Here is a 144,179-nt window from a genome sequence, read left to right on the forward strand (position 1 = left end):
TGAAGTACTAGGACTAGATTCAACCCTGAGCGTGCAGTTACGCTCAGGAAGCATTCACCCATGGGGAAGAGAAGGTGTTGTTCTTTGGTCAAAGTAGCTTTAAGTTCATAGGAGCATGCTGCTGAAGACCCGCTGGGAATTTCAGCACATCTTGTGGCCAGTCTGGCTCCACCTCCTAGGTAACCATTTCTCTGCTATTGAAGGGCATTACAATTAACCTGAGCTGGGTTACAACTGATGATTATAAAGGCATGATAGTGTCTCTACATTAAGGCAGGGTTTGGTTTTACAGCAAACTCTTTGTACAATATGTTCCCCCCGACACATGCATTTTACAGCATAATTTGAGTAAAGAGTGGATTTTCCTCAAATGTATATTTGAAGAAATTAGGCTGTAATTAAACAAAGTTATTAATGATAGAAAAAAACGATTTCCCCCATTATATTCACAATTTTCCCTAACTCAAAATGACTGCCATTTTTCTTCATTTGCAATGGGGTTGCAGCTACTCAGACCCTCAATAAAGATATTAGACATGACCTCAGTAGCATTTGGGAAGGTGCCACTAGTAAAGATAGCAGCTGTTTCCTATTGTTTCCAGTGGGACTGAAGCCACAGGCTGTGCTCAGAGAAGATGACTGCTTTTTCACTAAAGCCTTTGGCACCATAACTCTCAACTTTCAAACCTGCCAGTGCGTGACAAGCCATTGAAATGTCTGACAAATGAGGGAAATGCAGAATGCTCACTTTTTGTTACACAATAATTTCATAGCTTATGGTGTTGGGGTTTTTTTAACTATAAAATCTGTTTTAAAAGATGTTTTCTCACTACCTGGGAGCGGGAAGTAAAACATCCGAAAATGAAAACTTGAAAAATAGGAATTCTGTCATGGGCAACTATAAGGACCTGAACATGTTGTCGTTCAATGAGATTTGAACTCTAGACATTCAGACTTCCTGCACAGTTCTTGACTTTACCACCTACTTGACGCTACCAAGGAGTAACTTGTGTGTCATCTATGGATTAGCTCAGGGATCGGCAACCTTTGTCACGTGGCCCACCAGGGTAAGCCCCCTAGCGGGCTGGGCTGGTTTGTTTACCTGCTGCGTCCACAGGTTCAACCAATTGCAACTCCCACTGGCCGCAGTTCACTGCTCCAGGCCAATGGGGGCTGTGAGACATGGCGGCCAGCATATCCCTCGGCCCACGCCACTTCCCGCAGCCCCCATTGGAGCAGTAAACTGCGGCCAGTGGGAGCTGCGATCAGCCGAACCTGCAGATGCGACGGGTAAACAAACTGGCCCGGCCCGCCAGGGGGCCAAAGGTTGCCGATCCCTGGATTAGCTATAGAGGCAAACATGACACACTTTTTTGGCAATGGATTACACACTTATTTCCTAGACAGCTGTAGAATGCTGGGAATCAGGGTTTCTGTTCTTAGTTCTGGGTGGGGCATATGGTTTAGGGATTACAGCAGTGCTTACAAAAAGCATAGTTAAGCACATAGCTTTGGCAGGTTCCGAGTGAGAGGCAGTGTGACTCAGTATATAAAATTGAGATTACCATATTAGAAACGTGTGATGTATTTCCATCTCTCCTAGAAGTGCCTTTGTAACTTCAGTTCATTTACATGTAAAATTGTGTGGTTCATCACTGACTACCTCCTGATGTTTAACATTTTGAGTGGCTGCTCACTAATAAGTGCAAAAAACATAAACAACAAAGAGGGCAAAAGATGAGATTTGAACTCGTGGTCTGCTTTCAGCTCCAGGCTAGGTTAAAAAGTATTTGATATGGATTGGCTATTCCACCCTTCTTAAAGTAAGAGCCAGTGTCATTCAGCTGAACTGCAGAATGCTTACCAAGTGAGGGGCCATCTTAGGGAAGGCTGCCCCCTATGCTATATGGTTAGAAAACTATATGGTTAAAAAACTACGAGGAAGACAGTTTGTGCCATTAACCGTGGCTAGGTCAGGGAACAGAGACTGGGGTTCCTGGGTTAGAAAAATGACCAGCTCCAGTCCGGCGGGCTCTCAAACTTTTGTTGAAGCTACTTGGACAGAGGCGTGTCCTCTGTGAGGAGCTGTGGCCCTGTAGAGCAGATGGAGCACTCGAAAATCTCCCACCCACCTCAGGATTGGAATGTCAGCACTGTTGTGCTGGACTTAGGGAGAGCAGAGAGATGGATCCACCAGTTCCCACCATATTCACAATTAGGCCTTGTCTGCGCTAGAAAGAGTTGGCCAATATAGCTATACTGGCAAATCCTCCTAGTTGAGATGCAGCTTATACCAGCAGGAGAGTTATTTTGCTGATGTAGTTTACCAGTTCCCTGAATTCAATAAGCTATATTAGCAAAAGGACTTTTTGTTTTTGGCATAACTGCATCTACAGTGGGGTTTTAGCCTGCGCAGCTGTGTCGGTTGGGCGCGAAGGGGGATGGTTGCGGGGAGTTGATTTTTTCACACTCCTGACTGACATAGCTATGTTGACAACACTTTTAAGTGTAGACCAGGCCATAGGTCAGGTAGACAGTTTCCTTTGAAGAAGAGCTTTGAAGGCCCCCCCACACACACACACACACACAAGCTGCCAGTGAGTAATAACAGAGCCTGGGGAGCCTGCCCTACCTCCCATGCTTTTTAGTTTTTACTTAATCTCGTTTCATTACATCATGTGAGTCCTATTCCTGAGGAAAATGAAGCAGCTGTGTTACCAGTTTCCTCATATCTCCAGAATGCTTGCTGAGAGAAGAAGGAATGTTATTAAAGGTGACTATTGTTTGTGTTAAGTTCCTAGAACTTGTGTGAATAAGGTTCTAGGTGGGGGCTCAAGCCAAAGGCTTGTTTTGAAAGAGACTGCCAGTTGTAACCTAAGCATTGTCAAGTTCTAGTGAACCCAGCCCCTTTGTTTTGTTTTTTGGTTTTTTTGCTGTTGTTCATACCTGAGTTACTCTAGAGTAGACAGGCCTCTGGTGTTTCAAATACCTAAATACGCTGTGCTCACCATCACTAGCCAGTCTACACTGGTGCTCCCAGCATTGCTACCACTGCTGGAGTGGAACCAGTGGGGAATTTTTTGAAGAAGAATCCTTGGGTAGATAAGGCCAGTCAGGCCAGCGTGCAGACCTTACGCTGGCGTTTATGGGGGATTGAGTCCCTGTAAAATAAAGTCACAGGCTAGCCTTCCCTTGAGGGTCGTTAGTGTCTGGCTAACTGCCAGTGGTTGCAGGGACATTCTCTGGGGTAGCTGCAAAAGCATCTATAGTGCAGATGGGGATCAATTTCGTGTCTCAGAAATGGGTGTTTGAGGAACAGGAGCACGTTAGTCAGACCACCACAGTAAGCAGTTCACTTCCCCATAGAACTCAAGCCAGTCCTTAATCTTTGAGCAAGGAGTCCTTGCCTCTCACTGCCAGACCGAACTTCTGTGGATCGGAGTGGTGGATCTCACTAAGGGGCAGCAAGCAGTTAGTGCTGTGTGACCCTATGGAATCTTTTCCATCTCATCTCGCCCCTCCTAGGAGAAAAAATACCCATTGGTTGGAGGGACTTCAGAGCCCATGGTCTTTGTTTTAGCAGAGACCTGGGTTCTGATTCTAGTTCTGCCTGGAGTGACCTGGTGTAAGTTCTCTGTGAAACTGACAAATGATATCATCCCTCATTCCCCCCAGTTATGAGACTTTGGTTTATAAAAAGGGTGGTGAAGGGCACAGAAACAGAACAAGCGTCAATGTAAGAACTGGACTAAAACTCATGATGGCTGTGTTTCTAGTTTACTTCATGTGGTCTGCTAAGCTACAGGGCTTTGGTCTGGGAGTCTCTTTCTTGCCTTTTCTTCCATGAAAGTGTGTGATGGCCAGAGCTTTTCACATCCTTGCAAGACTGCCTGCAACAGGCGCCAGAACTGTGTTATTCATGAGAGTTGGCTACACTGATTGTTTAACGGGCCTCTGGAACCACTAGAGGATTTGCTGAAAACCGTTGCCAGGTCTGGTCTCTCTGGTAAGAGACAGCCCCTGTCCAGATCTCTGTGGTTTTAACAGAAAACATTGACTTAAATAGCTCTAGGTCATGCTTCCCAGGGCACCCATTAGAAGCATATAGATGGTCCCATGGGCCCAGTGGAATGTTCAGCACCATTATGTCAGGAAACTGGTCTTTTTAGGTGGTTTTGGCAGCTCTACAGGCTTGCAAGTAGAGGAAATGTACTTGTGACATTCCCTGAGAGCCTCTCCTGCTTGCTGCTTCTCTCTGGGAAACCCAGTGATCAAAGCACAAGCACAGAAGAAAAAATAGTAACATTAAAGTTGACTGTGTTCCTGGAGATTTCCTTCTCCAGTAGGTGGTGACATGATTCATGTATACTTGAACCTGGGGGCATGTGGGTATTTCTGTTGTGAAAAATCTAAGAAATTGAAACTGGGTAATAAAAGCAGCATTTAGTGGCATCAAATGGCCACTCATCAAACTTGTCTCTTGAAAACTTTCCAGTATTGCAACGTTTCAACTGCAAAATACTAGAAAGGAAGTTAACATTGTCCAGCATCTGTGCAGGCTGCCCTTTGTTAAAAAGGCAAAACTAGATTGCTGCACTTGATTTTAGGAGGATGCTATAGTTAGATGGGTGCAAAACTCACCCTCTTCTTAAAATCCTAAATGCTGGCAGAATGAACTTTGCTGCTATCATAGGCTGTATACCTGTGTCTGCATGGAGGTCCATGCTAGTAGCAGTGACAGCAACTAACATAGACAAATTACCCAGTATACAGTTAGTTTCTTATATAAAACTCTCATAAAATCATATTTGGAATATCATTCCAAGAGGGCTGCAAGGCTTCTCCGGTGCTTAGAAAGTCTGTTTTACAAGAATAAGCTGATTATGTTCAGCTTTGGAAAAGAGGGTTGGGGGAGGGACACTTGATTGCAGGGTGTGTTTAAAAGTTGTTATTCCAGGACCTTGGGAAAGACCTGTTCAAATTACAAAGGGTCAAGCTCAAAACAAGAGGTCAAGCTCTGAAGTTGGTAAAGGACAAGTTTAAAACTAATATCAGATGAGTTTCTTCTCCAACAGTTTTCAGTGACTGGAGCAAGCAGCATAGTTGTATTCAAGAACAGACGGACTTGTACTTAGTGCAATTGTGCTACATATATTATGGAAGTGACTAAAGGCCCCAGCCAAGATCAGGATCCCATTGTGCTAGACCCTGTACAAATACATACTACAAGACGTCTTTGCCCCCTCCCCCCACCAAAGTAATTGCCATCTAAAAAGCCAAGGCAGACAAAGAATGGGAGGCGATTTGCCCAAGGTCGCACAGCGAGTCAGTGACAGAGCTCAGATTAGAATCTAGATATCCTGAGCCCTAATATAGGACCTAGATACTGGGCCATGCTGCTATTCTACTAGGGCTTTCCTGATGCGAGAACACAGCAGCTGAACCAGTTGTTCTCCCTGTCCTTAGATTTCCGTGTATGTATACGCTCTGGAGACAATCCTCAGGCCCAGATGAGGCCAGTCCCAATGGGCTAGTCCCTCAGATGGACTTGCTCCCCTAGCAGCAGAGTTGTTTCCAAGCAGGCATAAGAACCCATGGTGTCCTGCTTGATCTATGAAGTCAGAATGAACTGAGTATTAATACTTCTCTTCGTTTACTCAGCTCACTCTGCTAGACTCCAGAGGTGTAAGCCCACAGACTGAGTGCCCCGCTCCTCTCCATGAGAAAGGGAAAGGAGAGATGTTCCTGATTCTCCTCTAAGGAGAGGAAGAGCAGATCCTTGCTGCCCAGCTCCTTTTCCCTTTGTGGAGAAGGGAGGAAGAAGAATTGTACAGTAGCACTCTTCCCTGGCAAGCGAGGAGTTCCCCACCTGCAGTTCCCTTCCTCTTGCCTTTGGAGAGAGGGGAGAAACACTGATGCTGTACTGACTGCATTGACCAAGGCACTTAGGATAAGGTCTGCCTCAATACACGTGCCAGCTACCTTCCACCAACAGTTTTCCATAAGAATCCCAATTGCATGTTACAGCTGCCTTGCCTTGACAGACCCCCATGGGGGAAAGGGAACAGGGCAAATGCGGTCTGCCTCCCTTGGGGGTGAATCTTCTGTTGAAATCAGCCCCTCACTGATTAAGGGGCTGCAATCTGCAGCACCCGCAGTGGGGAATTCAAGCCCTCTGCATTCTCAACAAAACATGTCATAAGCATTATTCTAATGAGACTAAACATATATACAATGCTTTAATGTAATGGTGCCTGCCACTGTCTGAGTAATATAGCTGCCATTACCAAAAATAAAAAAGGAAAAAGAAATTAATAAGAAAGCTGGAACAAGGCAATGTTAGCAACTTTTATATATAAAATAGTCTAGAAATATCAAATATCAGGTTTTCAGTGTAGAAAAAGAAGAGTGCTGTACCTGCCATATTAAATTACTCTCGGTCATGTTTTTATCCCTCCTCTCCCCCTGGGATTTTAAAAATCTTGAAGAAATATGTGTGCACTCTTCAAATATTTCCTGAAGTCAGTAGATTCCATATGTTCTTAGGAAACAAATTGTTCTTTCTGACGGTCATTCTTGATGACATTTAGTTTTTTTAACCAGTACACTTAGGCACTGTGCCGTTTGCTTTTTCTTGGACTCAGTGATAGAGACGTTTCCTCCTCTAAAATATATTGGACAGCAGCACATTGTACATTTTAAGGGCAGGACAAAAGAAATACAGTATTTTTCTTAAACTAAGCCGAACACCTTGAAATTACTTGCACTAGTGATTGCATACATGATTTCTAAATTTAAGAGTCAATCATTCTCAAGGTAAAAATGATACTTCTAAAAATCATTGCCTGACCTATGGTGGTATTTCTGCATTAGAATACTAAAACAGAAAACAAATTCAAATCTAGTTTATGCTGTTAGTGGCTGTCCCCTTCCCCCACCCTCAAAAAAGCCCTCCTGCAGCCAGCTAAAAGAGCACTTCTTTAGCTGTCAGTAGCAGAGGACTGTGTTTGTGGCACTGAAGGACAAAAGTTGTAGTCCTAGCTCCCCAACACTGTGTGATTTATGCAGTGATTATGTCTGTTATAAATATATACATATGCTCAATCCTGTACTGAGAACCGTGAAAGCACACCCTTTTCTCCATATAACACCCCATTTAAGTTAAGTCTCATGTAGGACCATTGCAGGGTTGCCAACTTTCTAATTGCACAAAACCGAACACCTTTGCCCTGCCCCGCCCCTTCCTTGAGGCCCCGCTACAGCCCCACCCTTCTCTGAGGCCCCGCCCCCACTCACTTCATTTCCCCTCCCTCCATTGCTTGCTCTCCCTCATCCTCACTCACTTTCACTGGGCTGGGGATGAGGGGTTTGGGGTGCAGGAGGGGGCTCCGGGCTGGGGCCAAGGGGTTTGGAGTGCGGTAGGGGGCTCAGGGCTGGGGCAAGGGGTTGGGATGCAGGAGTGGGGTGCGGGCTCCGGCTGGGAGTGCGGGCTCTGGGGTGGGGCCAGGGATGAGGGGTTTGGGTGCAGGAGGGGGGTGCGCACTCCAGGGAGTGCGGGCTCTGGGATGGGGCCAGGGATGAGGGGTTTGGGTGCAGGAGGGGGGTGCGCACTCCAGAGAGTGCGGGCTCTGGGATGGGGCCAGGGATGAGGGGTTTGGGTGCAGGAGGGGGCTCAGGGCTGGGGTAAGGAGTTGGGGTGCGGGCTCTGGGAGTGGGCTCAGGACTGGGGCAGGGGGTTGGGGTGTGGGCTCTGGAAGGGAGTTGGGGTGCGGGAGGGGGCTCAGGGCTGGGTGTGCGTGGTACAGGCTCTGGGAGGGAGTTAGGGTGTGGGAGGGGATTCTAACGGGCTGGGGGTTGAGGTACACGAGGGGGTTCAGGTGCAGGCTCCAGCCAGGTGGTGCTTACCTCAAGTGGCTCCCAGTTGGTGTTGCAGCGGGCCTATGGCAAGCTCCATCCCTGCCCTCGGCCCCACCCCCGCCCGGAGCCCCCTCCTGCACCACAAACCCCTTATCCCAGGCCCCACCTAGAGCCCGCACCCCCAGCTGGAGCCCTCACCCCTCTCCCACACCCCAACCCCCTGCCCCAGCCCGGTGAGTTGAGGGAGTGTGGGTGAGGGAGAGCAAGTGACGGAGAGAGGGGGGATGGTGTGAGCAGGGGCAGGGCGTGGGGAAGGGGCGAGGCCCCGGGGAAGGAGCAGAGCAGGGGGCAGGGCAAGGGTGTTCAGTTTTCTGCACACAGAAAGTTTGCAACTCTAGCATTCTGGGATATCCTTTTCCAAACCAGGAAGTGTGAGAAGAGTTTTAGAAGGAAATTTGAATTTTTTTAAAAAGCAGCCTAAACTTATTTCAGTTCCAAGTTTCTCCCACAGCGTAGTTCGCAGGGTTTTCAAGATATATTTTGGTGCTTAATGTCATTTTCAACTTAACTTTGTAGTTCATCTTTACAGCTGTTGTCTTTGAAACAGCATAGAAAAGCCACCTGATTTTAAGCTTGATCTACTAAATAGCTCATTATCATCACTGCCTGCGTCTACAGAAGATGGATTAATTTTTTTAAATGAGTAGCACCTGTTCATATTGGTGAGCTGGATGAAAATCTTCAAAACAATGGAGTTTGCTGAACAAATACTCCATATAACATTTGTAAGGAAAGCAGCTATTCAAAGGAACCTGTTAGGAATGAGACCAGAGCTGTAAAAACGAAAACCTGTTTTGCAACCTTGTGCATTTTGTTCAATATTCTAAAAGTCCCCCTGGTGAAAAGCATGCCTTGCCATGTATGAAACACAAGGGGGCTCGATTCACAAGGGCAACTGTATATAAATACTTAAATATTCATTGGGCTGGCAAGTGAACGGTAATGACTATGTAACTTAGTGGTTAGAGCACCCATCAGGAAGAGCTGGGTTCAAAGCCCTACTCCCCATCATGCGGAGGAGGGATTGGGCCCTGGTCTCCCACATCCTAGGTAAATACTATCCCAGCTGTGCTATTGGGTAAAAGGGGGATGGGATAGCCACCCTGTTTTATGTGAAGGGTTAGGCGTTCTCTGAGTACGTCACCTGGCTCATGCCTTGCAGGTGAGATCGTGGTGGGGGAATGCCCAATTTGTGAACCCCACTGGGATTAGGCATGAATGAGGGGCACAGCTGCTCAGTAGTGTCATGACTCTGAGATAGCTGAGCATGTGCCCAGCCGCTGAAATGGGATGGAAACTTTGGTGGAAACTTTGGTGCCTATGGACTTTGGGCACCTCCAGGGCTAGGCAGCAGTTGAGTAGGGGTTTTGTAAATACCAGTGGTGCCTAATTGTTGGACTTTGTCCCTTAAGTAGCAGTCAGGCACCTACGTCACCTTTGTGAATCTAGCCAAATTGAAAATGTAGATTTGTTTTACTTATATCGTCATTTCTGAAGCTCTTGTTATTATTACTTATCTGTATTTCAGTAGCCCATAGAGGTCCCTTCCCCACAGCCCTGGGCCCAACTAGCCACTGCCCTGGGAACTGTGCAAACACATAGCTAGAGCCAGTCCCTGCCACAAAGTGACCACAATCTAAATAGGCAAATCCAATGCAGGGTAGGAGGGGAAATGGAGGCACAGAGTGGGGAGGTGACTTACCCAAGTCACAGCAGGTCTGTGGCTGACCCAGATGTGGAACTGAGGTCTCCTGACTGCCAGTCCAGAGTTCTAACCTCTAGTCTAGACCACACTGCTCTTCATAAAAGCCCTGTTTGATAACTACCATCTTGTTGAAGAGCAATAATGTTGGCAGGAGGGGGGGACAAATGCTAGTGAATGAAAACCAGTCTGCTATGTTTACACTGAATTTTCAATGTATAACAGGAATAAAGATAGGCCCAAATCACAAAGTTCACAGCTAGATTCATAGCTCTGGGTTCAAGCTCTCTCCCAGTTCTGAGGTATTTTCATTTGAGATTTTTGTGCTGGCTGCTATCTAAACAAAGATTGGTATTAAGGAAAGTGACATAGAACAAGTTTTATTGCAATAAGTAAATGTATAAAAACTAGACTGATACTGAGGGCCTGTTTGCAGCATATGATTACAACCGAGTGATTGGGGCAGAGCAGAAGTGCCTGACCCCTGTAGAAACACAAGGAAGCACTATGCCTAAAGTAGGCACAATATCTCCTAGCTCTTTGGACAACAAAGAGAGAGCTTTAGTGGGAGACTTATACGCACAACCAAGGACAATATTTAGCTCCAAGTGTCTAAATAAAGTGTGTTTTGTCAAGAGATTATATTCAGAAAAAATGTGCACAGAGAGTTTCTGCAAGTTGCTTAAAGCAATTGTCACATTGTCTACACAAATCATCGCCAGTTACTCCAGCTAATCTTTGCAAACTATTTAAGCTTTCGATTCAAACACATCACACATGTTTATGTTCAGATCAGCAGCATTATTCAGAATTTTCAACAGGATATGAAAAATGTCAATAAATCTGGAAGTTTGTGGTCTGACAATTCCTTCTACTCGAAGTGAAGACATGTCAGCTGAACACACTATAATAACACAAAGAGCTGTTAAGATGCCTTCAAAAACAATAAGAAATAACACCACCTTATAAAAGTTAAACTGGGCTATTACTCAAAGGTATAACTGGGCTAGGATCAAACTGGACTAACCCCAGGGCTGTCTCTCCTTATATAAAGCAGAGGTGTTTATTTTTAAGCTACATTGTAGAACAAAATGACTTTGGCCCAAATTCTACAGTTGTTACTCAAGCAAAATGCCCATTGACATCAATGGGAGTTTTGCTCAAGTACAACAATCACAGAATTTGGTATCTTAATATTTTTATTGCCTTTTCTTTATCTTATTTCACATTTTTCATTCCATGCCCTTATGTATTTTTTTTTCCAAAAGAGGACCTTTCAACCAGGAGGCTCTCTCATAGTTACAGATGTTTCCAAGCCAAAACCAAGGATCTGAAGCTCCTTCAAATCTGAGCAAGTTTGAATCTGGATCCAGATTCAAATCCATGATGTTTTTTTCTACATCCTTGTTCTATTTGTTTTATTATCCTTGAAATTTTCCTTCTAAGTCTTTTAAAACTTTCTTTCCATTTTTCTAAAAACACCCAACCCTGTATTAAAAAATGTGATGCACAGCAAATGTTTCCCTTAACTCACTCTCAAATATAAAGGCTTTGGAATAGTCATCTTAAATATAAATTTCACACGTAATGGTGTTCAAATGAAATAACTCGATATCACCAGTTTCATTTATTACAATTTTTCTTCTTGTAAAATATCATCTTTTTATTTTAAAAACATCTGCAATAAATACAAGGTTCCAGATTCTGCTCTGATTTACACTGCTGTAAATCCAGAGTAACTCAACTGATATGAATGAAGTTACACTGGTATAAATCCGCAGTAAGTCAGATCAGACTCTGACCAGGCTCTCTGGATAGAGGTGCATAAGAATTTAATTTTGTCATGAGGATAATGGGTTCTCCTTTTGTTTGCTTTATATTTTTTTGCTGAGCAGGGTTGAATTTGGTCCTTTGTTCTGACAATGAAGGACTGATAATATTAAGGCCATTTCCAAACAGGTCTGTCAGTGCTCCTCATTTCTAGCTCCCAACACCCCACCCTGAACTTCTCCTGAACAGATTCTGCCAATCATCATAAATCGTGCAAAATTTGTGATGGATTTGTGATGCGGAAAAAAGTCCACTAGGGACTAATTTGACACCATCAAACTCAATTTCCCTTTATTACCCTAAGGCAACATTTAAACTAGTTTCCAGGGGTTAAAGGTCAGTACATTAACCCACGATGCTCACCTCAGCAGGATTCTACTTATACAGTCTTGAGCACTTTTAAAGTGTGCTTCACTACACAGTTCCTCTTGCTTTCTACATCCCTTTTTTGAGTTTTATTGTAGGGTTACTGTTCTAGTCTTCTTTTTTTAATCTACCCCCTCTTGTTATATTAGTACCTAACGTTCTTAGGGCCCAATTCTGCAACCCCTTTTTCATACAAGGCGGCCCACTGAGTTTGACTCATTTACTTCAATAGCACTGTTATTGAGGTAAATGGTACTCAATATGAGTCAGTGTGGCAGAATCAGGCCCACAGTAATTTAGAGCCTCCTCCCATTAAAGTCAACTGTAAAACTCTCAACAGCTTCAACTGGAGTAGCTCTGGTAAGATAACTCAGGTTGGACACACACTCATTCCTCTTTTGAGTTTCTTGGCAATAGGCTAGTTTAGTTCATTGTCCTTGTGTTTCTATTTTGTTCATAAGGATTGACTATTTTTCAGCAACTGTACACATGATGTAGAGTTTGCTGCAATATAAAAATTGAAAGAGGAGATAACTAGAATATAAATCACCTAGTAATGACAGGTGAAGTGTTACTTGTATGACATTTTGTAGTGGAAGTCTAAGTATTTCCAGTGACTAGTAAGACCATGGCTCAATGCCATTCGGGGAGGTGATTTACTGTGTTGCCAGAATGGGGGCTTATCTCAGCGGGAGACAATTTTGAGTGTAGATACGAGCATAAATAGGTTGATGCATGTTGACTTATGTCAACCTAACTTTGGAGTGTAAATCAATCCTCAGAATTGGGAGTTAAGAGCTCATATGTTTTAAACACAAGTCTTCTACCAACTTGCTCTGTGGCTTTGGACAAGTCATTTAACTTCTTTTGCTGTGTTTATATTAGCATTGTTCCAAAGAAAATTTTCACTGGTGCAGCTCCACTAGTGCTAGTAATAATGGTAGCACTAATGTAGATTTACTAGGAGTATTTTAACCACTGTGTCATCTAATTGTGGCTCAGAGCAGATCATGATAGTTAAAGTCAATATTGGTGGCTGCTGGTGGCCCATCTACACTAACTCTACCACCAGTAGAGCTGCAGCAGTGGTAGTGGGAAATTTTTAGGAAAAATGCCAGTTTGGACAAAGCCTCTGCCTCAGCTTCCCCTTCTGTAAACTAAGGCCTTCTCTACACTACAGAGTTTTGTCAACAAAAGGCATCTTTTGCTGACAAAACAATGAATGTGTACACACTGCGATGCAACTTTTGGTGTTAAAAATTCCCTGTTTTGGTGATAAAGCCACCCCATGGAGACACATAAGGCTTTTTGTACAAAATTTTTGTCAACAAAGTGCCAGTGTAGACACCCCCAGCCCCACCCCTTTCGTGCCCCCCATCAGAGCCCAGAGTTCCCCTCATCACAGCTGCCAGTCCCTGCCCCAGGCTAGAGCCCCCAGCCCTGGAGCACTGGGAGGGTAGGTGGCGCGGCCCAAGCCGGGGCCACCCCACAGGAAGACTGGAGCTATGTGGAGCAGGAAGGGGAATCTGGGGGCAGAGCGTGGACAGGGCCATGCCTCTCCCAGCCTGTGATACCCACCACCCATGGACACCACACTTGCTTTTATCACTTTAATTGGCCTCTAAGAGGTGTCCCACAATGTCCATCCTGACCACTCTGGTCACGACTTTGAACTCCACTGCTCTGCAGCCAGGTAAACAACCATCCGCTCCTCCCCCTTAGAAGCCCCGGAAAACTTTGAAATTCCATTTCCTGTTGGCTCGGCATGGAGAGGTCTCATCGCATCTTCCCAGGTGACCTTGGTGACTTATAGCAGCAAACGCTCTCCTGCTTGGACCACAGCAGAGCTGCTGGAGCTGCTTGGCATCTGGGGAGAGAAGGCTGTACAGTCCCAGCTGTGCTTGAGCCAAAGGAATTTTGATACCTACGGGTAGATTTCTTGAGGTTTATTTGTGCGAAAAGAGCTGTGATCGGGACATGCTGCCATGCAGAGCGAAGATAAAGGAGCTCCGGTGCTGCACCAAAGACCTGGTTCTACGAGAAGCTGGATGCTATCCTTGGTGGTGACCCCACCTCCACCGCCAAGAGCCCCGTGGATATTTCGGTGGGCCTGGAGGTGGCGGAAAGAGGACCTAACCCAGAGGATGAAGTCATTGATGAAGAGGTGGAGTTAGACGACGATGTGGAGCTCCTGGCGAGGTTGCCTGTTAGGGCAGGCAGCCAGGAACTGTTCACCACTCCAGAGGTGTCTACCCACTCTCAACGGTTGCTCTCCAGTGAGCAAGAAGCAGGAGAGGAGATGCCTGGTAAGTGGCTGTGGTTTGTGTAGTGCGGAGGTGGGTTCAGGGTATAGAAATGTAGAAGGCTAGCTGTGTTTCTGTGCTGGACATTCCCCTGTAGAGCTAATCAGTACGGCGGAACAGGGTGTTGATGCATGCTGAGATTTTACAGGAATCCTCCAGAGAGATCTCCAAGAAAGTTTCCTGGAGGTACTCAGCAATCCTCTTCCTTGGCAGAGCTGCTTTGTTCCTTCTCCCATTGTAGGAAACTTTCCCGCGCCATTCGGCAATCACTTGTGCAGGGACCAAAGCGGCACACAGGTGAGCAGCATAGGGACCAGGGCAGAAGCCACAAGCATGTAGCAGATATGCCCTTGCTTCCCTGTTTACGCTCAGAAGTGAGATATCTGCTACAATGATCCCCGCCTGAGGAAGAGTGTGGGAGAATTTTAGAATATTTTCCCCAGTTGGCTGCAACGCAACCCTTGTGAGTGCTTTTTTCCCCATGTGAAGTGCCCCGCCAACACTCACCATGCTTTGGGTGTTCGCTGAGATGTGTGCTTGCCAAGGGTCAGTGAGAAAGTGATTGTTAAGTTACCAGAGGTGTATTTTATTGAAATGTTTCAGTGCTGTTCGTGAATTTAACAACCATGCTTCTGTGCCTTGTTCCTTGTGCTTCGGCAGATGTGGCCTTCAGGAACACCCCCGCACACACCAGCCGAGCGTCTCCGCCAGATAAGAAAGCGCCCAAGATGGAGCAAAGAACACATGTTCCGGGAGGTACTGCACTCCTCCAATGCAGAGAAAAGGGAACACAAGGAGTGGAGGGAAGCCGAAAGACAGGACAGAAAAGAAAATCAGGAGTTTGTTAAAGACGCTACTGAGCGGATGATTAAAGTAACGGAGGAGCAAACACAGCTGCTGAAGTCCTTAATAACACAGCAGACGGAGCAGATCCGTGCCTGCCCTCCCCTGCAGCACAGTCAGAACGCTTTTCCGTGCCCCCCCAAACTCCACCTGTCCTTTCCGCTTTCTGGGACTTCTCGGTTTCCCCTTCACTCCACCCCCTCAGACAACTTTCATCATGATAGCTGGATCTACACACCGCTCTGAAAGCCTGCCCTTCCCTGGTACCTCCTTTGCCACAAAGCGTCTTTTTGTGTGTGGGTGTGTGTGTGGTGTCTTGTGCAATAAAAGCAAAGTTTTTGAACAGTCGCTCATCTTTATTTGTTTCCTACAAATTGAGACAGCAGGCACCACCAATGCATACTCAGGCCGTTTAGTCATTTGCTTACTGGAATATAAGGCCCCAAATTTCACCATTGCTTTCTCAGAAAAGTACATGTAAAGTAACACTGCAACACCAGTCACAGAGATATACATTACTGGTCCTCATTTTCAAAGTGTTGCCTCAAAGCTTCCCTGACTTGAATTGCCCCCCTCTGAGCCCCTCTGATAGCCCTGGTATCTGGCTGCTCCAAATCAGTGGCCAAGTGGTCTGCCTCAACACTCCACCCCTGAGCAAACCTTTCACCCTTAGCTTCACAAAGATTACGCAACGTACAACATGCAGCTATGACCATGGGAATATTATCCTTATTAAGGTCTAACCTGCCATAAAGGCATTGCCAGCACGGCTTTAATTTGCCAGATGCACATTCCACTGCCATCCGGCACCTATTCTGCCTGTTGTTGAACTGCTCCTTACTGCTGTCCAGGCTTCCCATCAGGGCTGTCCTGAGGCGTACATAGAATACATAGCTGCGTAGGGCATCATGAAATTTGGGGCACCAAATTTCATGGTGCCCTAGGCAGCTACATGCTGCCTACGCGGCAGCACCAGCTCCAGTGGCCAGCCCTATCCCCCAGCCAACCACCGGGGCAGGGCTGTCCCTAGTGGGGTGTGGGGCCCAGGACAACTCCCTCTGCCCCACCTCTTAGTGTTCCCTCCTGCTCCAGCCCTCGGCCCGCCCCCATTCTACCTCTTCCCACAGCGATGGACGCAGCCCGGAGAATTAGCAGGGGCCCTGCACCGGCAGCAGGGGTCAGGCCCGACCCCACACTCACCCGCAGCAGTGGGAAACGAAGCAATCCGGCCCCAGCCTGCTACACTTGACCAGCTCCCAGTCACGTCATTCCGCTTCCCGTTGCAGGTGAGTGCTGAGGGTGGTCCTTCCCCCTCCCCAAAATGACATGGCTGGTGCCGGGGTGGGGGAAGTGGTGCGGGCTGGGGGGCTCCTTTCCCCAAACCCCCCTACTCAAGCAACATGCCAGTCCCAAGCCCCCCACTAATCCCCTGGGCCCCACGTGGGGGCCCCCAAAGCAGCCCCCCACAGCTCCTGCCTCTGTAGCCCCTTAGCAAGTGGCCCAGACCTTCTGCAGCGGGAGGTAGGGGGATGTGGAAAGCAGGTGTTCGGGCTGAGTAGGGCACCATAATTGGTTGGGACGGCCCTGTTTCCCATGCAAGGTTTCATGAACCATGGCTGTAAGGGGTACACCGAGTCTCCCAGGATCACTATGGGGATTTCAACATCCCCCACTGTAATCTTCTGGTCTGGTCTGCTTACAGCTTTCTACACAGGCCGGTGTTCCTGAAGGTGCATGCGTCATGCACTTTCCCAGTCCACCCCATGTTGATGTCAGTGAAATGCCCACGGTGATCCACAAGCACCCCTTCCTATTGATGTACTCCATCACAAGGTGGTTTGGTGCCAAAATTGGAACATGTGTGCCATCTATTGCCCCTCCACAATTCGGGAAACCCATTTTTACAAAGCCGTCCACTATTTCATGCACATTTCCCAGAGCCAAGGTCCTTCATAGCAGGATGCGATTAATTGCCCTGGACACTTGCATTAACGTAGCCCCAACGGTTGACTTCCCAACTCCAAATTGATTTGTGACCAACTGGTAGCAGTCTGGAGTCGCCAGCTTCCACATAATGATCGCCAAGCTCTTCTCCACTGATAGGGGAGCTCCCATTCTAGTGTCCTCATGCCACAGTGCTGGGGTGAGCTCTGCGCACAGGCTTTCTGCATCCAAAAGTTCTGTAGCCACTGTTTGTCATCCCAGACCTGCATGATGATACAATCCCACCATTCAGTGCTTGTTTCCAGAGCCCATAAGCGATGGTCCACCGTCTGCAGCTGTTCCATGAATGCCAGAAGCAATCTAAAGTTGCTTCTATCCATAGTACACAGCATGTCAGGTGACTGGGAGTCTTCTTCAGTTAGGAACTTGTGATTAACTGCACTGCCATCCGCAATGTCTTCATGACAGTTATCAGAGCATAGGAGAGCAGTGTAGGATCCATCCCTTCACACAGAGATGGCGGGGTGAACAACAAAAAAGGGCCATTGAAAAATGCCATGAAAGAAAGTCAGACGCCCATGGAATGCTGGGACAGAAAACAATACATCATGGGACATTGAGCCATGTTCCAAGATGCACCGTGATCTGCTCTGCCTTCCCACAAGACCTAGCAGCAGAAGGTGTCCAGCTGGATTGTGGGATAGGTACCCACAGTGCATTGCCCCAAATGTGGATGCGCTCTGCGGCCAGAGGGAGTGAGTGTGAACATGCAATACCGATTTTTATTATAGCGTTTCTTGCATGTCGACATAACTTTTGTCAACAAAACTCCGTAATGTAGACAAGGCCTAAGTAGAGATAATGTTTGCGTGGGGTTCTGTGAGAAGTAATTAGTTAATGTTTGTAAAAGTTGTTCAAAGATGAAACTTGCTAAGTGTTATGACCTGAGTTCTCAGAGAGTAGTTACATTTAGGGGAGCAGCCAACCAGCTAAATAAAATAAAGTGCCTTGTCACAGTGTTCTAAAGATGCCGTTTCTTGGCTGTAGAAGAGGGCACATGCAGTCCATAATTTACACATAATAACACGCACAGACTTCAAAGCACTAGTTGTTCTTGGACTTTCAAAAACCTAATTTATCATTTTTAATAAAAAAGGTCTTTAAAAAAACACTTGCTGATCACATTTGCTGTTGGATTTAGGGAAATGCTTCATATTAGCCCAAACCTGCTCTCCACCACTCTCAATGCTGATTATTTTGCAAGACACACATATGGTCTTTCCAGCAGTCATAAGGCCTGTCTTGTTCCTCAGTGAAACTCAGTATCGTGACTAGAAGGAGTTAAGAAGCCAAGTTCACTCAAGACTGTGACTAGTCTTCTAAATCTCTAGGTATAAGAGGTGGGGGGACAAGAGCTGATCCTCTCCCATTCCCACCACCCTTATCCAAAGGCTAGACCAAATCTGATTACAATGGCCAGCATAAATAGACTCTGTTTCCAGAATCACATTAGGATTAATTTCTCCAAAAGTGCAAACAGTTTGGTGACCTTCTTACCCAATATACACCACTAGTAATAAAAATGTCCAGCCCATAATCACTGGGATATAAATGTCTCATTTAATTATTTTAATAGCTTTTATATTCCTTATACTTTAGTGCAGCATTTCTCAAACTGGGGTCCGACTTCAGGGGGTCTATGGGCCCCACTGATCAACTCCTCAGCCTCCCTCCCTCAACTTCTCCCCCTCCCTCCCAGCTCCTCCTGCATGCTGGGGAACAGCTGTTCAGCAGCGTGCAGGAAGCGCTGAGAGGGAGGGGCAGGAGCGGGGATGGGGCGCACTTAGGGGAGGGGGCGGAAAAAGGAGGGGAAGAGGAGGGGCGGGTGTGGGAAGAGGTGGGGCGGGGCCTCAGGGGAAGGGGTGGAGTGTGGGTGGGGTTTGGGGCTGAGCATGGGAATTGGGGGTCTGTGAAATTTTTTAAAATCAAAATGGGGGTCCTCGGGTTGCTAAAGTTTGAGAACCACTGCTTTAGTGCATCTACTTTAGATTCACTAGTCTCTTCTCAATGGCACTTTTATAATAGTCTTAATAAGATAATTTTTGAGGATTTGGGTTTTTTATATAACATTTCATACTCATCGTATTTTGCTTTACAAAAGAAATAGGTAGATGCTAGTGCAGTGATTGTGGTGCAAACATGAGGCCTGATCACGTCCCTGAAATCGACGCAAGGAGTGCTTCCTCCCTGTAGAGATATCTGTCACATACATAGAACAAGGGCTCAGACACTTATGTGGCCTCCCCCACGCCCACCTTAGGCCCCACAGAGTGTGTTGTACAGGTCTGAGGAGCCGTGCATCTAGCAATGGGGCAGGCTGAAAATGAGGCTGTGAGGGACATTCATTATTCCGCTGCTGCTCTGAAGAGATCAGAGAAAAAAATGTAACACGGACTAGGGCTGTATTATTGTTCTCTGGCTCTCCCTCTGTGGCGAAGATCCTTCCTGGGAGGAATCCACAGGTATCCACCAGCTGCAGAAGCCCTATGCTTGGAGCTCTGTTAGAACCATGGAGATCAGGGAATCTATGGCATTTTTGTGGGTTGATCATATCACCTGTTCCACAGGGTGGCAAGCCTTATTCCCTCAATGACTGGGGAGAAATCTCCATAAGGGGAACCTATGAGCATTGCCTGCCTTTAGTTCCCTCCTAATGAGCTTTTCTGCTGGATGAGAAATTGGGCCCATAGTTATTGTTAGAGATGGTTATTTCCTACTGTTGTTGAAGTGCAAAGAGATCTTTAACTTCCACCTGCACAGCTACTAAATAGAAGTAGAAAAGATTCTAGTCTAGCGCCAGATGGTGTGGGTGTGCAAAGTGGGGAGAGCACAAGGAGCCATGGCTCTGCCCTCTCTGAGACACATTCCCTCCTAAAGCTCCATCTAAGATGGTGCAGCTCTTTACCAACTCCAGCATGGGCGAGGGTCTTAAAAACACCATCAGGTGATCAATGTCTCATCCAGAAGCAGGAACATCTAATGGTGCCGAACCACTCTAGTATGATCGGCATTAGTTACCACGCCATGTTCTAATACAGGACTTGAATCCATAGCTTCTGGTCAAGAGGCAAGTGTGTTTACTGACATGATAATAAAAGGAGGACTTGTGGCACCTTAGAGACTAACCAATTTATTTGAGCATGAGCTTTCGTGAGCTACAGCTCACTTCATCCAAACCTGACATGATAATGTTGCCGGTTTCTATCCAATGGTAAATTAGTATTAAAATGATTTGGCATGTAATAGCTCGAGTAAATCTTAACATGGCCCTACATGGTTAAGTGATGCCAGAGATTAATTTAGGCTTTGTCTCCACTTCCACTTTTGTAAGTAAAACTTTTTGTCGGTCGGGGTGTGGACCCTCCCTCCCCGACCGACATAAATTTAACTGACAAAAGTGCTCATGTGGACATCGCTATGTCTGCAAGAGAGGCTCTCCTGCTAACGTAGCTAGCGCCGCTCATTGGAGTTGATTTCATTATTCCAGCAGAAGAGCTCTCTCCTGCGGGCAAAGAGCAACTATACAGGAGACTTTACAGTGGCACAGCTGTAGTGGTACAATCTGTAGTGTAAGAAATAGCCTCAGTGTCATCAGGGGACAATATACTGACTGTTTTACCTCAGGATTAGATGTACATAAATGAGGGGGAAATATTGTTTTTACTTTTATTATTTTTAGGCTCTGTAAAACTTAATCAAAGTCTCCTCAAAAGCACCTGAAAAGTCTAGCTCAATGCTTCTCAGATACTAGAGGTATACAAAGCACTCACGGAAATGATCTGACTTAGAAACAAGCTCTTTCTCTCTCAGTTTAGTTTATAAAACTTTAACTTTACTTTCGTTTCTTTTTTAGTTGCCAAGGTTCTGTTTAGTTAAAAGCTAAAACTGATGCTTGCTGGTTTCAAAGAATATCACGTTAAATAATGCTTTCTAAGTGCCATTAGCACATATCTGATCTGAAAATGTACAAATATATACAAACAAAAGCTCTATATTAATAGGCATGCCTAAAATAGATAAACAGGAAGCAACTAGAATGTTTCCAAAGAAGAAACAATGGTTGAAATGTATTAAAGATAAATAAGCTTTCTTAGATTTGACTCCCTCTAGAGTATTTTTAAGGAAAAGACTTGATAACAGAGATTTCTTTTCTATTACAGGTTTCAGAGTAGCAGCCATGTTAGTCTGTATTCGCAAAAAGAAAAGGAGAACTTGTGGCACCTTAGAGACTAACCAATTTATTTGAGCATAAGCTTTCGTGAGCTACAGCTCATTTCATCGGATGAATGCATCCGACGATGTGAGCTGTAGCTCACGAAAGCTCATGCTCAAATAAATTGGTTAGTCTCTAAGGTGCCACAAGTACTCCTTTTCTTTTTTCTATTACAGAAACCCTAGCACATTAGTCCACAAAAATGCAGTTCTTTCTAAATGCAATCTTTTTATGACGAATAGATTCTCTTACACAGAACGTTCCTCTCAGCGCCATTCAAATTCAGCCTCCTCAGAGCAAACAACAACACTGGAGCAAAAAAATGAAAAATGAAAAAATGTTCATTTTGAATAAAAATGTGGAACAGCAGGAATGGTATATGTACCCATATTTACCAGCCAGGTAGGCCTAAGCTTGCTTGTCTTAATCATGTATCTGGTCCTACTGAAGTCAATGGGCTGCATCCATGAGAAAGGGGAGTAGCATTTGGCTGATAATGACTACATTAGAATATAAAGGACCCATTCTTATCATTCCTTTATGTGCAAAACCCTTACTGACTTAAATGAGAGTGCCTTGTAGAATTGGCTCCTAAGTGGTTTCCATTCATGGTGCCTGACTTGTCAATTGTCAGGCAATGGTGCCCAACTTGTTAAACCACCAAAAAGGCCACTAGCTCTTCATTTAAATACTAACAGGTTCCAGGTAGCCTCTCACATTTCAACGACCATATCATCTAAACATATTCAGGACATCTTTACATGACACAGTGATAAAAATGCCCATCAGCCAGTGGCATGTTGTCTTTTTAATGCTCCTACTGTTGGTACCACGGATGGAGCTGCCATGGATCTGAGCAATGGTAGCACATGTATCAGAAAAAGGCTAGTGTAGAAAAAGCCATTGATGCTGGGAAGTGGTGTTTAGCAAGTTGAGTTTTCTGTAGAATTCCTCTTTTTGTTTTTCTGGGTAGCAAAAAAAGACTAGGGTAAACAAGGTGTAGGGTCTTTCAAGGCAGATTATATCTTAATTTATAATGTAAAAACAAGCAGAATACCACGCCACACTCTTGTCAAACTTCATACAGAAGCTAAAGAAGGAACAGTCTATTCACACCCCTACCCCTTTGCAGGTCACTTTGAAATGCAGTTGGGAAGGTCCCCAGAGAAAAAAATGCAAACATGCTATAGCTGTCTGGGTGCTGAAATAAGAAATAGGATTTGAATGATGGAACATAACCACAATTGGTGCATGAGTCACTGATTACTTCCCATCATAGGGTGGATCCTCAGCTACTACTTCCTTGAGATTGGTTAATACCCAGTCTTTGAGCACTAAGGCTCCTTTTAAGGAAACACTGCATTTTCTAGACTGCCAGACGAATGATTACGTACAGGGATGTGTAGATAGATTAATTCCTGCTGCAACTGCATTGACTTCACTGTAGTCACTCCAGGAGTAAATTTGGACCATTATGCCTCAGTAGCCAAAATGTCAACATGACATATTGCATATCCCCCTACATTACAAAAAAATTCCTTAACCAAGTATTTAAGTGCTCCTTTGTTCCCTTTTCATGTTATAGTTTCTTATGAAATATTTCAGTGGGTGATTTTGGAGGGTTTGCCGTGTTTCATGAAATCTATGCATGAATGTTTTGTTGAATAGAAGGTAAGCTCTATGAGAGAAGCCCTTTATAAACTGTAATTAATTTCATATAATACTTGAAATAAACTGATTTTGTTAAAAAAAAACACATCTTGGTGTATGCTGACACAGAACTGTTATGCTTGTTAAAATGTAAAACCAATTCAATAGAAATATAAACCAAGCATGTAAACCTAATCAATAAATAAAAAAATAAATAATTGCTTACTTGTTTCATAATAGCATTAAAATACTATTATCTGATGAGCAATCAAGTGCCTCTCAGATGTGCCTTAAGTGTTTAATTCATCTAGCCCAGTGGTTCTCAAACTTTTTTTTTCAGCGTACCACTTAACTATCTTTCCAAATGTTTGTACCGTTAGCTAACTATTGTAAAGCGTTTTGGATAAAAGCACTATATAAAAAAAATTAATAATAAACTGTTTTTGTTCTACAAATAAAAGCACACAACTCACATTTTAATATCAGTAGTCTTACCTTTCTAATGCAATGGATGTGCCCTCTCTCCCCTGCCACCAAACTGGGGCTGGGAAGGAGCAGGGTCTCTTCCCCGCCACAGCAGCCGTCTCCCCCCCAGCAGCCTCAGCCCTGGTGCTAGGGAAAGTCTCCTCTTTCTCTGGCCACCGCAGCCCTGCACATCCCAAATTCCCTCCATCCCCTCTTCTCACTCCACTGCCTGCTCCCACCTACCCTCTATTCCCCCCAAGGCCACCTCACCTCACCTTCTCCAGGGTCCAGGCACCTAATTAGTGGAGCCATGCCTGTGCAGCTCCACCAATTAAGTGGGTGGCCCTTCATTCTTGTGTGCAGCTGCTGAGGTGCGCACCTTAGAGAGAACTATCCGTGGACCACCTGAATGGAGCTCGTGGACCACAGTTTGAGAACCTCTGAGCTAGCCTATCTCTACCTGATGGGTAGCAGCCCTTCAGATTGATCACTGTTATTTAATTTAAATAAATAAAATTGAAACCTGTTATTTAATTATTAACCTGACTGACTAGCATCCCACAGTACCACTTCAGAAATGCATGCAGATGATAATAGTGTGTGAGATTATTTATTCTTTGAAGCATGAATAAAACAAATGTTTCACATTTAAACAGCTCTGACCTCAGTTGGAGATTTAGAGCAGATTATATCTTTTGCAGGTTTATTGAGAAAACACAACCCTTATTTCCCACAAATTGCAAAATGTGACAACTAATCTGAATACTATTGCAGTGGATGGGTCCCTGTGATGTCTGCTAATGGACCCTTCCTATCCCACAGACTGGAGTTACTTGCCTTTTTGTTTATTTAAATGACACTGTTGTTTGAAAGGATGGGGGCTTCTTATCCTCTTGAGTCATGCATTCTTTGTCTGCGATCCTCTGTTTAGGCACTTTTAGCACCTCATTAATTACTAACTACAACAAAGTCATGCTGTTTTGCAACTCTAGTGCCCTTGTTAAGAAATCACAGTCCTGTGTTAAAATGTGAAAGGAGACTGTTAACGGCCATATACCCTGCGTGACTCCATATTCCAAAGTGGACCTCTAGTTCCTGTGAATGTGCATACATCTACACTATATAGTAATTTAGTATATTTTACTTGGGTTAAATAGCTTGCCAAGAGCATGAGGAGAAAGCAAGATTTAATATCTTGATTCCAGACATTATGAATAATGTTGTATCATAAGGACACAATTTCTCAATGACTATCCTGCAGTTCCATTATAAAACACACTCTAGTTGCCTTGTCATGAATCTGTGACCATTGAAACCCTCCCATTGAGTTAATTATTTACAGATTAAATAGCTGGAGACTTAATTTCAGTTTTAAAAGGCAGTTTTGGGGAATATTATGACCTAAGAAACTGAGAGGCCGTTCACCTCTATGTCTTAGTAGTAGTACTATTTTGTATCTATGTTGTTTTGCTCCATGAGTATGTTAGGTTGGTGGTAACTAAACGTTGTAACTGTCTGATGTCTGTGTTGTGGCATTTGTGAAATTAGTTTACTGATGTCAATCCAGCCCCAGTCAGTAGGTATCCAACTCACAAAATGCTTCATCACCATTGGCAGGCTGAGAGGAAAGGCCAAGGACTGAATGAATGTGGAATATGAGACTAACCGATTTATTTGAGCATAAGCTTTCGTGAGTTACAGCTCACTTCCACTTTCATGCATCCGATGAAGTCAGCTGTAGCTCACGAAAGCTCATGCTCAGGTAAATTGGTTAGTCTCTAAGGTGCCACAAGTACTCCTTTTCTTTTTGCGAATACAGACTAACACGGCTGTTACGGAATATGAGTAACTCCTCTCCACCTTAGAGGTGTTCCCTCCAAGTCATAAATAAAAGCATAGGTGGGAGTAGTGTCATAAAACTTCAATAGGACATGCTTAGCTCTCGTCTACACTTAAAATTTAGATCGACCTAGCTATGTCCCTGAGGGATGTGAAAAATATACACTCCTGAGCACTGTTGTTAAGCCAACCTAGCCTGTGTTGTAGATGCGGCCAAGCCAATGGAAGAATTCTTCTATTAACCTAGCTACTGCTGCTTGGGGAAGTGGATTAACTACATCAATGGAAAAACCACTTGTGTTGATATAAGAGGCATCTACACCACAGCGGCATAGTAGCTACAGCACAGCAGCTGTGCCACTGTAGCACCCATAGTGTACACATGCAGTGAAATTTATAACGTGTTTAAGGCCCTGATTCAGGAAAGCATCCTGCTCCACGACAGCACAAAGCACATACTTAAATCCCATTGACCTCAATGTGCTTAAGTGCTATCCAGGATAAGGATGGACTTAAGCAAGGGGTGCTTTCTTCAACAAAACCTAAGGACTTTGCTGGATCAGGACTAAACATCAGACCTACTCTTCAGATCTGTTATTCCAGAATCTTTCAGGAACTTCAATTTACACCGTTAAAATAAAGAAAAGGGCCAGTTTAGTAAAATAAGTGTTAATTGATTATCAAAGGTATTCACTGAGGTATGTCATATCCATTGCATAATTACTAATGACTCAAAGGATAGTGATCCATGGCTTGATGTCTAGTTGGCATCCGGTATCAAGCGGAATGCCCCAGAGGTCGGTCCTGGGGCCTGTTTTGTTCAACATCTTTATTAATGATCTGGATGATGGGATGAATTGCACCCTCAGCAAGTTTGCAGATGACACTAAGGTGGGGGGAGAGGTAGATATCCTGGAGGGTAGGGATAGGGTCCAGAGTGACCTAGACAAGTTGGAGGATTGGTCCAAAACAAGTCTGATGAGGTTCTACCACGACAAGTGCGGAGTCCTACACCGAGGAAGGAAGAATGCCATGCACTGCTACCGGCTGGGGACCGACTGGCTAAGCAGCAGTTCTGCAGAAAAGGACGTGGGGATTACAGTGGATGAGAAGCTGGATATGAGTCAGCACTGTGCCCTTGTTGCCAAGGAGGCCAACGGCATATTGGGCTGTATTAGTAGGAGCATTGCCAGCAGATCAAGGGAAGTGATTATTCTCCTCTATTCGGCACTGGTGAGGCCACACCTGGAGTCTTGTGTCCAGTTTTGGGCCCCCCCACTATAGAAGGGATGTGGACAAATTGGAGAGAGTCCAGCAGAGGGCAACAAAAATGATCAGGGGGCTGCGGCACATGACTTATGAGGAGAGGCTGAGGGAAATGGGGTTATTTAGTCTGCAGAAGAGATGCATGAGGGGCAATTTGATAGCAGCCTTCAACTACCTGAAGGGGGTTTCCAAAGAGGATGGAGCTAGGCTGTTCTCAGTGGTGGCAGATGACAGAACAAGAAGCAATGGTCTCAAGTTGCAGTGGGGGAGGTCTAGGTTGGATATTTGGAAACACTATTTCACTAGGAGGGTGGTGAAGCACTGGAATGGGTTACCTAGGGAGGTGGTGGAATCTCCATCCTTAGAGGTTTTTAAGACCCAGCTTGACAAAGCCCTGGCTGGGATGATTTAGTTGGTGTTGGTCCTTCTTTGAGCAGGGGGTTGGACTAGATGACCTCATGAGGTCCCTTCCAACCCTGATATTCTATGATTCAATGACTTACCTAAATTTAACAAAGCATCACCCCTCATGACATTTTAATAGTCATCTTCATTTAGCAATCAACACTATTTTACAAAATCCTAATTAAGGGCCAGATTGTGGCAGAGACCTTCCAGTGTCCCTTTAAGTAGGGACCAGCCAGTGTGTCTACGGAAAGGAGCCACTCTTACATTCTGCTGTTGGCAGTAGGTGAAAAGGATAAAAAAGAATGGGGTGATGTTAGGATTATGGCATCAACACCCATGCATCAGCGAGCACAGCTTGCCAAGCAGAGGGTGGGAATGTGTGCTACACTTGTTTAAAGAGTGGTGGAGTTGCCTTTTCAGTATGTGCTTACAAGAAGCCCAGCAGGAATTCTGGCTGACTCAGCCAGAATTCTTGCTGAGGGCTCCCACTGCAGCACAGCTGCGCTAGCATGGGACATTGCTGAAAAGCCACAGTCTTGCCCTCTGTGTGCAGTTGAGTGAATTTAGGGACACTTAATTCCAAGTGTGACCCATACAGTTAGATGAGCCAAAAAACAGAGATGCCAACTTTCTGCGAAATGCTAAAGCATTTTGTCTATGGGCACGCAAATACTATGAGTGCTATAGAAAAGCAAATAAATAAGCAAACAGAGTCAGAGCCTGTGGTCCCCATGAAAACCTTTGCTCTATGTTACCCATATCCTGCAGTCTTACTCCTTCAAAACTCCCACTGTCTTGGGGGCTTTCCAACATGGGAAAGTTATACTGGTATATACCAAGGTGTGAATTTAATGCAGCCAAAGTATACTGGTGTGTCTCCCTGCACGGTCCCACTATTCTGGTATAAGAAAGCCTTTTTTTTTTTTTTTTTGGTCTAGTTTATATAGCTTTGCAAGGGATTTAAGAAAAGCCGCACCCTCACAAAAAAACTGACTCTTGTTCTGGAATAAGTGTCCATGTAGGGAATTATAGGTGTATCATTACATCAGTTTATTTATTATTTATGTTACTGTAGCAACTGGGGGCCCCAGTCATGGACCAGGACCCCATTGTGCTAGGCGCTGTACAAACACAGAACAAAAAAAAAGTCCCTGCCCCAAAAGAGTTTGAATCTAAGCATAAGACAAGACAGATGAGATACAGACAGATGGGGGAATACAAGGAAACAATGATTTAGCAATGGTTTAATCAGGATGATTATACAGATATAACTAGTAAAACTTTTCCATGCAGACAAGCTCTCAGTTTTATTTAGGTATTGATTATGAGGGCTCACCTGCTTGAACTTTCTTAACTAGGCTGCTTACTAAGCATTCCTACTACAGAATCTGCCCACATTTCCCCACAAATACTCTTTTATTCTTACATACCACAAAACAGAAAGTCAGCTCATTTCCAATAGCATCTAGACGGCCTGACCCCAAACCCACTGAAACTGATGGAAAGACTTGCACTAACTTTAATGGGCTTGGGATTGGGCCCAAAGTGAGGGACACTGATCTAATTTGCTAATTTAGGACCCAGGGCTCCATATTTTACACAGGCAAAACTGCCTTTGGCTTCAATGGGCTTTTATTACAGTGACAGAATTGCAGACATTAGAGATGGGAAAAACCAATTAGGTCATCTAGTCTGTCTCCTGCCAATGTAGGATTGTTCCCTATTGTACATTTTTACTAATACCCTGTCATTACATCTGTTAAAATGTCTAAAGTATAAGTTGCTTCTCAAAGACTGCAGGACTGGAGTTTTAGGAACCAGTTTGTTTTAAAAAAGAAGTGCAGCAAACAAACCATCGTAGCCCAAACTTACTGCAAGTAAATCATTTCTCATCACTCATTTCTTCCAGTTTATTTAAACTATGAGATCATAATTCCCTATTTGTGATATTAACAGCTATTGAGAATTCTTTCAATGTTACAGAAGATTAAATTCCTAAATTGAACATGACTCAGGAACAAATGGGTTATTTTAGGAAGCACACACACAAAATCCTAGTTATTCCCTTTTGTGTGCTTCCCAGGAGCATGTTCTGGCTGCTCTGTGTCTGTCTTGTTTAGCTTGTAAAAAGTCTGGGACAAGGACTGTTGTTAGTCTGGGTCTTGTGTCACCAAGCATATTGTCAGTGCTTAATAAATAGTCATAGTAGATGTGCTGTATTGTGACTGGGAACTTACACAAGGTTGAGCATTAGTCACTAAAGTAAATGGGGTACTTCTGGGAGTAAGTTCCCACCAATGTGAGTGTGGGTTGCACAGTCTTAGCACAGTGAGCACACCTGAAAAAGAAAATTATAGTTCATACAGTAGGTTTTATTCCCCTTGAGACTAAGCATCAAAATAACCCTAACTCCTTCATTTCTTGTGCTCTCTTCTTCTAAAAGAAAAGGCAAGTTGATGATCCTTTTGTTCACTTTTAGGCAAACTGTCTATTTCCCAGTGTGGTGAGGAATGACAGAGGGTCCGAACTGAGCAACCCTTGTTCAAGTGGGTAGTTTTTGACCAAAATATTTTTAAAACGCAAAATATCAACTAGTAATGGATTTTAAAAAGAATATCATGATTTTAAATTCTTATTTGGGATGTAATCTGAAATTCTTGATACTGGTTCCTTTTTATTCCAAGATAATTTGAAAATCTAAGCATGGCAATATTGCATAAAATGGAGCAGTTAACTGTTTTTAAGTCTAAAATTTATATTTGTTTTATATCAATAGAAAATTCTTAAATAAATGTACAGTAATATTTCCAATTGGGAAACCAGGATGATATTCCTCTTTTGATTACAAGATTTATTTTCATTAAAAAAAACCTGCAATGCACAACTGATGTTGGAATCCACTGCTGCTGGTTTTAATGATAGACCAATAACACAGCAAGCTTAGAAATCTTTCACTTTCCTGAAGCAATAGGGGGCCCCAGTCATTTTTTTCTTTAATAAAGTAAAATGTACACATACACCCCCCCTCCCCAGGAACTGTGTCCGTTGGTTTCAATTGCAAAGAAATATTACATCCAACTCTCTTTGCTGTGTATTCTTCTGGCTCTTCATTTCTCAGGGCCCTGGCAATAGCAAACTTCACCAGCTCTGACTCCTGTAGGCACCTTGTGCGGCTGTATAGCGCAGTGCACCCGGGCCGTGCATGTTGGATTTGTGTTATAAGGGATGTCAGCGTGAACTTTGCCATTGATAGGTCATCATGATGAGGGACATTAAGGTAAAATCTCATGCCAGACTTTCCCTCTGGCACAAACTCCTTCCATACGCGACAGCCTGACACGAGCAATATGAATCTTCACATTTTAGCACATAACTGCAGCGACTGGTAAAAATAGCCTGTCAGAGGAGCTGGTTGGGAGCGGTAACCTGGCTCTACACACTGCCCACTAGTTCAGCTTCCCTGTCTCGTGGACTCTGGGCGGTCTTTGCAAATCCCAAGTTCTTGTCAAGTTAAGTCCAGCCTTTCTCGCTGGTCTGTGACTCTGAGCCTCTCTTTCCAGGGCAAATCGTCAAATCTTGCTCCCTGCGGCTCTTATTTTACCTCCGATCGCTCGTTCTCCCCCAAAGTAACCACTGAACCTCCCTCTCTTTGGCCCTACGACTGCACATGGGGATATGGTGCCTTGCTCTGCGTGTCTTTGCACCGACAGAGTGCGGTCTGCTGGGTACGATTCTGGGATGCTTGGGCGTGACACGTACAGCATCTGGGAAGTAAAGGGGGAGGGTAAATATTATGTGTAATGCTTCTTCCATCGTATAACGGGGCAGATGAGGAGGGAACCGGCTTGAGGCAGACGAGCTCTGGTGAAAGAAGTTGCTCCGATTGTCAGAGGAGAGCGGGACCGTACTCCCTGTTTATTTAATGTTTGCCTTATGTTTCCTCGAGGATGGTTTATTTTTTGACATGCTTTCTCTGCCCGGTGGCACTAACGCTTCTGGAGCTGAGCTGTTCCTCTTGCTGCAGGTTGGCTCGGACGCGTATCCCCCCAGTTCTTCCCAGGCGTCTTCACCTATAACCCACTCCTCTGGCTCGTCCTGACATTTACACGCACACGAAAGCTTGTATCACAAACAAACCAACCACAGCCTAACAAAAAGCGAAGGCCCCTTTCTTCATGTGAGCGTATGTATGTATCCCTGAGGCTGTCCACTGAATTGCTTTTTTTAATTTTATTTTATTTTATGTCTCCCTGGCAATCTCATCCTATCGGCTCAAGTATCCTGGATGAGAAAGACTTTCCCTGGAGTCCTTTTCAAAGGGAGCCTCCCACAGACCTTGAAATCCCCCACATTTTATGGTACAGCTATTTAACAACTCTGTGAGCGGGGCAAAGGCAGACGGAGAAAAACAGTTAAAAATGGGACTTTTATGAAGATCCCTGATTTAATCAAGTTGTTGCAAGTGGCTCTCCTTTTCAGAGACCTACAAATAGATAATATGCAAAGCGAGCAAGGGAGCTGTAGGTTGCAGCCTTTCCCACAGCCCAGATCTCACAGCAGAAAAAAAAAAAATTCTCTGCAGTAGAAAGTAGATATTATTCTGCTAAATAATAAAAGGGGGGGTTAAAAAGATATGTATCATCTTGATTATGTTTGGACTTTTAGCCATCTAGTAAAGGTCCCAATACATCTGACTGAAAGGCAAACGGGATACAAACATGCATGTTTAGTGGGAAATGGTAATATGTATGCAAGAAATAAACAGAGTAGCATGTTCTCCAATTGAAAACGCTCGCACCAGACCATACAAATTCCATGTGGTGTGTTTCCCCCCAAGCTAGCAGTCATTCCCAGCGCGTTCCCACTGGGGTTCAGGCGTTGAGTGCCATGTTATACCAATCAGCTAAATGGGCACATGGGATTTTTAACTTTGAAGGTTTGTGGAAAGGGACGCCTCTGCGTCTCCTAATGATGATTGTTTATTGGACTAAACCTCGACATCAATAATAAGAAAGGCTTTTAAAGGGGCGAGAGCTCAAAAACCTGTTCCTCCAAAAAAACAAAACAACAACAAAACCAAACCCCAAACAGTTACCTTTCCTAATCCTAAAAGACCTCTGTTTTTGAGGCGGAGAAAACTGTGTGAATCAAGTCCCTTCTTTAAAGGGCCCTGGGGGGGAGGAGCGGGGAGTCTAATCCAGTGTAAACTCAGCCGGATGGGAAGAGGCAGAAAATAACACTTAAATCCTGAAGGACATTTCTCTGCTACTGAAATCCTGCCAATGGGGTGCTCTGCTTTGTCACTATGCCAGTATCCTCCTGGAACTGACAAAGCAAGACGCTCAGTACTTCCAGAGAGAGAAAAGCGGCATCTCTAGTGCCCCCTTCCCCCGCCCCAATTGTCTTCGTTTTGGGGCATCTTCTGAGGCAGGCTGTGGTGCGGGCTGGTCGCTCTGGGGAAGGAGGCAAGACACAATGGCATTTCCAACGAGAGGGTGCTGGGCGCACACACAAACCCGCGCGCATCTCTCCCTCCCTCTCTAATCTCAGGCAGAGCAGCCAGGCGGCGATTGGAGGCTCCGCTCTAGGACTGCCCCACGGCCTATTGGAGTCCGCTTTGCACACTCCATGTGGGCTTGAAAAATCCCACCGCGGAAGGGGGGGCGAGAGAGGGAGGCAGAGAGATTGCAGTCAGCCAGCCCACCAGTGCTGCCAGGAAGGAGGCTGCAAGCAGGGCGAGTTCCCCTTACGGTGCAGCAGAGGGAGGAATTGCTGAGGCGAGCTGCAGCTGCTGCCTTTTGAACCCAGAGCCGCTGAAACGACCCAGGTTGTCTAGATCCTTCAACCCCACTGTGCTCTGGGCAGTCCCGGAGCGCTCCTCATCCTCGCATCCCAGCCTGCTGCTGCTTCAATTCTCTGTTGCGCTCGCCCTCGCCTTCCCCTGGAAGATGCTTCTGCTGCAGACTCCTCTGTGAGAGCCATAGGGGAATCCTTGACTCCATCCTGCGAGCTGCGTGGCTTATTCACTCCCGCTCCCCGACAGTTGTGGGGTGCTCTGGGTCAGTTCTGCACAGAACCCCCGCAGCCTGTGCTCTCCCCGGGAGAACTTCAGCAGACTCAACCAGCACCTCCTGCATGAGGCGTGGGGGGTTCAGTGGCACCCAGGAGAAACGGGGGGTCCCCACCCCACCTGCCCATGGAGGCTGTAGCCGAGGTACTGAATGTGAGCTAAGCAATCCCTCGCTGTAGCAGAGTTTGAGTCCCCCCTCCCCTTATCCCACTTCAACGCCGCACCCCCTAGAACCCTGCAACATGCTGCCTGCCTTTGCAACAGCATGGACCCTCGCCGCTGCTTCAGGGCTCCTTCTCCTCTGTGACATCCCTCTGAAATTTGCAGAAGACAATTGTTCGGACAATTTGAAAGTGCAATAGAGGAGGAAGGACCTGGATCTCAGTGGGAGACATCAGTGCAGGTATCTCTACTGCGGTGTTATTCCCCACCCCCCAAAAAAGAAGAGAAGGCGAACTATCCCGGGGTTACTATGCAATTGCGACTGATTTCTTGGTTTTTTATCATTTTGAACTTTATGGAATACATTGGAACCCAGCACGCCTCCAGGGTACGGCGACAGGGAAGAAGTAAGTGCGCAGAGATTTATACCTGCTAACTTCTAGTCCCTTCCTCGGCTATTCACCTGTTCCGTAGCCTCCTGTCTCCCCAGATCCTGCTGCCCTGGCAAAAGATATAGCCAGGAGTAGGAATTAAACTAACCCTCAGGTATTTCAACACTCAGATTTACTGAGACTGTAGTCTTTTCCTGTAGTTCATAATCATCAGTATTATTAATTACTATTAATTATTATTATTATTATTTTATTATTATTATTCATTCAGGCTGGTCTGGGAGGCGATGTAACGCTTTGGACTGTATTCTTTCTAAAGGGGAAAAAATCCCCGTGTATCCCCCCCTTATTACAGGTGGATCAGATTAGCTCAGAATTAAATTGCAGATAACTTTCTGGAGCGATCGCATTACCCCACCCTCTGTCATCATTCAGGGATGAGGAAAAGGATATTTTTCTTTCCCGATATGGACTAACCATGTTGCTTTCTCAGGCATCTTTAACATCAACGGTGAGTCACTGGTGCTGGGCTGCTGAGATGCAGTTTGCTCACCGGCGACTTTGATCGCATTACTTGTCCTTAGTCATCAAGATTTTTCACCTGAGTTCTTGCGAGTCCTGCAGAGAAAGACCCTAGGGTTTTTTGCACCACGATTTTTTCCTAGAATACTGAGGAGACCCCCTAGTTCTAGAGTTAAGCTCGCTATTGTGAAAACCTCATGGAATGAAGAAAGTTAATTTGTGCCTTCTTATCCCAACCCATAACAAATCAAACAGGAGCCACATGGTCTTGGGGTGGGGTGGGGTGGGGGAGATCTACAGGGAAAATCATGGAAGAAACGCAGCTGAAGAACGTAGGTGCGTACTCCGCTGAGAGAGGATGGGTTTGCAATGCTGGGCTCAAGCACAGACGGATTTTGGGCGCCGCATTGTTGTCCCGTCCAGGTTAAACTGTTGTCTTCATTTGGTTTGGCCAGTAAGGAGCCTTCGGGGTCAGAATCCAGACTCAAGGCAGAAAAAAAACAACCAACCAAAAACCCCCTGAGAACACAGCTTGCAAAGAGGGCCCTGCCCAAATCTTGGGCAGTGGTGGGAAGGAAGCCCTTAGTTTGATAGTTTTCTGGGATAGTCTTCTCCGCCAGACTTCTCCCAGTCTACTCCGTAGGGGCGTTAGGATCTGATCCAGAATCCATGGGAGCCTTTCCATTGACTTCTGTGGGGTTTGGATCAAGTGTCGGATTCCCCTCCGAATAAACTCCAGTGAGATGGAGAAGAGGGTGTGACTGACAAGTCTGGAAAAGTCTGGATGCTCGCGGTGGAGTAAGCCCCATTCTTCTCGCTCATTTCTGCCCAGGCCCCCTGATCTAGAGCGAACCCGGCTTCCTTTGGCACTTTCTAGCCACGCTGCTTGAAAGGGGCTGTTTATTTCTGTCTCTCCCGACAGCTCCTGATATGAGGGGGAAGTGTCCGAACACAACGGCCGCCTGTATTTCATCAACCAGTACACGGGGTTATTTCCTAGCTTTTGCTCCGCTTTCCCCTCTCCACCTGGGCAGAACTGTTCCTTGAAAGCTTCCATTGTATCACTGGCCTCTTGAATGCAAGCTTTGATTCACCTAAAGTGCCCTTGAAAACGTAGCTCTAGAGTGACAGCCCCGGGGGCTGAAGTCTGCCCAGTCCCCGAGTCCGCTCAGGCAGGGAGCAGGGCGGGCAAAGTAAAACACATCGGGGCGCCCGATTTATTACCCTTGGCGAGGGAACGGCTCGTGTTCTGATAACTCCCCAGCCACTCCCGGAGCTCCCAGCGGGCACGGTCCCAAAAGGAGAGGCTGCCCTCCACAAATCAACCGGCTTCAAGCCCGAAGCAGCCTCCCTCTTCCCCGCCAGGCAAGAAGGTGGAAGGAGCGATCAGTTAGGCTGGCGGGGGGGGGGGGGAGAACACCCAGCTCAAACTACCCCGACGGGCTCAAACCCTGGGATCTCACCCTGGCAAACTCCCACGGAAATAAGGAGTAACTCGGGGAAGCCCTCAGGGTTTGGCCTATCATAAGCACCTAACACGCTTGGTCCTTAGCACTGTCTCCTAGGCTCGGTGCATTTGAGCCTCCTGTGGGCCACCCGCTCTGTGCCAGCAGCTGTCAAGTGGGTGGGAGGCTGTGTGCAGGGGGGGGGGGGGGGGCTCCCTGCGGCTCAGACTGTCTCTGAGTCTTTAAACTCTCCCGGGGGGCGGCCTGGCCTGGCGGGGGTGGGGGTCTACTGATGAGCACCGGGGGCCACAGTCTGTTCTCTTTGCACGCACTCGCTTTATGATGAGTGGGGGTGCTTAGGGGGCGGTCCCACAGAACTGAGGATCCAGGCTCATCGTTTCTGTCTCCTTTGGAGGGGGGGGGAGAGAAGGTTGAAGGTGGGGGCAGTAGCCACCGGGCCAGTCCCGAGTGTCTTTGCCTTTCTCCCTCTCTCTGCACCTTGCCTGCGTTTTCAGGCGCTTGTGCTGAGCTCCAATGCCGGGGGAGGTGCGACCCCTTGTGTCCTCTGCAGAGACAGACCCTCTGCAGGTGCAGATTTGAGCCCGGGAGCCCGGGGCGTGGGGCCAGATCTCGGCTATCGCCCCGCAGGCTGCTGGCTCAAGAGCTACCGAACAGGGAGGCGGTAGTGTCCACAGAGCGGCCCCAGTCTGATTAGCTCAAGGGCCCGGTCCTGCTCCCATGAAGTGTTGCTACTGATTGCAATGGGGGCAGGATGGGTCCCGAAGCGCTTGTATCTGGAAAGAATAAAGGCGAGTAAAGCGATCAGGTGACGCAGAACAGCTGTTTACACCACATGGTGGAGATTCATTTCTTATCCTTTGGACAAACTAATCAGGGAAAGCAAATTAGGCAAGGGATTTACATCAAAGGTGGCCGAGCTCATTGGGTCTTTGTGTTTCAGAAAGGGCCCGATATTCACCAAGAGCCAGAGCCATAATTTTCAAATTCGAGCGCCTAAAATAGGCTACTAAATCTCTGTTTAGGCACCTAAATAGGAGTGGGCTTCTTTATAAAGCATCTATAGCTCCAGTGGGATTTGTGGGAGCTGAACACAGCTGAAAATCAGGCCATTTTTATTAGGCGTTTATGATAGATTTAGCTGCCTAACTAGGTAGCCAGGTTTGAAAATGCTGGTTCAGATGTTTAACTGACTGTACAACACAAATGATTTTTTTTTTTAAAGAATGGATTAATTTTTGTAATTTTTCATAGGTCTAAATGCCATAGTTAAACTAGAGACATGCTAGAGAGGTCTTTAACATAGCATAACAAGATCAACTTAGTGGAAGCTGAAGCTAGAAAAATTCATACCAGAAAAAAGGCATACATTTTTGATAGTGAAGGTAATTACCCATTGAAAGAGCTTACCTAAGGGATTGTCATTCCCTTGAAGTCTCTAAATCAAGATTGGGCATCTCTCTGAAAAATCTGGTTTAGTTCCACTACCAGGTATTAGGTATAAGGGAGGAGCTACTGGGTGAATGTACACTGTGTGTATTATGCAGGAGGTCAGACAGGATGATCACAATAGTCACTAGCCTTAAGACCTTTGGTTTGACACTAGTGAATCTTTGAACTTGAAAATGATTAAGTGTGGATAAGGAAAACAACTGAAAAACCAATCTGTTTAGTCCACATAAAGATTTGCTCTTGACTTGTCATCTGCTTTACACTTCAGGGAAGCCTGATCTTTAAACCTGTTATTAAGAAAGCACTTTCAAAATTCAGTTTATTTATTTATTTTTAACAAAGGACAGAATACTTACAAACTAGCAATCAATCAATCAATCAATCAGTATGTCTGTATTTTCTCCTTTTATTAAATATCCAAACCACTTTATTAATTACATTTTTGATTTGCCCTTTTTAAAAAACAGATGATTCAAAATACATTGGGCCAGCTCCTCGGCTGGTATAAATTGGTAGAGCGCCATTGGTGACAACCGAGCTATGCTGCTTTATAAACAGCAAGAAGATCTGGCCCTGAAACTCTAACTTATTTTATGTAGTAATACAACGTTCTGTAAAGTGTTTTTACCAACACAAAAGCTTGATCCTGCATTCCTTGCACAAGTAAAACTCCACTGAAGTTAATGGACATTGAGAGTGTTCAGTCTATTTCATGATCAAGTTAAATGCCCTGTCCTGCAGACAAAACTCCCAATGGAGTCAACAACGGAGTGTGGACAAGGGTCCGGATCCTAATTCAGACATAAGTGACACAATGGGATAACAGTTCAAACACAAAGACACAGTTAGCAAAGGGATCAGTTGTTTTTTTTCTGATAAGAACACTAACGGTTAACAAATTAAGTTGTTTATTCAGGCTCTGCATGAGAGATTAACTTGATCAGAGCGTAGACTGACGTAGATAATAAAGTAATATTATAAACATGGCAGTAGATACAGAATTGCACAAAAAGGAATAGGATTAGGCAAAGTGAGTTATAAATTCAATGATTGTTCCACAGACCCTACATATGGGACCAGGGATATTTGTTCTGTGTATAAGAGGCAGCTAATGATATTGTTGTGATGCACAACTGACGTGCAGGTGTGGATTAGTGGGACATCCCTCCTGCTTCCTTTGTTTCTTCCCTGGTGTGATTGCATGTTCACAACAGCTAGTGATCATGTACAATTGTAGATCTCCCTTCAGCGGACCAGAGTAACCATTGTTAATTGAGGCCTGTCAGGGTTCCCTCCCCACTCTGAACTCTGGGGTACAGATGTGGGGACCCACATGAAAGACACCCTAAGCTTATTTCTACTAGTTTAGGTTAAAACTTCCCCAAGGCACAGATCCCTTCTTGTCCCTGAACAGTATTCACTGCCACCACCAAGTGAGTTAGACAAAGATTCAAGGAAAAGAACCACTTGGAGTTCCTGTTCCTCAAAATATTCCCCCCAAGCCTCTTCACTCCCTTTCCTGGGGAGGCTTGAGAATAATATCCTCACCAATTGGTACAGGTGAGCACAGACCAAATCCCTGGGTTTTTAGGACACTAAAACCAATCAGATTCTTAAAAAAAACCCAGTACTTTATCATAAAGAAAAAAAAGTAAAAGAATCACCTCTGTAAAATCAGGATGGAAGGTAATTTTACAGGGTAATCAGATTCAAAACACAGAGGATTCCCCTCTAGGCAAAACTTTAAAGTTACAGAAAACAGGGATAAACCTCCCGTTAAGCATAGGGAAAATTCACAAGCTAAAACTAAAGATAATCTAACACATTTCCTTGCTATTACTCACTATGCCTGTAAATTTAGATGTATCATTCAGTAGGAGATGGATTACTTGCTTGGTCTCTCTCTTTGTCTCCCGAGAGAACACACATAGAGCGCAAAAACAAAGCCCTCCCCCCCGGCCCCCGATTTGAAAGTATCTTCTTTCCCCATTGGTCCTTCTGGTCAGGTGCCAACTAGGTTAATTGAACTGATTAACCCCTTACAGGTAAGGAGATTCTGTACCTCTGGCCAAGAGGGATTTTATATTACTGCATACATAAAGGTTGTTGCCCTTCCTTTTATATTTATGACAAGGCCTCAGTCCTGCAAACACTTATGCAAATACTTAACTTTAAGTACATGAGTAGCCCCACTGAAATTAATGGTGAAAAGCACATGCAGTAAGGGCTGGCAGGAGCAGAGCGTGGCTGCATATCTACACCAATAACAAAATGGTGACACATAAAGGAATTGCTGTTTAGAACACTCCAGCATTTTGTTGTGTAGCTGCATTTTTAACTCCCTCGCTGGAGGACACCATTCATGTGGAAGTAAAATGTACATTTTTTATGTTTTTGACAAGAAAAGACACAGCTTCTACAAAGCACGGTGTAATTTTTTTTAAAATGTGCAATTACACATTGGAAGATTAATTTATTTGACTAGATATTTCCACCCACCAAATACTGAAATACATATTTTTTTTTTAAAAAAAAAGCCAGAACGTATTGAAGTTGATATGGCAATTTGACATGGCCTTCACAGCTGTAATATACCACAAATTCACTATGCCATAGGTGCTGTCATCCTAGATGCTTTATGCTTATTAAAGAAAGAAAATAAAGATTGTTACACCAACATTTCTAAACAGCCATCTGACGAGCAAACAGCCATCAGGCAAGCTGAATCTGTCCTTGGGAGGATTAAATGATCCATTGTGTATTTTCTTTCAAAGTATACTTTGTGTGCTCGCCCGATGATGTTTTCTCTCTGAGGATTGTACCGTTGTATTGGCAGAGTAACTGATTTGCTGATGACAAGCCTATCTTTTTTTTTCTGGTGAAAGTATATTCCACATTTTGGGGGGTCAGATCCTATTCCTCTTGAGGCAGACAACAAAATTCCCATTGTGTTCATTAGAAGCAAAAGCCAACCCTCTGTGAAAGACCCATAGCAATGTTTCATCATACTCTCATGAATCACCGCCATCTTCAGCAACAGCAGCATTTAAAACAATAGAATATATTGCTGAAGTCAATGGAAGTATTTCTCCTCCGACATTCTAAGCATGATTTCTTTGGCTTGGTTAATTTCCTGTTTTATATATATATTATACACATATAAATACGTTTTTAATATAGTTACACATCATGAAATTATATGCATTATAATAGTGCTGCTTTTTAAATCCCCAAATCTATCCCGAGAATAGAGGATCAGTATGAAGCAGTCATAGTGTCAACATAATTGTGTGTAGTTTGAAATTTAAGCTACTGAGGCAATCACTCGCTATAGTTAAAATTACAATTGAACTGAAAAAATATTTGTATACTTACAAGTTCTTGATGCCCCGAAACAAGATTGTGTAACAAGATTTTTAAAAAGCCTCCATCTTTCATCTGAAATGTATTAAATATTCTTTTTACAATGGTTTTAGAGTTTAAACCTGTTTCCATTGAAAGCAATGGAAAAACCTGAATTGACTTCAGTGGAGCAGGACTGAGACCTTAGTCTTCAGGACCTCAAGACAGGATTTTGGATTTAGGAGAAATCCTGTATTTGAGTACTTGCAGAGTTTCCCAACCCCTGTGTGGGAGTTACCCATGTAGGAGGACACAAGGCTCTGTCCTTTTTGTATCTAGGCTTGTAGTACATCTGGTAAGCTGAACTTTCTCACATATATAAAAAGGAATAACGATTTTACCACTTTAGCCCATTGTACCAACTCGTCCACTGAAATTTCCACTGATGCCAATTGATTTAGCTCAGTGATGAATGTGTCCCTTTAAGAATTGATATTAGTATGACAAATCCTGAAGTCCTCAGCCAGTTTTTACTGACTGACTTCTTACTCTGGCAAAATTCTCACGGAAGGCAATGGAAGTTTTGCCTAATGAAATGAAAGTAAGGACTTCAAGATCTGGCTTATTCATTATCCATTGCTTAGCCTGTTTGGATCCTTTTCTTTGTGAATAATACAAGCACTCGTCTCATTTCACCATAACTATCACCCAACTATTCACTGAGATTATTGGGGTGTCCAAATTTTAGTTTTTATCATGTAAGGACCAAAGGCCACTGGGAAATCTCATCTGCTAATATCCAGGGATCTCATAAGAACTTTTTCCCCTCCCCAATATTTTAAGTAAATTGCCTTATCTTGGCCTTGAAATAAATTATAAAATGCAATAGTCTGGTTAAAGATATCAAATAGCTGATAAAAGAAAAATTTCTCTCATTTGTAATTTTGGAATCAGAGCGAGACAGCATCATTTTGCCATCTTTGTACCCAAATTATTCATAACAAAATGCTCTTATCAGATAACAGAAGGCAGCTGAAACCATACACAGTTATATTAAAGTCTGTCTGCTTGCTGTTACCACAAGGAATGCCTCAGAAAAAATTATTCTGAAGAAATTCCACCATGCAAAAACAGTCCAGTTTTCCAAGAAATGCTAAAGTAATGCTTTGTAGATAATTTAAAAAGTTGGACTTTTGGCAATGGGAAAACTTTTCATACTGGGCATTGGAAATAATTAATTATTAGATACTTTTTGTCAAAGTAGAACATTCCAACAGGATTTATTTAAGATTGCCTTAACAACAACATTTTTGCAGCCAATAGTAATCAGAGTCAGACATAGTGCTGTTGTTAAAAAATAATAATAATAATAAAGAGAGAGAGAGAGACAGAGAGACAGAGAGAGAGAGAAACTTAATTGTATCGTACGACAAACTGGTTAATATATATATATTTTATCTGGTGCATTTCATTACTCTTTTTTGTGATTAAAAATAACACACATCGAACTAAGGAGCATCATCATTTAAGCCCCTCCAGTCATGCAGAACAATATCACTACTAAGGAGACTAAGACTGCAGCACCAATGAAGTTAATCAGAATTTTCCTATTGACTTTGGTTGACTGAACCCATCCTGGTCTCCATAGAAGCATTGCTACTTGGTATGTTACAGACTCACTGAACAAAATAATGGTTGGTGACAACAGAAAAAAAAATATTTACATTTAGAAAATTAAAATAAAACCCTGAAAGATATGTTTAAACTAAATAGTGTTAACATATAGCTATAAACTTCACCCTCCTCCCACTCAGCCTCACCCTATTGTTTGTCCCTGTCACCCATTGTCATGATTTATATTTAGACTTGAAAGATCTCTTAGACAGGGGCCCTGACTCTTGACATATTCTATGCATGCACAGAAGATTCTTGGGCACTGTAAAATAAAATAGCTTATAGGTTTGGTCTAGAATAGTGATGGGTGAATCCCTTTGGTCTACCAGTTGGGCTGGAAATCTCATGAATACAGACATATGTGGTTTCCATGGCTTCCCAGCATATGCCAGGTTAGAAACACCTAGAGAATAGACCTCTCTAGGGAGTGGGCACTAGTGAGTAAAGAAAGCTGTAGTAATCTTCCACTGAGGCAGCTGCTGAGGACAGGAAAAAGCTGGATGAGGATGTGACAAACACAAGGTAGGAACTTTGGGAATAGCACAAATCCTTTGTCAAAACATAAGATATGTCTACACTGCAATTAAAAACCTGCAGCTGGCCCATGCCAGCTGACTCTAGCTCGCGTGGCTCAGGCTAAGCGGCTGTTTAATTCTGGTGTAGTTATTTGGGCTTGTGCTGGAGTCTGGCCTCTGGGATCCTGCGAGGTAGGAGTATTGCAGTACACTGCAATTAAATAGCCCTTTAGTTAGCAGACACAGGCCAGCCACAGTTGCAGTGCAGACATACCCTAAAACTCTTTCTTTCATTTGCCCCTCTGTCACTCACACAAGGCCCTGCAAGCTTCATTATCATAATTCATGAGTGGTGCAGCTCTCCTGGTGGTAGCAATGATGAAGCTGCAATATAGGTAGGACTGAAACATTTTTACGACAGTGTAATCTCAGACAACCCTGCAAGATCAGGCCCTGTTTTAAGTGTATAGCTGTAACTGGATGAAAATGCAAACCAGAGATGTAGGAGTAACCAGCTGGTATAGCAATACCTGTAGTATGCCCCTTGATGCTCACATAAAATATCAACACAAAACAAAGCTGGTAAAACATGACACATTAATATGTCTATAAAGTTTACGTGTGTTATTGGCACACCCAGTAATCCCAACCAGATTGATGATAGTTTACTCTAATAACAACATTTTTGATTCATACCAGTTCAAACAGAGGGAGGAAAATCAGCCAGTGTCTGCACAGTGTGCCTCCCACACACACTTGACTGCATTATTGCATTGCTTGTTCACTGAGGTTACAAAGATCAGTACTGGCAAGTTGTTCCTAAACTTTTTCTAGGCTATTGAAGAAAGGAGGTTTACTTATTTTTTTTTTTCATATTACATTGCTGAATAGGATATTATTCTACATCCTCAATATAGAACTAAAGGAGGCCACAGGATATTTATTTAACATGAGAGTTGGAGGGAAATATTTGTATATGCATTTGCTAAACAGCAGCATTACTAGATCGGCGTGACTATTGCAATAAATATTAATATTAGAGTAGCATCGAGAGGCCACAACTGAGACTATCCCTCTTTGTGCTAAATGCAGTACACCCACATAACAAGAGACAGTCCCCACCCTAAAGAACTTAAAATCTAAATAAACAAGACTGACAAAGGACAGGAAGGGAAACAAAGACTGTTTCTGCAAACATTTGTTTGCAATTTGAAATGAATTGGCTTTGTCTTTAGTCGTGCCGGCTTTGTGTTCATGCTCCATGAATGCTCTCGCAAGCTAGCTTTGCTAGTGTTAATACCTGTGCAAAGTGAATTTTAAGCTCAGCTGCTCCAATATAGTCAGAAGTGAATATAGAATTCTATGTTGTAAAATTTGTAGTTCATGCTGTGTTACGGCCAAGTGTGTGTGAGACCTGAGGCCCTGGTTAGATATGTTACTTAAGTCATCCATCAAGGGAACTAAAACAATACCACATGGTGTAAGTAATTAACCAATATGATGCTGTTTTTAAATATTCGCAGCAAACCATTCATGAAGGATTTGCTGGCCACAAATGATTTGCTAAAGAAAGTGACAAACAATTTTGACTAAAGAATAAATATAAGCAAATTGCTAACTATTCCTCAACTGTTCATAAACAGAAAATGTCACAGGATAAATTGTCCACTCTGAATCATTCACCCAACTGTAATCATACATTCAACGCACTATGTAATGCTGCTCTCTCTGTAGGAATCACACGCTTCTTTCAATTACACTATTGACTTAGGGAAAAGACTACGGGTCCAACACTGCTAAGTGACCTCATTTCCCAGTGAAATTAATGGGATTTGAGAGTATTTGACCCCTTCATTTCAGTTTATCATAGAGAAGTGTCCCTTTAAATTTTTTTTTCTTAAGTATTGAATATCTCAGAACAACATACATTGTCCCATAACAGAATGGATGAGCTGGGATCTCAGCCAATAGTGCAACAGAGACCCAAATTATATTTGAGTATATCACAGCTTTGTGATCTCTTCAAGGGCCAGATTGTGGTAGGAAGGGTAGAAAGGGTAGGAAGGAGGTCTCAAGGATTCTCCCTTCCTGTATCTCCTCCCTAGGCAAGGATTGGTCACACAGATGACCACAAAAGTATCTAGAGTTCAAGGCCTGCACAAGTGGGTACAGTGTGGCAGGGAAAAGATAGTCCTGTTCCCATTTATGTCAGCAGTGTTGGCCAGCCACAGAGAGAGCTGTATACCATACTCTGTCAAGATGTGGTGCAGAGACCACACATCTCTTCCTGAAGCACAGTTCTTACCCTGGCTCCCACTGGAGCAGGGCCACTCACTCCAGCCTCAAAATAAGCCACAACAGAGCCCAAATTAAGTAGATTAATCCGAGATTTTGAGGGCACATTGTCTGGAGCCCTGCCTCATTCAGCATGCACTGGCTTTCACTGTTGAAAACGTTGAGCCCATCATAAGATGTTTGCCACAGTGCTGATGATGTAGTCAGATTGACAGGGAGTAAGGTAACATTACCTGCCTTTAGATGGTCTAAGGAGTGGGGAAATGTGGTTATCAGTGATGCTAAGGAGGTAGAGGCTGCATTTCCCCCAATGATACCCATGCAGCATGTTCACTGACGTTAATAGTAATTATGGTGTATTCCTGAGGGAGAATAGGACTCTTAAAATGCGAATTCCAACATTCTAATTGCAAATCAGAAAAAGAACCCCATTTTTCACTAAATAATCTTCATTAACATAGCAAGACCATTCTGGACATGTGCCTGATTAAAATGTGGTCTTTCATTAGAGTTCACTGTTGACCATTGACTGTCATAGGGACTGGATCAGGGTGAATTACTTCACAAAGCTGAAGAGCCTGATGCTGCTCTCAGATACACTTGAGTCCATTGAGTAGCTCCATTGAAATCCATGGAGCTATACCAGTAAAAAAACCTGCGTGAGATCAGTGTCCCGCCCTAGTGTTCAGACATTACCAGTGACATGCACCCTCATAAATTAAAAAGCATGATCATTGCTGGGGGATTTTTGTTCACACTCAGTGGCGGGAAGAGCAGCGATGTATGCAGTCTGTATTTCCTTTGAGAAGGGTGCTAGTAAAGGGAGGGAGAGTATCCACCCACAACAGTCATTTGTAAATAAGACTTCTGCAAATTGACATTAAATAAGGTGGGAGCAACACTTGTGTTCCTTTCCTCCTGCTATAATTTCTCACCTTGCCCACACAGCACAGTGTTGATGACTACAGCAGACTCTCTGATGTCTCACATTTTCTCACTTTGCCACCTTCCCAGTCCTAATTAGCATCCAGCCTTTCCCCTGCCCCCAGCAATTTACATGTGTTGAATTTGGTGATTGTTTCAGAGAGTGCTGATGTTCCCAGAGCAAGAAAAATCTTTTGACCTCCTGTCCTGGGATCTCCCAGCAGCCAAGTGTGTGAGGTTGCCCACGTGCATGTTTGAGGGATGAGGCTGACTAAAGGACAAGGTACATGTACCAAACAGGAGAAGTGGGGAGGGAGGGAGGAAGAGAGGATGGGAGCAGCAATCACACTGATACTTAGGCTAAATAATAATATGCCCAGCTTGAGAGTTTCTATTTCTTTAAACATTTTAAATTATTTTTAAAATTCCCTATCAAACCACCATGCTTTCTTAAATACCCAGTACCGCCCTCCTCCCAGAACAGGTGATCCTGAGTTCACTGATGATTCTTTTCTGTTAACTAATATCCATGAGTGTCCTTCCCTCTGAGGTACTGCCCCATCATGGACCGCCATATCACTGAGCCCAGCAGGGACCACTGAGCCAGAGACCACTGTCTCTGTTGCTCTCCAGGAGCAGGATAGAAAGTCCGTTGGTTAATTATGGAGCACATACACTGTAACTCAGAGCTGTGAAAATTGTCTCGAGGCGTGCCCACTCCATAACCACTCCAAATTCCCGCACCGTCCCCAGCCAGTACCACAGAACACCTCAGTGCCCAGACTGCTGACTTCAGTGTAGCTAGCCATCTTTTTTCCACACTTTGTGCACATCTCTATTCTCTGTCATAACTGCAACTGAATAGCGTCCATTAAAGGAACAAGCCACCTCCCTTTCTTGGCCTGCTATGGAGCATTAAAATATAACATGTTCCGTGCATGTGAATTTACTGGAGAAATGTGTTAGTTTGAAGCCACTGAAATGAAATTCGTCTCGTTCTCAGCAGGAAGTAAGTACTGTATTCACTATATTCTGTCAGTATTTCTCCACTTTCTTCTAGGTAGCCTGTACTGATGAGGGGGTAGTTGAGACTCCAACCCATTCAGTCCTTGGCCTCTTGCTGAGGCAGCCAGAAGGGTTGCCAGTTCTCAGAGCAGTTTTTATAGGGTGGACACATCTAAACAAATATCAGATGACAGAACTCTGAAGTCAAAACCAACCAGGGCTGGATTTCAACTGGCGATTTATTGGTAAAAGTCATCAGCTCCTATTACCTATTCACTGAGCCATCTGGTCCTTTGGCTTCAAACAATTATAGGGACTATTTTTGTTCCTATTGGCATTTTGTTGCTGGCTACAGTGGGAGCTGGGGAAGGCCTTCAGCTTTCCAACTTTCTGTCCATGTGCATCCAGGTTTCCATGAGTGTCTGTGGTTCTCCTTTTAAAGTAAGCTAGACATTAACAAATTGTCTTTGGATATAAAAAACTGTAATTCTGATTCTTCTCTCACTTACACCAGTCTTTATGGCTTCGGTGGAGTTACTCCTGATTTACACTGGCCAGAGTGAGAGCAGAACCCGCTCCAATATTCCTTATGCCTGGGTCATTGCTGCAGAACCCTGAGAGCATTCATGCCATCCCAGCATACATACAGATATAATAAAGTTGTCTGGATGCTTTTAAGTTATTCACCATTGAAACAGACTTCAAAGTTTCAAATTCTAAAATTGAAATAAGAAGAAGAAGAAGAAGAAGAAGAAGAAGAAGAAGAAGAAGAAGAAGAAGGGAGCCAGCTGCCAGGTGAACCACCGTTTTCACCAGTTCATGGGAATCTCCTATACATATTTTACTACCTTTAGTGCACTTTCTTTGCTTCCCCATGATATAAATGAATAGCCTGCAAGCACAGTAAAGTTAATATAGAAGAATAAATCTCAACTGTCGAATGTCAGGTCAGAAATATAAACCCTATCTAATATGCCAGGTCAGAAAGGAAGAATACTTTCAGCTGAAACTAGCAAATACTTTCCAGCACAGAGCACTCACTTTTTTTCCCTCTAAAAAATGTGCTGCTACTAATAAGACGAGTTCAACAGTCTCCTTTTAGAACCTCCGAAAGGAAAATAAACATGCAGAACAGAGTTAATTTATAAAATGCTCCAACGTTTATCTTGGCAGCACCGTTTCAGGCAGTGAGATTTCTCTCTCTCACACATGCACACGCATGCATACACCCCCCACACCCCCTCGTTGGCACGCACGTCTTATAACAAGGGCAAATCCTACAAATAATAGATATGAGAGCAGGGCTCTCCTCTGCTTTGAGTTAACAGGACAAATCCCCAGATCCTTATTCCAGCAAAATTCCCAGTTTGAAATTAATGAAAATTTTACCCAAGCAAGGCCCTGACCCTGCAAACGCTTTTGCAAGGGACTGATCCAAAATCCACTGACGTCTTTGTTTTGACTTTAGTGGGCTTAGTGTGTATCTTTACCCATGTGAGTAGTCCCAAGGACTCTCTGAGACTATTCCTGGGAATAAAGTGAATCATGTGCATAACTGTATGCAGGATCGAGGCCTAAGACCCAAGGGCCCAATCCTGCAAAGTAGCAAGCACCTCGGGAGAGTTCAGTGAAGTCAATGGTAAATTCAGGGAACTCAGCACCTTGCAGGCCTGGGCCCTAAGTAAACATCCACACTTGTTTGGCGTTCTCCCATCTCTTGCAGCAGCTGCCTTCCTTACATACAGTTTATTTACTTCAAGGTCTGCAAAACAAACCATCACTTCCCTTAAGATTAGCAGTGAGAGCGAAGTTTTTACAAGGGTAAAATACAAAAGTGGTTCTCAACCACTGTACGTGAATGACTCTTATTCTAGAAGTATCTTTTTGTTATGCAATCCCACCGTGTTACAGAAGGCAGACCCTGAAATATTAAGATCAACATAAGAGTGTAGCAACAAAGCCGTATTTTTTCCCTTCCTTTTTTTTTCCCCTCTGGGAAAATGCCAGTGATTTCCAGCACTCATTCTGACAACTGTTCTGCTGTAAATATTTAGAAAAATCCTTTCCATTAGAGATTAAACAAAGTGTAAGTAACTGTTCCTAAGTGATAGCTCTTATTAATGTTTGTAGCCGTAGGCACTGTACAAACTTATATGTGGTGTACCTCAACACTCCACATAGAAAAAGACAAGATAGAAGGCAGGAGCCAGAATGAAGTGTAATTTGAGCTTCACTGTGTTATCATTATAAATAATCAGTGCAGAGACAGCATTCTGTAATGTATGTACACAATGTTTGGAGATCTTCCTAGATAGTAACTGGCAGATCATGCTAAGGAAGTACACCAACCAGTACATTTTAAAATGATATATATCAAGCTGAAAATATATTCTTGTACAAAGGTCTCACAGTCCCGGGTTGGATTTTTTCTTTATATGGTCAGCATCTGTGAAAAATAAAGGGCAAAAAAAGTCTTTGCATGAACAAAAATACCATATCTTAATGTCACACATTAAAACATAAAATAATTACTCTGTCAGCAAGGTCTGTGCCTTAGGATCACTAATCTGGTGGAACTCACTACTTGTAGCATATTCCATGCTTTCCTGTTTGAACAGTGTTTGAAGTGTTTACGGTGTGCTCTGATATTATAGGTGGTGAAGTGGTTAATGGCATAAGTGGCCTCAGGACGCAAGTGAGGCTCTGTAGTGGTAACATTTACAGGGTCTTCACCACACTGGAGCCAATTTGGAGGTGAGAGGAGAGACTGATTTGTGAGTGATGTGGCATTTGTGAAGATCCATAGGCTCATTACACCGGGGAATTTAGTAGCTGAAAATATACCCAGGACTCTGTGAAGAGGATGAACATCATGCATATTATATTTCTATATCATTGCAGAATTTAGTTTTCTCAAATAGTAAAGGTTTTGATCCTGATTCTGTGGTCTTTACTCAGTTTCTTACCTCAGCTTGAAATCAATGAGAGTTTGCCTGAGTAAAGACTAAGTAAAACACTGAATAAAGATTGGATTGGGTAGGATTGGGCCCCAGGTTTACAGTATTGTACTCCTCACTCGGTGGTTTTAGTTTTCATTGGGAACCTCCCCTTTCTCAATTCCTTGCACTGTGTGACGCTATCATTCACTATTGGGTGATAATTTTCTTGGTAGTGCTCCATTCAGAGGAGATGTGTATAGTAAAGCTTGCAGAAGGTGGCAGTGTCTCACATTTCCAAGGTTGGAAGACCTGTAGCTGACCTAGGCTATCTGCCTTTCAAGGTCAGGTACTCAGAAATCATCTATGCAAGTTATTTCTAGTGCTCCTATCATCAGAGTATGTAGGTGTCAAGAGGCAGGCTGCTCTCTCTTTTCATGGGACTCCTCCCTCTCTTAAGGAAATGTTCTGAAGCATCCTCAGCAGGTCAAAACTTAAAGGTGGGCTTTCAAAAGAAGTCCCTTGCCCTCCTCTCTGACAGAAGAAGGTTGTCAGGAGGGTGTCAGGCGGTGGGGGTGAAGAGGAATACAACGGTTACTTCAGTTTTGTCTATGCTGGGCACTGAGTAAATGGGGCTAATGGGGCAAAACCCCCCGCCAGTGAAGGACCTGCAGCAAGTTGCTTAAGCATGTGCTTGATTTTAAGCATGTGAGTAATCTCTTTGACTTCATTGGAACTGTTCACATGTTTAAAGTTAGGCATGTGCTGTAAGTATTTTGCTGAATCAGGGCTGATGTCACAACTATGTAGTGTGGCTGAGGTATTGCAGGGTGCAATGCCACCTGCTGACACTGAGGAAATGCCTGGTGGGATTGGAGCTACCTCTGGTGGGCCTTCTGGTTCCCAGACTTTAGGTGGCAGAGGGAAGAGGTCTAGAGTGGCAAGGGTTTCTGTAGGGCTAGCTCCACATAGGGAGAGCAGAGGGTTGTCTGAGATGTTTCCTGCTGCCCCTGCTCCTGTATTATCATACCCAGCAACAAGTAAGGGAAATTTCTGAGCCTGGTGGGGGTGTTGGAATGAGGGGAAGAGTTTTGAGGGGAAGGGTTTTGAGCTTGGAGATAGGTTTTCTAAGCCAGGTGGCCTGTATGTGGGTGGGTGGTGTATTTGGGGTCTGTGATTATCAGGCAGGAAGGGTACGGAGCCCAGGGAGTGGTTCTGAGTGTGAAGAAGTTACATGGGAAGAGGATGGGTTCTCAATCTGGGGAATAGATACATTGGCGGGGATTGGGTTGAAAGGGCAAAGGGGAATTGGGGTCACATATAGCTAGTCATAAAATGTCAACATTAAAAATGTTGGTGCAATTTTTAACCAAAATTTTGAATGGCTGTCAATGGAAATAGTTTCCTGTCTGAACTAGTGATCCGATGGAAATAAGGTGTATGTTTTTAACAGTAAGAGTAATTATCCGTTGGAAAAACTTATGAGGGGTCATGGTGGATTCTCCCTCAGTGACTATTTTAAAATCAAGATTGGATGTTTTTCTAAAAGATCTGCTCTAGGAATTATCTGGGGACGTTCTATGGTCTGTGTTTTCTAGGAGGTCAGATTGCATGACCAGAATGGTCCCTTCTGGTCTTGGAATCTATCAAACTAAGGTGATCTTTCAGCAGCAAGTTAGGCAAAGACTACATCATTCTGGAGAGATGTATTCTTTTTAATACATTATTTTTTGTAGCATAGTCAGATTAATGTATTATTTAAGGTTGAATTTGGTAATACAAACATCCTTAGTGTTACTGGTAGTTTTATAATTTATAATAATAACTTATAATAATAATTGGTACATACATAGAATTTCATCTTTTCAAAATATCCTACCCAAATATCAATTAATTATTTCTCTAATTACCCTCATGGCAGATTGGTAAGAAGATATTATTGCCGTTTGACAGATGGGGAAACTGAGGCAGGGAGGTTAACGTCTAAGACCAACGTTTACAAATGAGAGTGGCCTAATTTTCAGAGATGCTGAGTACTTACAACCCTTGCTGAAGTCAAGAAGAGCTGCAGTGCTCAGCGCCTCTGAGAATCAATGGCTTATTGATGTGACTAAGGGCATTTTACAGCGCTGTACCTTTCTCGCTCAGGGGTGTGAAAAAACACCCCCCTGAGCACTGCAAGTTTCAGCGCTGTAAAGTGCCAGTGTAGACGGTGCACCGGCACTCGTGCTGCGGCAGGGCTTTAACGTTACCGGTGAAGACGTGCCCTTAGGAACAAATTCACTACTGCTGTAATTTGGTGCAACTCCATTGACTTCAATGGAATTGTTCCAGTTTACACTATTGACTAATTTGGCCCTAAATATGGATCTAGGGGCCTAAAGTTGAAAGTATGGGCCTAAGCAACTTGCTTAAGGTCCCAAAGTAAGGAAGAGGCAGAGAGCAGTTTTGAATTCTAGAGCACCTAATTCCTGGATGCTTGCCACTCAAGTCTGGCCCATCTGCCCCTCTGTAAATGGAAACAGAGGGACAGATGAGCCACACTTGAGTGGCACTGCATCCACAATTGATTTGGGGGCCCTCTCAAATGAGGGGGCCTGGGGCAAACTGCCTCTCCCTCCTACCCCCCGGGCAGCCGTCAATGCGAGAAATGTTCTGCTGCAACAGAGACGGGGGGTTTGGGGGTCAAAGCAGGATAGTCCCATGAAATACGGGACTGTTGGGAGGTCTGCACTCATTCCTTTAGATCTTAAACCTTCTAATCATGAGGACCACACCTTAGCAGAGATCATCTAGTGGACCAGTACCCCTCCCAGTCATGATTCTGCAGTGAAAACTAAAGGGATTTTTTTCAGTGATTTTCTCTACCTCTGCCTTTTATCTTGTGCTTTTATTTACACCTACATAAGGTGCATGCAAAGTGGGTGTAAAACACTCCCAGTTCAGAATGGTAGCATTTTGCACAGGTGTCAATGTCTACACAAGGTATAGGGTAGCAAAGAATCCAGACTTGCATTTCCATTACACTAGCAATCGCCTGAAAGAGATGCAAAAACTCTATGGAAAGAAAGTCCAGAAAATTGAAGTTAGATCTACTGAAGGGATATGCTGATTTCTTGTTTGGACAAGTCAGCTCTGCATCAAACTCACTAAACCTTTTCCTTATGCAGACACTACTTAAAAGAAAAAGATTTCTAGTGCCAAGGTGAAAAGGAACAACAGACATGTGAAGAAGAGATATATGTGAAAGATGGATGCTATGGCTTTTAGGCTCTTAACTTGAAAAAGTTGTTCCTTCTGCCTTTTGAAAGGACAGGAGGACTTTCACTGTTTCCATCCCACCTATACAAAGCAGCTTTACATTCCCTTAAATAAGGCACTCATTAATTGATGCAGCAAACTTACATGGTGTGAAAAAGGAGCAAACTGCATAGCAGATGTGTGATACTGAACAACTGTATGGACAGATGGTCTGTATCTGGAAAAAATATGTAGTTTTCATTTTTCTTTTGTTGTGCCAATAATTTCATGCAACAGGAAGGGAAGTCTGTTGAATTGCTTCAGAGCAGTTGGTTAGACCAACAAGAGAAAAATTATGTGAAATCAAAAGGGTGGTTTCTAACCTGATTTTTGAGACCCCCCCACCCTTGTTCTACACAAATGTATTTGCTTTTATCCAAAATTATTTCTTTCTCTTTTCTATTGGTCCTCAGAGTCAGACTGATAAGTATCATAAAGCTCACTGTTAGCGACGAGACCATAATACTGCTGATGCTCTCCCATGAAAAGTGCTAATGCCATCCATTGACTCATCAGTGTATAGTAGCTCCAGTCAAATGAATTATGTTGGGGAACAACATCTGACTATGTCTAAAGGGACCGTAAGGATTATGTTTCTGAAAACAGAAATAACACCATTGCTTTCAATGTCTCTAAATTATTCTGCATAGTGTCAAAGAGCTCATAGTTGTTCTATATATTGCATAGATTTTAAGGCCCTAAGAGATCACTATGATCATCTAGTCTGAACTCCTGCATAACACAGGCCATAGGACCTCACCCAACGATTCTTGCATCTAGCTCAATAATTTATGGTTGAACTAGAGCATACTTTTAGAAAGACATCCAGTCTTGAGTTAGAGACTCCAAGTGGTTGAGAAGTTACTACTTCCCTTGGCAATCTGTTTCAATGATTAATAACCTTCACTGTTCAAAATTTATATCTTATATACATTTTGAACTTTGCTGACTTCAACTTCTGAACATTAGATTTTGTTATGTGTGTTTTTGCTCGATTGAATGGCCTTCTAATAAGCTATGTTTTCTCCTTGAGTAGGTACTTATAGACCTTGAGATTTACACGGCCTACAGTATAATAGGTTCAATGGCAAAGAAAAGGATGTGTGCAAGGGTTCATTTCATACTGGAATTGATTTTGGAGAAAACACAGAATATTAACCTGGGTCCACATTTTAATGTGCTCCACTTTTTTGATACACATGGGGTATGAAGATCCTAATCTCACGCTAGCTTTACGCAGGCGTAACTCCATTGACTTTAATGGAGTTGTTTCTGATATGGTATAACTTAGAAAAGAATCAGGCCTATGTTGTTTACACATAGAAGAAACAAATTCCCACATTTTCAAAGTATCGTGAGGGCTATCAGTCAAACAGTTACATCTGATATAAATGGAATGTGCATGGCTAAGACTTGCTCCCTGCTTTGGCATCGTAGAAAAAAGCAGTCTATTCTAACTTTCCAGCACACTTCTACCATCCTAATGGCTATGCCACCTGCTGCTAGGTTCTCACACGTTAAGCAGGACCATACTGTGTCGGTACTCAGATGGAAGATCTTCAGTGAATGCCAATGTGCTGAAAACAGTGATGTTGGTGATTCAATAGGTGGCATTTACCCTTCTGAGATCGGTTTTTAATTAGAAACACTGCTGTAACAGGTTTCAGAGTAGCAGCCGTGTTAGTCTGTATTTGCAAAAAGAAAAGGAGGACTTGTGGCACCTTAGAGACTAACAAATTTATTGAAATTTGTTAGTCTCTAGGGTGCCACAAGTACTGCTGTAACAGTTCACTGTCGACATTCACTAAAGCAATGAGAGGGGTTCTCCCATAGCTATAGTTAATCCCCTTCCTGAGAGGCGGTAGCTACGTCAATGGAAGAATTCTGCTATCAGCTTAGCTGCATCTACACAGGAGAGTTGGTCGACCTGACTACGGCACTCAGGGCACGAAATTTTTCACAGCCCCCCCACTCCAAGCAAAGTAAGTGGGTCAACTTCACTTTTTAGTGTACGCCTGGCCTTAGTACTGATGTAATGTCTCTGTATGGGGCATTGTCCTGCTGGAGGTCTGTCTTTCAGCTGAGCTGTAAAGCAGTGATCAAAGCCTGATCACTTGTGGATGGTAACAATCCCATTGGCTTTTTAAATAAGAGTAGGAGTTTTGGCCATAGTGGTCTGTGCAAAGTTCAATTCAATCTGGTTGCACTAGTTCTCCCTAAAATTCCACCTGCAGTTTCAGCTGCATTCAGAGTTTACTTCCTTTCACAACCTAGTATACTGTTAAAGAGCTCATGCATTCACCCAAGAAGTAAGAAATACTTCACCTACCTTTTGGGTGAATGCAATAGGTCTTTAACAGTACACAAACTTGGGAGAGGAAGCACTTTACAATGATTAATTATGCATCCCAATTCTAAACTTAATTGGTAATTGTAAAGTGCTTTGAAAACCTCAGTTAAAAGTTCCTAGAGATTTGCACATTTTATCTGGATTATTAATTATTATTAATAGTATTATTGGGTTATATTGTACTGTATGTTTTTAAGCAGACTTCAGGTCACAATATGGATTTTGATTATTATACTCTTTTTCGTCAACTGAGAATGAAAAATATCTTCACATATGTTTTCCTGATTATTCAGCCTCAAATCTGTTTGACTTTCATTTAATCTGTGTTGTTAATTTTCTGCCACCTTGTTGTTAGCATGGGGAAAAAGCAAGATGATTGCCTCTGAAAATATTAATAAACAGTAAAATACCAGTTGTATGGTAGAAGAGATGGTTCAAGGATGGTTCTAGGTCACCAGTTTGATTCTAGCTAAAATTGTGAGTAATCCAATTCTTTACCCCTCTGAAGGTTGTTCAGTAACTCTTTAGTGAAATTAATTAGTTGTTTCAAGTAGGAAAAAAATTTGGTGGTGTTTTTATGATATAAATAATCGTCTGTTCAGCAAAGAGGCCTAGGCATCAGTATTGCCAAACCGAAGCATTTCAAAAATTAAGAGTCAAGCCCTGCCCCTCTGCAACCATTAAAACTAGAATCCTATTTTTATAAAAAAAGAAAGCAAGCTGAGATTCTCACATGGGAATCACATGGGTGGCTCTTACCACTGCTGGATTTCAGATTTTGTCCTGAACAGGGGGTAGGGCCTCAGGGGGAAGAAGAGGAGCAGGGACAGGGCCATGGAGGGGGCAGAGCTCCTGCATGTGTCCCCTTTTAGCATTTTGAAAAGATGGTCATTCTGCACAAAGCCCTTCTAAAAATACATTGTAATTGGTCTTTGAACTAGTTAAAGGGCTTGGAGATTGTTTTTACATTTATATGCAGGCAAATTCAATGTAAGGATTTTGTTTGTTTGTTTGTTTGTCTTACAGTTTAAGAAAATGTGTTGGTTTTAAGGACGGGGCCCTTATTCAGGAAAGCACTTAGGCATGTGATTAATTTTGAGCAAATATTTAAGTCTCATGGAAGTCAAGGGACTAGAACACATGCATGAAGTTAACCATATACTGAAGTACTTTTCTGTAAATAGGGATGTATTTAAGCATGTATGAATTGGGGTCAGGGTGACTCCTGTAAATATAAAAGGGATAGCAGACATAAGGAAGTTTTTAATGTTTAACCCAGTAACTACAGCATAAATTAATACTGGGCTGGCTAATGTTGATACTCAACATAGGGAATGAGAGGGGCCTTTTGATTATAAATTCCTCCTCTATCCCTGAAATTTCGGACCCCTTTTGTTATTTTTCTTTTTCCCTGCTGCTCTTGGCTCACCAACCACAGTTCTAGTTTGCTGGGGACAATTCCCAAAGAGTACATTCCTTGTTGGAGTAATTTATCCATCCTTTTTGCTTAATTTACAGGAAATGCAGCACCCCTTGCAGAGGGCAGAACAGATTCCTTTGTCTGTATGCCCAGTCATAAAAGCCTGTTTTCCAGTAGTCTAATCCAGTGGTTCTTAGTCTTTCTTAGGCTTCAGGCTCCTGAGTCACATCACCTGGGACTGAAGCACGTAACTTAGCTTTGTGGGGTCCCCTATGGCATAGGGTCCCAGGCAGTTGCCCTGCTTACCACCCCCTCACGCTGGCCCCACATTTGCAACCCCCCGAAATCCATCCCGTGACCCCCTCTGGGGGTCGGAACCCCCAGGTTCAGAAATACTGATCTAGAGGAGTTGACGTACCCCCTGGAAGACCTCTGCATACCCCCAGGGTACACGCATCCCTGGTTGAGAATCACTGTTCTAAACTTTCCACTCATAAGCAGAATTTAGAAATTAATAAGAGCTAAATTTTCAATTGGCCTCAACCCGGTCTTCAGTTCTGTGCATAAAAATTTTGTATGCACAACTGCTGTATACATGTCTGCATGTTCCTGCAGGGGAGATGGGTGCATAAAGTACCCAATTTACATGTGAAAATCTTTGTATCAGTGAACTGATCACATGAAACGAGTTGCATGTGAAAAATAGTGTCTGCCAAATTAGAGGCCACTTTTTGAAAATGTGGGTAAAAATTTTCAAATGAGACAGCCTAAAATGAAGCACTCAAATCCATATTGAACCTGTTATTAGTGTATTACGCATCACAACATTCGTATCAGACCAGTGTTATTCTTATTTTGAAGATGAAAAAACTGAAGAACTGAGAAGATAAGGCCAAAATTTTCAAACTTGGGTGCCTAACGTTAGGCACCTAATCTCATAATTAGACTCCTTAAATGGCCTGAATTTCAGAGATCCTGAGCAACTGCAACTCCCACAGGAATCAGCCCTTACTTGTTTAAGAGTTTAAATAAGGGATTAGTTGCCTAATTTTAGGCACCTAAGTTTGAAAATTTTGACACTAATTCCTTCCCTGCCAAGTGCAAGAATCTTCCTTACAGTGAATGCTTTATCCATGGGAGTTTGGTTATAAAACACATATGGAATGCTCATCTGCCCGGGAGGGCAAGACGCATGAGCCCATCAGACACTTTCACCAAGGCTGCTCCAGGAGCAACCAAAAGGGAATGCCCACATGGCCGGGCACAATTCAACTTCCCCTCTGTTTCTTTCCTCTTTCTTGTTCTTGGAGCTGACTGTGTCATCTAAACACAGCTTGGCTGTGGCAGCCCAGTGTTAAGAGTGGAGATGTTGCGGTCATTTGAAATACAAACTCTGGCTCATGGCAGCCCAATGCACTGCCGCAAGCCACTGGCCACCAGTCAAGCTGCCAAACATTCATAGTGTTGGACACTTTAAAAATAGCTGCTGTGATTTAATGTTTTTCTAATAATATCTGGGGGTGGTCAGTTTTCACAAAAGCCCTATTTAATTGTTAATTACATTATATTGAATGTGATTCTAATACTCTGTGTGGCCTACTTCTATCATTCATTCTGCATTCTCTGAAATTAATTATTTTGCAGCACGACAAATGTGCCAATTTTTCTCATACCATTGCTATTAGAAAAAATGCTCCTCCACAGCATCCTGTTAGGATACTTTAGAAGTGCCAAGAATATTTTGGAAGTTGGCTGAGTATTCTATCAACTGAAAAAAATTGTTATCTCATGCTATGAAATATCTAATGGACCATTCCATCTGACGCATTTTGGGCAGGGAGAGACGTTTCTGAAATGTGCACTTCCCTAAATGAGCATTGTTCGACTATAACTCTTGGTTCTTAGTGACACTGGTGTAATTCTGGATACATTATTTGACAAATATTGTTATTGTTGGTCAAATAATGTATTAAATTAATAGTTTTTAGCCAGTTGGCTGAATTTGGCAAGAAAATTATTTGTCACATATTATTTGGTGTATAACAGCAATATTAATTAAATAGCGTATCTGACAAACAAAATCCAGCCACCTCTAGGAAACCGTGAGCCTAATGCATAGAACAATTATCATGGTAGTTAAGTGTTTGTGGTCTGATGAACTTAAACTGATTCTTAAAGACACAATAGCTTTTTTTCCTATTTTTCCTCCTCATGGTGTTACTATAAAGCAAAGTTAGGGTTATTTGTGTGCCTTAACTGTGCATTTCTTACCTTAAAATATTTTGATGTCTTCAAGTGTAATCTTAAGTCTGAATTTCCTGGGTTTGTAATGCTTGGTTGTGGTATGATTACAATATCCTTGTAATTTTTTTTAAACCTCTGAGTTACCAATAAATACTCACAATCTTAACTCCATTTTAATTATTTTTTCTTGGACTTTCCTTGTTTTTTAAAAAGAATCGCTGAAAATGTCATACATGAACTCTAAACGAGGAACCCAAGGAGAATTCTAGCTTGTGATACTTCTAATGATTTGAAGATATGTATTATCAATTTAAATCATGTAAAAATTTTTAATTAAAGCTGATCAGAGAAATTTTGATGGAACCATATTTCATCAGAATATACGTTGGAATTGGGTCAATTTTTCCAGAATTTCATTTTGGAAGAAAAACCGAAAGAAAAAATTCTGACAATGTCAAAATGAAATGTTTTGATTTTTTATTTTGAAAAGACTTTTTGTTTCATTTTTCTTTTGCATCATATATTATTACACAATTTTTCAAAAAGGTAGATAATCAAAACCAGAATATTTCAATCGACCTGAAACAAACTTTTTTTAAAAAAAAGTCCTTCATAGAGAATTTGGAAAAAGTGAGCTGTAGGTCACGAAAGCTCATGCTCAAATAAATTGGTTAGTCTCTAAGGTGCCACAAGTCCTCCTTTTCTTTTTGGAAAGTTTTGGTTTGTTATAATTCAGAATGAAGCCAGATTTCAAAATCTCGAAATCCTTTGTGAACTGAAATGTTCATCCTCTGCACAGCTCTACTTTTCCCTCTTAAGGGCAGCCTTACCAATATACCAGAGTAGTGCAAAGCCTTGGAAGCACACTAACCAATTAAATTGTATGTGCAGTTGCTTCATATTGCCAGAGTTGCACTGGAGAATCTAGTCCTTATTTTGTAGCTGCTGTTGGTTCAGAGAGCTGTGCTGAAAGGGGGTGAGAGGAGCGCCGTCCGAGTGTGTGCGTTAAGATTCTTCCCAGCACTCATCCTTCAGTTCCCCTGGCAGTGGTACCACTGAGGCATCAAAAGTCAAGGAGTCTTTCAAGTACCAATGCCCAAGCTGGCATGCTGCCAGAAAACCTTTGAAGAATAGGGACAGTTGGGCTCAGTAGTCTACTAATGAGAACTTTTGATACTTGTGCCCAGTCCCCCTCATATCACGGACTCACTCCAACCAACAGAATTGTTGCATGCAAATTAGTTTCAGAGGAAGAGTGGTGGTTTAATTAGCAACCTCTGGTGTTATAATGGCCCCACTTAAGAGTTGTCTGAGCTGTTTACTTGACTCTGTTGTCTCAATAATCAGAATAATTAGATACAATAGTCATTACTCATTTAGTTTAATTGCAACTTAATTTCTTCAAATATTGCATGTGAATAATATTTCAATTAATGTTAACTACATGGAAAAATTGATGTCATCATCATTCTGTCATTAAGATCATTCAGGACAAAGAAAAGGACACAGCTGCTGAATTTCTTAAGAGCCCATTTTAATTCATTTTCATTAATAAACAAAATAAACAGAATTGCTTATAAATTCTCAGAGCGATGATTCTGGGCTCAAAGAGTAAATGCTGTAAGTCTGGGGAGGACATGACATGCTGTATTTTTCATAAAAAACAAAGAATTTGAATCTTTGCTTTCAGTGCAAAACGGAACTCAGCTTTAACTATAGAATTGCAACTAGCGCCCCCTGAATTTAGCTCTGTTGAAAATAAATGTATTCCAAGTAGTGTGTTTTAGCGTGATTGTAAACCATCTGGCATGGTTTTGTGCAGTGATAGATGTGTTACAATCATTTTAGGGGAAATAAATGGTACTTCACATACTAAATTTCTCTCATGTAGAGAGGTATATGTGTGAGTGGGAGAGAGAGAGGGAAGGGCACGTACCTCAAAGGCAAGAGATAGTGCATAAAGAGTGATGGAACTAGTCCCAAAGTGAATGCCAAACATATTTGCTTCACGAAAAGATCAAGACATTTGGAAAAACAGAACTGAGTACATTTAAGATGAGTAAAAAAATTATTTAAATCATATTCATCATATAACTAAAACCTAGCAAAATTGATTAGCTAATGGAGTTGGTATTCAAAGTCAAACAATTATATTGGAAACTACTGGCTACTTTAAAATGGCTGATTTAAAAAAAGGGGTGAAATTCTGGCCCCATTGAAGTCAATGGGAGTCTTGCAGTCAGCTGCCATGAGCATTGGCTCATAATGAACAACAAGCTCATAATCAAGCTCATAATGAACAACAATCAAGCGCAAGACCAGAAGGTAGGTACATTACATAGAGCTTCAGTGGGCTGTGTGTGTGTGGTTTTAAAAATAACTAATCCCACACTGCTGGATGGGGGACAAATGCTGTGATTGGCTTCATGGAAAAATGTATGTTGAGGAGTGATCTGAATGAGGAAAGGGTGGGTTCCTGCCAGAACAGGAAGCAAGAAAATTTTGCTTATACAGTACTGTAAGGGGCAACATAGAAGTCCCAGAGAAGAGAATATGAGATTCATAGATTCTAAGGCCAGAAGGGAACCATGGCAATAATCTAGTCTGACCTCCTGTATAATACTGGCCATAGGATTCCCCTAAATTAATTCCTGTCTGAACTAGAGAATATTTCTTTTGGAAGAACATCCAGTCTTTGATACAAAGAGAGTAAGTATTTCAGACGAGGAGGCAGAGCAAATGAGAGAGTATGAAGAGATGAAATCGGAGTTGTATGCTGGAATAGATTTGCTCAGACCCTTGAAGTTGAGGGCCTGGAGCTTAATCTAAATGTGGAATGTGAGGAGCCAATATGAGATACTGTATGTGTAGTGACGGGTAGAGATGTGATCATGTAAAAAGTGAAGCAGCCATTAAACTGCTTATGTTCAACAATACAGTAGAACCCCTCTTTTACGAATTGGGGATTGAAGTGTTCATATTATCATAAAGTTTATAAAATTGAACATCTCCAATTTACAGTTGATAAAGTGCATGAACTGCAATTTGGTGCGGCGCTGCTTTCTTGTCTTACAAACTACTGCACAGCAATGTGAAGTGCAATGAAAACATTAGACTGTGAAGGGATTTCAACTTGTTCTTCATCAGCATCACTTTTGTTATGTGATTTTTTCCCCCAGCCCCCAAACACTTGATTTTTATAACTGGTTGTTTGTAAGATTGGTGTTTGTAAAATCAAGGTTGTACTGTAGTTGAAATGAGGAATCTTGGTCACTAGAACTTATTCACTGGAAGATGGAATGTTGACTCAACATTTAGAATGTTCCCCCTGTGCTTCAGAAAAGTTTGATGAGATGTTAATTGCCCCTAAAACAGAAAGTAACTCAGTTTAACCGTACATCTAACAATACACTATCCCTTAGAATTACACAGTCATCACTGCATAGAACAGGAGTGGCCAAACTGTGGCCCGTGAGCTACATGCGGCTCTTTTATTGTTACCTCCATGTCCCCACCCTTTCTTCATCTACCAAAATGTGGGGGAGGCAGAGGGAGGTTGAGACCACTGCTTTAGAATCATAGAATATTAGGGCTGGAAGAGACCTCAGGAGGTCATCTAGTCCAACCCCCTGCTCAAAGAAGGACCAACACCAACTAAATCATCCCAGCCAGGGTTTTGTCAAGCCAGGCCTTAAAAACCTCTAAGGATGGAGGTTCCACCACCTCCATAAGTAACCTATTCCAGTGCTGTACCACCCTCCTAGTGAAATAGTGTTTCCAAATAACCAACCTAGACCTCCCCCATTGCAACTTGAGACCACTGCTTCTTGTTCTGTCATCTGCTACCACTGAGAACAGCCTAGCTCCATCCACTTTGGAATTCCCCTTCAGGTAGTTGAAGGCTGCTATCAAATCCCCCCTCACGCATCTCTTCTGCAGACTAAATAACCCCAGTTCCCTCAGCCTCTCCTCATAAGTCATGTGCCCCTGCTCCCTGATCATTTTTGTTGCCCTCTGCTGGACTCCCTCCAATTTGTCCACATCACTTCTGTAGTGGGGGGGCCCAAAACTGGACACAAGACTCCAGGTGTGGCCTTACCAGTGCCGAATAGAGGAGAATAATCACTTCCCTTGATCTGCTGGCAATGCTCCTACTAATAAAGCCCAATATGCCATTGGCCTTCTTGGCAACAAGGGCACAGTGCTGACTCATATCCAGCTTCTCGTCCACTGTAATCCCCATGTCCTTTTCTGAAGAATAACCCTTGCAGCAGGGTGGTGGGGTAGGGGTTTCTGCCCAGTGGGAATGGGGGGCTTGGGGCTTCAGCCCTGTGGGGAGGGGGGACTCAGGGCTTGTGGCTTCAGGAAGAGCATGGCTGAAGCTCCATGGGCCATCAGGCGCCTCCTGCAGGGCTGACACCCCCAGTCCCGGCAGATGTGCTCCAGCTCTTGAACTTCTGACGATTGTCATATGTGGCTCGGAGAGCTAGTAAATTTGGCCACCCCTCACCCATGGCATAGAAGTTCAAAGGTTGACGTATTCATGGGATAGATTCTGATTTACTATATACTGTGGTAAATCCAGGATAACCCTATTGAAGAAACAACAGATTTATTTTGATTTACATTGGTGAGAGTGAGATATGAATTTAACCCATAACCATAATCTTCTTCTTCAAAGATGAGAATGCCACTAACTGAGCCATACTCCTGATAGTTATTATACAATATATTATACAATTATATAATGTATGGAAAATATACAGATGTTTTTACCTATATCCTGTAAGGATGTTACTCCTGTAAGGATATTATTGCACAAGAAAACACTATTCCATTCACTTTAAATATTTGATCCAGGTTACCGATCAGAATTTACACACAGGATTGGGAAGAGGTGATTGATAGAAAACATATCTGTTGAGTAAAGCCAAAACAGTGGGCTGGCTGACTACATGACTCATTAATTTTTTTAAGATTGCAAACGAGGCAGTAGAAAATCATAATTTTTATATGGGGCTATGGGTTCTTGCTGTTTATATCCTTCTCACTATTCCCCAGCATGTCAAGTAAAAGCTGTTATTTCCTGCTGTTCTTTCTGTGGTTTGTGAAACAAACGGAGAGAGAAAAGCTCTGGTCTCAAAAGACCATGTGGGAAACTTTCAAATGCTACTACAGTTGTGTAATGTTGACAAGCTGAGCCGAGTGATCCTTGTACAGCTTGCAAGTAAATGAGCATCTCTGCAATACTCAACAATAAAAGTCTCTAGTGGGGTAAAGTCACAGCCAAGGAAACAGAGCTCTGGGGCCAGGCTCTGCTTTCATTTCTACCTGTGCAACCCCACTGACTTAAAGGTACTTTCCCAGAATTGCAGTCTTTAATACCAGGCATAATGTTAGTGGCACATAGAGAATCCAAAAGTGTATTTATGATTCAGAGGTTCTAAGGCCAGAAGGAACTATTGTGATCAGCTCCTGTATAACACAGGCCATAGGATTTCCCTGTATGAATTCCTGTTTGAAATAGCACATATCTTTTAGAAAAACATTCAGTCTCGAGTATATATACAGTATGTTTAGGCATAGTTGAGGTAAATAAACCTTCTCTTTTGTCCGGGAGAGAAGGAGGGTTGATGGGGGACACATCTCCAAATGGCATTCTGTGGTCCATTTTGAGTTTTATATAGAATCATAGAATCATAGAATATCAGGGTTGGAAGGGACCTCAGGAGGTCATCTAGTCCAACCCCCTGCTCAAAGCAGGACCAATCCCCAATTAAATCATCCAAGCCAGGGCTTTGTCAAGCCTGACCGTAAAAACTTCTAAGGAAGGAGATTCCACCACCTCCTTAGGCAACGCATTCCAGTGTTTCACCACCCTCCTAGTGAAAAAGTTTTTCCTAATATCCAACCTAAACCTCCCCCACTGCAACTTGAGACCATTACTCCTTGTCCTGTCCTCTTCTACCACTGAGAATAGTCTAGAACCATCCTCTCTGGAACCACCTCTCAGGTAGTTGAAAGCAGCTATCAAATCCCCCCTCATTCTTCTCTTCTGCAGACTAAACAATCCCAGTTCCCTCAGCCTCTCTTCACAAGTCTTGTGTTCCAGACCCCTAATCATTTTTGTTGCCCTTCGCTGGACTCTTTCCAATTTATCCACATCCTTCTTGTAGTGTGGGGCCCAAAACTGGACACAGTACTCCAGATGAGGCCTCACCAATGTCGAATAGAGGGGAACGATCACGTCCCTCGATCTGCTCGCTATGCCCCTACTTATACATCCCAAAATGCCATTGGCCTTCTTGGCAACAAGGGCACACTGCTGACTCATGTCCAGCTTCTCGTCCACTGTCACCCCTAGGTCCTTTTCCGCAGAACTGCTGCCTAGCCATTCGGTCCCTAGTCTGTAGCTGTGCATTGGGTTCTTCCGTCCTAAGTGCAGGACCCTGCACTTATCCTTATTGAACCTCATCAGATTTCTTTTGGCCCAATCCTCCAATTTGTCTAGATCCCTCTGTATCCTATCCCTGCCCTCCAGTGTATCTACCACTCCTCCCAGTTTAGTATCATCCGCAAATTTGCTGAGAGTGCAATCCACACCATCCTCCAGATCATTTATGAAGATATTGAACAAAACTGGCCCCAGGACCGACCCCTGGGGCACTCCACTTGACACCGGCTGCCAACTAGACATGGAGCCATTGATCACTACCCGTTGAGCCCGACAATCTAGCCAACTTTCTACCCACCTTATAGTGCATTCATCCAGCCCATACTTCTGTAACTTGCTGACAAGAATACTGTGGGAGACCGTGTCAAAAGCTTTGCTAAAGTCAAGAAACAATACATCCACTGCTTTCCCTTCATCCACAGAACCAGTAATCTCATCATAGAAGGCGATTAGATTAGTCAGACATGACCTTCCCTTGGTGAATCCATGCTGACTGTTCCTGATCACTTTCCTCTCATGTAAGTGCTTCAGGATTGATTCTTTGAGGACCTGCTCCATGATTTTTCCGGGGACTGAGGTGAGCCTGACTGGCCTGTAGTTCCCAGGATCCTCCTTCTTCCCTTTTTTAAAGATTGGCACTACATTAGCCTTTTTCCAGTCATCTGGGACTTCCCCCGTTCGCCATGAGTTTTCAAAGATAACGACCAATGGCTCTGCAATCACAGCCGCCAATTCCTTTAGCACTCTCGGATGCAACTCGTCCGGCCCCATGGACTTGTGCACGTCCAGCTTTTCTAAGTAGTTCCTAACCACCTCTTTCTCCACAGAGGGCTGGCCATCTACTCCCCAAGTTGTGATGCCCAGTGCAGCAGTCTGGGAGCTGTCCTTGTTAGTGAAGACAGAGGCAAAAAAAGCATTGAGTACATTAGCTTTTTCCACATCCTCTGTCACTAGGTTGCCTCCCTCATTCAGTAAGGGGCCCACACTTTCCTTGGCTTTCTTCTTGTTGTTAACATACCTGAAGAAACCCTTCTTATTACTCTTGACATCTCTTGCTAGCTGCAGCTCCAGGTGCGATTTGGCCCTCCTGATTTCATTCCTACATGCCCGAGCAATATTTTTATACTCTTCCCTGGTCATATGTCCAACCTTCCACTTCTTGTAAGCTTCTTTTTTATGTTTAAGATCCGCTAGGATTTCACCGTTAAGCCAAGCTGGTCGCCTGCCATATTTACTATTCTTTCGACTCATCGGGATGGTTTGTCCCTGTAACCTCAACAGGGATTCCTTGAAATACAGCCAGCTCTCCTGGACTCCTTTCCCCTTCATGTTAGTCCCCCAGGGGATCCTACCCATCCGTTTCCTGAGGGAGTCGAAGTCTGCTTTCCTGAAGTCCAGGGTCCATATCCTGCTGCTTACCTTTCTTCCCTGTGCAGGATCCTGAACTCAACCAACTCATGGTCACTGCCTCCCAGATTCCCGTCCACTTTTGCTTGCCCCACTAATTCTTCCCTGTTTGTGAACAGCAGGTCAAGAAAAGCTCTCCCCCCCCCCCCAGTTGGCTCGTCTAGCACTTGCATCAGGAAATTGTCCCCTATGCTTTCCAAAAACTTCCTGGATTGTCTATGCACTGCTGTATTGCTCTCCCAGCAGATATCAGGAAAATTAAAGTCACCCATGAGAACCAGGGCGTGCGATCTAGTAGCTTCTGCGAGTTGCCGGAAGAAAGCCTCATCCACCTCATCCCCCTGGTCCAGTGGTCTATAGCAGACTCCCACCACTACATCACTCTTGTTGCTCACACTTCTAAACTTAATCCAGAGACACTCAGGTTTTTCTGCAGTTTCGTACCGGAGCTCTGAGCAGTCATACTGCTCCCTTACATACAGTGCTACTCCCCCACCTTTTCTGCCCTGCCTGTCCTTCCTGAATAGTTTATGACCATCCATGACAGTACTCCAATCATGTGAGTTATCCCACCAAGTCTCTGTTATTCCAATCACGTCATAATTCCTTGACATCACCAGAACCTCCAGTTCTCCCTGCTTGTTTCCAAGGCTTTGTGCATTCGTATATAAGCACTTGAGATATGTGCACCTTTGAACTGTGCAAGGGTGTGTAGCAGAGTGGCCACCCGCTCCTGCCTTGAAGGGCTTAAAACAGTCCAGGAGAGGGCTGTGGCTGGAAGCAAGCAGTTCCCAGGCTGATTGGGGGAAGCAGGCTCAGCTGTGGCCACAACCCAGGACTCAGCTGGCCCTTAGAAGAGGGCAGTGGGGCAGGAACAGACAGTCTCCTCTAGCTGTGGAGGGAGATGGGCCTGGCTGCTGGGGAGCTTGAGAAGGTACCTGGAGTTGAGCAGGGCTGGGGGAAGGCCAGAGGAGCTGGGGAGCTCTGGCCTGGAAACCCCCAAGGCTGCAGGCCTAGTGTAAGCAGGGAACTTTCCTGGCTTCTGCATGCACTACCCCGGTGAAGTGGGCTAGCGAAAGGATTTGAATCCTTGCTCCCACTTCCTTTACCCAGTGGCCTCCCTGCCCTTGAGGACTCCCCTTCCACTCTCCTGTCTGGCAGAGTCCTCGTAACCCCAACAAGGCTGGGCCCAGGATTCCTGGGGGGCTCGACCCCCAACCCTGCTGTGGTCAGCAAGGACAGGGGCTAGGATGTCCCCTCTCTGGGGTACTCTCTCTGCACTGGGCAGTTCTCTGACCATTACATACAAGTTAAAGCAAATACAAGTTATTTAATCAACAATTAATTTTAAAAAGAATAAGGAAAAATGGGAAAGGTTAAAGGAAACACATCAACCCACTCTGTGGCAGGGAACATCACAGTGTCTCTGGAATGTCCGGGCAGTTCACAGTCTGTTCCCTGTACATCCCAGGCCTTCTTCTCAGGCCCTGGCGATGCTGCAGGGATGCTGTGGGTTGCACACTTGCTCTGGTGGTGGCCACACGCTCTCAGGCTCTAAGTGGTAGGACCCTTCTTCCCAGTGTCGCCCCCGCCCTGTCGGGGTTACGATCCAAGCCTGGCCTGCAGAGCCCCTTGGCTGAGGCGTCTCCCTGTGCTGGGCCTGGTGTCCAGCGTCTCCCTCCCTCCCCAGCTGCTCGCCGCACCCAGCTCCAGACTGCTCCAGCCCCAGCTGCACCACTCGGTCTCAGTGCTGCTGCTGCTCTGCCTCCAGCTCCCTGGGCTGCTTCTTTGGCCCCTCTGCCTCTGGTTGCTACAGCTCTGCTCCCAGGACAGGTCTGCTCTGCAGGCTGCTTCTGCTCCCAGCACTGACCTGCTTCCTGGGCTGCTTTTCTGGCCCCTCTGGCTCTGGTTGCTGCAGCTCTCCTCCCAGGGCAAGTCTGCTCTCTCTGGGCTGTGCCTCTGGCTTTGGGGCTGCAGCTCTGCTCCCAGGACAGGGTGTGCTCTCTCTGGGCTGCTTTTCTGGTCCCTCTGGATCTGGCACAGCTCTGCTCCCCAGCTTAGCTCGGGCCCTTGTTTTCTCCTTAGCTCGGCCCCACTCTGTCTGACCCAGTCAAATCCAGCTCACACGGAGGACGGGACCTCCCTGGCCTCCTGACTCCCTGATTAGCCTGCCCGCCCTGTCATTCAGGCTGACCTGGAGCATTGGCCTCTCCCCATTGTTTCTGGGGACTATCAGTCTCAGGGTCCTGGTTTCCCATAGACCCTTCCCCTTTCAGTACTGGGAGCTAGCCAACCAAAACACCCCCACTGAATGTTAGTAAGGGGGCAACAGTCCCCTTACATAAGGCCAAAAAGGGATCTTCATCTTGCAGGATTAGGCCATTAAAGGGACACCCTCAGAATATGAAGACAGTCATTTTGGTGCCTATTAAGACTTACATTTTTCCCTGATCTGATGAAGGGCTCCGTGTAAGCTTGGAAGCTTGTCTCTCACCAACAAATTTGGTCCAATAAAAGATATTATCTTATCCACCATGTTTCTCTAGTATCCTAGGACCAACATAGCTACAAATACATTGCATAAATTTTTCCCTTCCTCTTTTTTACCTTGCTTAGCATGAACACTTTCCCTACTAGTAGCTGAGAGATATGAACTGACTGGATTTTGGCTGGTGGTGACATTGGTCATGTAATTGCTGGGTCTTCCTTATTTTAATAGCTTATAAATTCCACACTGCCTTTTATATTATAGTCCATCTTGTTTAGAAATAAGGGGAGGTAATAGACCAGCTGCAGTCTGTTACGCTCAGGAAAGATTTATGGGCCCTCTTCTCTTGAGGGATAGGGGTCAGATAGGGATTTGGAAACAAATACAGCTACCTATGACAGTGAGATCTGTGGGTGATTTGAAGGACTCTTCTAATATTACTGCTTTATGTAGGGAAGATGGTTTTTGACCTGGGTTGTCAGAACAATCTTTTACTTAATCTAGTAATGTAGCTTTACCTTGTCGATCTACTTCAGCCCCTGCACTGCCTGAATTTCCCATATCCCTGAATTTTGATGGAGATATGCAGTGTGTATGGGAAAACAACAACTTAAACAACTTTCATTCCATCTCCATGCAAAGAATTTTTCAGTTTATTTACAAAACTCCCTGGAATGAGAGCCGTTTGTGGTTCCTGTGGCTGATTCGAGGATTATTTCTCCTGTGCTGAAGATGCTAGTCAGTAGAATTAAACTCTCTTCACCCCCTTGTTGAGGTTTTACAGTCTGTTGATCCTGTTTCTAACCAAATTGAGGGGGAATGTTTCTGGCAGCCAGCATATCTAATGATCAGGCTCATTGTGCCAGATGCATTTAATAATGCTGAGGCATTCCCCAGTGAATTCTTGGCCATGTGTGATGAAGGCCTGCTTGTTGGTTGATACCGCTATAAAATGGTCATGGATACTTTTCGAGGCTGTGGTGCAATCCCAGACTGACGTTTCTGTTGCTCTTTGGACCAGCTGACACTTGATGTGCAAAAGCAGTTCGTTTCTTTGCCTTCAGATGCAGAGTGCCTCTTCGGAGGAAATGCTCTGTCAAGCCAGACAGGTATCTGAGGAGATTTTCCCCCATCCTTTTGGGATCTCTTTGTGAAACTATTTTAGTAGTCTTGAGACTGTACACCCTATGCTTTGCACCATGGAAGGCAGCAATGGTCTGAAGTAAGACTAAAGTCAAGCAAGTCCTTTGACTCTGAGGAACAGACCCCTCCTATCCCATCCTCTTTAGGAGGAAATCTTCAATTGCCTGTGGATTGTGGAGAGGAAGGAGAGAGTTTATCTTGAACAAGGGGATCTCCAGACAGAACTATTTTATTTTTGTGACTACATCTCCTTTCCAAGTAAGAGTTACTAGAGTTTCAACAGATGTGGTCAAGTTTGAGGTTTGGTTTATATGGAGCTCATTAGCTTCTCTAGAGAAGAGCTACATGGAGGATTCCATCTTACAGAATCCTCTAGCTTTATGACTTGATGCGGGATCTGGTCCATTATGGATTACTTGTGACTGATAAAATTTAACATTTGCCTCACATGAGAGATTATTGGTCCAGGAAGCCATGAGTAACCATGTCTCCTTAGTGGGGATTGGGACTCACTTCTACAGCATGTCCATTTTAGGAGCTGGTCTCTACGTTTACATCTTGGAGTTGAAGATGATAGGCTCAGTAAACGGAAGGGCAGAGAGACTAACTGATTTGTCCCAGGCTACATTCCAAATCAACTCAGAGAACAGGAAAAGAATACAGAAATTCTAACTTCTGGCCTTTTCTTCCAATCACTAGGCCATAATCCCACCCAAATTCTATCTATCTAATCAGGGGGTGGGGATGGAGGTTGCTAGATTCCATATATCTGTAAAATCAAATGGCAAATCAAATTATGGGCAAGATGTAAAAAATTATTTGCAAATGTTATCTGTCTAGTTTAAAAATCTTTTTTGTTTTTCAAGTTTTAGTTGCTGCACATTGACATCTCCACTTATCATTTAAAATTAGGATTAAATTTCTTGTCCTTAACTCTCTATTATTTCAACTCACTGTTTCCAGAGTACAGCTTTGGAAAATACTATGAAAAAGGGAAATCCTAGTGATTTTATTTGCTAATGATACTCAGAATTATCATCTGAACAAACATCTTGCACATCTTAAAAAAGCCCTCAAAGGCAAAAGGGCTCTAAACTAAGAAGAGAAGCTGAATAGTTCACAAGCAGTTAAAAAACAGAGGGTCAGATTCTGCCTCAGTACACAAGTGGGTGGGCTTGAGGCAGAATTTGAATCTCTGCCTCTTCACCTGCTGTGGATATTTCATCCCATGTTCCTTCCTTGAGGGTGCAGGATTTTAGTAAATGGTCAAACTAACCTATGTTCAGACTGAAGGGGAGATGAGAGCATGCTCCTGCCTCTAGTGGATGCATTTCTCTCTGCCCTGCATTACTTTTATTCTGGCTCATAAAGATAACTCTGAGGAGTATGGGTTTTCCCCCCCCCCCCCTTTTCTGTTTTGCCTTTGGAATGAATTAGATTGCACCAGATGCCATGTGGTTTCACAAAAGAACATTTCTTGGACTGGTCTACAAGGCTAAAACCCAAATCTCTTAGCTCTGCAGCTAGTCCCTAACAAACTAGGCCACAGCACCTCTCAGCCAAGACATTGGATCTCTCTGTGCCTTAGTCATCATAGCTGAACATTGTGGCTTCTAACAATGCTTTGCACTCACATAGCGCTTTTTCACCTGTAGATCTCAAAGCACTTTCCAAGGCGGGTATGCATTATTTGCTCATTTTTACAGCTGACTTAACTACAGATAGAGATTTAAAACAATGTTTGTGTCAACGGCATTGTGATCAGGTTGTCGCACATTAGGATTCTGTTTCCCAGCTTTCCTGTGGCAAGTCACTCTGCTGTGCTGCAGTTACCCTGTCTGGACAAGAGGAGCAAAGCTACCAGTCCCCAAGAGGAGTAAAGCTACCACTAAGAGTGATGGTGTGAGGTCTCCCTAAGCATTCAACTGCGGCTTTACCACAGAGGCAGAGTAAGGGGCAGCGCTTAGTTTCACAGTCCCAGAAGCAGACCAGGAACTAGACTGTGACTAAGGGGTCTAGTCCCTAGTTATCCTGTTGCTCCAGGGGAAAAGTAATCTGCCAGTTTTATACCTAGTGTTGATTATTTCCCCGCTCCCATGCCAGCTCAGCTATATTGGTCAGTGCTTTGGAGGAAAAGGGGTGTATCAGAGCCTAAGCTCTGCCAACTTCCTGTCTACTCACTCGCCACCCCAGTGTGCTGGAGGGGACATACCAGTCCAGCAGGGGCTGCGCTCTCCTTCGCACATAGACCACTGACCAGGGTAGCACACGCAGGGGGTAAGGTGAATGGAGAGGAGACCAAGGCATGTCTACATTGCCCGCTGGATCGATGGGCAGTGATCGATCCAGCGGGGGTCAATTTATCACGTCTAGTCTAGACGCAATAAATCGACCGCTGAGTGCTCTCCCGTCAACACTGGTACTCCACTAGGGCGAGAGGCGCAGGTGGAGTCGACGGGAGAGCGTCAGCGTCAACTTACCGCAGTGAAGACACTGGGGTAAGTAGATCTAAGTACGTCAACTTCAGCTACGTTATTCACATAGCTGAAGCTGAGTAACTTAGATCGATACCCCCTCTTCCTCCCCTCCCCTAGTGTAGACCAGGCCCAAGTTTTACCACATTCTGGAGTATCCTTTTAGTTTTTTTTTTTTAACTTTTTATTAAGGCAAAGTTACAATAAAATGTTAACATCCAACATAACTTGTTACTCATTTAGGATCAGTTAATATTCAAAGAACGCAGATAAAGATTCTGGCTTGTGGGCTGGGGAGCCCTCCTCCTCTGAGTATGCTAAACAGGGTGACCAAATTTCTAAATACCAAGCCTCTTTTTGGCACTTCTTTTGTGTACATACTTGGCGTGAAAGCTTTTCCATCACAAGGACAGTCCATATTTTACCCTACCACAGCTCCACAGGAAGAGGAGTCACATTTTTCCAATAACGTGCATTGCAAAGTCTAGTTCCTAACAATAACAAATAAAGAAATTTGTCATTCTGTTTAAAAGGTAAATCTTTTACTGGAGCATTAAGTCAGCCGATCAGGGGATCTCATTTTTTTTCATAAGATGAGGCTTTAATAATTTTGTCCCAAAACTGTCTAAGTCCTGGACACAATCACCACATGTGCAAGTATGTTCCCTTTTCCACACAACCCTTCCAACAGAGCACCTCCCTAGTAGCAAAAATATGACAGGTCTTAACTGGAGTCAGATGTCATCTCTACAGTAATTTATACAAATTTTCTATATGAGCAACACAAATAGAATATGTATATCTCCTTTCCATTATAGACACCCACTCATGCAGATCAATTTCTTTGTTTAAATCCCTCTCCCAGCTTCTCTTGTGTGTTCTTATCAACATCTTTTCCAATCAAAATTGTATATATTGAGAAATTAAACAGTTTGTTCCTGGGTCAACTCCTTATATAAGGTTAAAGGTCTAGATCAGTGGTTCCCAAACTTGGTTCATGGCTTGTTCAGGGTAAGCCCTTGGCAGGCTGTAAGACACTTTTGTTTACCTGAGCGTCTGCAGGTATGGCCACTCACAGCTCCTACTGGCCGCGGTTTGTCGTTCCCGGCCAACGCGAGCTGTGGGAAGTGGCAGCCAATACATCCCTACAGCCCGCACCGCTTCCCACAGCTCCGGGAATGGCAAACCGCAGTCACTGAGAGCTGCAGGCGGCCATGCCTGTGGACAGTCAACGGAAACAAATTGTCTCACGGCCCGCCAGTGGATTATCCTGATGGGCCACGTGCTGAATGTTGTCGACCCTTGTTTTAAACTGTTGAAGGATGCACAGTGCCGTGTCCCCCCACCCCCCCACACTGTTACCCTGTATCACACTGAGAAATATTTCACTGACATCTCTAATACTGAAAAGGTATGTTACAATACCTTCCTATTATCTACTTTAAAAACAACTGGTGCATGTAAGTACAGCAAGAACCAACTATTTTTAAGCAGAGTAAACCAGTGTATGTCTCTATAGTAAGAGGCAATACAGTTTTTTTCTCTCTGAAGAAATAGAAGGATACAATTGAAAGTGGAGTATAACTCCTACCTCTGTTCCATGCTGGGATGGGGGTAGTCTAAATGTCACAGTTAAGTCCGAACATCAGGTTGTAATTGCTAGAGATTAAACATGCCAGAGTGAACATTCCAGGGAAAAAATGAAAGTGAGCAGGATGGTTCTTCGTATCTTCTTATCAAGGCAATTTTGCATCAGATCTAAAACCGCCACATTCCCATACAGCAGAATTCTATTCAAAAAGATTCTTAAACAATAAAGGAAATTACAGACTAGGGTAGGGTATTTTTTATCATCTAACTATGAAATAAAAAGCACAGGTAAATTAATGCACAATCTATTTATTTTTGCTCTGTTGTCCTACATACAAGGCCTACACAAGCACTGTCAGTAAAGCCATTGCTACTGAGAGAAAATCCTGATTATTCCCCAAGGTGCTACTGTACCACAATCAATTTCAGATGTAATTTACTGTTAGTTATTCTTGCAAAGTAGGAACATATCATCTGAGCTTCCCATTTTAATGTGTATGAAGGCAACTAAGAATATAATTGAAACAAAACGTCAGGTTGTAAGAGACGGAAGCAAAAATGAACCAGCCCTTGAAGGCTTTCACATAAGATTTCAACACAGCACTCAGAGTACAGAGGCATCATCATGCCACTGGCTTGTCTAATCTCTTTTCTCCTTTTTAAAATAACTTGTCTTTTCAGTGCATCCCAATGTGAGCCAGGGTTGTCAAGGAGGGTGTGCCACATGTTCCGACTACAATGGATGCTTGTCATGCAAACCCAGACTCTTTTTTGTTCTGGAGAGGATTGGCATGAAACAGATCGGAGTATGTCTTTCTTCATGTCCAAGTGGATACTTTGGAACGCGGTATCCAGAAATAAATAAGTGTACAAGTAAGTGCTGGGGAAAGCAACGCTGTACCTGTCTATTTTCTATTTCTGATAGGAGACTAACCCTCATATTGTGTATCGCTATGAATCAAGGAAGTTAAATATTAGATTCTTTAGTTTGTTCAGCCTTTTTATTCTGGTACAATTAATATTCACCTGAGTGGAAGTTTAGACTGAAATTCACATTACCTGGGCAAAGCTTAAGTAAAAACTTTGTGTATGGATGACCTATCCAGGCACTGGGGATGGACTCCTCTCCTGCATCCTCATTCAGAGGATACCCGTATAGTCCACCAGTGCCACAGCTACAGCTCAATGGCTGTAGCAGCAGACATGGGCCACCGCAACTGCACTGCGTGGAACCTGTGACCACGAGGTCCAAGCTGTTTATAAACTCATTGGCAATGCTCTTTTCAGTCCCCCAGCCTGCCTGCTGTTCCCCAGTGAGATAGAGATGGATACTGAGGAATACTGCTCCACAGTGAGGCTTCCAGAGCTCCTTTGTATGACCTCTCTGTAACTATACACTATGCACAGCATAACCACGATGCTGTGTTTGCGATTTGAGCGTGTTACTATGTTCTGGTCAACTGCCCATCTATGGGGAGATGCTGAACTGTCATTTACTTTCAGTGGGGTTAGATGCCTAACTTACATCTCTTCCTTCCTCCTACCCATCAATACTTTTTGAATTTTGACATTTTGAAATTCGAAACAAAAACCCGGAGAAAAACCCTTTTTTGACCAACTAAACGACTACATGGCACAAGGGGCCACAACAGTGGTTCCCTTAATCCACCCAGCAATATTGTTAATCTGTCCAACTATACTCTTAGCCCAGCAGAAGAATCTGTCCTATCTTGGGGCCTCTCCTTCTGCCCCTCTACCCCCACGAACATGATACAGTTCTGTGGTGACCTAGAATCCTATTTTCGACATCTCCAACTCAAGGAATATTTCCAACACACCTCTGAACAACATACTAACCCACAGAGAGCTTCCTACCAAGTCTACAAAAAGAAGGATTCTGGGTGGACTCCTCCTGAAGGTCGAAACAACAGACTGGACTTCTACATAGAGTGCTTCTGCCGACGTACATGGGCTGAAATTGTGGAAAAGCAGCATCACTTGCCCCATAACCTCAGCTGTGCAGAACACAATGCCATCCACAGCCTCAGAAACAACTCTGACATCATAATCAAAAAGGCTGACAAAGGAGGTGCTGTCGTCATCATGAATAAGTCGGAATATGAACAAGAGGCTGCTCAGCAGCTCTCCAACACCACTTTCTACAAGCCATTACTCTCTGATCCCACTGAGGGTTACCAAAAGAAACTACAGCATTTGCTCAAGAAACTCCCTGAAAAAGCACAAGAACAAATCCACACAGACACACCCCTGGAACCCCGACCGGGGTATTCTATCTGCTACCCAAGATCCATAAACCTGGAAATCCTGGATGCCCCATCATACCAGGCATTGGCACCCTGACAGCAGGATTGTCTGGCTATGTAGACTCCCTCCTCAGGCCCTACGCTACCAGCACTCCTAGCTACCTTCGAGACACCACTGACTTCTTGAGGAAACTACAATCCATCGGTGATCTTCCTGAAAACACCATCCTAGCCACTATGAATGTAGAAGCCCTCTACACCAACATTCCACACAAAGATGGACTACAAGCCGTCAGGAACAGTATCCCTGATAATGTCACGGCAAACCTGGTGGCTGAACTTTGTGACTTTGTCCTCACCCATAACTATTTCACATTTGGGGACAATGTATACCTTCAAATCAGCGGCACTGCTATGGGTACCCGCATGGCCCCACAGTATGCCAACATTTTTATGGCTGACTTAGAACAACGCTTCCTCAGCTCTTGTCCCCTAATGCCCCTACTCTACTTGCGCTACACTGATGACATCTTCATCATCTGGAACCATGGAAAAGAAGCCCTTGAGGAATTCCACCATGATTTCAGCAATTTCCATCTTACCATCAACCTCAGCCTGGACCAGTCCACACAAGAGCTCCACTTCCTGGACACCATCGCTTATTAGCACCGTAGTCACATAAACACCACCCTATACCAGAAACCTACTGACTGCTATGCCTACCTACATGCCTCCAGCTTTCATCCACACCACACCACACGATCCATTGTCTACAGCCAAAGCTCTACGATACAACCACATCTGCTCCAACCCCCCAGACAGAGACAAAACCTACAAGATCTCTATCAAGCATTCTTACAACTACAGTACCCACCTGCTGAAGTGAAGAACCAGATTGACAGAGCCAGAAGAGTACCCAGAAGTTACCTACTACAGGACAGGCCCAACAAAGAAAATAACAGAACGCCACTAGCCATCACCTTCAGCCCCCAACTAAAACCTCTCCAATGCATCATCAAGGATCTACAACCTTTCCTGAAGGACGACCCATCACTCTCACAGATCTTGGGAGACAGGCCAGTCCTTGCTTACAGACAGCCCCCCAACCTGAAGCAAATACTCACCAGCAGAACCACTAACCCGGGAACCTATCCTTGCAACAAAGCCCGTTGCCAACTGTGTCCACATATCTATTCAGGGGACACCATCATAGGGCCTAATCACATCAGCCACACTATCAGAGGCTCGTTCACCTGCACATCTACCAATGTGATATATGCCATCGTGTGCCAGCAATGCCCCTCTGCCATGTACATTCTGCCATGGGCAGTCTCTACGTAAAAGAATAAATGGACACAAATCAGACGTCAAGAATTATAACATTCAAAAACCAGTCAAAGAACACTTCAATCTCTCTGGTCACTCGATTACAGACCTAAAAGTGGAAATTCTTCAACAAAAAAACTTCAAAAACAGACTCCAACGAGAGACTGCCGAATTGGAATTAATTTGCAAACTGGATACAATTAACTTAGGCTTGAATAAAGACTGGGAGTGGATGGATCATTACACAAAGTAAAACTATTTTCCCATATTTATTCTCCCCCTTGCTGTTCCTCAGACGTTCTTGTCAACTGCTGGAAATGGCCCACCTTGATTATCACTACAAAAGGTTCCCCCCCACCCCCCGCTCTCCTGCTGGTAATAGCTCACCTTAAGCGATCACTCTCTTGTTACAGTGTGTATGGTAACACCCATTGTTTCATGTTTTCTGTGTATATAAATCTCCCCACTGTATTTTCCACTGAATGCATCTGATGAAGTGAGCTGTAGCTCACGAAAGCTTATGCTCAAATACATTTGTTAGTCTCTAAGGTGCCACAAGTCCTCCTTTTCTTTATTTACTAGCCACCTAGGTGACTAAATAAAACAACAGGAATTATAGCTAAGTAATTCTCCTTACTTCTTGATGAATGGATGCTGGAGCATAATCCTATATTCATATAACCTCCGAGCCACTAAATAACTTCAAATGATTGTGCACTTTTCTCTAACAATATCTCTAGAGTAAATAGAACAGGAGTACTTGTGGCACCTCAGAGACTAACAAATTTATTAGAGCATAAGCTTTCGTGGGCTACAGCTCACTTCATCGGATGCATAGAATGGAACATATAGATAGATACATACATCCAGGACACACCACACGATCCGTTGTCTACAGCCATGCTCTAAGATACAACCGCATTTGCTCCAATCCCTCAGACAGAGATGAACACCTACAAGATCTCTATCAAACATTCTTAAAACTACAATACCCACCTGCTGAAGTGAAAAAACAGATTGGCAGAGCCAGAAGAGTACCCAGAAGTCACCTACTACAGGACAGGCCCAACAAAGAAAATAACAGAACGCACTTGCTATTACCTTCAGCCCCCAACTAAAACCTCTCCAGCGCATCATCAAAGATTTACAACCTATCCTGAAAAATGATCTCTCACTCTCACAGATCTTGGGAGACAGACCAGTCCTTGCTTACAGACAGCCCCCCAACCTGAAGCAAATACTCACCAGCAACCACACACCAAAAACACTAACCCAGGAACCTATCCTTGCAACAAAGCCCGATGCCAACCCTGACCACATATCTATTCAAGTGACACCATCATAGGACCTAATCACATTAGCCACACCATCAGGGGCTCATTCACCTGCACATCTACCAATGGGATATATGCCATCATGTGCCAGCAATGCCCCTCTGCCATGTACATTGGCCAAACCGGACCGTCTCTACGCAAAAGAATAAATGGACACAAATCTGACATCAGGAATCATAACATTCAAAATCCAGTAGGAGAACACTTCAACCTCTCTGGCCACTCAGTAAAAGATTTAAGGGTGACAATTTTGCAACAGAAAAGCTTCAAAAACAGACTCCAATGAGAAACTGCATATTAATTCAAGCTCAGCAAACAAGATACCATTAACTTGGGTTTGAATAGAGACTGGGAGTGGCTGGGTCATTACACATATTGAATCTATTTCCCTATGTTAAGTATCCTCACACCTTCTTGTCAACTGTCTAAATGGGTCATCTTGATTATCACTACAAAAGGGTTTGTCTTTTTTTCTCCTGCTGATAATAGCTCATCTTAATTAGCCTCTTACAGTTTGTATGGCAACTTCCACCTTCTCTCTCTCTCTCTCTGTCTGTGTGTGTGTAATATATATACAAAATCTTCTTACTATATGTTCCATTCTATGCATCCGATGAAGTGAGCTGTATCCCACGAAAGCTTATGCTCTATTAAATTTGTTAGTCTCTAAGGTGCCACAAGTACTCCTGTTCTTTTTGCAGATACAGACTAACATGGCTGCTACTCTAAATCTAGAGTAAATGTAACCATGTCCTTTGTATATCACTTGCACAATAGTGTGTGTGTGTATATACATACATATACAAGTTTTACCATATTGTTAAAAATCCATGTCTGGTAGCTAGCTTCTATCCTGTATGAATGATATATAAACATAGTAATTATGGAAAATGCTGTGGGACTGCAACAAAAAGTAATGGAGCAGAAATCAATCAATATGAAAAGATAAAGAATTCTGAAATATGTTTTTAACTCTTCCTGAATGAATGGAGATATACTTGATGGACCTGCCTTGCATTTTAGCTAGTCGTTTACCCCTGTGCAATGGAAGTGCAATGTGGATGTCATGTTACAGTTCTGATCTGATGGCATTGTGCACCAAGTTTGCACAGTTCTCAATGACTACCCAAAGTGCAACACAGTTTTGAATGCAGCATTGTTGGCCGAATTCTCATTCTCATTTCCCACAGTGTAATGGGGACTTCACATGGATATGAATAAAATATATTCTCACTGGAAGGCCCTTGTACATTGCCAGAGTGGCATAAAGCGTAAACCTAAACTACAGCATACGTGCAAATCAGGGACTTTGTGTCTAACTGGGGTGAGTGAAAGTGACACAGGTTATAACTCTTCCTGTTTTGTATTACAGAATGTAAAGCTGACTGTGATACCTGCTTCACCAAAAATTTCTGCACAAAGTGTAAAAGTGGGTTTTACTTACACAACGGAAAGTGCCTTGAAAACTGCCCTGAGGGGCTGGAACCCAACAATCACACGATGGAGTGCACCAGTATTGGTGAGTAGAGTCTCTAGCCTAAGGCCCAACCCTGCAAGCCCTGCAAGTGTGGAACTCCTATTGACCAGACAAGGAGTCCGCACAAGGGGAGGACTTGCAGGAATAGGTTCAGAGTTAGGAACAGGAAACCCAACACTGCATCTGAATTATTTTTAAGAAAGGTTCAGTCACAAGAAGTGTTCTCCAGTGCCATGTCTTCAAGATGTTTTCTGAATCTGCCCCTGGCCCCTTCAGAACAATCCATTGCCCTCTGATGAGCAACTTCCACTTATTAGGGGGTCTCTTGTGCCAGTTAAGCATAGGCCAATGTTTGGGACGATATGGAACACCTCTGGAATTCTACCTCAGGGATTCCTCCCTAAACTCTCCAGCACGCAGGTGAATATCGGTTGTACTATACCCCTTCAGGAAATGCAGCATGCTTCGTCTTGCACACCGGGCCAGCTTCACTAACTGGCGCTTGGGGGTGGAGGGCAGGTGTCTTGCAGTATTGCCAACCTCATATGTTAAAAAATCACGAGTCAGCCCCCTTTCACACACACACACCCCGATCATGAGATTTTTATACAGATATTGGGGGTATTTTTATTTGTCTTCTGGTTTCTGAGGCTTTAAGGTGCCTTCAGGTCACATTTTTAAAGCTTTTGTCCAAAGCCATGAGGAGTAGAAACTCACTTAAAAACTAATGGAAGCTGAGATTCTGATGTAATCATGTGACTCCAGGAGGTGGGGCTTTAATTAAAACTTCAAATATTGTTGCAAATCAAGATAAAATCATGGGAATAGGCAACACTGATCCTGTCACTCGGAAAGCGCACAGAGGGGAACAGTCCTTATGCTTCTTGTACTGCCTCATGTTGTGCAGCCACAGAGCACTGTGCTACCGCCTGGCACTGGTGGAAGTCTGCTCACCCCCATGAATGTGGATGTCAATCTCATGGAACCAGTGGAAGTTGTGTGCATATTTGGAGAGGGAAGCAAAGCTTGAGCAGGTTTGAAAGGAAGAAAAACAATGTACAATAGTTTTGCAGCTCTCTTCCCAAATATATATTTACCTCAGGTGGGGGTGATGGTTTTGATAGTGGGATTTCCAAGCAAGGACTTTCATCCCATCCAAGAAACCTGAAGAATCATTTCCGCTTCTTTAGTGTGTGTTTCAAGCTGCCGAGGACCTAGCTGCTTTAACAATGAGTCAGTCTTTACTAGGAAAAGTCATTAAAAGCTGCAGAGAAAAAACAGACCTTTGCTGTGCATGTGAAGACCTATTATATTAACAGGAGAGCCTCACATGTAATATGAAACGCAAAATGAGCCACATAACAATTAAGTGGAGATTGCTTGAGATCAGCTGTCTTCCAGGGTTTGTAAAATTTGGAAATAAATTGCAGAGATGGAAAAAATCTATTAGGCCGTTAAATCCATCCTCCTCCTATTGTTGCAGGGTGTATTCCTCTAGATAGAGGATGTCTATAGTATTAAATGTATACTACACTTAATCTGCAGAAGAAAAATTAGGAGATGGGCTGAACTAGGACAATTATTCAAAAGCACACTCCTAAACATTGAGAATTATCTACATAAGCATTACCAAAGCGCACAAAATGCGCTAGGTGATGTACAAGTCTAGGAAGGCACACTCTTTGCTAAAGAATAAGGGAGCTGGATCCAAATCTCCCTGGTTTGGGCTTTGCAGAAGCAAAACCCTACCAAAAAGTTCTCCAAACCCAACATCTCTCCCAGTTTTGCCCATCTTTACCTGGTGTGTGTTACAAATAGCATCCCTTTCATGGCTCTTGACAAAGTTGTTCAATACCAAGACAGTGAACAGCATGGGCCTGTTTCTCCTCTTACCCGGGTGTGAATCAAGTTTGATTCCACTGAAGTCTGTGGAATTATGCTTCTGTAAAAAGAAGTGTGTAATCAGAATCAGGCCCAATGTCTCATTTTTGCCAAAACCAATTTTTTTAAATTTGGGGGGGGGGGGGCTATAATTCTGGAATGTAACTGGCAAAAGCAATGCAGCTAGTGTGAAATAATTGTACTTGTACATAATTGATTAGCATTATTTTACAGTTGAGTACATCCTGGACAGGCCACATTCTCCTCTTAGTTATACCTCTGTAGCTCCAGAGTAACTCCATTTAGGTAAACAGAATTACTCCCAATTTGGACAGGTGAAATTGAGAGCACTATTTGGCCCATTTCTGATCTGAGACTGGCCTTAGAAAGAAGATTTATTTACTCAAGGCCAGCCTGCTTTTCAGTTTAAAGATGAATTCATTTTTCTTACATTTTGGTTGGTGCATAATAAAATGAATATCTTGTATGCATTGTGTGCTCCTAAAGCTTCCAGTCCGGCTCAGCATGTCATATGTTTGTTACAGTGCATTGTGAAGCTAGTGAGTGGAGTCCATGGAGCTCCTGCACAAAGAAAGGAAAAACATGTGGCTTCAAGAGAGGAAATGAAACAAGAGTCAGAGAAATTGTACAGCATCCTTCAGCACAGGGCAATCCATGCCCAGCTACAAGTGAAAACAGAAAATGTATTGTACAAAGAAAGAGATGTCAGAAGGAAGGAAAAGGTACCATGTTATCATCATCATATGAGATTGACATTGGGTTTGTTTAATAATTCACCTCTGAACTCCTGGGCCTGCATTTCTTAAGCCACCAAAACGCCCACTGGCATTAGTGTGTGTTTGGCCTGAGTGAGCAGATGTGGAATCGTGTCCTTGCACAGAGTAAAAACTGCACCGACCCGTTACAAAATCTGCCTGATCAAACTCTAGAAGTCTCTCCTCTCAGTGGGTTCTGCAGGCAGAACAGCCATTGGCGTTTAGTGCAAGACCTGGCTGTGTAGTTAGAGGAAACCATACAGCTAAATAAGCTGAGGCCAAAAATGTTAGCCCCATACTCTAAGCTGGAAATTTGGTGGGGAAGTGCACTGCACCAACCCATATACCTGGCACAGCATTCTTCCCACAGCTACTCTGGCTGTCACACGGGAGGGGATGGAACCCACCGGCTCCTCCCTCCCAGTTCCTGCTTCTTCCTGCCCACTCCTCAACCACATGCGAAGAAAGGGTCACAGCCCCACAGAAGCTGTTCCCCCTTCTGCACTGTTACTCATGGTATGGGTAGAGCCCTGGGAGTAAGAAAGGGCCTTACACCCCTCACTCTCTGCCTGGACACACAAGATGGGCCATGCTTTGGGTCCAAATTAGTATTTAACTAGTAGATGAAAGCCTGTGCTGTCCTGCAGGTATAATTTGTCGTCACGTGTGTAAAAAAAAGCCCCAAATGGCTGTAAAATGAAAAATTGGCCATAACAGACTGCAAAGCCCATGGAAGATTGAACCTGGCGATCTTCTGAACAAGAAGAGCCCTCACCAGGCTTGTAGCTGTTTCCATCGCTTCACACTAACTCAACAGACATAAGCTTCAGAGTGATATTTGGGGTGATTGTGTGCGCTGGTTATGTGGTTGATTTGTGTCTGGGGAGCCAGTGTACGTGCGTGCACGCGCGCTGGGAGATTTGCAGTGAGTTGCGCAGGTGCCGGTTGGTCACATGGGTACTCCACCAACTGGGCAGTTTCCTGCATATAACCAATGAACTTGTTGCATGCAAATTAGCTGTAGAGTAAGGGTAGTGATTGGCTGAATTACCTCTGCTATCACAATGTTCTAGGACTCGTGGTATGACATACACATGCTTACTGTAGCTGTACACCTCACGGGTGTAATTCGTAAAATCAAAATGGCTGAGAGCTTTAAAACTGGATGGTAACAGACTCTGAAATCCAGTGACGAATCAACCTGGTGATATTCTGAACAAAGAGCTCTCAGCCATTCTTTCAGCTGCTTTCATCACTTCACATTAACTCTGCAGACATTCTAGGCTTCAGAGATTCCCAGAATCCTGTGTAGGTTATCAGTTACCAATGGTTTGCTGCAAGTTACGCATAGAAATGGACAAACTTTTTGCTACTATTAATATTCTTAGGGCTGGATTGTTTCATAAGACCACAGGCAACAATAAAGGATGGGGTGTTCCTGCCCCACACAGGAGCATCACAGAGAAGGAATGATGACTCAGGGAGCTACAATTCCCTTCCTGCATCCTCCTTGCTGTGGGAGGTAGTGATCAGGGCTGGCCTATGGGAGCAGCAAATTGTACTTTCCTCCACCCCGTACTAGCTTAGCTTTGCTGGGCAGCGTACTGAAGGTGGTGGAGCCAAGGCTCCATCCATTCCCCATCCACACCCTACCCATCTTCTCTGGCGATAGCGAACAGAAAGAGCAGAGCAGCCATTTATTCCTATATACGAGCAATTCACAAACAGGTCCACGCGGGCACTCCAGGGGATCCACGAGTCAACTGCATGCCACAGAACAGCTGTGGAGCGGGGGCGGGTCCTGGGGCTGAGCGCCTCTTGGAGCTAGCATCTGCACTGCTGCAAGAGGAGCAGGATCGGCCCGCCCGAAACAGCAGGGCTGCATGCAGAATTCACACTGTGTTTTCGGACGTGCTGGCCGGCTCCTCCCGGGCTTTCCTCTGTTTCACAGCTCCAGGCAGTCCACGAGTCATGGCCGGGGCTGCCGACCCTGCTGATCAACTCCACACTCAGCCCCAGGACCTGCCCCCACATCACAGCTGTTCCGCAGTGTGAAGTTGATTAGTGGGGCCAGTGGCCCCGGCCATGACTCTTGGACTGCCTGGAACCGTGAAAATCAGCAGCAGAGGAAAGCACAGGAGAAGCCAGAGCAAAGCAGCCCCTGCCAACCGGCAGGCGCATCTGAAAGCCCGGTGTGAATTCTACATGCAGCCCCGCTGGCTCGGGTGGGACGATCCTGCTTCTCTTGCAACAGTGCAGACGCTAACTCCAAGAGAGGTGCTCAGCCCTTGGACCCGCCCCCACTCCACAGCTGTTCTGCAGCATGCAGTTGACTTGGATTCAGAGACAAATAGGTTCTTACTTCCTCTGAATGCTGCTACGCAGTTGCACAGCTCGAGAGACAATCTAGCCAACCCTCAGTAACTAAGGGTCAGTAACCGTTTTTTGATTTTGGGGGGGGGGGTTTGCGAGGAGGGGCAGGGATATTGTTTTGTTTTTTGCTGCCAAAACCTGAGCAAACAACACAGGACTGAACATTAATGCTGGGATTGTAAATAACATTTTTCTTGGGTGATGATGATGATGTTGTGCATGCATATGGTATTTTGGCAGCATCTTCATATTGGTCAAGACATTTCACTTTGAAAAATGTCTGCTGTTCATGTGTAGTTAGTACTTTAAACGAAACTCCTCACGTATTTTACTGTCAATTCTTACTTTGTGCTTTATGGGACTTGTGCCAAACCATATTTGCAAAATATTGTATGCCACAAAAAGTCCTTTAAGGTAATAAATCTATTTTTGCAAAGTGCATAAGGTTGTTTCTTTTGAGCAAGTAATGGACCTGTTTTACACCCAGTATGGTATAATATACACTCAGTATAGTATGCCCTGTTTTATGATCAACCCCTTTGAAACCAGTGTGTGGTTGGATGAAGTATAAATTACAACAACATCTTTCCCAGTGGGATTTGTGTGTGTGTGTGTGTCTGAAGGCAAAATGGAGCCCTTTGCTCTTTTGAAAGTTTTTAAATCCACAGCTACAGCATACCCCTGTAACAGTAGCCATGATTCTCTGTCCTCTCCACTTTCATACACCTCCATAAAGGAGATGGATTTTTTAAAAAGAAAATCTTTAATAAAACCACGGAAATTCACAGAAAAAGCCAACTAGGTTAAAATAACATTAAGGACGGGATTATGGTGACACAAGCCAGGAAACTGAGACTTAAGGCTAAAAGTCTATACTTACTTTTCTACTGGAAAAAGGGAAATGAAGCTTTTCACCTTAATCTCCAGGCCACGTCTGCCTCCTCACTCTGACCTCCCCCTCTTCCACAAAAAGAAAGTTTTGTTCCTTCTTGAGTGACACCTCAAATATACGAGAGCTCCACAGGCTACATTCATTCAGCAAGCTACACAGTAGGAAGCAGGGGGAAAGAAAGTTCTAGAAAAGCAAAGGGAAAAAAAGCAAAACTGGGTTCACTCTTAAGAAAAAAATGAAAACCACACTTAAGTAACACAGAAAGCTATTTTGCAAAGCATATGTTGTTACATCTATTATGTTAAAGGCCACTGACAGATCTAGTAGTATCAGCACTGAAGTTAGTCATTCCTCCATGGTCATAAGCAGATCATTAGCTAGTTCAGCAAGTGCTGTTTCCATGCTGAATCTAAGTCTGTATCCTGACTGTTAGGGATTTAGAGCATTGGCAAAGGACAAGTGATGATGAGTTTGTTTGCCACAATTGTCTCTGTGACTTGGCTCAGGAAGGTGAGATTAGAGACAGGGTGTTAGTCAGCTAAATTGCTGGTATCTTTCATAGGCATTTGCCTTTGGTGAGTGGGCAGATTCAGATAAAGTGCATGGAAAGATTCTTTTCTTTCATTTGGCTATTGTGTTCTTTGGTCTATCAAGATGGGTTGTAATTCTGCTTCTGTTTTCTTCTCATTGAAGTAGAATGAGAGGTCTTCATTGGAGAAGGTGCTAGGTTCTGAGGCGGGATGTAAGCAAACTGGGATAATTAGGTGAATCAAACTGTAAATAGTTATCCCAGTCTCGATTTATCAGGCTACCGCTGCCCACATTAGCCAAGATGGACCACTGGTCTCATCCAACATAGCAATTTCTATGGTCTCATGTCCCAGGTAGGACACTCTAACACTTCCATCCTCACTCAAAACTTCTGAGGGTTTGTTTTGGTATTTTTTTACCCATTCCAAGCTATGATGCCCAAATTCATCCAGTCTGCAATATACTTGATCCTTTGCCCAGCAACTGATCCTGCTTCCCAACTGATCCCTTTCCTTTCTCTCCCTCATCTGTGTTTTCTGTCTTATAATCCATTCTCCAAGACACAAGCACCCTCCAGTTTAATGAGATGCTTCTTTTCCCTGCCAATGTTGAGATCCATCTTTGATTTTGACTTTTCAATGAAAATCCCACTGCGTGAGAGTCAACTGATGCACTAGTTTGCTGTGATCACTGCCATGAGACAGATGATGATACCAAGTACTGCTGAGATTTCCAGAGGTGCAAAATGCATTATGGGACACAATGGAAAAAGCACCATGGGTAGAATTGAGCAAATACTGCATATTATCCAGAAAGATTTCCTTACATTTTTTTCATAAATGAACTTTTGGCCATACTCGTGACCTTTTTTGTGGTTCTGCAAAGGTACATGAGATTGGCTTTTACTGGCAGGAAACCAAACGTCAAAGTTGCATGCACAAATATTTGTGGAAAATGAATTTTAAGTTTTTATTCATGAGTTTTTCTGCCAGAACTGCTCATCCAAATGTGGAAAAACTATACCATGTGACTTAACTGACCAGTCACAACTAAACAATACACTTGGCCTCACTACTATTGAATGCTATCAAAGAACATTTAATCATCAATCTGCCAAGATTAAAACATTAAAAGTCTCAAAAAATTATGAATCAAGAATATATCATGGGAAACAGTGTTTATTATCCAAAAAATATGCAGGCTAAATATATCATATACAGGTATTTGTTGTGGAACAGTAATTAATGTATTAATTATTATTATTTATTTGTATTACTGTAGTGGCTAGGAGCCCCAGTCAAGGACCAGGAACCCATTGTGCTCGCTTCTGTAAAAACACAGGAGGAAAAAAAGGACAGTCCTTGCTCCAACATGCTTACAATTAAGTATAAACTAAATAGACAACAGCAGATGGGATCAATTATTTTTAACTGGAGTTTAGTGATCGTCAACTCAGGGCAGCCTGGAAGCATGGTACGACTGTGCTGAGAATTGCTTTTGAACAGGCAGAAGAGAGAGCGCTCCCTGGAAGCAGGTTAGCCCAGGGGGTTTGATAGTACTTTGCTAAGGAAAACCAACTGGGTGCTTTGTGATTCTTCAATGCACCCTAGAAGTGGGGAGGAAGCAATCTCTTTGGGCAGGGAGTGATCTCTAAGTGAAGAATGCAAGAGACAAAGGAATAAGGGGGGAAAGAGAAGGATTTGGACAGGAGCAATTTTAATGAAGAAGGGATTATATTGAAATAAGTTGATGGAGCTAGATAGATGAAAAATGTTCCTATTCTCCATTTCATATATCTGAAGCTAAAGGTTCAAGTTAGGTTTGAATAGCCAGGAAGGCCAAGATTCAGGACAGTTCTGTTGTTTCATTAAACTAGTTCATTCATCCCTAATTAGTGTGTGTGTGTGTGTGTCCAACATATTTCCAGACCGGATCTGATAAATATGCAGTTGGCTCTGATAGATATAGTTGGAGTCCTATCAGGCTTTCATTAGATTTCCAAACACACTACTCAGCTAAAATTCCCAAAGCCATTCATCAAGGTTAGAGTAGCTGTTACTTTAGCTGAAGACAATGTAACATAATACCAACAGGCTTAAAATATTAAGTGATAAATTCCCCTTCCTTACACTCACTCACACGCCACAGAGTCACACACATCAGTGGAACACAAAGGGCTGCTAAGTAAAGTAAGCTGCTCATTTAGTATTTCTCTCGAAGAAAAAGTTGTGTAGCTGATCTCTGATCACTTTCTTTTGTTTATAAGCCTGGCTTTCATTAGCATTCAATTAAACTGTTCCAAACAGAACTGACAGAAAAATCACATGAAGTTTGTAACAAAAGATAAACAAAACAGGAAATAAAAAATAATTATATTGTGTATTGAAAATATAGCTCTCTTGGAGTTAATAGCAAATTCTCTGACATCATTGGGGCCAGGAATTCACTCTTATTGTTTAGTAACCAAAGGGAGCACTGTTGAGGGGCTTGATGCAAAATCCATTGAGATCAACAGGAGTCCCCCACAGTCATTTGATCCCATCGGTGTCAGTTTGCACCTACAAATGCAATGTTGGGCCTGCATAATGATTGAGTATGTATTGTGAGGGCCTCACTTGTGGAACAGGATGTTGAAATTTTGGACCTTAATGTCAACAGAATATCCCAGATTGCACTGATTGCACATAATCTTCTTTCTTATTAATGCAAAATAAAGAAACATGCAAATATGTTTTAAGGGGAGGTTTGCTGTTTGAGAAGTTAAATCTATAAAATGGGTATATTGGAATTTCTGCCTGGGTGTTTCTGTAGGGTTAGCAAGAGCACCTGGCTAGTAATGAACCCTACTGCTAGTATCTAGGCCAGTGTTGCCTAAAGTGTGAGGCTGGCCTCCCTGGCAATACTGTAGCCTCTTTCAGGAGAGGCACAGGCAGCCCAATGAAAATTGACAGGAGAGGGAATGAAATAGTAGATTATGTTCTCCTTAAGTCTTGACAAAACAGTATTATCATAGAATATCAGGGTTGGAAGGGACCTCAGGAGGTCATCTAGTCCAACCCCCTGCTCAAAGCAGGACCAATCCCCAACTAAATCATCCCAGCCAGGGCTTTGTCAAGCCTGACCTTAAAAACTTCTAAGGAAGGAGATTCCACCACCTCCCTAGGTAACACATTCCAGTGTTTCACCACCCGCCTAATAAAGTTTTTCCTAATATCCAACCTAAACCTCCCCCACTGCAACTTGAGCCCATTACTCCTTCTTCTGTCATCTGCTACCACTGAGAACAGTCTAGTTCCATCCTCTTTGGAACTCCCTTTCAGGTAGTTGAAAGCAACTATCAAATCCCCCCTCATTCTTCTCTTCCGCAGACTAAACAATCCCAGTTCCCTCAGCCTCTCCTCATAAGTCATGTGCTCCAGCCCCCTAATCATTTTTGTTGCCCTCCGCTGGACGTTTTCCAATTTTTCCACATCCTTCTTGTAGTGTGGGGCCCAAAACTGGACACAGTACTCCAGATGAGACCTCACCAATGTCGAATAGAGGGGAACGATCATGTCCCTCGATCTGCTGGCAATGCCCTACTTATACATCCCAAAATGCCATTGGCCTTCTTGGCAACAACGGCACATTGTTGACTCATATCCAGTTTCTCATCCACTGTAACCCCAGGTCCTTTTCCGCAGAACTGCTGCCTAGGCATTCGGTCCCTAGTCTGTAGCGGTGCATGGGATTCTTCTTTCCTAAGTGCAGGACTTGGCACTTGTCCTTGTTGAACCTCATCAGATTTCTTTTGGCCCAATCCTCTAATTTGTCTAGGGCCCTCTGTATCCTATCCCTACCCTCCAGTGTATCTACTTCTCCTCCCAGTTTAGTGTCATCTGCAAACTAGCTGAGGGTGCAATCCACACCATCCTCCAGATCATTTATGAAGATATTGAACAAAACCGGCTCGAGGACCAACCCTTGGGGCACTCCACTTGATACCGGCTGCCAACTAGACATGGAGCCATTGATCACTACCTGTTGAGCCCAACAATCTAGCCAACTTTCTATCCACCTTATAGTCCATTCATCCAGCCCATCCTTCTTTAACTTGCTGGCAAGAATACTGTGGGAGACCGTGTCAAAAGCTTTGCTAAAGTCTAGGAACAACACGTCCACCACTTTTCCCTCATCCACAGAGCCAGTTATCTCATCATAGAAGGCAATTAGATTAGTCAGGCATGACTATTATGTATTAGGGCTATTGTATTTGTTATTGTAATGGACATCCTGCCGTGGAGGAACACCTGCTTAGTCCAAAGTGGAAGCAACCCATGAGCAGGGCTCCGTGTCTGTCACAGAGGTTGTGGAAGTCTCACAGATTCCGTGATTTTCTGTGACCTCTGTGACTTCTGCAGGGGCCAGTATGGCTGACTCCAGGACCTCCCAAGCATCTGGCTTTAGGGCCAGCTGCTCAGGTGGCCCCCGGAACAGCCACACTAGCCACTGCTCTGGCGGCCCTGGCAGTGGTCCCTGGGCAGCCGGTTGGAGCAGCCATGGTCCGCGGCCCCCAATTGCTGGTGCTGTTGGCCCCAGGCACCCCCCCCAGCAGCAGCCCCCTATGTCCCTCCAGCAACCCCGCTCCCCCATGATTTAATCACAGGCATTTTTAGTATAAGTCATGGAAGCTCATGGGCCATGAATTTTTGTTTATTGCCCATGACTTTTACTAAAAATAGCCCTGACTAAAACATAGCCATACCCATGAGGAATGGGAAAGTAAATAGGTTGGCTATCCCTGTCTATTCCACACATTAAAAATGAAAGGCTTGATCCAAAGTCTATTAAAGTCAATGGGAGGCTTTTCATTGGTGTCAGTGGATTCTGGGTGAGGCCCATAATTCTCAAATGTACTATGTTTTAATAACTGCTCCTAATGTAAAAAAAGAACAGTCCAGGAACTCTGGCCATTTTTGGTACTGACTGCTCTGCAAGGTTACTTTTTTACTTACAAAGTTTTACCCAGAGGTACATGGGAAGGTATGATAGTCCAATCCCAGATAATGTTAAACCCTTCCACTGTCCCCCAGACATATATAGGCTAGTGACATTTAAAACAAGGACCCAAATGCTCAAAGCTGAGACATCACAGTAATACATTTCTCTAATGCAACAGTAAAGGAGTGCATTCTGTGTGAAAGAAACCAGTATGGCTATGGTTAATGACCTTGCTGCATGATTAGTCACCAGGCTTCTGAAGCTTCAAAATTAACATGAAGCTAATTACTGCATCCTTGTGTTTACATTGTGTATATGCCACTGGGTCATAGCTTTGGCCTCTTGTGTGTCCAAGCTACTATAATTGAGGAATCTGTCTTGTGAAGAGTTTGATTGTTTATTTTCTGTTTGTTTCTGCCAAGAGAGCCCTTTGTTTCCTTTCCTAGCTGGGGTTTTGACTCTTTAACTTTAACACATTTCTATCCTTCATTAGTAGCATTGCTGAGACTAAGGGTCCAGTTCTGTGTCCCTTTTACAGCTGTTCAGGGATTGCAAAACCAGTTTAAATGGCCTCCTGCGGTTTCCTCAAGCAGAGAGCTAGTGTAGACTGCATTAGGTCATCCCCACTCACAGCCCCAGGCGCATACAAAGTTAGGCAGGGAAGGATTGGCCTGAGTACTGTGTGTTTTGGCTATTCAAGACTGCAGAGCAGCCTACAGATGGCTGAGTGAAGCTGGTGTAAGTTAGAGCAGTGGCTGGTGCTTACAACCAGAGCTGCACTGGCCCCTGGACCAGCCCAGAATCTCAGAGGGGCAAAGTTAGCACAAAACCACCTGTGACCCACCAAACCTGAAAGGTGTAGTATGGAATCTGACACTTAAAGCCAGGGGTTGAATGCTGAAGAGGAGTTAGGCACCTAAATCCTAATTTAGGGGTTTAAGTCCCTGTTTTGGTTCCACTTAGATGCACAAAACTCTTGCCTAACCCTGGTAGGTGCCCAAATGGTCTAAATTTTCAGGGTAAAGGTTCCCTCCATGCCTAAATTTCTGCCTCTGGGTGTGCACACTGCTGCTTCACTCTAAGGGTGTCTGCACTGCAATAAAACACCCATGGCTGGCCCAAGACCTTCCCCATTCATGAGGTCCCAGAGCTTGGGCTTCAGCCAAAATCTGAAGGTGACCACCTTTTCAAAAGGCAAAAGCAGGACACATGCAGGAGCCCCACCCTTGCCCCTCCTCTTTTCCTGAGGCCCCACCCTGCTCCATCTCTTCCCCCTGAGGACCCATCCTCGAGCCAGGCCAGAAGCCAGAGCTGGGCTGTGGTAAGAGCTGACCAGGGAGCCTGGGCTGCTGTAGGAAGCCCCGGAACCTTCACCTGCCCTGGATGGGGGCCAGGGTGCTCAAGAGCAGCCCCTGACCCATGTCCCCACCCCTTGTGGTGCGCCACCCAGGGCAGGTGGAGTGTCCAGGGCTCCCCACAGTGGTCGAGGCTCCCTGGGAGCTCTTACTACTGCCTGGCTTCAGCTTGTGACCTGGCCACAGGGGGAAGAGGAAGAGCAGGGCGTGGGGCCTTGGGGGAGAAGGAGGAGCAGGGGCTGGGGACTTGGAGGAAGACCAAGGGCAGGGACTGGGCCTCAGGGAAAGAGAAGGGTCAGGGCCGTATGGCAAAGGGGGGGCTAAGGCCCACCTCAACCAGCCCCTTCCACCGGGAAGAGGCTGGCACCACCCTTGAGTGTGCAGACAGGTGCAGCGTGGTGCCGCAGGGAATCAGGGACAAATGCTGTCCCGGACTCATTCAGCCTAGACCAGGACTTGAACTCTGCATTTCGGGACTGTCCTACTCATTTCGGGATCGGGGGGGGGTCACCCTAGCCTGAACGTCTATATGCAATTTTATAGCCCTGCAGCCTGGTCCCCGCAAGCCAAAATCAGCTGACATGGGCCATCTAGGGGTCTTTTATTGCAGTGTAGACATACCCAAAGCATCTGGACACCTATGTCCCACCTAAGGCCCAGAGCAATTCAGGAAGACGGGCACTCGGACATTTAAGACACATACATGGCCCAACCCAGCAGCTGTCTATAGGATCAGGTTCCATTCAGAACTCAGCTGGAGGAGGAGGAGCAACAGCATGCCTTATAAATTTTAGCTCACTGGTTACAGGAGTTGCCTGGGAAGTAGGAAATCCAGGTTCAATTCCTCCGCTTAGGCAGAGAGGGAGAAAGGATTTGAACCCAGGTCTCCTGTCACTGACCTATGGGATTTTCTGATGTGGGGCTGCCTCAGTCTGCCCTGTTGAAGCTGTTCCACTGTGGCTTAAATACCTAAATAATCATTGGGACAGAGAAAGAGAGCAAGAAAAAGAGAGAATGACTTGGTAGCCTGGTGGAAAGGGCCCCACCAAGGAGTTGGAGACCCTGGGTCCAGGCCCTCTGCTCTAATTGTTGTTTTGTTTTATTATTTAGCCACAGTAGAATAGCTTTAGCAAGAGAGATTAAGGAAGCCCTGTAGCAGAATATCCCATAGCTCAGTACTTAGGATTTGAACAGGAGTCTCTTACCTTGCAGGTGCATGCTCTTTCTCCCCCTCTGTCTGAGTGGTAACTGAGCCTGGGTGCCCAACATCCTATGCAACTGCTCTAAAAGTTATAAGGTGCCTACCACCATGAACCTGTGAATTGCTATGCAGAGATAGGCTGCAGCCTGAGGTTAGTTGTCCATCTCCAAGAGAGGGGAGGGTATTAGCATACAGCCCGCTTGTTGGTATCTCCCATTGGCTAGCTTAGGCAGTTTCTTGCCTAACATGCTGGTGTCTGAGAATCACAGTCTAAGGCACCTATCTCCCCACATACATTGTATATGGGTCCTAGGTGCCAAACTCAAGCTTTATGGATTGCAGTGCCTTTTCCTCATTCAGCCCCAGGTTTTTAAAGGAATGTAGGCACCCAAAGATGCAGATAGATGCGTAGTAGGATTTTCAGAATTGGAACTAGGTGCTATCTGCATCTTTATGTGCCTAAAAATCTGACCCTAAGAGCCCAATAAAGAGTAAAACTATTTCTCATAACAACTAGACCTTTATGCTATCTCTTCATTTCTTATGTGAGAATTAATTCCGCATTATGCCTAATAACTCCAAGAGGAAAGGGGAGACAGGCCAGGGTTGGGCAATTATGTTACACTCAAAGGCCCACACTATCAAAGACCCTTTGCATGTGCAGCTGAGCTATTCTGTATGCACAAGATAACATGTGCTATGCACCTAGGCAAGCTGAAAATGTCTGTGGCCAAAGGGTGACTGTACAACACTAGGATTTTCAAAAGGGCCTTAGACTATCAGACTGCTTGGCTGGCTGCTGCCTCTGTGCCTCTTGGAGACACTCACATCTTCCTCTTCCAACTCCTCTCCTTTGCCTCCTTCCTTTCTTCCTTGTTCTGGCAGGACAGAGAGCAGTTGCCGGGGTCACTCGGCTGCCCTTAGCTCTTCTGGAACATGCTCTAAATTGTGCTGGACTCACTGCAAGTAAACAACCTTGATATTTGGTTAACGAGGACATAAACCATTTTTAAACTTAAAAACATGAAGTGTGTGGTCGGCTGCTTCTGTGAAGGGAACACAGAGAAAGCTGTTAGTGTTTGCATGTTGAAATGCTGACTGAGCTCTAGCCACCCTCCCCACATCGCTAAGTCAAATAAATGAACTAATTAAACTGTTTTTCTTACCATTAATGAACCTTTATTGTGCCCCCTTATGTTCCCGGGGGTCTTTATCCTAGATGCCTCATATCTGCAAGAGAAAACAGAAGGTGAAAAATACAATAACCTGCTGTATCACAAGCCCCTAACCCTCTGCCTTCACCTTGTCTGCCAGCCCATAATCATCAGCACTTCTGAATTCCTCCTCCCTGCCACAAAAATAGAAAGGGGCAACTTGCCAATTTACTCGCTCTCCACTCTCTAGCAGAGTGCTGCAGACCGGTCAATCTTGCCTGGGTAGTACTGCCATATAGTGGTGATGAAGGGGACTGGAACTGGCTAAGCTGGCAGGAAGGGTTAACTAGCACAAACCTGGGCCCTTCCCCATTTTGATTTTTTGGGTCTTGGAAAGAAGCATGAGAGAGAGAAAAGAAAGTCACTAGTACATCTAACAAATGGGGTCAAAGAATGCAAAACATTTGGAAAATGTTGGCCACAGAGTAAAAGAGGCAGTGGATGTTTTCAAGTTTAATGGTGACGCATACAACACTGTTTAATCAGAGTTAAATCCTGGTCCATGGAATACTTCCATGTATAGCAATGCTGTTATGGCAGTGTAAATCACGGAAAGCTATAGTACTCACTCACTGTTGTATAATTTGCCATATTTGTGATCGGCCTGATCCAGAGCTCACAAAAGTCAGTGGGATTTGGATGAGGCTCTACGGGGTTATTTTCAAAATTCCTTTATTATAAAATGAAAACAAAGAAAGACTTTCCAGCTGCTGTTCCTACTCATCCTGCTGAATCATTGTCTATTCATTCCCACCCAGGCAGTTCCTCCTACTCAGCTCTCTGCATCTCTGGTCTTGTATCTTCTCAATGAACCACCCCAGCTCCATCACCAGAACTTCCACCTGCTTTGCGCAGGCCAGCACCCCGCCCCTGGCTTCCAAGAACCTTCCCCACAGATTTTAAAAAGAAAATACCTTCAGCTATAGTTTTTTATTACAAAGCTCTAAGAGGAGCTTTAGAATGCTCCCCATTAGGTGTCAACATCAAAAAATATTACTATAGATTCATAGGTCTTATGGCCAGAAGGAAACATTATGGTTGTTTAGTCTGTCTTGCTTCATAACATAGGCTATCAATGTCATACAGTGATTCCTGAAGCTTGCCAAACAACTTGTGGCTGAGCCTGAGCATACCTTTTAGAAAGACATCCAGTCTTGATTTAAAGATTCCAAACAATGAAGAATCCACTACATACCTTAGTATTTAACCTACTGAAAGTCACAGCTGAGTAGCAGTTTAAATTTGGCTTGTGTGTGTGTGTGAGAGAGAGAGAGAGAGAGAGAGAAGTTTAGCACAGCTCATCGGACAATCAGGAATTTTGTATTAAACCCTTACAGTTCCTTAGAATTTAATAGAGAATGAAAAACCTTTCTACAGTTTTGTTAGCCAACCTATGGAATTATATACAACAGTAGGGGCATACTAGATGCTATAGATTGATTATAATATATGTCAATATCAGTATAGATAAATATATATGTGTTTATACATACACACATTCCTAGGAAATACTATAAGTAATTATAATAATTTCTACAGTGCCCTATTACATTTCCATAGAACTCCATTGTTTTCATCCCTATTAAATGTTATAGGACTTCTCCGGAAGGGCATGCTTGAGCCACAAATACTAAATGTAGAGCCTGATCCTCTGCCCATTTGGGCCAGACCACCCTGAATCAGGGACATATAATCAGCTCCCTGTATCCCACCCCCTCATTTCACTTTGTCCATGTAAATGGAGAAGCAAGTTACCATGTCTGGCTCAGTTTTCTATAGCTCTTCGGAAGCCTAGGATCGCTATGGTAGGATGCACGCAGGACTTTGCTGTGTGCCAGTATTTCACAAAGAGTTTCAATGAGGTTGGTGAGAGAAATTGGTGTAGCTCCATTGGCAGTTTACAGTAGTTGAGGATCTGGTCCACTGTGTTTGCATATTGATATATGTTACGGCCATGGAGAATGTAATTCCTTTTTGAATTAGTTGCAACAAATAATGTTTATTTCTCAGTATTTTTTTTTTTTTAGTTCGTTAACATAACTTTTTGCACTAGCGGGAACTTAGGAAAAAACAACCCTAAGAACTAATTATTGATTAAAAATTCAGTGACTGCAGAAATCATAATTCATAACATATTCCAAAAAATCAGTGTTAATAATCATACCATTAGTTCCTTGCAATAGAGAATGACAGCAAAATCATGAGCCAGTTGTCTACAAGTGAAGCATACAGTACATGATTTTAATTCTCCCTCTCTGTGGATTTTAATTATTAACTATAGAAGGTTTTTTGGCCCACTGTTTTTTGGGTAAAGAGTGAAATCAGCCATGAGTGACATTTCAGCCGATATCTATGGCAAACAGTAGCCCCAATAGGAAGATTTACAGCTACATTCAGGTCTCTACTTTGTTCTTAAGCTTGTATTTACTTTTACCCATTTGCTTTCTGAAATTCTCACACACACACCCCCCCCCCGCATTTGTCATCTAAAGAACTCTGTTTAAAAGGAAAAGAGGCTTCAGACATGAAACACAGCTACATTCCTGAAACATGAGCTACACAACCTTTAATTCATGCAACCTTTCATTTACAGTTATGTTCAAGGGATGGCACAGTGTCATTATGGACAATGCCTCTCCTTGTTATTAGCCTACATAAAGGTCTAAAATGTTTAAACATTTGAAGGAATACCCTCCCAGGCTTCATTTTCTTTCCCTTTCCCTTCCCCCATTTCCCATCACCCTTTCGGGTTGCTCTTGTTCTAAGTGCATAATCTAAATGCTGTGCACTGCAAACTGCACTTATTGTTGGCTTCAAGCTTACAAGGATCCTTCTGAACACTTTTTATACAAACTCTAATGAGGTCAGATTTGGAAAAATCTCAGCTGCTGGACTTGGATCCCATGCGCTAGTGACCATTTATAATTAATATTAATGAATGGCAGATGTTTATTGCTTAAGTAGAAATGTGGATTGCTAAACCAGAAGGATTTAGTTTAAACCCAAAGGAACTGACTTTATTTCTTCAACAGTTTGGTGGGTGCATGGGGAATATGCCAGTGCTGGTGATCCAGCCACTGCTACCATCAAGTGTGAGCAAGCAATGACCCTCAGGAAAAGAGCACCATGAGCTCCCTACTCCACTTAATAATGATATTTGTCTTCTTGTGGGGCCTGATACAACATTAATTGAAATCAGTCAGAGTCTTTTCATTGACTTCAATGGGCTTTGAATCACACCCTGTCATCTGTAGATCTCAAAGCACTTTACAAAGGTAGGGAAGTATCATTGTCTCTGTGTTAGAGATAGGGAACAAAGGCAGGATAGGGAACAAAGGTGGCATGGATACTGTGTTTTAACATGGTTCACACATGGTCAAGGCCATACTCCCTAATGCAATATATATTTTTGTTACTTTCTAATGGTCTTAAACCAAACTAAAAGCATCAAACATAAGACTTAGCAAAACCTGAAATTGGCTCAGATGGTAGACCCCAACCCTGCAAGGTGCACCGTGTCAATGGAGTCTCCCTATGCCTATATGGCTTTCCATTGACTTAAATGGGCCTTCATATGAGTACAGGGGCCCACCTGCATGAATCACTTTGCAGGATTAGGGCTCCAGGGTGGCTAAATTTTCTCCCTGAAAATCACTCTCATCCCATTAGGTTCAACTGAACCCTTTATCCTTTCAGGATAGATACCACTGAGTATCTGTCAGTTTACTGGGGGGGGGGAGGGGGGAGGGGGTTGTCTTTAGAAAGACACCTAGGAAATGAAAGTCCTAGGTAAAATTTCAAAAGTGCATAAAGAAAAGGAGTACTAGTGGCACCTTAGAGACTAACCAAGTGTCTTAGGAGCCTAAGTCCCATTTTCCAAAGTTAGCTAGGTACTTCAGGCCAGATTTTTGAAGGTATTTAGGTGCCTAACTCCCCTTGATTGTGGCTTCCAACTGACTTAGGAGCTTTTGAAAATGTTACCCTCTGTCTGCTCTGCCTGTACATTAAAGACTTCCATAGCACTTGCTGAAGAGTATGGAATTCTTGGCCAAAATGTCCCATTCCTCTCACTATCATGAAGTGTGCTGAGCATTAGATGGTTGGCGTATTCCTGCTCCAGGGTATCTGCATATCGGAAGGGCTGTATGCAGACAGCCTGCAAAACACTTTGGGGTGAAATACCTGTGGAAAATATTATCATTCATTATTATTAGCCACTGGTGACTAAAAGAGTTAGACTGGTGAATAAGGGAATAATGTAGGCACAGTGCCTTCCCCTAGGAAAAGCAGCCGTGTGACAGGGCATTATTCGTGGCACTCTGGTCACTAAGGTTGCTGCAGCACTGGGAAGAGTGAAGGCTTAATTGAAGCCAATCAATCAGTTTCTGTTGGGGGATTACTGACACTTGAGTGCAGCACACTGGGTAGCGGACAGAGGCATCCTGCGAGATGCAGGGGCTCATCTGGGAGCATTAGCCCTCTCAGCTGAGAGAAGGACACTTGAGGGATGACCTGAGCGAAGGCAGGGGATCCGGACACAATGGACGAGATGCTGCACTGGCTAGGGGAACAACAAAAAGAGATGCAGAAAACCTAGCAGGTAGAGAGGCAAGCACTTCTGGGTTGACAGGCAGAGCAGCAGCAAACATTACAGGAGTTCACCAAGCAATAGGCCCAGGTATAGCAACAGCTCGGGGACTGGAAATCAAATGGTAGACCTAGGACTATGTAAAATGGCCCAGAGGATGACCCTGATGCCTTTTTACTAACTTTTGAGTTGGTGGATATTACCACCAGATGGGACAAAGGTGCATGGGAACTTCTGGCCTTGAGGCTTATCTGGCCAGCGAGGCTCAGGGGTCCTATGTGGCCTTGAATGAGCACCATGCCGAAGATTATGATAAATTGAAGGCTGCTATTTTACATAGGGTGGGCCTGTCACCAGAGAAATACCACCAAAAGTTCAGGGTGGCAAGAAGGAACTGCAGGACACATCCCTGGGTCTTTGCACAGAAATCGTCAGACTGGGACACTCTGTGGTTACAGCCAGATAGCCAGGACACTGAAGCCCTAATGGACTCTGGAGTTTACAGAGAGCCTCCCTGAGACTACATGGCTCTGGGTCTGGAGACATCTGTCAGAACCATTAGAGGCAGCAATAAAATTAACGGAGGAATATGTGGAGGCAGATTTTCCATAGAAAGAGCTCCATACCTCTACGCTCAAGGACAGGGTGGAAATAAGGTTGAAGAACCTCATGCAATGAAGCCTGGGAAGGGGATTCATAGGATGAACAAGGGCATAGGCACCGACTTCCCCTCTTTTCCGTGGGTGCTTGACCTCCTTTTCTGCCCCTGCTCCCCCCCACTCCACCCCTTCCATGGCGCCCCGCCTCTGGCCCACCTCTTCCCACCCCTTCCCCGCCCCCATTCCAACCCCTTCCCCAAAGTCTCTGCCCCAGCCCTGCCTCTTCCCCTAGCGCACCATGTTCCCGGTCCTCCCCCATGTCCTGGAGCATGCAAATAGCTGTTTGGCGGCAGCAGTCAGGAAACGCTGGGAGGTAGGCGCAGGAGCGGGGACACAGCGCGCTCTGGGGGAAAAAGGGGAAAGGCGGGAATGGGAGCTTGGCTGCCAGTTGGTGCAGAACACCCTCTAATTTTTCCCTGTGGGTGCTCCACCCCCACAGCACCCATGGAGTCGACATCTATGAACAAGGGTACCGCAATTGCCCATGCAGTAGCTTGCTACCAGTGTGGGGACAAAGGGCACATAAAGAGATACTGCCCTGCATGGACTGAGGGTTTGCAGAGTTCTGTGGGTGGACAGGTATAAAAGAGGGGACCTGGGATTAGGACAATTCCTGTCAAAAGTCAGCTGAAGAACAGCAAGGGACATTGTGGATTCAGTGGAACTGTGTTCCCTTGTATGGAGCCTCCTGGTTAAGCTTCAGCGGCGACAGGAGGGAGCAATGATAATGATTTATTGTATACAGGGGAAAAAGGCATTTATGCCCCCTGGCTGTCATCCTCTTGGAAGTAGGAGGAACATTTAAATAGCAGAGTGTAGGCATAGTAAAGTTGCTGCCTTCCTCAGTAATTCTAGGAACTGACTGGACCCCCATTCCCCTTATGGGAAAAGGAGAGCTGATGGGGGAAGGACCCCAACCAATGGGTCTACATAAAAAACTCATGAGTGTAGACCCTCCAGATAGTCCTCCAGGTCCAGTGTGTGATAACCTAAATATATGGTAACAAGCTCAGAAAGATGCGACACATTGGAGGACTTGTGGGGAGGAGAAAAATGCAAGGAGGAGGCGGTGAGGCAGGGAATGCTAGATCAGGAACACCTAGAGGCAAAGGGAGGCAGCAGCTTGGTCAACTCCCAGGAAGAACAAGCCTTGGACAAGGCATAGGATCAAAAACAAGTCAGAATGGGAGAGGGGTCCTGACAAAGAAGCCTTGGTGAGTGAACCTGCCCCAACAGTCCTGAACCAGGGGCAAGATAAGTCAGGGAAAGAGAGGAATCCCTAAACAGTGGCTCTAGAGGGACAATTCATAGAATCATAGAATATCAGGGTTGGAAGGGACCCCAGAAGGTCATCTAGTCCAACCCCCTGCTCAAAGCAGGACCAATTCCCAGTTAAATCATCCCAGCCAGGGCTTTGTCAAGCCTGACCTTAAAAACCTCTAAGGAAGAAGATTCTACCACCTCCCTAGGTAACGCATTCCAGTGTTTCACCACCCTCTTAGTGAAAAAGTTTTTCCTAATATCCAATCTAAACCTCCCCCACTGCAACTTGAGACCATTACTCCTCGTTCTGTCATCTGCTACCATTGAGAACAGTCTAGAGCCATCCTCTTTGGAACCCCCTTTCAGGTAGTTGAAAGCAGCTATCAAATCCCCCCTCATTCTTCTCTTCTGCAGGCTAAACAATCCCAGCTCCCTCAGCCTCTCCTCATAACTCATGTGTTCCAGTCCCCTAATCATTTTTGTTGCCCTTTGCTGGACTCTCTCCAATTTATCCACATCCTTCTTGAAGTGTGGGGCCCAAAACTGGACACAGTACTCCAGATGAGGCCTCACCAATGTCGAATAGAGGGGAACGATCACGTCCCTCGATCTGCTCGCTATGCCCCTACTTATACATCCCAAAATGCCATTGGCCTTCTTGGCAACAAGGGCACACTGCTGACTCATATCCAGCTTCTCGTCCACTGTCACCCCTAGGTCCTTTTCTGCAGAACTGCTGCCTAGCCATTCGGTCCCTAGTCTGTAGCTGTGCATTGGGTTCTTCCGTCCTAAGTGCAGGACCCTGCACTTATCCTTATTGAACCTCATCAGATTCCTTTTGGCCCAATCTTCCAATTGGTCTAGGTCCTTCTGTATCCTATCCCTCCCCTCCAGCGTATCTACCACTCCTCCCAGTTTAGTATCATCCGCAAATTTGCTGAGAGTGCAATCCACACCATCCTCCAGATCATTTATGAAGATATTGAATAAAACCGGCCCCAGGACCGACCCTTGGGGCACTCCACTTGATACCGGCTGCCAACTAGACATGGAGCCATTGATCACTACCCGTTGAGCCCGACAATTTAGCCAGCTTTCTACCCACCTTATAGTGCATTCATCCAGCCCATACTTCCTTAACTTGCTGACAAGAATACTATGGGAGACCGTGTCAAAAGCTTTGCTAAAGTCAAGAAACAATACATCCACTGCTTTCCCTTCATCCACAGAACCAGTAATCTCATCATAAAAGGCGATTAGATTAGTCAGGCATGACCTTCCCTTGGTGAATCCATGCTGGCTGTTCCTGATCACTTTCCTCTCATGCAAGTGCTTCAGGATTGATTCTTTGAGGACCTGCTCCATGATTTTTCCAGGGACTGAGGTGAGGCTGACTGGCCTGTAGTTCCCAGGATCTTCCTTCTTCCCTTTTTTAAAGATTGGCACTACATTAGCCTTTTTCCAGTCATCCAGGACTTCCCCGGTTCGCCACGAGTTTTCAAAGATAATGGCCAGTGGCTCTGCAATCACAGCCGCCAATTCCTTCAGCACTCTCGGATGCAACTCGTCCGGCCCCATGGACTTGTGCACGTCCAGCTTTTCTAAATAGTCCCTAACCGCCTCTATCTCCACAGAGGGCTGGCCATCTCTTCCGCATTTTGTGATGCCCAGCGCAGCAGTCTGGGAGCTGAGGGTAGAGACAATTCACAAGGGTAGAGATAAGCCGGAGGAAAGACCTGTGGAATATGATTGGTGTGATGACCAATGGGCTGAGATGGAGATGTGGAGAAACCTCCACCTTCTAGGTGTACCTTTTTTGGGTGGAATCTGGGAGTCCCTCACCAATGGTCCATGGAATGCCAACCCCAAAAGGCACAAGAACCTCCAGTAGAATCCCAACTCTGTAACGAGGGCAGGGTACTGACAGCAAAGAAGACCTCTTTCAGAGGCAAGAAAAAACCACAGGTACAATAAGGGGAGGAGGAGGTGTGTGACAGGGCACTATTAGTAGCGCTTTGAGTTCCTGAGCAGTAGCTGAGACTCCTGTAGCATTGGGAAGAATGCAGGCTTTATTGATGCCAATTAATCAATTGCTGTTGGGGATTACTGACCCTGGGGTGATGATTGCTGAGCTATTGGGGCAATTAGCTCAGTACTGGGAGGATATAAGTGGGAGGAACAGGAAGCAGGGGAGAAGCTCAGAGGGTGAGCTTGGGCTGAGGAGTGAAGGCTGTGGGGACACCTCCTTTTGCTGTAAGCTTTGTAAGGAAAGACTAAATGCACAAGTGGCGAAAGGGTAACAACAGGGTGTGTATTTGTGACTTTGAGGCCACACAAACTGATCAGGCAGTGCAGTACACTGTGTAGCAACAAAGATACCAGGTAACAGGCTAATACACTCAGATGTGGGGGAATTGTCAGTGGTTTCTCTTTTTTACTAGGCCTAAGGCCCATTTAATAGTGGGATGGGAAACAAAGTCTATAGATTACATATATATTATATTGATTACTTAAGAATCCCCAGGGTTGACAGGTTCTTGTCCCAAGATCAGGCCCACTATTATTCAAATTATTATATAGTTGGGAACCCCGATGTGCACAGTAGCAACACTCACACTACAGGAACTCTTCTATATTTACAAATAGTTTATTAATACATTTAGCACAGTCACAAATACCTCAACTCAGTTAGGTAGATAGAGATACTACAGAATGTAGGTCTGCACATCCATATACCTACACCATTCCTTGCAGAACAACTTGATACGCTAGCCATCATCTTCCTCATCACCATCACCTTCCCCCTCATCACCAGTGGCCATCATTCTGGCACCTCCCAAGGACTACATCTCCTTCTCCTACTTCCCCTAGGCTGGAATGCAGCTTTTATATGTGATGCAATGACATCACTATGTTTAATGCATATTCAGTAGGGGTATTTTTCCTTTTCCCTATTTGTATATCTTCACCTTATTAATGTTGCAGTGTCCTTCTCCTATAGGTTAGTATATCAATGATTTCAACTTATTATCATATATGTCAATTCGTTGCCATGCCCTCTTGTGGTTAGATATCTGCAGATGTAGCTGTTTTGTACTTCAATTTATTGTTATGACATTTTTATGGCTGGACTCTTGGACACTCTTGTGGTTGGTTGTTCTTGTGATCAGAAATTCCCCTTAAACGCTCTGTTTTTAGCTTCCCAGTACTTGGGGTTTCCCATTGGGCCATTTATCTGTTCAAAGTTCATAGGCCTCTACCTTACGCTAACTTGCTGAAACTAATGTCTTACAGGATACAGGCCTGTAGGTTCCTTGCATTACCGCTGAATATAATGTAAAACAGTGAATATAATAAAGCCAAGATAGCCCTATGGGCTACACATAGCAGTTTCAAACCTGGATTGAAAATGCTTTTGTTTATAGATGGACAGTGAGCAAACTTTGCTTAAAATTGAGTTAGCTTGGCTTGGTTTTAAACTGGTTCAGGTAACAGTTTTTGGACTGGTGTACATGGGTTGCAAGAAGAATTCAACTCCTGTATTCAGCAGTACTAAAACATGGGTGACCCAATGAAATTAATAGGTAGCAGGCTTAATACAATAAAAGGGAACGCATACAATGCACAACTAATTTGTGGAACTGATTGCCTTGGGATGTTGTGGTGACCAAAAATATTACTGGGTTCAAAAAAGGACTGGATAAGTTCATGGAGGATAGATCCATCTTGGCTAATAGTCAGGGATGCAATCTCGTGCTCAGGGCAACCCTATACCTCTGACTACCAGAAGTCAGAAGTGGAAGATGGGTGGATCACTCCAACTACCCTGTTCTGTACACTCTCCCTGAAGCTCCGGTATAAGCCATTTAATGGGCAAGCTGTACGAGGGTCTGATCCAGTATGGCCATTCTTATGGTGCTGTGAACATTCTCCCATTTCTTACCCTGTATACTCCTTTGTTGTGCTTCTAAGGATAAGGACATAAAATAATAACAATACTTCATTTGTATTGCACTAATACCCTGAAGCCTCACTCAGAATCACGGTGCCCTACTACTAGGTAGTGGACAAACCCGTGGGCCTGACCTATACTAGACTTTGGAGGGAATCTCCTACCTTTGCACTACCATCCACACCATTCTACCATCCACTGGTAGCAGTGCTGGTGATGATAGGCCACCAGACGTGTTTCAGCTCAGCCTGCTCAGAACGGGTCTAAGGGACATGGTGTTAAATGTCCAGTACAATATTAAATAAACTGGACTGGATTTTTATGTTATTATTTGGATTAATGAAAGTATTCATTCTTTACATTCCACTATGGTCTGTTCATAAAAGCTTGCTGTTAATTTCAGTGCACAAATGTTATTATTACAAACAGCTTTAGACCCACTGCTTGGAATAAACTTGAAAAATCCTGGATAAACCCTACATTTAGGAAATTCACTTAGTATCTTCGGTTCATTTTAGGTTGCAGACTTCCATCCGAGTGCAAAAAATCCAGATCCAAAGTTTCATGAATAATATCTGTCAGGATAGCATGGCATACTGTTCCATTAGAAGGGGGTGGGTAAAATGACTCTAACACTTAGGCTTGTAAATCTTTTAGGTGTTTTTGAAAATTTTACACCATAAGTCTATGAAGAATTTTGACCGTAGAATTTCTACTAATGTTGAATGCAGGAAGTAACATTTGGGAGAAGAAAAGAGGAGTAAATGTGTAAAAGAGGATAGTATGAAAGGAGAGATAGTAGCAGAAAGGGGAAGTAGAGTAGAATGCGGCAAGAAGACGAGGGCAGAGCTAAAAAGGAGAAGAAGAGAAAAGAGAAAACTAGCGATCTAGAGACTTCAGAAAAGAAAGACAAAAGCTACTTATTACATAAGAAATATCACCTTTTTGAGGGCATAGACAAAAACCCCTGGCTTCAAAAAAGTCAATCCAGGTTTCAGGGAAGGCAGAAAATCTGCCCAAAGACAAGAAAAAAAATATGGTGTATGACCCTTACTGTTAAAATGTTAGTCTCTCTATTTTATAGAGCTGGTTAGAAATTTCTCCAGGGTGCAGTTTTCCACTGGAAAATACCAATTAATCAAAATCGAAACATTCCACAGGAATGTGTTGATTTTGATTAAATTCCAGCAGAATCCAGGCAAATTTCTAAACCTTCTTGCCAGGTAAGTTTCCATCAGAAGCCTACCTGGTTTCCTGCCAGCTCCCCTGGTTTCTCGGCAGCCGGCCTGGTGAGCAGACGGGGAGCCAAGAGTCTGGGAACCCCAGCCACAGCTCCTCATCAGCTAGGACTCCCAAAGTCCCAGCCTGCCAGGTGGACTGTCAAGGATCCAGCAATTCCAGGCTCCTGGCTGCTCAGCAGTCTGGGAGCTCTGGCTCCCTGGCTCCCTGGCTCCCAGGTTCCCTGTGCTGCTCGGCTCACTGCTTGGTGGGTTGCTGGGGCTCCAGACAGCTTAGAGAGCCTCATAAATATTTTGGAAAATGTAGAAATGCTGCTTTGACTTTTTAAATGAAATCTCAGAATTCCTGTTCCAGGGGAAATTTCAACTTTCATTCCATTTTGGAATGCTTTTGTTTTATTTCAGAATCTCCCTCAGAACAGAAATGCCTGTTTCCAGCCAAGTCTAATATTTTACTCATTTTGGTGGAGAAGGGAGAGAGAGAAACTGTCCCACTTCAACCCATTTCTGAAAAGAGCCACCGGGAAAATTCCTCATGTGTTTACACCAGTGACTTCATTGGGTTTGCACAAGTGTAACAGAGGGCAGCATTTGGCTCCTTGTGGGTTTAAATAGTCTACTATTTAACAAAAGCCAGGTGAGTCTTGAACTGATATTTTAATGAAGGTGTCCATCAGAGGACGGTTTTCCCAGAATCTATTAGGCATTGAAGACTGGGTGACTAGTGATAAATCAGTCAGATTGTATTGGTATACTGGAAGTCAGCCAGCCACCTATCAGCATGTGCTACATTTGATGTGAGAGAGGAAACAAATTAGCTTAGAAGACCAAACGACTGACCCACAACGAGACAGCCAAAGACTTATCCTGATCAATCTGCTCTGTGGCACTCTAACGTGAGCAACAGAGGTTCCCCTTTGGATAAGGAAAATGGCACAAAGGGCTTGCGAACACTTGAAACGCTGCTGTGGCAGAAGTTGTGCCGTTGTAGCATTTCAGTGTAGACACTACCTCTGTGGACACGAGGCGTTCTCCCATCAGTGTAGGTAATCCACCTCCCCAGGAGGCGGTACCTAGTTGACAGAAGAATTCTTCTGTTGACCTAGTGCTGTCTATACCAGGGTTAGGTCAGCTTACCTATATTGCTTGGGGTGTGGATTTTTCACACTCCAAGCAATGTAGTGATGCTGAGGCTATTTCCCAGTGTAGATGAGCCCAAAATCTCCAAGTGTCATAAAGCCAGTGTAGCCAGCTCCACACTATGCATTCCCAGTCCCCTTGGTGTAGGGGGCATGTTGGGAACAGAAAGAGGGGTGGCTGGAGTGTTTTTCATTCTGGAGTGTCCTTCCGCCCCCCCTTTGTAGCAGCCTCAAAGGGCCATTACAAACAGGTACAATGTAGAACAGACTTTAAACTGCTCTGAGTTTGCACTAGGAGCAGAAAGTTGGTGGAAAGCCACCTTCCCCCCCCCCCCCCCCCGCCTTTGCACCAACTCTGGCACACCTGAGGATCTGAGATACAAATTCTATCAAAGTTTAACCATCGCAAGCATATATACCATCAGTCCTAAATTAAGCCCCCACTCATGCAACAGGATCTGATGACTTCTCTGGGACTGGAACAAGCTTAAGGGTCTGCATTAGCGATCTGCCTTCAAGATCAGGTCCTCCACCAACTAACGGTACTTGACACATACCCATGCCAGGCCCATAGTCAATTAGGGAAATAGCATACAGTTGATGCTACAGCACTCCATGTTTACAGATTCATTGGAAATTTTTGGCTGTATGGGTATTCCAAGAATTTACACACTGGTTTATTGCAATTATTTTAAGTCAAAAGTTTTTTTTAAAGAGCTGCCACTGTTCATCCCTCACTTAATTATTTGATTACAAATTTGATAAATCTAAATGAACAAAAGTTTCTTTGGTTGTTTCTCCTTTTTAGTATTGTACTAGAAAGAGTTCAAATATCTGCCGAGGCAGTAGCATCTGTCTCTTATCATGTATAACTTTTCCTGATTATTTCTAGAAAGGCAGACTAAACATGCAGTTCTGACATAATGCAGCATCACATTTTCATTTCTGGTTTGCTCAAATGCCTGCACCCGCTGAACTAAGTCTCTGGAAAGGGCAATATCCATGACCTCAAGCAAGGCTAATGGGAGGCTTGGATTATTCTTGCCTGAAACAATAGAATCAGCTATTACAGATTCCTGCTAATACTTTGAAACCACAGTAGGGTGTGGGCTTTTGTGCCAATAACACATATCTCCATTTTTTAAAAAAAAGTCGTGTTTTCATATAATTCCATTAGGCTTAAAAACGGCTATGCAGTGGATCCACCCTAAATGAATTTATGTCTAATTTATGCCACCTTTTATGTAAATATAAAATTGCTATTGTCGTCATACCATTAAGTCATGAGCCAGAAAAGGGGGGCTAACACATTCACTTGTCTCAGCATACACATGCAAAATAATATAGGCCCCCGAATGCTCTAGTGTGCAGATCAACATATGGCAATAAAATGTAACTAGAGGAAAACACAAATAGACATAGAAATCTGCCACCACTAATTGAGTACTTGACAAGAAGGTACTATTTATTATTTTTAAAATTCTGACAGTGTGTGTGTGCGACTTCACAAGACGGAAATATCCAGACAGTCTACTCCAAAGAGCGTATGATTTTAGGATTAGATTGTGACTTTGCAGTGAGCCCTGTCCATAAAGAGGGTGTATAGCTACGCCAGCCCACAAGCAGCACAGGGAAGGAATTATGCCTGAGAAAAACACAATTGCCTCCCTGCATCCCGGTCACTCGAGCACTATAGTAACTTGCTGCTTGCTTATGGCCGCAGCAAATTGACACCCCATGCAATGGCTCAGCTAAGCCAAGGTTCCCCCCCACTCTCCTCCCCTTCCTACCCACCTGCTTGGGGTAGTGAGTAGTTGGTGTGCAGTGTCTGATGATTCCTGTCTGCTCAGTCCCAATGTCCTTATTCCCTCCAACATTCCTGCATGGCCATGAAGTCGAAGGGATGATTTAGCCCAAAAGCTTGAGAAGAAGACAAGGGGCAAAATATTCAAAGGCACATAAGTGACTTAGGAGCCTAAGTCCCACTTTCACAATTGCTTAAGTAACTTAGGAGCCTAAGTCTCATTGAAAGTCAGCGTGACTTAGGCTCCTAAGTCAATTAGGCACTTTAAAATTTTTGCCCAAGAGCCACTTCAGCAATAAGTGCGGCTTTAAGAGCAATTTAAATAAGTGTGAGAAACACACAACCATTTACTATGAACCATTTACTATGTGGGTAATTCATAAACTGTGACATTCATGTGTTCTCTGCCCATCAACATTCCTAATGGTTAGGTTGACCCTGTCACACCTTTGGTAATGTCACACTATAGGGACATAATATTGATAGGTTTGAATTGCTTGAAACATGCTGGGGGTAGGGTGGCCAGATGTCCCAATATTATAGGGACTGTCTCGATATTAGGGACTTTGTTTTATATACGCAACTATGCCCTCCCCCCCCTGAAAAAAAGTATCCCAATTTTTCATACTGGCTCACCCTAGCTGGGGGCAAGCAGGCAAACACAACTAATTGTGTTGTTAGGCATTGCTATGACAAAGACCTGTTTTATTAGTTTGAGGCCTAATGTGATATGCTCACGCTAAGGATTTATTTTAAGTGAACCAAGCAAGGCCCAAGGGCTTATCCCTAGTATATGAAGTGTGCCTTCTCATTCTGTGTAACAAGCAAGTGACTGCACAGGTACATCTCAAGCTTGCAAAAGGTTATCTTGAAATAGGGGGTCAGTTGGGGGCAGGACCTTTTGCAATATTGTAACTAGGCAGTTAGACCTTGTTGTCATACAGGATGTATTAAGAAGGTGATGGATGCAAACGCTTAGATTAGTGATTGGAAGCATGATTATGGATATCTGGAATGTCACTTATGGATAATGGGCAGGTACAAACCTGACAAAAATGGTCACGGAACATGGGCTCATATGGTTATGTATCTGAATAATTACATAAAGGAGGGGGTATAAAACATCCGATTTAGTTCCCTAAATTTGGGGTACCTTGGGCTCCTGAAATGATGTCAACTGATTCATGGCCTTCAGAGGTGCTCCACTGACTGTTGTTTCTATCTTTGCTTTCTCATTAATCTTGTATGAGTATATTATGCTAACTATCTCAAGAGCAATTGCTTTATTACTTTTTTTGTTGGATTATATTAATAAGTAGACTTATTTGGTTTTTATGTAAAGGCCTTATTGAGAGCATATAGCTCTGTCACAAATCACATCAATCCAACAATGAACAAGAAACTTCTGTGTAGGCAATCTGGGAAGAACCTGCAATAATCAATAGTTATGAATGTGGTGAATTAACAGTCCCATTATTTGACAAGGAATAACCTATAACTTAGAATAAAATGATCACTGAAGAGAAAGTTGAGCTGTTTAAATTTTGAAGGCTCTGAATAAATGAGTCATTTGTTAATGGTTTGTGAATGAAAGGATTATCTCTTTTGGATTGCATAGGATCATTGGGACAGGAGTCCTTAATATTGTTTTTTTTGGCAGACATTTGTGAATTTCAATGGGCATATAATTTATAGTTTCACTGTTACAGAAAATGGGTCATGCTTCTTGGAAATGAGAAGGGACCTAGGAATTTACATAATATTGCATTAATGGACTGTAGGTGACTGGACACTGACCCAGGAACAAGCAATAGTTGGCAGCAAAGATTTTTGAGAGGTTGGCTCTTCCAGTCTCAACTTTCTCCCCTGGGAATTCCTGATTGAATTCACAGCACACATTCTTTCGCCTATCCTTATGATGTTTTCCCATGATTAATTTTTTAACTCCTTCTATGAAGGTAAAAGGATTCTACATAAATTAAGACAGAGTTACAAGTTTAACAACTCTGCTCATGGACAAGCATAAAAGAATGGTTTGTGCTATCGGATGATTAATTGGCAAATGTTACACAAAATTAATTCCTGCACTCATACTATCCGGTAACTTTGGAGATATCAAACAACAGCACCTTGAAATAGTTCTACTCTGATCCAACCAATTACCTAGATATGTGTGTAACTTTACGCCCACGAGCAGTCCCACTGAAGTAAATGAGGTTATTTATTCGCTTGCTTAAAGTTACCCATGTGCTTCAGTTATCTATTGAACAGTGCTTTGCTGTATTTTGCATGAATTCCCCCTCTGTGACATGGAATACCCCTTGAGGAGGTCTTCAGGGGCAGCCACAGTCAAGGAGCTCCTAGCAGCAGTTCTTGCAGGAACTCTACAGACCAAGTCCTACAGGGAGCTGGGAGGAGGAGATGGGGCAGCAGTGCAGAAGTAATGTCTGTGCTCAGATGTCCTTACCTGTGATGAATCCCCCACAGGTTTAAACAGGTTGCAGGGAATCTTCAGGCTTAGAGGATAGTATCCAAGCCTCTTCATTGAGAGAGAGAACTTTATCCCTAACATAGAAGAATTCCATGAAAACTCAGTTGAAATTCATAGGTCCAGGTCCTCCAGCTGGGGGTGCAGCCCCTGGAGTTTCAATACCCTTACAGAGGAATAACCCTGGTAGTGGACACCTAGATCTGTGACGCAGCCACCACAGCAAGGCAGTTCAAAGGATGAAATTCTATCCCTAATGCTTCCTGTTGTGTTTAGGTATTTCAGCCCATACTTTAAGTAAGACGTAAACAGGCAAGTGCTCTGAGTCGCCTGTCGTAATTACAGGTGAGTACAACAGGACAGGAATAGAAGATAGTCAAGTTTCCATCTTTGGAACCTGAATTGCTTAGTTTGCTTGTGTCAGGCTTGATGTTTTTGGTGTGGGGCATTTTGTTAAATGGTATTTAAAATACCAGTCCCATTCACTTCCCCCTCAGGAAATGAAAATATTTACCACCTGAAAGCACAACAGTGGATGGAATAATGTAAATGCTTCTCTGGAACAATCTATTATGGGCTACATATTTAAAGATGTTTTCAGATGTGGATTATATAAATATATGTTTAGGGATTTCTTAAAACATGGATCACAAATTAGATTTACAAAAACACAGTGCCTTCAAACAGTAAGATCTGTTGTGTAAGCAGATACATAGTGTACGCTCAATTTCACCATCAGAATTCAATCTGAAGTACTTCTCAAATTGGTAGCTTATTTGTAGACTGACTTACTTCACTATACAAAGTCATTTATTAGTAGTAATAATAGTCTACATGGGGAAATGGATCAGAGCAGCTATTCTGGAATAAACTATTCTGGACTAAAACTCCTTTTTTTCCAGAATAGCTACTCTGCAGAACTTTTGAAGATGTTGATGAACTGGCATTTTCAGATGGAAAAATGTTGTTTTTAGAAAATTTTCAACCAGCTCTAGTTACAATGATTTATTCTCCTTGTTTTCATCACATGGATTTATTAACCAATAAGACATACCAAGCTATGTTGTGTTCAGGCCAACTTGCTACAGCAGAATGCTGCAACTAGCTGGGAAGTGGTGATATCAGTATGTCCCAGCACAATACACCACCGCTCAGATCCTCTTACTGGAGTTATAAAACTGTCCCAATATACATACAGTACTAAATAGAAAAGGAAATAGAATAGTGAATATAATGCTGGGGAAGGGTTCTGGATTGGAAGCATTTGAAACTAAAGTCCTCAATTTAATCCAAGAGCAGGTATAGTTTAGGCAAAGAAGCTTCCTCTATACTACCATGCCTACTTGTTTCAACCCTGGCCTGGAGGGACCCCCCTCTAGGAGGAACAGGGTTATTCTCCTTTTTACAATGTAAATTCCACTTTTTACAACATAAAAACTCTTCCTTTGAGCAGCCAAAAGAATGACCAAGGAAAGCTCAAAAGTGCCCCCCAGTGGAATTTTACTTGTAGTTCACCAAAGAAAATGTAATACAACTACTTGATTAATCAAAGCAGTACTCTATGGAACAGCAAATTATTATTCTCACACACACACACATTTGAGCCCTAGCAGTTTAGGGTGGATGCTCCTTTTATTTCACTCTATCTTCCTTCCACAATTTGTATATAAATGCAAACATGTATATGTAATTTTGAAAGAACTGAGAAAACTTTTTCAAAGGGAGAGTTTCTATTTAAGTTACGCATGCAAAATGAGCTAATAGACAGATACAGGCATGCCATTTATCAGGAAATTTCAGCTTACCAGAGCCATCAATCTGTCAGATGTTACACCATCTCCTTGCAAAAACCAGTGTAACTTCTTAAAGAGATAATATTATTTAGTATACGTATAATACTACTTATCCCTGGATCTTAAGTGCTTTACAAAGATGGTAAGCATTATTATCCCCATCTTAGAAAAAGGAAAAGAAAGGCACAAAAAGGTTAAATGATTCATCTAGAGCCCCACAGTAAGTTTAGGTGAGAGCCAGGAAAAGAACTGAATTCTACTGATTACTAGTGTAATGTCCTATCCTGTAGGCCACTCTTTCTTAATGCATCATGGGAGTTTCTGTACAATGAAATAACCTGCATACCAGAATTTGAACATTTTCTTATGGGTTTTATTATTCATTTTAATTTACATCATTATTCAACATTAACTTTTCTTTTTTCCTTGCCTTTTGTTTTTCTTTAGATGCAAATAGGTGCCATATTTAGAGCAATAATACTGAAAGCTGTGCATGCCATATATTTCATATAGCACCTTTCATTTCATAGAATCCCTTAAGCACTTTGCAGCTATACACACAAAGCTTTAATGCAATGCCACCACTTCTGGGCTGGACAACAGTGCATAGTACGCTACATAATATCTGGGGAGGAATTTTTTTTCCTCTGGCATAAAAGTCTTGTTTTCACCAAAAGTGTCACAGGATGTTCAGACAGAACAGAGAAGCTATTGTTCTTGTTCCTTGTCAGTGTGAGAATGCAGCAAAAGGCATCAGCTTGTATTTTACTAAATAAGTCTCCAAATATCAATCCCAGCTGCTGCCCATGTGACTAAGTGGGGGGGGGTTGGGTAGGGGGGGAGGGAAAGGTTTAGGGAACTGAAGAGAAGGGCAACAAGCAGCAAGAGGCATTCACAGTAGAATTCAACTCAAACTCCTCCCAGTTCCTAGTGGAAAACTAAGGGAGGAGTAACTTTCCCCTTCTCCCCCTAACCTTCAATTGCCACAAGAATCTATAGCCCAGAGAGGATGGAAACAAAGTAACACCATTATATACATGTTTATAAAAAGAGTAGTTAAAGGAGCTAATGAACCAGCACTGCATGATGAAAGATTAGTGCCTGCTTTACAAAAACTGCAAAGATTACTCTTTTTGGTTGAATTGTTTTTCCAGAGCAGCAGAATGCAACATTCTAGAGCAGAGGCTCCTTCGCAAAAGGTGGCAATATGTGGCCATTGGTGGTAGGCTGTGTTAAAAGCTTTACGTGCAGAACTATGCAGAGGAAGCCATTTGCAATGCAAAACAAGTTTTAAGGGTCCTAGTCCAGAAATCTCTTGCTGTGCGGAGGATGGAAATTCCATTTCGTGAAGGATTTCCAAATTTGCCTCTGTTCTGAATCGGAGTGAAACCTGAAAACTTCAAAATCGCCACCAATGAAAATTCCCCCCCAAAAAATTGGTTTCGGTTGATTTCAGTGTTTTTTGTTTTGACAAAATCATTTCGTTTTGATTTTGACTTTTGATTTTGTATTTTAAAATATATAATATAATGCAAAATAAACAAAGACATTCAAAAGAAAGTCATTTTAAAGCAAAAATCAAAACAGTTTATTCCAAATATGCCAAAAGAGACTGCTTTGATATTGGTGGAACTTTTTTTTTTCAAATTTTCTTCTGAAATGACATTCCAATGAAATTGACTCCGTTTCACAAAGTGTTATGATTTTGATGGAACTGTGAATTCTGATGTATTATGTTTCCATTGAAATTTCTCTGCCCAGGAATGATGGCTTAGTCCCTAAAGGACTGCTCTAGCCAGCTTAATTTAGATCAACTCTTATATTATGCTGGGAATCGCTGCAGCTCCTAGTCAGGCCAATGACTGGGGAGCAGGAAGTTATCTTAGATCCACCTTCTCCCTCACCTTGGGTCCTACACCAAGTGCAGGTAGGCTGGGCCCAGCAGTGTGCTAAGGGGCATCAGTGCAGTTTGTTCTCAGTCACTGCCAACACTGGCTTTGGTGTAACTCATCACGGTGGGACTGTAGCTTTTAAGTGATTCCCCTCTCCGGAGGGGTGAGTGGAGTGGCTGAGCTGCAGAAGGACTCTCCAGGTGTAGCTGACTGGCTCCGCCTGATTTTTGTCATAGTGCTCCTGCAGAGTCCATGCTGACGCAGCAGCTCCACCACCCTTCCAGTAGACTCCCCTCCACCTCCAGCCAGCTTTAGGTGCTGTCTCCATTAGAAACGCTACAGCTGCTGTAGTAAATCCATCTCCTTGAGAGGAGATAGCTAGGTCAAGGGAAGAATTCTTCCTTTAACCTAGCACTGTCTACACTAGGGCTTAGGGCAGTTTAACTACAGCTCCCAGGCATGTGATCTTTTTTAACACTCCTGAGCAACACAGCTGGGTCAAGCTAATGTTCTAGTGTAGACCAGCCCATAGGGTAGCTAGTCAAGAACTCTCCACTGCGACTATGCCCAGCCCTTCCGCAGCAGCACAAGAGGGAAGACACTCCATGTGCCCCTTACTCCTCTTGTGCATCCTACAGAGCCAGCCACACCCCTTCCCCCCTCGATTTTTGTTTAATTCAGTGTTCTGCAAGACCTATATGTTGCACAGTAAATTCATGCTGTTACTTTAGAGCACTTCTCAGACCAAATCCTCATTCTTGGGTAACAGGAATATTACTGAGTTTCAAGTTCTTTCCAAAAATATCTCTGCCTGTCTTAAGTAATAATTACATCAGTTTGCTTTTTAAAAAAAAAAAAAGTCCCAGGGCTAGATCAGTGAGTTGCCATGAGCAGCTAAAAAAATTCCAAATCAATCAGTGACCGAAGACGAGGGAAGGGAGTGCCTTTCCAATGTATCCAAAGCATTGCAGTTAGGAGGTCACAATATTGGACCATCACCCTTGGACCATTGTACAATATTGGACCATCACCAAGTGAACAATGTCAAATATTGAACGTCTGGTTGATTTCCACTAAAATAATATTTCATTTGGGGTCAATAGTTTTCACAGAGGTTTGGAACTGAATTCAAAATGGTCACTGATATATAGATATATAATGTTAGAACTGGGCTTGATGCATGTTCACCTCCAAAAAGGAATTCAACATGGAAATGGTACATAACCAAACACTTTCAGACTTCTCTCTTTGAGAACTGGGCGCACATTCCACAAGTAGTCATTTCATTTCTGCTGCCCTTCACACTGTGTGCTGATCTGCCATTCAGGGAGCACCTGCTGCTAACAGGGTTGTCTATTTGTTTTGTCTAGCCATCTATAATCATTGGAATAATTCTGGATTAAAAGCAAAGCAATATTTCAAGTTTCTGAAGTAACAGAAGAGAGACTCAGTTATTCATCTATATTTAACTTAGGAAGTGTAAATACCCTAACTTTCGTCTGAATTTATTATCAGCTAGAACTGGTCACAAATGGACTGGTTGGGAAACAAGCCAGGAAACTATGCGTAAGGCTGTGTGACTTTCCGCGACCTCCATGACTTCTGTAGCAGCCCCGCAGCCAGCTGCACCAGCCGCTACTTGGGTGGCCCCAGGCAGCTGTCCCTGGGGACTGCCCGAGCAGTGGCCAGTGTGGCCCACCTCAGCAGTGGCTGGTGGGTGCTGGCCCCAGGCCTCCCCATAGCAGTGACACCCCAGAGGGCTTCTAGAGCAGCACCCCCTGGGAGCCCCCCGAGCAGTGGTGTCCCAGGGCCACCCAGATAAGATTTAGTCATTGTATTTATAGGAAAGGTCATGGACAGGTCACAGGCCATGATTTTTTGTTTATTACCTGTGACCTCTCCATGACTTTTACCAAAAATACCCCTGACTAAAAGTCTATGCATCAAGCATGGGCTACAACATACCCCCACCCCTTCATTCTCTAGCCTTACTCCTTGCCTCTCTCCCCAATCTCCAAGAAACCCTTCATGCTGTTGTGTCTCGTCCTCCCTTAGTCTGACACCCCAGCCTTGTTCTCTCATCTTTCCTTAGACTGAAACTATTCCCTTCCTCCATCCTGAACTGGCTTTCAATCCCCCACAAGTTACCAGAGACTCTCACCATTATTTTCATGTCTGGGCTTGACTTGGTTTCCTATATTGGTCACCCTCTCCATTGCAGACAACACAGAGATCTATTACCTAGGAACCAGGTTTGGTTGACTCTGTTTCCAGATACATATGTCAGGAAACCCAGAGTATTTCTGATGATATACAATTATGAGACCTGGACTAAAGTATTTTTTTGCTGTAATAAGCAGTGATTGTTGTTTTCAGCATACAATATTTGCCATGGTGCCATAAAACAGTTAACTAGGTGTTTCTCAATATTGCACAAACAGTGAAATTATCCCTTGCGTAGGGAGCTAGCACAAGGCCCATATGCTACTTACACCTCAGTTAAAATACTGTTTTGAAGCATACCTGGGATTCTTCTGCATATGGGTAAATTTCACTAATAGGGTTCAGTATATGGACTAATTCTCACATACAAAAAACCCACTCAGCTTTAAGTTTGTTTGTAAAGCCGAGTGTAACTGTCAGTATTTCATATGTGGAGCAGTTTCTAACGTAAACCTAAGAAATAGAAGAATAAATGCTTTGCATGTATAATCCACAGAAATAGCAATCTTTAAATATTCTTTAAGTGAACAGAAACTTTACTCAAGAGAGCCTTGATGGTAGCAAAAGCCTCAGAATTCTACCCTCAGAGATATTTAAGAAAATAAAGTAAAGTGATTGAATTCATCAGGTTTGTATCAATGGGTAAAAGGTTCAGCACTTAAGACGTTAATATTTTCTCTTATTATGGTCACATACCAGTGCTGGAGTCAATATTATTCAAGGGAGTTCTCCCTGCAGGGAAGGAAATCCTCAGCAGGAGAGGGAGAATTTTAAGACTGTGGATCCCAGATATTCTCCTGTGCTGAGCAGAGCTCTGGGACAGAGATGGGGAGTAAGCAGGGAGCCAGTTACAGCTCCATGATTTACTAGCCACATTTGCTCAGATTCCTGGCTCAGGTATAAGTTATAGCATCCTAGGGAGTGCTTTATCTTGCGTCAGCTGGAGCATACACCAAATGAGAATTGAGAGAGTGCAGGTCACTCTGCCATGCTCACAATGACCTCTGTTGGTGGGGCAGTTGGCATAGAAACCCACTATGCCGGCTTTGTACCAGCTAAGAACTTCCCCCACACAAGAAGAATTTTCAGCTGTCTGGTTATGGCCAGACTCCAGCCACTTTGCTCAACTCAGGGGGTAGAGAAACTCGCCCTAGGTCAGGACTTTACCTGATGACCTGATTCACAGATGGATACCTATGATTGCTCTCCAGACAACTGGGTTAATGTTTGGTTTTAACCCTCAGCATCATGAGCTTGTAATCAAAGGGCAATTTTTCAGGCTGTTGGCAAACAGACGAGATTCAAAGACTGGGATGGTCTGAGTATTGCTTATAATGTGCCATGTATTTTTATTTCAGGGAAAAAAAATAGAGATGAGAAAGGGAAAAGGCCAAACAAAGAAGAAAGTAGGGAGACAAGGCAGGAAAACAAAGGCCGAGAATCCCGAAGACAAAACCGAGAACAGCGGGAAAACAAAAACAAAATGCAGCCGAAGAAAAGAAAAGCCCAAGATAAACAACAGAACCCAGTACCCATCAGCACTGTACACTAATGGCCTTACCTGATTGTTTTAGATTTATGATGCTGCTATCTCAACCAGATCCCCATGACAGATGCTCAAGCCATTCAAACCACAAATGGACAATGCTATCAGTTATTGTTAAACCTTAAACAACATTCCAAATAGTTCCTATATTCTCCAGGCAATCATAGTTTATTAAAAAGACTGATATGAGCCAAGAATTAAAAAAAAAAAAATCTAAAAAAGGGATACTTTAAAACTGTTACATTATATGCTGCCATGCATCTGCAAAAGGCAATTAAGAAATTTTGTATATACTTATTAATAGGGTATAAAATATAGCAATATAATGAATGACATCTGGATGAAAACCTGCTTCCTCTGTAAAATATTTTTCAAGGTATTGTTTAAGCAAAGTATGAGACAAGTGAGATGTCTAAATCAAAGACAAAGTATCCCGTTGTATATTGTACATAAATATTCAGAGAGGGGCAGGAGGGAAACCTTTTTTCAAGAGCCAGTAGGAATCTAAGGTTTTGCACCCTGTGGTGGATCTGAACTGAATTACCCTGGGGTTCCCCGGAACTTGTTCCAGACTCGTGAGAAATGCCAGGGGGAATACCTGCAGGGTGTTGAAAGTTAAAGAAGGAAAAGAAGTGGAAGCAACTGCAGCTTCAGAGACTGAAGTTCCTAAAGGAGAAGTGGTGGCGCTTTGCTCGTATAGCACTCTTGGCTATGGGACAACACAATGTTTTCTGGTCTAAACAGTAGTACAGTGCATGCTGTTCTATGCTTTTTATAACTATGTGTAACTTAAATCTACATTTCAAATCTTCCAGTGACTGACAAATTGTATTTGTAGGAGACAATGCTGAGTTAATAAAGAACAGAAAATAGACCACGGAAATACGTGTCTTTCACAGTCGTGGGGGTTTTCTTCTTCTTTTTTACTGGAAGAATCTACTACTTTATAATCAGCTTTATGAACGTCATGGAGAGAAAAGGATACTACATCTTTAACAATGTATATCTAGTGAAAGAGAAGCCACTACAATAAATATATTTGTGGATTGAGTGGATAAAGTTTGGTCCATTTTTGTTTGCTTGAAAATCATGCTACATATGCCCCACTTATTCCCTCTGGCACAGCCAAAGTGAAATTTACCACTTGTCAGAAGGCCAGAAAAGGCCCATGCACCACTTGTGTCCTGCTTACACCCTAGTTTGAAGGCTACAGTGATGCTTAAGTGGTGGGTAGGCTTTGTGCTGGCTCTCTGCTCATGGATGGATTTTATCTTTATAGAATAACATAAAGATGGAAAATGCCTAATAGGACATGAGTGAAATCCTTACCCCATCAAAGTCAATGACAGAACTCTCCTTGATTTCAGTGGAACCAAATTTTGCCCTGAGAGTCCAACCCAAAAGCACATTGAAGTTAATAGAAAGATTTCAGTGGCATTTGGATAAGGACCTTGGTAATGCAGGATGCTTTCCTACATTTTGCTTACCCTTTGGGGCAGAGACCACCCTTTTAATTCATGAAGAGTCCCTACCCCAAAGGGGCTGTGATTCCTGACTGGGGCCTGTAGGTGCTAATGCAATGCATATATTTAATAATAATATTCTCCCGTGCTTTGTCCAGTTCTTCAAATGTCCCAGCTGCTAGCACTTCCGCCATTAATTTGGGAGATTATTACACAGATTATAGAGTTCTTTGTTAGGAAATGTTCTCTGATATTCAGCCTGAGTAAGGTACAACGCCTCAAGAGATCCCACTGGAGCAGTGACCTCCCTAAACCCCTACCTTGAGCAGTGGCTAACGAGGCACAAGTTAACCTATTGGGTATTGTTGCCTATTGGGTATCAGATGTCCAGCCCCTACTTACCTTACTCTTCACTTACATTCCAAGGGCTATCTTGGTACTACTGCTGTCTCAGTGTCTCCCTCTCATCAAATATCTATTTCACATTATTCCCCAAGTATGCTAGCTTCCATTTTTCAGATCCAGCCCAATCCTGTCATTTCTGTTAGACATTTCTAACCACTGGGGGTGCCAAATTCTGCCCATTCCTCCGTAGCCAGTGCAGAATGGGAGTCAGGATTTGAAAAGCACATGTGGGATGTATGTGTCTCTGCCAGCCATTCTCTCCTAGAAAGGGAAGCACACAAAACACAGAGGCGAGCTCTGGGGCTTGGGAGGGAGGATTCCTTCCCCCACCACTCACTGTGGAGCTCCCCAGATAACAGCCTGACTAGTTAGGCAGCATAATTGTTCTGACATTTGACCATAGGGCCCTCTGTATTATTCTCGGTCTCCATTGGTATTTGGCTCGCTTCCTACTATAACGGTGACTGGAATAAACATGTGGTTTAGCCTTTCTTCCAAAATACTAATGACAATGTTAACTAAGGCTGAGCCACTTATCATTCGTTGTGACTCCATACCTAGCACCTCCCCCTGTCTTGACACATCCCCTTTACAGTATGTTTCATTCACAGCCCTTCAGATAATTTTCACCCAAGCTAATATTCTACTTTGTGGGGTTTTATACCATGCTCATCACCATTGTATCTGAACTCCTTCCAGGAGTGCATTAAACGTCATGACCAACATCTATCATGTGTGGTTTGTTCTCATTCTCTCTCTCACTAATTTTACAGTTGCTGTGTCTAATGCTTTGCTAAACATTTGCTGTGTCTAATGCATTTGCTAGACATGTTACATTTGCTGCTTAGATGGAAAGAGACATTCCTCCTATTAGAATTTCCTCCTATTAGAAATTCTACTCAACAGAAGAATCAATGTTTTGTTTTGTTTAAAGAGGGAAATTACCAAGTAAGCCATGTTCTCTGGAGACTTATGTGCTGACAATTAAGCAATTAAGAAAAGAACGCCATTTTAAAAGAAAGAGTTAAAAAAAGTCAGGTGGGCCCCATAAGCCAAGACCATAGTTTAGGGGTCAGCAACCTTCAGCATGCAGCCCATCAGGGTAATCCGCTGGCGGGTCATGAGACATTTTGTTTACATTGACATCCGCAGGCATGGCTCCCCGCAGCTCCCAGTGGCCGTGGTTTGCCATTCCTGGCCAATGGGAGTTGCGGGAAGCGTCGGCCAGCAAGTTCCTGCGGCCCGCACCACTTCCCTCAGCTCCCATTGGCCAGGAACGGCGAACCACAGCCACTGAGAGCTGTTGGGGGCCATGCCTGTGGATGGTCAACGTAAACAAAATGTCTCGCGGCCTGCCAGCAGATTACCCTGATGGGCGGCATGCCAAAGGTTGCTGACCCCTGCCATAGTTCATTGTTAAGGGGTCACCTTAAATTAAGATATTGAATACTATGTGGCTTTAAAAAATGCTAGAGATTTTATTCAGTGAAGAAACACTTGTTCAAGGGATGAGAGAGTATTCTTTGCAATTTTCTTATGTGTGCTAAGGAACCCTAGGAGCAATTTCATACACTAGAAAATGTGGGTGTACTATGAACTTAGCACTGAACTTCAGTTACCTCAGTAGGAGGTTATAGTGCACAATATCTTCATTGTATCCAAGATGTGATTAAAGATGTATCAGATATTTTTCAATATAGAAAGCTTTGGTTTCTGATTACAAGCATAAAACAAGTCATTGGTGCGGAATTATGGGAATCATGCTTTCAGGCCTATACAACCTACTTAGTGTGCCTGGTTACCAACTTTTACTGAAATGTTACTTAATAAAAATAACTTGACTAGCACCATGCAATGTATCTATAATTTAATACACAGAGTTGGAGTCATAATCGCTCAGCTAACTCATACCAATCGTGGGGTGTTCAATTACTGCCACATTTTGAAATACAGCGGAGAGTAATGTGGAATTTCAATATTCATTTGGAAAAGTACACATTCTCTGCATGTTAAATGGCAACAGACAGTGCAAAGTATTCAGATAAAGAGGTCTTTGAGAGAGCATTGCACTTTTCAAAAAAAAAAAAAAAACCAACACAAAAAAACCCCACAGTCAAATGCTTCTCTCTTTATATAGCTTTTCATTTTTTTTAACATGCCATTTTTTGGCATTGGCTTCTCAGAAGCCTTGTAGTAAAAATTCCTTTACTTACCAGTTTTTGCTTAAGAAATAATTATATAATTTACAATTTCACCTGAGGGCTGAACACAACATGTGCTCCCCTCTGTGGTTAGCCTGATTTGCTGTTGGGCATGGAAAGAGGTCAAGGATATGACCTCACTTCCTCCACACCCACTTTGCAATGGCTAGTGTTGGTAGCATGCACAGTCTTTATGTTCTGGTGAGCACAAAAACTGTGATAGGTATTGGGACCTCGACAGGGGATAAGAAGGCTCACCATGAACACCTGAAATTCAGCTTCTCACAAACCTGACAGCACCTGTGAGAGTAAGATAGCAACACTGTGGTGTGGTGGATTCACGATCTTTAAATGAAGAGTGGATGTTGTTCTAAAAGATAGGCTCAACCAGGTATTATGGGCTTGATGCAGAAGCCACTTGGTGGAAATATATGGCCTCAGTTAGGCAGATAATAGGATTAGATGATCATAACGATCTCCTCTTGTCTTCAAATCTATTCATCAATCATTTCATCCGCCTCTTGTCTCTGTGTAATGATGCAAAACAGCACTAGTTTAGGTCAGGAAGTGAAGAAGAAAATAATAAGCAATTTAAATGTTATGAAAAATCTAGGCAGGCAAAATTAATCTTTGGCATCCAACTTAGAATTTGCCATTGGCATCACATTTCGCTCCCCTTCTCAGTGTTGCTAGCTCTCTCAATTTTATCATGAGTCTCACAATATTTGATGCTTTTCTTAAATCCCAAGCTCCCAGATTCATGCGTTTATATGAGAATCTCAGATTTAATATTTTAAAAGGGTTTAGTCATAGTCATCGAAAGTTGATTCAGGTAAACCCTGAAGTCTCAAAATTCATGCTGCAAATAAAAAACTCTACAGTTTTTTTAACTGCATAATTTTTAAGCTAATATTTTGATTCTGGAAGGCCCTGGCTCATGATTTTTGAATGCTTGGGGCTGCCAAAATTGTCTCCTTGTATAAAAAATCCCATGGGATTTGAAATGGCAACTTGTAGTCAGGGCTTCGGTTTTATTTCTGATCTGAAAGACATCACCAGTAGTAGAGTACTTCCTGTTGCTTTGCTGGGGTTCATTACTGACTCTGTGGAAAGCTAGCCATTGGATCAACAACGCTGTTTTCTGCTTCACCTATGTTCCTCTTGGTGGTTATTCACCAAAGGATTGATCCATGACAACACCGTTTAGTTTGGGGGATATGATGTGCACCACAGCACTATGTCAAACCATCTAAAAACATATCTGTGTGCTGAAGTATATTCAATCAGACACAGCATCAATGGTTATCAGGTAACAGCTTCTATTGAGCCACCAGAGGGAGCACAAAACACGCTTAAGCAGTTTTCCCAAAAGTTAGTTCATTTTATTTGCGTATTTCTCAATGATGGAATGAGAGATTTTAAACAGCAGAGATATTGAGAAGCCTGAGTATTTTCCATTTTGGGAAGGCAGGTCAAATTTTGAGCCTAAATCTGTTGACAATGCCCCTTTAAACAATAATAATTGAAAAATTAAGAAAACAATTGGATTTTTTTTCACAAGATCAGTCAAAACTTTGGTTTCAAAGCTGTATTGTTTTCAAAACACTAGCTTAATTTGATCAGGGTACAGTGTGCTACCATGCTTTCATGAGTCACTCAGGGATGAGGGAACTGATAGATTTATACCTTTGAGCAATAGCTGACCTGCCATAGCATGGTTTCACCTTGGCAAGCTAAAATATCCAAACGCCTCTATAAGCACTAAGTCCCAGATGATACACCCTCTGCTAAAGCATGGGCCTCTTGAAATATGACCTTAGAATATGAATTATAGAAGAGATCATACCATACCCTAGTCATTTAATACATGTCTGGTTGGAAAGCATACTTTAGTGCAGTATTAAATAGAGTTGGTCAGGAATTTTCCAGTGAAGTCATTTTTTCTGTCCCAAAAATGCTAATTTGTTGCAACCGAAACTGTTCACAGGAAAGGGTCAGTTTCAGTGACAATCCTGATTTTAAAAAAAAATCAATATGTCCCATTTTGACAGTTTCTAAATGAAAAGTGTCATTTTTCATTTAAAGCTACTTGTATTTCAAAATTTTAGTTAATTTATACTAAAAAGGGTAATTTTTTAAAAAAAGGATGAAATTTAAATTAAATTTTTGAAACGATCAAAATGAAATGTTTCAATTGATTGATCTGAATGGTTTTCCAGATTATTGGTTTGTGAAAAGTTTTTGACTTTTTTGTTCTGATTCAGGAAAGGAATTTTTTTTGAAACATCAAAACATTCTTACATGATGGGAAACCCATTTCCCATCTAATATTTAAAGGAGAACTTCACTGTTAGAGGGTTCTCATTCAGTTGAGATGTTAAACCAAGTGCCCCATATGTCTTATCAAGTGGTTACCCCAGTGGAAGTTAAAGATCCCATGGGTGTTTTGAAAAAAGATGATAGGTAAAATTTTCAAAGACCGCCTACTTAATTTTGGAGCCCAAATCCCATTTTCAGAAGTGACATAAGCACTTAGGAGCCAAAGTCTCACGGAAAGTCAATGGAAGTTAAATCTCTAAGGCCATGTCTACACTACGAAAGTACTCCGATTTTACAGAAGTCGATTTTGGGGAACAGATTGTATAAAGATGAGTGCATGTGTCCACAATAAGCACATTAATTCGGCAGTGTGCATCCACAGTACCGTGGCAAGCGTCGACATTCCGAGCGGTGCACTGTGGGTAGCTATCCCACAGTTCCTGCAGTCCGCGCTGCCCATTGGAATTCTGGGCTAAGCTCCCAATGCATGATGGGGCCAAAAATTTGTCACAGGTGGTCATGGGTAAATGTCGTTAGTCAACCCTCCCTCCTTCCGTGAAAGCAACAGCAGAAAATCATTTTGCGCCCTTTTCCCTGGATTGCCCGAGCAGACACCATAGCACAGCAAGCATGGCTCCCGTTCAGCTCACCACAGCAGTTATGACCTTTGTACACACCTCGCGCATTATCATGCAGTTTATGCAGAACCAGCACCTGAAAAACCAGGCGACGGCAGCGCAGTGATGAGGACATGAACACACTTTTCTCTAAAACCGTGTTCACCTGCAATTTGGAGATTATGGTGTTACTGGGACAGGCTCATGCCGTGGATCGCCAATTCTGGGCCTGGGAAACAAGCACAGAGTGGTGGGACCACGTAGCGTTGCAGGTTTGGAATGATTCCCAGTGGCTGAGAAACTTTTGCATGCATAAGGCCACTTTCCTGGAACTCTGTGAGTTGCTTTCCCCCACCCTGAAGCACAAAAATACCAAGATGAGAGCAGCCCTCACAGTTCACAAGTGAGTGGCAATAGCCCTGTGGAAGCTTGCAACGCCAGACAGTTACTGGTCAGTTGGTAATCAATTTGGAGTGGACAAATCTACTGTGGGGGTTGCTGTGATGCAAGTAGCCAACGCAATCATTGAGCTGCTGCTATCAAAAGTAGTGACCCTGGGAAATGGGCAGGTCAAAGTGGATGGCTTTGCTGCAATGGGATTCCCTAACTGTGGTGGGGCTATAGACCGAACGCATATCCTTATCTTGGGATCGGACCACCAGTGCAGCCAGTACATAAACTGCAGTGCTGCAAGCACTGGTGGATCACAAGGGACGTTTCATCAACACCAACATGGGATGGCCGGGAAAGGTTCATGATGCTCATGTCTTCAGGAACTCTGGTCTGTTTAAACGTCTGCAGGAAGGGATTTACTTCCCAGACCATAAAATAACTGTTGGGGATGTTGAAATGCCTATATAGTTATCTTTCGGGACCCAGCCTACCCCTTAATGCCCTGGCTCATGAAGCCGTATACAGGCACCCTGGACAGCAGTAAGGAGCTTTTCAACTATAGGCTGAGCAAAGGCAGAATGGTAGTACAGTGTGCATTTGGATGTTTAAAGGGTCGCTGGTGCAGTTTACTGACTTGCTCAGACCTCAGCAAAACCAATATTCCCATTGTTATTGCTGCTTGCCGTGTGCTCCACAATCTGAGAGTAAAGGGGAGACGTTTATGGCGGGATGGGAGGTTGAGGCAAATCACCTGGCCGCTGAATACGTGCAGCCAGACACCAGGGCAGTTAGAAGAGCACAGCAGGAAGCGCTGCACATCAGAGAACCTTTGAAAACCAGTTTCATGACTGGCCAGGGTACTTCTCTTCATTTCTCCTTGATGAAAACCCACCCCCTTGGTTGCCTCTAAATTCCCTGTAAGCCACCCACCCTCCCCCTTTCGATCACAGATTGCTTGCAAAGGAAATAAAGTCACTATCATTTAAAAAACATGTATTCTTTATTAATTGATTATAAAAATAGGGAAATAACTCACAAGGTAGCCTGGATGGGGTGTGGGAGGAGGGTAGGAGGGAAGGAAAAGGCCACTTCAAAACTTGTGGAATGCCAGCCTTCGGTTGCTTGGGCTGTCCCCTGGGGTGGAGTGGTTGGGTGCCCAGAGGCCCCCCACCCACGTTCTTGGGCATCTGGGTGAGGAGACCATGGAACTTGGGGAGGAGGGAGGGCAGTTAAACGGGGGCTGCAGTGGCAGTCTGTGATCCTGCTGCTGTTCATGAACCTCCACCAGACGCCAGAGCATGTCCGTTTGATCCCACAGTAGCCCCAGCGTTGCATCATGCCTCCTCTGATCTTCTTACCGCCACCTCTCCTCACGTTCATCGTCCACTTTCCTGTACTCTGCTATTGTGTCCCTCCACACGTTCTGCTGAGCTCTGTCAGTGCTGGATGACTGCATGAGCTCAGAGAACATTTCATTGCGCGTGCGTTTTTTTCACCGCCTTATTTGAGATAGCCTTTGGGAGCGAGGAGGGAGGCTTGAAACATTTGCAGCTGCCGGAGGAAAAAAAGGGAGTGAAGTATTTAAAAAGATACATTTTACAGAACAATGGCTATACTCTTTCACGGTGAATAACACTATTCACATTACATAGCACATGTGATTTTGATACAAGGTCGCATTTTGCATCTTATTTTGAGTGCCTGTGGCTTTGGTGTTACAGATCACACACACAGTGCTGGGCTACCGAATTTGGCTTGCAGGCAGCCATGGTAATCCATAGTCTTTCGGCTTCTGCAACCTTCATAAGAGCAGCGCCCTCCTCTCCCATACGAAGCAAAGCACTTTGAGTTGGCCATTTCGTGCTGCAGTTTTTCCTGTTAATGTGAAGCAGCAGAAACCAAACTAACTCCCCCACCCCCATCCAATTCTCTGGAATGATCGCTTTACCCCTCACCCCACTGCGTGGCTGGTATCAGGGAAGATCCCTGCTAGCCAAACGCGAACAGCTCAGCGCCAATGGCCCGACCCCGCCTCCTGCGGGGAGGATTTCTTTTCAGCCACAGGCAAACAACCCAGTAGGAACGGCCACCTCTGCATATCCCCTTAATTTAAATTAAATTCCCCTATTTCAACCAGGTTACCATGAACAATATCACTCTCCTGAGGATAACACGGAGAGATAAAGAACGGATGTTGCTTGAATGCCAGCGAACACCAGTACCATACGCTGCCAGGCTTTGTCATGCAATGATACCAGATTACTTGCTACTAGCATGGTGTGGTAAAGTGTCCTATCTTGGAGGACGGAATAAGGCTGCTCTCCCCAGAAACCTTCTGCAGAGGCTTTTAGAGTACCTCCAGGAGAGCTTCATGGAGATGTCCCTGGAGGATTTCTGCTCCATCCCCAGACACGTTAACAGACTTTTCCAGTAGCTGCTCTGGCCACGAATGCATCCCAAGTCCTCAGGGCTACTTAATCATTAAAAAACACTTGCTTTTATAACATGTATTATATTTAAAAAGGTACACTCACCAGAGGTCCTTTCTCCGGCTTCGTTGTGTTGGGAGGGTATTTCAGTCAGGGAGATAAAAAGATCCTGGCTGTTGGGGAGAACGGTGTGCTGTGTGCTCTCCTCAAGCTCATCCTCCTCCTCATCATCTTCCCCTTCCGCAAAATCCTCAGGCATGGCGGAGAGTACCCCATCATCGGAGTCCACGGACAGGGGTGGGGTAGTGGTGGCCCCCCCTAGAATTGCATGCAGCTCAGTGTCAAAGCAGCATGTCTGGGGCTCTGTCCCAGAGCATCTTTTGATTCTTTGGTTTTCTGGTACGCTTGTCTGAGCTCCTTAAGTTTCACGCAGCACTGTGTTGCATCCCTGCTGCAGCCTCTGTCCCTCATGGCCTCGGAGATTTTTTGAAATGTTTTGGCATTTTATCTTTTGGAATGTAGTTCTGATAGCACGGATTCCTCTCCCCATACAGCGATCAGATCCAGTACCTCCCGTTCAGTCCATGCTGGAGCTCTTTTGCGATTCTGGGACTGCATGGGCACCTGTGCTGATGAGCTCACCTAGCCAAACAGGAAATGAGATTCAAAAGTTCCCGGGGTTTTTCCTGTAAACCTGGCCAGTGCATCTGAGTTCAGAGTGCTGTCCAGAGCGGTCACAATGGTGCACTGTGGGATAGCTCCTAGAGGCCAATACCTTTGAATTGCGTCCACACAAACCCTAATTCGAAATGGCGATATTGATTTCAGCACTAATCCCCTTGTTGGGAAGTAGTACAGAAATTGGTTTTAAGAGCCCTTTACGTAAAAAGAATGGCTTCGTTGTGTGGACGGGTGCAGGGTTAATTCAATTTAATGCTGCTAAATCTGACATAAACTCGTAGTGTAGACCAGGCCTAAGTGTCTAAGTCACTTCTGAAAATGAGACTGAGGCCCCCAAGTCACTTTGACACAGTTAAAAATTTTACCCTAGAACAACATAGTAGTACTTTAGTAGTCAACATTTCGGCCCATTGATTAAACAGAATCTAATGTCTAAGGCTGAATGTGTTTTAACTGTGGTTGTACATACAATGCCTAACCATGTCTGTCTACACAGCCACTGCACTACCAGTAATAAGGGGAGATGATAGAATACAGTGAAGAACTGTCAGTAGCCCTGGATGCGTCCTGCAAGGAATGGGGTGAAGAATTACCACTATTCTGGTCTCCATACTCCTCAGTTGGAAAGGAGGGATGAATAAGTTCAGTAACCCTGGCTGTGGTACGTGGTGCAGTGGCATAGAATGATGCCCAGGGGAGAGATGCAGCCAGTAAAAGGGCAGCTTGAGCTGGGAAGGGAGGCATAGAATCTGCCCGAAGGGGGCAGTTGGAGAAAGTTGTGAGAGAAGAAGGAGGGAAGGAGAAGAGGCTGGATGTTGAGCTAATGGATGAACCAAAGCTGGGGTAAGAGGTGAGGGATTAAAATAAAAGAAGAACAAGAGAATGAAAGTAGGGGACTGGGAAGTGAGGAGGAAGAAAGAAGGAAAATAAGAAAGGTTTCAGGTCAGAAGCAGAAAAAAAACAGGCCTGGTTATGTGAGCAGGCACTATTAGAGAAGAGAAGTAGTAATGAGAAATAAAATGTACAGATGTGCCGGAGAGAGAGTATCAAGGGGAAAAAATAAAAGGAAATATAATCAGTGAGAAAGGCAATTGATCAAAAAGCTGTGTTAGATGAAAACAGGTCCTGAAAACAGTAACAAGATACCCGCCCACAAAGGACCTAAAGTACATGGACCGAGAGAATGACTGTTTGAACATCTATTGAAGGAATACAATTCAAAGGTATCTAATAGACAAGTGAGGGCCCACTAGGTGAAGAAACCCCACTTGGGGATAAACTCGATGCAAAGACGTACAGCCACAGGAACATGGAAGCTAAGGAGCACCTCAAGCCAAAGACAAGCAAAGAACAGGACACCAAGAATGGAGCAGGACTTACAGCCAAGAAAAGGAAATGTTGATTCTTCTCTGAAGTGACACAGTATATTGACACCGCCTTATTTGAGATAGCCTTTGGGACCGAGGAGGGAGGCTTGAAACATTTGCAGCTGCTGGAGGAAAAAAAGGGAGTGAAGTATTTAAAAAGATACATTTTACAGAACAATGGCTATACTCTTTCACGGTGAATAACACTATTCACATTACATAGCACATGTGATTTTGATACAAGGTCGCATTTTGCATCTTATTTTGAGTGCCTGCGGCATTTGGTATTAACTGCACAGAGTGAGGAAGGAGCACGGTGTACAAGTTTGTAAAGGTTAATGTATTGGTAACCTACAGTTTATTATTATAAGTAATAAGCACTTGGTAAAGTATTATAATATTTATGCACCTGGTCCCATTGAGGTTTTTCCTTACTTGGTAATGTATTATAATATTTATGCACCTGGTCCCATTGAGGTTTTTCCTTATAAAGTTTAAAAAATTTAAAATGATTCCTTTTGTCTTGGTTTGCCTCTACCTCTCCTCATAGCCGGGTCAGTGCATAAGGACCTGATCAGGAGGAATGGAGGATCAGGAAGAAGTACATGCCACAGGTGGGATAGAAAATTTGGTGTGAGCAACACAGATGAGACAATTTTTTTGATGTGGAATTTTATTAATATTTAACATGGCTCATGGTATTTTTTTTCTGAAATTTTCTATTACAAAAAGAAAATCCTAATCATCATGCTTGACTCTAACCCCCAACACCCTGCTATGATTTTGGCCTTAGGGTTAAATCCAGGGCTGGTATCTGAGCAAGTAATTATAAATTATGGTTGTTATAAATTTTTTTCCTGACACAATGTAGTTGTATATTACAAAACTAGTGGGCTTTTATTGGTTGGTTGGTTTTGGCTTTTTCTTTAGTGGTCAGACATGTTAGTCTGTGACACTGAATTTCTCAGATACATATATTTCTCTCAGATTTTTTTTCCCTGGGGTCATCTATTGAAGCAGTTCAAAAGATGCTAAAGTCTCATCACAGGACTTCCACCTAGCTTCTGAAAAATTTGTGGAACCCAAGTCATCCTAAAAATGCCTTATTTTCCAATTTCATGACAGAATCATGTCATATAGAAAATGAAGGCTGTAAACTTTTGATATTTGTAAGGATTGGATTAATCAAATTTTGATCCATTTGTGGCAGGGTAGATAACTCTGTCAAGGGATGTCCAGTCACATACAGTCAGCAGGGAGCTTACACCCCAATTGCTACAGTCTCTCTGATGGCTAACCGACAAAACAGGAGAGCGGGGCCTAGCAGTCAGAATCCTTTGGGCTACCCTTGCTCCCAGAGCAGTGTGACCTAGCAGTCAGGGTAGATTGGGCTGCCACTCAGGATCTCAGGCCCTCAAGCAGAGTAGAGCAATAAATCAACAGTCTGTGGTGCTCCAGCCTTCAAACAGGACAGAGAAGCAGCAAACAATCTGGGTTGCTCAGGCCCGCAGATAGGGCGGAGCAGCAAACTCACAGTCTCAGTAGTCTAGCGTTCTGACTTGGGTGAATGGTAAAAAACCGCAAGCTTCTAGGCCTAAGGTAGGGAGAAGCTGCCATGCTGGTGTGGAGCTGGCAGCAGGAGAAGGGGGACCCAGGCCCACCCACTCCACCAGGTCCTAGCCCAGGGCCTTAACAGTGGCAGGGGGGTCCCACCACTGGGTCAGCAGGGATCCCACTGAAACGTGCTGATGAGTCTCCTGGTCCTACAATCGGACTAGTATCTATTTCCCCTTCCCCTGGGCTACTTCCTACCCAGTCTCCCAGTACAGCAGTCCATGGGGTCTCTCGGGTCATCTGGTGACGAAGTCCACTGTGGCTTAGTCCCTTCCCAGGTCTCCGATGGCCAGTGTCCATATGGGGTTCAGCGTGACTGGCCTCTGAACTGGGGCTCCTGCAGCTCTGTGGAGGGAGCTCACAATACACATCCACCCTCCTCAGCAGTCCGGCCCAACTGAGCTGGGTTGCTTCCCTTTATACTTGTCTCCAGGCTGAGCATGCCCAGCAAGGATGTTTGGGCATGGCTTCCTCCACCTGTAATGCACCGTTAATCCCTGTGGGGCCAGTTCGGGGTAGATACACCCCATCACATCATGTGACAATACAAATAATATACAAAAACCTTATATAATATGTCAAATATATCAAATTGGAGATGGATATTTAATTATCAAAAAAGTGAAAATTACTGAATATGCATACACACAACTACGATCAGCAATACACAACTATATTCGCAGGTCAAATCTTGAGCTTCTTACCAGGCAGACTCCTAATGGAATTAATGCCTTAGTGAGGACTGAGGAAAAACTCAAGGTAGATCACTACCGCCATGGGGAAAAAATGCAGCTGATGTGGAGGAGGAAGAAGACTCCATGAAATTCCTCTCATGAGTTCTCATCAAACTATTCCATTATGGGGTGGGGGTTCCCTGCCCATTCAATGGTATGGGCAGGCCCCAGAATCTGAAATCCCTTGAGATCACTGTGTATATGGGTGGATCTGACACAGATCAGGGCCATCCTTATGTAGGCCTAGTATTCCTTCACTTTCTCCCACTACCCTATCAGTATAGCTCCAGTGGAAAAGTATTGACAGGCTTTCCTACTTTCCACTATCTCAGGAATCCGCCTTAAAGGGGAATGGGATTCCTAGCATGGAGGGATTCTGTGGAAATGGTAATACAACCTACCGCTTATTACTTGAATTTAGCAGTATTGTTGACTTTTTCTGTTAGGGAGGTGACTTTTAATACTTGTGAAAGTGAGAAACTAGTATCACTAGTGAAAGCTTTATGCAAGTTTCCCCATACAGTTCAATCCCAGCCTGAAGTACTTCTGTCCTGAGCCTTATGAAAGGCCCAAATCTTCCAGGTGATCACTTCCTGCCAAGTGCTGACTATTCTCAAATCTCACTGCAATCAGCAAGAAAAGAACTCAGCCCCTCCTAAGACGAAACCCTGAAGCACAGAATGCCAATAATAGCAAATTCATGTGTGGGTAAAGGTCCAGTCAACAAACACATTTTCTCTCTAGTGTAAGCCAATTTTTGTAGGTGTAATGGGTTGTACCAGACCTTTGTGACCCCCTATTGGATGCCCTGCTGCACCCTGCCTCAGGAAACAGTTGTCTGTGAAGAAAATGGAAACCATTTTGGAAACCTGCGAGATCTGGTCTTTTAGCAGCCAGAAGGGCTGCAGACCAGCAATAGTGAATAAAGGCCCAGTATGCTGAAGTGGAAGCAGCTGCCTGGTTGCAGCAAGTCAGTTCCTAACTGGAGCCACAGGCATGAGGAGGGGCCAAGCATATTATTGGCCCCAATCAGTGGCAGGGACTAAGAAAGAACCCTGCTCATTCAGTCCTAGAGAGAGAAGTTAATCCAGAAAGGATAAGAAACTATTTTTTAATAATTGGCCCTGAAGGGCAAGAACCTGTTTCTATTTTTTTAGTTTGTTTTCCCCCGGAAGAGGTTTGGACTGTATGATCCGGCTGGAGGGCCAAGTTGCAGAAGGCCAGATGACAGCCCTCAGGGACTGCTGCTAACTGAAGAGAATGGCAGCACCATGAGTCAAGGGTCAGGGGTGCTCAAGAGGTGAGTACAACCCACCACAATAGGCTAGCACACAAAATTCCTGTTGTGCTTCATTGACTTCCTGTACGCTCAATAATATCATTGGCAACTTGGCCCATCTTTTCTCAACAGGTACAGAGAAAAGGAAAGGAAAAAAATTTTCACTAGGAGGGTGGTGAAGCACTGGAATGGGTTACCTAGGGAGGTGGTGGAATCTCCATCCTTCGAGGTTTTTAAGGCCCGGCTTGACAAAGCCCTGGCTGGGATGATTTAGTTGGGGTTGGTCCTGCTTTGAGCAGGGGGTTGGACTAGATGACCTCCTGAGGTCCCTTCCAACCCTGATATTCTATGATTCTATGATTGAACCTGAAGGGACAAAATAAAAGGCAAAGAGCAAATGGAAGTGAAAACAGACATGCCCCCTAATAGTCAATGAAACAGAGCTCAGCCCACCCCAAAATCATTTTTTTCTCACCTCAAGGCACAATCTATCTGCAAGATGGCTAATATATCTTGAAAACATTAAGCATCTTGTTCTGTCATTACATAAATAAGGGCCAGACCCTGCTCCTACTGAAGATGCAATGGCTCAGATTTTCAGCTGTGGCCAAGGAGTGCTCAGTGCAACTCCGGAGAAGAGTGCACAGTTGGCTTTAAACCATTTTTATGAGCCCCCAAAACCTGGGACCACTGTGCACTGGGCTGAAGGCTGATTTAAAATACCCTAATTGCCAATAGCACCAACATGGCAACTGAGGACCACTGTGATTGAGAGGAGTGCCAAGTATGTTCCCTTTCCCCCAGCCATGCCTCTTACATGGGAAGAGGGTGATGCAAGAACTATTACAAAGGCTTCATATCACTCACTACACTGGGTGATATTCCCCTGGCCAGTGGAGCTGTGCAAAGCAACCTTAACACAGGGGAAAGTGTGGACTATTGATTTAGTAGGTACGGGATTGGGCCCTGAGGTACAGCGCTAAATCATGGCAGTAGAAGGACTGACACTTTGTTTTGTGAACCCATAATAATGTTTTAATTAGATTTTTAATTTTGTAAATACAAATGATTGTTCTCCAGTGCATAGGCCAGACAGATAATAATTTCTTTGTTGCAAGTCTGCCAGGACACAATGCTTTTTGTTTTATAATAGCGACTAGAATAATTTATTTGCACACAGGGAGGTAGTTTCACTGGCTAGCCTTTAGCCCTTACACTTTCTATTGTTTGGAAATAGCATCATATAGATATTGCAGTAAGCCTGCTATTACTGGATAAATCAGTTTAATCAGGCATGAACATGGCTCATGCATAGCTACAATTACCTATTAAGTTATGGGCACCGGCAGTTCACAATACTGCCCTTTCTTTGTGTTTTGAGAAACTGAATTCCTTAATTTAAATATATTCAGCCATCAACAAGACTTCCATTGTTAGAGAATATTATGGTAATTATTCTATTACTGTGTTATTCCACCTTACTGCACTAAGAGGGACAGTGGCAAGATGGGCATTTTAGTGTCCCTTGTGTACATTGGAGAATCTATTAATTCCCCTCATCTCCAAGGAATTTTCATGTGTAGTTCTCATTAACTCTAGTGGACATCTCAGACGTGTAAATGCACAGGACCTGATCCTCCACTAGGTACAAACTTCATAAGCTGCACCAAATGGTCTTAGCAGCCCTGTACAGTGCATAGCAGTAACAGACCCTATTATCAGTAGCATCTCTGTTGCTTACAAATACTGTGAAAGAGTTTTGCCCCTTCTCACCGTTTACCCCCAACAGTTTTCTGATGTGTAAGCATCATTCCCACTAGGAAATTACATTAAAATATTATCAGATCACTTCCGACCTACTCCACTGGCTCCATATTTATTTCAGGGTCCCATTCAATATTGCTTTCTTGTTTTTCAGACTGGTCATGATTTCACCCCAGTTTAGCTCAATGACCCTCTTTCTCTCTGCTGCTCCTGCTGCCAGGACTGGCCTTAATCAAAAGAAAGACCATTCAGGACTTCAGGCTCCCACAGTAGTCTCAGTAACTCTTCATCCAATCTCTTCCCTCCAGCAGTAGGACTGAAGTGGGTAGCCATATGCCTTTGGGAAGCCAGGATGAGCTATTCATCTGATTTAACCCCCTTTTGTCAAGTATGAGTGGAAGATTATTTTAGCTCACTGAGCTCTCTCCTCCCCCTCTATGCAGCACACATGTACATGGATGCCAACAAGGTTGTGGAATTACAGAGAGGTAGCATCTGTTAAGAATGATTCAAATGATTTGTTTCGAAGCCACAAAGTGACAATTACAAGTTCTGACAGATGCCATGCAGGAAGAAGAAGGAATGTTCATTCCTCCCCTGCAACTAGACCTGTAACAATCTGAAACTCTGCCTCCACTCAGTGAAAACAACTTCCAACTCTATTAATATTGTACACTTCTATAGCATCTCCCACACAAAGGGTTTTACACACACTAATGTATTAGTAAAAAGAAAAGGAGTACTTGTGGCACCTTAGAGACTAACCAATTTATTTGAGCATGAGCTTTCGTGAGCTACAGCTCACTTCATCAGCTGTAGCTCACGAAAGCTCATGCTCAAATAAATTGGTTAGTCTCTAAGGTGCCACAAGTACTCCTTTTCTTTTTGCGAATACAGACTAACATGGCTGTTACTCTGAAAACTAATGTATTAGTCCCCACAATATCCTGGTGAAGTAGGTAGGTATTCCCATTTATTCAATGAGGCAACTGGCACAAAGAGGACAGAAGACTTGTTCAAGTTCACAGCTAGGAACAGAACCCAGATTTCATGATGCCTAATCTTGTGCCGTACTCACAAAACCATCCTTCCTCACCGAGACACTCTAAGTAGGATAATGGAAGCTTTGCCCAGTTCTTTTGTGTAACCTGGTTAATGAGGATTCTTGACAAAATTTGGCAGTTGTTTGCCGGTTTAGTCAAGTATGTCTGGTAAAGAAATTTGCCTGCTGAATCTACTGTCACCTCCATTTCTTCCTTTTGGTGATGCTGACTTGTGCACAATGCATTACGGAGGGCAGCAGCTAACATAAAGCCCTCAGCAGCTCCATGCTGGGAAGCAGGGCTCTGGCATACAGGCAGCTGTCTTGGGGCTCTCAGACCGCTTGCTGCTCATTTACTGAGGAGTAGATTCATCTTCAGGAGCTGACTGCGGAACACTGAGGATGAGTACATGTGTCCTCAGTGTGCTGAGAATGAAACAATCATAAAATGAATGTGCTTTAAAAATAAAGCCTATTATTTAAATATTAGACTTTAACGGTCTGCTGTAAACATTGATTTAGTTTTCCAATAAACTCCAGCGTCGTGGCCACTTGATCCTATTAGACGGTGCTCAGGTTTCATTTATCCATTCTGGATAGTGCAATCAATGGAAGCCCTTTAACCAGGTTTATAAATTGTCCTGTCATTTTTTACTGCTTGGCACCAGTTCAGTTCTTCAATTAGAACTTTAATGTCAATACCTTGTCTTGGCTGATCTAGCTATAGAAATACGCTTTTCCGGCATGTTATCCCAAAGCCTGCACAAGTTTTCTTATACTGCCATATTTAACAGTTATTCTTCTTTCCTGTATATTCTAATATGAAAATATTATGGCCTAAGCCCATGCGTTCTGCAATTCTGCTCTAGAATGCAAGCTTTAATTAAAAAAACCCACAAGAAATCGTGTAAACCACTTCAGTGGTGTCTGGCTAAGTCTGGGGACACTCTGAAACAGTAGCTGTAAGAAGTGGCAGTCCCTCCTGTTCATATCAATGTAGCATTAACCCTGAAGCTTAATGATGACAGCTTAGATGTCAAAATTACTACTTATTTCACTGCTGAACCTTTCAGTAGAAATATCCAGCTGATGTGCTTCCCACACAATCCCAAACTGCTTCCCACATCTTCCCAACACCCCAGCCGGCCCTAACCCAGCTGGCAAAACTTCCACCTTCTCACTTCATAATTTCTGCAGTTCAGTCAGGAGCTTTCAGCACAAAATTCTTCACCATCCTGAAAACTGAAGATATAATGGTGATGTAAAATAAATTGAATTCGCTATCAAATTAAATAACACAAAGAATTACTGCATTGATAGTATTAGTATTTTCACACTTAATTGAATAGAAACCTCCATTTTTTAATTTGCTTGGAACTGCTGTAGAATTTCTGTTTGGTTGGCCTGGAGGCCTAGATCCTTAAAGGCATTTAGGTGTCTATCTCCTATTTAAATCCTAACTCCTTTTGAGGCTCTGAGCCTACATGCCATAGAAACTTTGCCACAGAATGTAGGTCAAATCAGCCACGGAGTATGCAGGTCCTCAATAACTATGTATCTTATCCCCACCTAGGATGGCTAAATTCTATACAAAAACGGATGATTTCCACACCATGAAAGCATCGGCAAAGCCTTAAGCCCATCTCTCACTACAGCTCCGTGTTAACAGAACCATCTTTCTTATAAAATCTAACACTTAATCCTCAAAATCTTTAGTTCCGCAAGCTTTGTAGTGTGAATCTGAAATGATAAATTAATTCAGTCACATATATCAGGATCCCCTTTCCTATTCTTACTGCTCACTCTCCAAGACCATTCACACCCATTCAGTTCTCCTTCACCATCCACTATTGTGGACTTTAATCTCATCTTGGATAAAGCCATAGGGAAATATTCAATTAAGGGGGGATATGATTGATAAATTCATGACTGGTATGGAGAAAGCAAATAAGGAAGTGTTATTTACTCCTTATAACACAAGAACTAGGTGTCACTAAATTAAATGAATAGGCAGCAGGTTTAAGACAAACAAAAGGAAGTATTTCTTCACACAGCACACAGTCAACCTGTGGAACTCTTTGCCAGAGGATGCTGTGAAGGCCAAGACTATAACAGGGTTCAAAAAAGAACTAGATAAATTCATGGAGGATAGGTCATCCATCAATGGCTTATTAGCCAGGAGGGGCAGCGGTGGTGTCCCTAGCTTCTGTTTGCCAGAAGCTGGGAATGGACGACAGGGCATGGATCACTTGATAGTTATCTGTTCTGTTCATTCCCTCTGGGGCACCTGGCATTGGCAACTGTCGGAGGACAGGATACTGGGCAAGATGGACCTTTGATCTGACCCAGTATGGCTGTTCTTGTGTTTTTATGTTAAATCCTGGTGTAGCCCAGTGTAATTGCATTGAATTTAATGGAGCTACAGCTACTTACATTCACACTGAATCTAGTCCATATTCATTAGGACTCCCCATGTAATAAGATACTGCTCAACATGAGTGATGGTGACAGAACTGAGCTTGAACATAAACAGATAACAAAAACTGAGTCCTAGTCTATATCTGTGAATTTAGAGCGAGGATGATTTTGGCCCAATCAGCTTGCTGTTCACAAGCTCTGTAATTTACAGACTTCACACTATTCATTGCTAGTACAGGTGGATGCAGCTCTGTTAAATTCAGTGAAAATACAATGTGGTATGCCGACAGTGAATGCATCCCTATGGCTTTATCCAAGACATGGTTATGGTCAACTATTTTGAACATTGACATAAAATTGAATAGACATACGGAGTGAGATCTTCAAATCCCATTTCACAATGGAAACTGCATCCAAATCTATTAATTGAATTTAAAAAGTAAAAATCCCACCACAATTGTCCTGAAAAGAAAAGAATAGAAATAGAAGGAATTGTGAGAAATGAGAATGAATTAATTGAAACCAAGAAGATTACTCATGGAGTAATGTACTCCTCAGCATGAGTAAGGGTACCAGAATAAGGCCTGAAGTATTGTATTATTCATGCAGAATGAGGCCCCTAATCTATTGCTAATACTCTCCCACCAGTGCACTAGCTAGGCACCATCAACAGGCAAGAAATGAAAAACACATTACTTAATTTCTTTTTTTTATTCGTGTTCATATTCCATTTAATCTGAAATCTTTTCTATTAAAATTCATGTGAGTATTCAACAAAATTGTAAAATACGTATTGTGTTTAAATTAGCCCTTTTAAAAAAATATACAGAGTGCCAAATCACGAGTCTTACCATATTATTAAAAGGGATTTAAAAAACAAAGATTCTTCAAGTTACCTAATCCACAAAACAAGCACTTTAGCCGAGTTCACTCTTACTTTAATTCCATAAGGACGAATAATGATTAACTGATGCACAGACTCAGGCTGAGGATCAGGTGCAATGATTCCCCAGAGTAACAACCCACAAACTGGGCAAATCAATTTCAGTTTTAGCTTCAATCAACCAGTTTTAGAAAAAAAAGTTAAGTCACGTACATATAGATTTATATGCAAATCGTAGATAACAAATGATAAGCAACTGTGTCTGAGGAATAAATATATACCTTATAGGGGCCGCTGGTGACATTATAAACCTCAAAAGGATTGGGATGTCACATAATAATGTTACTTTGCACTTTTCATCTTCAGAGTACTTTAACTAATTAATCATCACAAGGCTACTGTGAAATAGTAAGTATTATTATCTCTCTTGTAGATGGGGAAGTTGAGGCAGCCAGATTAATTAGTGACTTGGCAAAGTCAAGGTCAGAGCAGAGCTTAGAACTCAAGAGTTCCTGGCCCTGAAACCCATCTCTCTCTAGAATCACAAGGTATCTTTTGTCCTTTTGTGTGCCGTTCTTCAGCCTAATTCCTTTCCCTGACACTCCTATTTCTTTTACTTGAGCGCTTATTTACATTCTTTCCTGTTTCTTCAATGCACCCACTCAGAAATTTAAAAAACAACATTTTTAAACTGGAAAAATAAATTCCTGAAGCTCCCAAACAACTACAGACCTCCAGAGTAATTCACCAGGAGAGGGCTCAGATTTCCCTTGGCCTCTCATTGCAAAACCTTTGCTGAAAATCACCCAGACTCCTGATTACCAGTTCACTTTTGCCCATTGAGAAGTGGTATGTATTCTACCATGTCTCTTGTAATTCCAGCTAGAGTACGTGTGTGTGCCAACATGGGAGCTGGTTTTCAAAGAAATGGAACAATGTATGGTGGGTCTGAGAAGGCTGGATGAAGCTCTACAACAAAAAATGTCTGCCTCCAAAATGCCAATGCCAACAAATGTGGCTTTTGTGTCATGGTGAGCTAGTTAATCAGAAGTTTGTACTATAATTTACATAAAGGGTCCTCACAAGGTGAAGAATGACCTCAACTCCCTTTGACTTCAGTAGGCAATGACTGAGGGTGCTTAGAACTTTTCAAGAGGTACTCGCCTCATGTCAGAATTGGGCCCAAAGAGGGCAACCTTTATAGAAATTAAAATGGATGCTGAACTGTAGGCCAGGCCAGGTGCTAAAATACTGCCCTAATTGATTCTAAATGCAGCAGAGAACCTGCCTCTTAATGGCTAATAGTCCATTGCTTGGAGAATTGCTTTACCCCACCAGCATTGCTCTTTGTCAGGCTTCACACATCCTTTCCTTCCCCAAGCTGATGCAAATGTAGCCTAGACTTATCTTGTTAACTAGGCACATGCAAGAGGGAAATCAGTGGGAGAGTTATTTGGTGCTGCAGCTGCCAAGAAAGGGAACGGTATATAAAAAGAAGAGTTCTCTATTAAGCAGGTGTATTCCATAAAGGATACAATGGTGCAACATATGATGTCACAGGTTCAAGCTCTCCTCCACACACAACCTGATCCATGTCCAGTTCTCCCAAACATGCTCACTAATGCAATTTAATGTCTCCCATGCACCCTCACTCTTATGCATCCAGTTCTCCACATCTACTCACTGATGTGCATACATACATGATGATATATATCCTTTCTCCCCATATATGCATGCTACTGCTTAAAGTATCTGTTCTTGTCTACATTGACGTACACACCCTTCATTTCTCTCACAGGTATTGAGACACAGTGGTGATGGGCACAATGCAAAAAGACATTAGCTAGATGGAAGCTTATTCATTCTCCCTCACATGTATTTTTGATGCCTATCCCTCCATAGATTTGCTCCTTTGCAGATTCACTGATGCATGCCCAGTTCTCCCACACACTT

At 43.5% G+C, this 144,179-nt stretch overlaps 1 protein-coding gene across 1 annotated transcript; it reads left to right on the forward strand.

Moving 5' to 3' along the window:
* Positions 1–32,490: 32,490 nt before the first annotated feature.
* RSPO3 (R-spondin 3) lies at positions 32,491–120,834 on the forward strand. Its single transcript, XM_073335189.1, has 5 exons — positions 32,491–33,445; positions 75,110–75,301; positions 80,725–80,871; positions 83,256–83,453; positions 120,430–120,834. The coding sequence occupies exons 1-5, from the start codon at positions 33,349–33,351 to the stop codon at positions 120,621–120,623; spliced, it is 828 nt and encodes a 275-aa protein (XP_073191290.1). The 5' UTR covers positions 32,491–33,348; the 3' UTR covers positions 120,624–120,834.
* The last annotated feature ends 23,345 nt before the right edge of the window (positions 120,835–144,179 follow it).

This window comes from Lepidochelys kempii, chromosome 3 (assembly GCF_965140285.1).
Source record: "Lepidochelys kempii isolate rLepKem1 chromosome 3, rLepKem1.hap1, whole genome shotgun sequence".
NCBI classification, from domain to species: domain Eukaryota; kingdom Metazoa; phylum Chordata; order Testudines; family Cheloniidae; genus Lepidochelys; species Lepidochelys kempii.

What these genes read in the sequence shown, in the direction of transcription:
- RSPO3 (XM_073335189.1), top strand. Translation starts at nt 33,349, where the DNA reads ATGCAATTGCGACTGATTTCTTGGTTTTTTATCATTTTGAACTTTATG. An exon ending in GGTACGGCGACAGGGAAGAA is followed by an intron (nt 33,446 to 75,109) that starts GTAAGTGCGCAG and finishes TTGTCTTTTCAG; the next exon opens with TGCATCCCAATGTGAGCCAG. An exon ending in ATGTCAGAAGGAAGGAAAAG is followed by an intron (nt 83,454 to 120,429) that starts GTACCATGTTAT and finishes TTTTTATTTCAG; the next exon opens with GGAAAAAAAATAGAGATGAG.